Source organism: Haliotis rufescens, unplaced genomic scaffold (assembly GCF_023055435.1).
Source record: "Haliotis rufescens isolate VD_foot unplaced genomic scaffold, xgHalRufe1.0.p SCAF_13, whole genome shotgun sequence".
Lineage (NCBI taxonomy): Eukaryota > Metazoa > Mollusca > Gastropoda > Lepetellida > Haliotidae > Haliotis > Haliotis rufescens.
Genome location: NW_025963813.1, coordinates 9,414,515 through 9,558,693, shown reverse-complemented (window position 1 = coordinate 9,558,693; position 144,179 = coordinate 9,414,515). Strand labels below are relative to the sequence as shown.

The window sequence follows — 144,179 nt, the reverse complement described above, 5'->3', positions numbered from 1 at the left end:
GATAGCTCAAAGTACCTCACGAACTGAACTATATCAAAACAACTGTAAACAATGACTAATTACATGAAGATTATAACAATGGGTTTCTAATATATTTGTTGAAACTGACAAGTGAGTGAGTGAGTGAGTGAGTGAGTGAGTGAGTGAGTGAGTGAGTGAGTGAGTGAGTGAGTGAGTGAGTGAGTGAGTGAGACTTAAATGCCACTTTCAACAGTGATTTAGTCATCAGGCTTTCTAACATCTAAGGCCTGGAGTTACAGAGTGATTTGCCTTTTAAAAATATATTTGTATTTTCTGGTTTCACAACCAACCCTGGATTCCCCGAACTTTCACCGCGTTACTTGTTTTCCCATGATGCACCAGAGCTTTTCAGAATATTATTTTTTCAGAAATGCAATAGTACAATGTGTTGTTTTTTTAATAAAAATCAATCCATTTACACTTAAGTTTGGGCTGATATTAAATAAAACCAAAATAGCAGTTTTAAGATAAATTTAAAGTTAGACACATGTCTGACCACAAAGATCAAATTTTGAGCCAAATATTGGTAAAGCAACTAAAACAAAGAGAACTGTGACAGCAATCAGTCCCAACATTTACCTGCCAACTGCTTGAGTCCTTTCTAATCTATCAGTCATGATTTGTTTGCACTCAATGCAAAGAGTCATTGGTCTGTTTCATTATATTTTATTCCATTATGTCATCACACTGTGGCAGTCCAGAAACATCCATCTATCGTTATAAAGCAAGGAACATAGAGTCTTCCATTTACTCACAAACAAAACTTGTAGATTTTCAAACATGAAAGAATAAAGTTAAATAATTGTTTTAAACTTTGTCAAAGTCTTTGTTCAAGAACAAGATGTAAAGCGTCTTCCAGGACGACACACATGGATGGGCTGTTATAAAAGCTGCTCCAGAAATTCATCCCTTCATTATGAAAATCTACCCCCCTCCAGACATGCATAAACTTTTCCTCATCAATTAAGTCAGACACTGCTCAAGCAAAATTACACAAGTGATTGAATTATTTCTGGAAAAGAAAAATCTGAATAGAAAGAATTACAACACAAGCCATCTTGGAAAGCTAGCGGAACCGACTTCCCCAAAACTGACGCTGAAGATTACAGATTCAGCGAAGCACGACAAGTGTAAATCATTCAGCCGGGACCTTTACAATAACAACCCCCAGTTTTACCACTCTGACTCGTCAGTTGAAAGCACGTCAGGGGGGAGAGGCTCTGATGACCACAGGGGCTCACCTGACCAGGGGCTAACTCACTTGTCTCTATCCTTAATTACAGGTGCTGACCCTATTTACACACAACAGGATTCCATCTCCGTCCATCTCACCTGGTTGCCACAGCAACCACAAAGTTTGACAGCCGATGTTTTGAGACCAGTGGACTACACCTCTGTTTCATCCGTCCTACTATCCTCACTGCCTTATGTACAAGATGGCCACGTATACGTTTAACCCTGGATGCAGGTGAGCTTCAGCTTTGTTTGATTTGTTTACAGTCTGGAGACAGCAGGAGGAGACAGCAGGGGGAGGCTGTGTTACTGTAGCTGGGGCTGCACCAGTGGGGATAGGGGCTTGTCTCATGTTGTGGGAAGGATGCAGTATTGGGGTTTTTGTCATGAGAGAGAGGGGGGGGGGGGGGGGAGAGAAGAGAGAGTGAAAGAGAGGAATACAGTATTGGGGTAATGTCATGTTAGGGGATACAGTATTGGGGCTAATGACATGTTGGTGGATACAGTGTTGGGGGTATGTCATGTTGGGGGATACAGTATTGGGGGTATGTCATGTTGGGGGATACAGTATTGGGGGTATGTCATGTTGGGTTATAAAATACTCGGAATATGTCATGTTGGGGAATACAGTACTGGGGGTATATCATGTTGGGGGTGGATACAGTATTGGGAGATACAGTATTGGGAGTATGTCATGTTGAGGAATACAGTATTGGGGGTATGTCATGTTGGGTAATACATTGTTGGGGGTATGTCATGTTGGGGAATACAGTATTGGGGGTATGTCATGTTGGGTAATACAGTATTGGGAGTATGTCATGTTGGGTAATACAGTATTGGGGGTATGTCATGTTGGGTAATACAGTATTGGGAGTATGTCATGTTGAGGAATACAGTATTGGGAGTATGTCATGTTGGGTAATACAGTATTGGGGGTATGTCATGTTGGGTAATACAGCATTGGGAGTATGTCATGTTGGGTAATACAGTATTGGGGGTATGTCATGTTGGGTAATACATTGTTGGGGGTATGTCATGTTGGGGAATACAGTATTGGGAGTATGTCATGTTGAGGAATACAGTATTGGGAGTATGTTATGTTGGGTAATACAGTATTGGGGGTATGTCATGTTCGGGAATACAGTATTGGGAGTATGTCATGTTGAGGAATACAGTATTGGGAGTATGTCATGTTGGGTAATACAGTATTGGGGGTATGTCATGTTCGGGAATACAGTATTGGGAGTATGTCATGTTGGTGAATACAGTATTGGGAGTATGTCATGTTCGGGAATACAGTATTGGGGGTATGTCATGTTCGGGAATACAGTATTGGGAGTATGTCATGTTCGGGAATACAGTATTGGGGGTATGTCATGTTCGGGAATACAGTATTGGGGGTATGTCATGTTGGGTAATACAGTATTGGGTGTATGTCATGTTGGGGAATACAGTATTGGGTGTATGTCATGTTCGGGAATACAGTCCTGGGGGTATGTCATGTTGGTGAATACAGTATTGGGAGTATGTCATGTTGGGGAATACAGTATTGGGAGTATGTCATGTTGGGGAATACAGTATTGGGAGTATGTCATGTTGGGGAATACAGTATTGGGAGTATGTCATGTTGGGGAATACAGTATTGGGAGTATGTCATGTTGGGGAATACAGTATTGGGAGTATGTCATGTTGGGGAATACAGTATTGGGAGTATGTCATGTTCGGGAATACAGTATTGGGAGTATGTCATGTTCGGGAATACAGTATTGGGGGTATGTCATGTTGGGGAATACAGTATTGGGGGTATGTCATGTTGGGGAATACAGTATTGGGAGTATGTCATGTTGGGGAATACAGTATTGGGAGTATGTCATGTTGGGGAATACAGTATTGGGAGTATGTCATGTTGGGGAATACAGTATTGGGAGTATGTCATGTTGGGGAATACAGTATTGGGAGTATGTCATGTTGGGGAATACAGTATTGGGAGTATGTCATGTTCGGGAATACAGTATTGGGAGTATGTCATGTTCGGGAATACAGTATTGGGGGTATGTCATGTTGGGGAATACAGTATTGGGGGTATGTCATGTTGGGGAATACAGTATTGGGGGTATGTCATGTTGGGGAATACAGTATTGGGGGTATGTCATGTTGGGGAATACAGTATTGGGGGTATGTCATGTTGGGGAATACAGTATTGGGAGTATGTTATGTTGGGTAATACATTGTTGGGAGTATGTCATGTTGGGGAATACAGTATTGGGAGTATGTCTTGTTGGTGAATACAGTATTGGGGGTATGTCACGTTGGGGAATACAGTATTCGGGGTATGTCATGTTGGGGAATACAGTATTGGGGGTATGTCATGTTCGGGAATACAGTATTGGGAGTATGTCTTGTTGGTGAATACAGTATTCGGGGTTAGTCACGTTGGGGAATACAGTATTCGGGGTATGTCATGTTGGGGTATACAGTATTGGGGGTATGTCATGTTGGGGAATACAGTATTAGGGGTATGTCATGTTGGGGAATACAGTATTGGCGGTATGTCACGTTGGGGAATACAGTATTGGGGGTATTGGTTGTGAGTATGTACACACATGAGTATGTTGGTATGTGGACATAGCATGCAGGGGGTATCACATCTCAGGGAAGGGGAGTTCCCCAAACCACGTCCTCCACTGCACTACACACATGACTAGGGTTTTACTACACACATGACTAGGGTTTAACTACACACATGACTAGGGTTTAATGCTGCAATATTTTACACATGGCAACAAAAGAACCCTCCCATTTCACAGACCAACAGTGCCGTTGGTTGGTTGGTTTGATGTTTAACGCCGCACTCAGCAATATTCCAGCTATATGACGGCGGTCTGTAAATAATCGAGTCTGGACCAGACAATCCAGTGCTTAATATCATGAGCATCGATCCACGCAATTAGTCGATGACATGCATCAACCAAGTCAGCGAGCCTGACCACCCAATCCCGTTTGTCGCCTTTTACGACAAGCAAAGTCGCCTTTTACGGCAAGCATGGGTTGCTGAAGACCTATTCAACCCCGGATCTTCAGGGGTTACCAACAGTGCCAGAAAACTGACACCCTTAGTTCAGGCATTAATGACCTCGTTACCTTGACATGCAATACAATCTAATTAGCTGGTGTCCCCCATGGTATCTCAAATTAGGTCAACGACAAATCTGTAAATGACTGCCAAATACTTATGCAATCCAACCAACAGCTGTCAGCTGAGCCAAACCTTAGTCTGACACAGACGAGATCCTCCACTACTCTGTGCAGGACGTCCTAATACTTATCTAATCCAATCACAAGTCATCAGCCATACCTAACTGACGCAGACAAAGTAATTAACAAATCTTGGATTGACAGCCTGACTGCTATCTCGTTATTTCATGCCATCCATTAGCTACACAAGTTCATTACAGGATAAGGGGAGTTCTATCTTGTGAGGGGTGTGTAACCTAGACCTGCTCAAAGACCAATAACTGGCAATAAACATTTCACAATCCATGTTATATACAGAGCTCCAGATAAGCTGCGTATCTGCGTGAAATACGCATAAAAACTGCAGAAATACACAGTAAAATAAAATCCAAGGATATCAAATACACAACAAATATTACAGATACGCTACAAAAATAAAACTTTTGCGTTTCATCAAAATAGTGTTAAGTTACCCTGCGTATTCGATTAGCAAATCAGCAACTTATTTTGAAATTATAAACGGGCATTCCGTCAACCTTGCCAAACTCCACGATGACAGTTACATCATGATCATTTGCAATCACACTTTCTTGTGGAGGTATCGTGGTATTTTTGAGTCCTATAAAGCTCTCGAACCCACACCATACCAGTTTGCAGGGACTAGATGAATAGTGTTTTTAAATATTTAACTTAAATACCCACATGTGTAAAAACAAGTGGGTAACAGAAATTTGAATACCCAGATAGAATTACTGATACCCAATGATTTTAAAATGCATGGGTAAAATACCCACAACACCAAAAGCTTATCTGGAGCTCTGTATATATCAATAACAAATGTTTGTCTTGGGTTCGTAAAGATGACTTGAACTTCATCCCTATGACAGGACCCTCAGCAGAAGAGGCTTGACAGCCTAGTCTTACAGTATTGCACTGTTGTAGAGGGGGTGTCCACTTTGCCAGTCCCCACTGTTAAGGTATGGGGGTCAGTGAGCCGTGACAATCCATTAAACAATGGGGGATTAAGGGATACTCTATTGCAGACATATTTATCACAGCTTCATTTATCACTTCTAATAAGTGCACCTGGATTGGTAACAAAAAAATTTTAAAAAATTTCTTTTCTTTTTTTTTATAAAGATTATTTATGCGAATTGTATCAAGTGTCTTCCTCCCAGTTTGGGATGAATCTTACGTTGACTTGAGTGCTTGTCTTGTCACAATGACCCTCTGTCAGCCGTTTCACTATACTACAATCTAACATCATTCACCACACATTAGCTGATCATTGTAGTTTAATTGATTTGTGATTAAGATATGAATTAAGTTTATTTTTTCATGCAATGTGAACACTGTTCTGTTGTCATATTATTCTACCAACTCGCCAATGGACTGTCATTCTCAACCTGTGAAGATCCAGGGTAGAATAGGTCTTCAGCAACCAATGCTTGCGGTAAAAGGCAACTATGCTTGTTGTAAGAGGCGACTAACCGGATTGGGTGGTCAGACCTGCTGACTTGGTTGATGCATGTCATCGATCCCAATTGTGTGGATCGATGCTCATGATATTAATCATTGGATTGTCTGGTCCAGACTCGATTATTTACAGACTGCCGTCATATACACTGAAGTCTCATTAATCCGACACTCGTTAATTCGACAATCAGCTTTATCCGACACTAATGATGGGAACCGATTAAATCTGTGCTATTTAGACCCGTTAATCCGACAGTCTCGCACTCCGACTCCGACACACCTAATTTGCAACAAATAACAGAAATCACTCATTAATCAGTCTCGATAATCCGACACAGTGATCAGTGTACTCTGTGGTCATCTGCCTGCGAGTTTGTTTTGATGTGAGACAAATTGGATGTAGCTGCATATAACAATGGCTACAGAGATAAACTTGCTTAACAATAAATGCTTTAAATAAAGAAAACAGGATTAATCGTATGCTTAGATTACCTCAATCTCATTAAAATCAGATACAAGTTCTCGCTATCGGCAAGGTCACGTCAGAACAACCTTTCGCAAACTATAACCTACCAATGGAATGATTAACAGGAAGTCAACGTTAGCCACTTAGAAAGCAGCTTTCATAAGCTTTGCAGTACCAGTTTCCAGACTTTGCGTTTTAACGTATTTTGAATAAGTCATACAGTCCATAACAGTTGTTTTGTGTTAAACTTTAGAGGTAGCATGATTAGAAAACATATTCCACCAACAATGTAACATAACAATATGAATATTTATTTTATATTATTTTATTATGTGTTTGAATCGTTATCTATCGTTTAGTTGTCCGATTTTCGATCACAAACATTGATACTACTTAATTTCGTTTATCAGACATACTCGTTAATCATATGCAACCATCGATGTCGGATTAACGGGACTTGACTGTAGCTGGAATATTGCTCAGTGTGGCGTTAAACAAGAAAACAAACAAACCTAATAGGCACTTCTTACAACATTTATATGTTGCTGGGGAGCAAATCTAACCCAGAACATCCACATGGCAAATACACCACCATAGGTACGATAACACAACCATCCACAGAGCTCCTGCTAAGCTGTGTATTTGCATAATGTGTGCACAATTATTCACCATAACCCAATCAAGTTGCTTGCTTACAAATTCTTTCTTCCAAAACAAGAGCCTGTGTCGGCATCACCTCTATACATATGACCTCTCTGGCTGTGAATAATACAAACAAGAGCAAGAACAACTGAGGTGAGGTGAGGTGAAATTGGGTTTAACGTCGCGTCCAAGATTATTGCACTTATATAGCGACGTGCATGCACGTGTATGTGTGTGTGTGGCTGCTTGTACTAGTCCGGACTGATGCCGATTTATAGTGCTAGCTCACTGAGATACCATGCCGCAGTTTAACATGAATACCCCACTCAGACACAGTATACTGACTCCGAGCCGACCAGTCCTTGTTTTAGCCCCTTAATGCCGAGCGCCAGACAGGGTAACAACAAGTACAATCTTTTAACGTCTTTTTGTATGACGCGGCCCGGGATCGAACCCTGGACCTTCCGCTCTCCGGGCGGACGCTCTACCACAAGACCACGGAGGCGGTCAGAACAACTGAGATACCGATCTATGTCGTGCGCAGACATGTGACACACTTAGAGCATCTCATGAAGTGGAACATCATTGTTAGAAGAAATATGTTTATAAAAAGTTCACTCATTTTAAAACTACCCAATGGCCTTGCCCCACTGGAGTAAAACTCTATTGAATCCCCCAGGTGAAGGATAACATGTCAGTCAATACTAGATGGCTCAAAATATGTCTATAACAAACTTATTTTTGGTCCCGGCCATTTGCTGTATATATGCTGTATATATGCTGGTAACGAACTACGATTATGAAAAACTAAAATTTATGACCCCTTTGAGTTGGTTATAACTGGAGTTTCCTGTACCTGGAGCTCTGCACTGAGAATCGCTACAAGATATATTTCACGTCACAACAAAAAAACAATGCCTGAGGGAAGTCATTTACCCTAAATTACATAATCTTGGATCAAGTTACGTAAAAATGCAAAATATTTGACTTTTCAGATCAATACCATGACTGAAATAAGTTAAGAATCTCACAGTCATCCAAATATCACTTGTGTTTTCTTCACGCACAGTTTAATAATGACACAACCTATTACAAGTCCAAACACTCTGCAAGTCGTGTTATATCAGTTACAATGTTGAGAGCAGGAAACTGAAGTTTATATCTGGTTCATTAAAGTCAAATGCATACGTTAAGGAGGGCAATAAATCCTTAGATCCCTCGATGAGAGACGTGTGACACTTCACCCCTACTCAGAAAATGTGAATGGAAGTAACACAGATCTGAAATAACTTTCCTCTTTGATATTATATTCTCCAGGAAACTGCCTCAGGCGTTTGTGTTTAAAATTTTTATCCGTGTTCCACTAGCCTGGGATTTCAGCTAACATCAGCAATCGTGTAACTTGTCCTTTGACATTAACTGTTTGACACTTTGAAAATTTGCACATCATGAGTGATCACTGCATTACATTTTACAATTAAATATTTTATTTATTTTTTTAAATTAATGAAAATGATGCCATTTAAAAAGACTCACAGATGTTTCTGTCTGGAACCAAATGGATCCGCTCAAACCATAAAAAGGTTTTGAAACAATTAAATTGTTCTGTTAGCGATTAAATGAGCATTAATATCTATATCATAATTAACAAATTCCTATCACAAATTAACAATCCATGGTGGTATACAATACATTGCTAATTCCAATACACCAACAGGCAGTGCTTCTTGAAAAGTTGCTTGGACTAAAGCTGGTTAGAGAAATATATCATCAATACATATTCAAGCGGAACAGCTTTCATGTGTCAGTGATTCTGAAATTCTGGGCAAGTATTCCCCAACAATCAGCCATCCCACTGGGGCAGTGATTAGATGTCACAGAAAACACCCCTTGCCCCCCACCCCCCGCCCCCCACCCCTAGGGGTATCTAACACTAGGTAATCACATCATGTCTATACATTGCCAGCATGACTTAATACATGCTGCATGTTAGCTCCAGGAAACTGGGTCAGAGCCTAACACTGCCTGTAACTCCCATTGATTAGCAACACCTCCGTGGCCTCATGCCTTAAGTGTCATAGTCCCCTGTCCTAATGACTAGCAAGATACTTTCCATGGTGAAAGTAAGCACTCTAACGTAACACCAAACCTTATGTTTTAAACATAAGTTCTGTAATTTCTTGACTTTAAAACATGTAACGATGTTGATTTGTCCTACATCACAGAGAAGGGTCAGAGTTCAAGAATTTGATGTAAAAATTGTGTTGTCTCACTTTGAGAACAAGATTATCAAAACTCCTGTTGAAGATTGGTTTGTTTGTTGTATAACACTGCACTCAGCAATATTCAAGCTGTTTGACGGTGGTCTGTAAATAATTGAGTCTGAACCAGACAATCCAGTGATTAACATGAGCATCGATCCATGCAATTGGGATATGATGACATGCATCAACCAAGTCAGCGAGCCTGACCAATCAATCCTGCTAATCTTCTCTTATGGCAATCATGGGTTGCTGAAGACCTATTCTCTACCCAGATACTCACGGGTCTGAAAATTGGTAAGACCACTTTCGTAAACCTTTAAGTTAAAATTTAACCTCCCATCAGCATTATTTAAGCCCAATAGGGAAGATTTAGAAATCCAACATATTAGGACAAAACATCTGATTAGCTAAGCTTAGCTCGGTGTCTATGCAGGGTCTTGAACCAAGACTTATTGTGTCGCAGGTAAACACACTATCCACTTGGCTTTTACCCACGTTTTGGGGAGACTGTCTATGCATGGATTTGAACACTGACCTACTATAAGGGGCAGGCAGACACACTACCCTTACGGCGACTTAACTTAAATTTGTAATAGGGTGGCAAAGTGAAATTTAGAATGTAAATATCTGAGGTGGGCATGTTTTCTATGCAATGTCAATACTTAGATCAGCCACCACATCCCCCTAGAGAAAGCTGTGTCAGCTGAACCCTGAGCTAACAATGACCGCCCTGTTACACTGTTAACAATGTGTGGGTTTTTGAGTAGTCAGCTTCATTTCATAACCACCTCAATTTGAAAATTTTCACCTTAACAAAAGAGGATAGAGTCTGGTTTTACGTCGCTTTCAGCAATATTCCAGGAATATCGCGACTGGGACACCAGAAATGGGCTCCACACATTGTACCCATGTCGGGAATCGAACCTGGGTCTTCTGCACCTTTCACCACTAGGCTACCCAACCGCCCCTTTTAACAAAAGAAAACTCAACAAACACTACTTCTACAGTTCTTTCCTGACAGGGTGCATTCAGAAATGAGAGGGTTTGTAAAATATCCACAACAACATAATATCCCATTCTATATTATTTACATTCAGAACTGACCTTTCCATTTCATTTTTGAAACAAAGACATCAGATGAGCTGCTCTGAAGTCCTCATTCATACCAAGTATTTGGAAGCTTTGATACTGACTTTCTGATTAGACAGTTCACCTGAAACGACCTTCTGTGAGGTCGTCAGGTCTTCCAGAGAGATGTATCATAGAGTAACAGATTATAACGAGACCACTGTCCTCATACTTACATTGACTGGTGACTCCCACACTCCCAGGACCCGCCCATCTGGGGACCACTTCAGCCCCGCCAGATCTTCTGTGTCCGTATCAAAATGCTGCAACCCATACAGATGATACATTGAGTAAACCATTATGAAAACATTGTATTGTAGAAAATGGTCGATCTTTTATTGAAGATGAATTCCATGAAATGCTTTTGAGAAAGCAATATTCAGCTCTAAGAAGTATCACTGTTTGTATGTTAAACAGCATATCAAGTCTCAAATGGTAATATCTTTGAAATTATTTTATCTGAGAACTTTGATGTTATATATAACAACTGCTAAATCAGACAATCTGTACCCATCTTTTGACACCTACAGCAGGTACCCAATAGGGTGAGGTAATAGGGAGTGGGGTACCTGGGTAGGGTCAGGTGATAGGGGGTGGGGGATCTGGGTAGGGTCAGGTAATAGGGGTGGGGTACCCATGTAGGGTCAAGTAATAGCGGGTGGGGTACCAGGATAGTGGCAGGTAATAGGGGGTGGGATACCTGGGTAAGGTCAGGTAATAGGGGGTGGGGTACCCTGGTAGGGTCAGGTAATAGGGGGTGGGGTACCCGGGTAGGGTCAGGTAATAGGGGGTGGGGTACCCGGGAAGGGTCAGGTAATAGTGGGTGGGGTACCCGGGTAGGGTCAGGTAATAGGGGGTGGGATACCTGGGTAGGGTCTGGTAATAAAGGGTGGGGTACCCTGGTAGGGTCAGGTAATAGGGGGTGGGATACCTGGGTAGGGTCTGGTAATAAAGGGTGGGGTTCCCGGATAGTGTTAGGTTATAGGGAGTGGGGTACGCGGGAAGGGTCAGGTAATAGGGGGTGGGGTATGCGGGGAAGGGTCAGGTAATAGGGGTGGGGTACCCGGTTAGGGTCAGGTAATAAGGGGTGGGATACCTGGGTAGGGTCAGGTAGTAGGGGGTGGGATGGGGTCAGGTAATAGGGGATGGGGTATCTGGGTGGGGTCAGGTAATAGGGGTGGGGTCAGGTAATTGGGGGTCGGGGTAACCGGTTAGTAAATCTGGACTTGTCCCTGCCCTAAGCATTGTATACAATCTCAATATACAGTATTAAAATATACCTGAATTTAAGAAAACAAGAACTTAAGAAAAAAGGCAATTTAAACAAAACAATGATTTGTTCCCGATTTGCCTGTCTGGGGCACTTGGTTTGGAATCCTGTATTTGAAAATATCTGTTATTCCGTTACCCTGGTTGTTAACTGAAAGTATGTCACCATCCTCTTTTTAATAACCATGGATAACATACAGATCCCACAATCTATCAGCTTTCATCATGTTTGGCCTTAATTATGTCTGTGTATACCAACATAAATCCATCATTAGACAACCATCCCTGCCAATTCAAATCAAAACCTCCCACCTCACCTCACCTCACCTCACCTCACCATAGTCGTGACTTGATTGTGCAGGTTGTGTTTCCATAAATGCATGTCATTAAGTCATCATGTCCTTTGAGAGAAATAAAAAATAAAAGTACCCCTTCCTCATTTTTCAGGGAAAATTGATGAAATATGACTAAGTTACATTATACATGGTGTAAAGCTTACCTTGACCAGCTCCCAGGTGCTACAGGCAAAGATGCTGACGTAGTCCTTGCAGTCTCGTCTCTCGGCCAGGGCCATGTACTTCCCACCAGAGCTGAAGTCAATGCCTGAAACATACATTAAACTGACACTTACTCAAGGAGGTACCTCGTCATGAGCTGCCACACCCAGGCAGTAGGTCTCCAATCTCATTAAAATCAGATCTTAGTGCTCGCTACCGCTAAACAAAGATCTGAGGACCTCCCATTATAGGTCAAGTCAGACCGACCTTTTTGGCCGACCATTGGAATGACCAATCAGAAGGCAGCTTTCTCATGCTTTACGTCACTAATTTCAAATTGGCGACGACGCTTTGAAACATATTTTGACAAATTCTCAATTACAAATTTGAAACCTGAACAAAAGAACATTCTGGAATGGCTAATAGATGGTCTAGATTGTATGGACCCGTAACTATCGTTCGGAGTTAACGTTTTGGGGGTTGCATGATTAGAAATCACATTCCGACTGTCACTTTCATAATCTGGTAAGCGATGCTCTGATTGGTGGGATGAAAGGTCGTTCTGAAGTGACTCCTAATGGGATGTCCTCAGATCTTTGTTTAGCGGTAGCGAGAACTAAGATCTGATTTTACTGAGATAGGTAGGTCTCATGTTGCAAGTATCCTAAGGGCCAGGAGTACTGCAGGTGTTTTACAGGTGTAGTCATACACAACCCTGATACAGGTTAGGCCATCTTTTTAACTTACTTGATGGATCCCCAAGGCTATTTTTGTTGAAATGGAAAAATAGTATAAATCTGAATTTGCTCTTTTTTTCATCCCACCAAGAAGCTGATAGCATATTGCACCCAAAAAACATTTCCTAAACAAAACCCACTGAAGTTGACAAATAATAGACATGGGAAACAAAATAAAATTTGTTGTTGTTGTTCCTCAAATTGATAGGATGCAAAGATGCACAACAATGTTCCCGCTTGATTCGTCAGGTTTGCATGGCTGTGTTGCAGGCTCTCCCACATTAAACCGTATTTATATTTTTATACCATCCGACCGGTAGTGGAGGAAAAATATGAATTGCATTTTGTTTTCCCCACCTACCGACAGGTAACATTCGTTAAACAAGTAAAAACAATGTGGCCCACAGACGACACTAGAGTTTATGTTTGCCGGTACTCACAGCAAAGTCAGATAGTTTTGATGGTTGGGAGGTGGGAAATAAAATAAATGAATAAGGCATTACAGACTTCTCTCCCATGAAAATATGAACCTACCTTTTTCACATTGCTTTGGATATCGGATGTAGGACACAGACTTGGTAACGAGAGACCAGACTGTGATTCGAAGCTACAAAACAAAGCAAAGCAAAGCTTAGTTGATTTGGGTCTGGTATGCAAATAATTTCTAACATTCCAAGATGCTTTTAATCATGATAAAATCAGCATCAGAACAATCAATATGACAATCGTACAAATGTCATCGTACATTGTAGCATTGGAAGATGCTCATAATATCAACCACTAGTTTGTCTGGTCCAGACATGATCGATTTGAGGCTACCGAATACTGCAGCATTAAACAAACTTAACTAATGACCAGATATTGCTGACATACATCCTGGTACAAGCTACTGATACGCGATACGCTATAAAAAATAATCAGTGATCTTGGCAATTGTGGGACACTTGCAAACCAGGCATCTTTGAACAATGTTATTTTTACTCCTTAAAGGTTTCTTTAATTTGGTTGGTCTGTGGATCGTATTTCTGATATCAGTTGGGAAATGTATACCCTGAACTTTGAAATCAATGTGCACATCAATATATTCAGAGCTACAGATAAGCTGTGTATATGCGTAAAATACCCCTAAAAAATGTTTCATGCATTAAATCAAAAACTCAAATTATAATAACACCACACGTAAATACTCAATGAATCTTTTTCAGCATATTTACAAAAGAGCTAATTTCTGAAACACAATTACGAGCTAATTTACTTTCTGAGTCAAGCCAATAGTTAGAACCATTATATACATCTAAAACACCATTTTATTTTTTTTTAAATCTCAAATTGTTTACATATTTTTGGAAAAACCCAATAGAGTGATGAATAGACAAGTGAAAAAATATTGGTTACCCAATGAAAAATGTAATAACCCACTTAAAATAGAAACCTTCGAGTAAAAACTCAATTTTTCAAAAAGTTATCTGAAACTCTGATATATTGCATTGCCACAAAGAACCCAGCTGATCATGAGGACATCGATTTAAATCAGTATTCTACATACAACAGCATATTTTGATAGTAAAGCCATCGATCTCAAACTGACTTTGAAACACAACGCTTCTGTGTAAGCTTTAACTGTTGGATGTAGTATCATGCCGGGGACAGAACTCAAACACGATGGCATCACGCTACATGGCAGTGTGTACTAACGACACAGGAGTCTCAACTTCTGATAAAAACAACAAGATATATAAAGAATTTTTATGGAGGAGGGTGTTTGACATATAAAAAGCACACCATTTCATCATCTAAATCAGAAGTTGAACATCCCTGTGGGATCTGCATTACCTGGCCTCCAATAGTCTCCCCAGAACTTAAGTCAAAATGCATGATTATCATCCTAACCAGTGCTAGAAATAAAGGTGTGTGTGTGTTTGGGGTATCAGAGCTCCAGATAGGCTGCGTATCTGCGTAAAATACGCATCAGAAATGCAGAAATACACAGTATAATAAAATCCAAGCGTATTAAATACGCAACGAACATTACAGATACGCTACAAAAATAAAACTTGTGCGTATCATCAAAATATTATGAAGTAACCCTGCGTAATTGATTAGCAAATCAGCAACTTATTTTGAATTATAAACGGGCATTCCGTCAACCTTGCCAGACTCCACGATGACAGTTACATCATGATCATTTGCCATCACACTTTTTAAATAAGATGAATAGTGTTTTTAAATGTGTAAAAACTAGTGGGTAACAGAAATTTGAATACCCAGATAAAATTACTGATACCCAACGATTTTAAAATGCATGGGTAAAATACCCACAACACCAAAAGCTTATCTGGAGCTCTGGGTATTGTCGTACACTGGATGGAGGTGGGCTGCCTATGAACCAAGGGGACCCCAAAGGTTTATACTGTTTGGGTCATGACAATAAGTAACAACACTAAATTAATGTGAGACTGCTGGTCCAAGACTATTAAATTCAGAAAGGACTGGTGACATTTCCCAGTGGACTTCCACTTTTACTAGCTGCACACTCTGCACCATATTTCTGCTGACTACAGAAACTGAAAATAAATTTCTAACCATACTATTTTAAATGCTTAATTTCTAAACGAAAAATAACACTTGCATACTTATCACGTTGTGTCATACTTATTCAGAGAATAACAGGTTTGTTTGCACATGCTATTAAATTCACTGAATTCAGTAATCTTCACAACAAAAAATCAACAGAGTCTGTATATGTAGAAACCTGTGTAACTAAACTGCAGTCCAACAAACCAACACTCAGCAACAGAACAATCTAGGACTAGGTAAGATATTGATAAGTCTACAAAAACTTCAACTGACACTAATCCCCCAAACAAGTTTTTACTTTTTATAAAGCCTCAACAAAGGTGAAATTACACTGACTATCCCCTTTAAAAAGATTCAATAAATCACAATATCATTCATAACTGTGACAATCATATCAATACACATATCCGGGTAATTCATAGTTCGATAATATGCTGGGATGTCTCTGTCAAGCCACCCCAGTGTCACAGGGCGCTGCAAGCCATCGAGGTTATTAAAGGAGCTTTCCCTGGAAAGGGGCAAGAGCGACACAGATTCCCAGAAAAGGGGGCGGGGCGGGGCACTGTTATAATACCAGGCCCTCACCATGTTTACTACCTATTACATGTCATAGGCTAAATGGCGTCCCACATGTTTTACATTACCATACCACTCTCAAAATGTGATCCCTTCATAATCTGTAGTCTTTGGACAGGATTTTTTTACATTTTCTTTTTCATTTGTCTTTTACAATGATGTTTTACAGAGGGGAAAATCTGTCCAGTGGAAACTCTGCAAGGAGGTAGTCCACAAGGAAATGTCACTAGCCCTTCATTAATTTCACTAGTTTCAGACAAGCAGATTTATGTAAATTTCGAAACAAGGTTGATTTTTGCACTGGTCACAAAGTTGACTGAAACCTTGAATTAATCAGACGCAACTTTAGAACTTTAAATCTTCAAAGACCAATATGGAGAAGCAGAAATAGAAAGAAAAATCCTATCTCCAAATATATGACCATTCACTTTATGTCTTGTCAATTCCATTGAGAAACTGCAGTTCTATTCCCCGTACTGACAGATTGACATGATGTAAAATGGGGTTTAACATGTTTGTACTAGTCTGGACTGTTATGATTTTATTGTGCTAGACCACTGAGACCACTAGACCACTGCCGCCCGCAGCTTAACATGGATACCCCACTCAGACACAGTATATTAACTCAAGGCTGACTATTCCTTGATTTATCCCCTTAATGCCAAGCACCAGGCAGGGTAACAACAAGTACCACATTCTAAAATGGTTTATGGTATGATGTGACAAGAGGATTGACGAATGACCTTCTACTCTCTGGGCATACACTCTATCCACCAGACCACTGGAGCAGTCGATGGAGTGATAGAGTGAGTGAGTATGGTTTTATGCCACTTTTAGCAATTATCCAGCCATACAACATCAGAAGTACACAAAAATGAGCTTAACATATTGCACCATGTAAGGAATCGAACCCGAGCCTTTGGCGAGATGAGCAAATGCCTTAACCACTTGACTATCCTGCCCCTCTCTTCCAATCAAATGCTGAAATTGTATTGGTTTCTTTTGAAATAAAAATATTACTTTTCACGTGTACAAGATTATATTTGAAGATTTAAGGTAACAGAAACTATTCTAAGGAAATGAAAACTTATAAAAAAACATGTTCATGCTGGAATGCAACAATGCATTTCCCGAGCTATTTACACTGCTGTGAAAGTAGTTGGTTCATAGGGCCATTAGAATCTACTTCACACAGCTTAGCAGTTGTATTTCATCGAGAAAAACCTTTCAGGTGTATGAAAGAACAAGGCTGTGATAGATTTCATCTTTCTGGTATATTTTAAGGTATGTCCTTTTCACAAACAACATTTTCATATAAGAAGTTCATTTTATTCAACATGTTCAAAGTAGTCTTGACAGTGTTCAGCGCTAACACTGGTCAGCAAGTCTGAGTCTAGTAGATCTTAATGACCAGTAAAATTAAATAAATGGTGGTTCGGTGGTCTAATGTTGTCTTGGGGACCAATTAAGTAGATTAATTTTACAGCTTTTGCAGAGTTAGAAATTGGCAGTCGTCCTGTAGTCCTTGCCAAACTGCCCAATAGTTAAGGTATCATAAGGACAAGTAGAAATTTATCATTCATAAGGGTTTTGCAACATGTTATGATTATAAGGTTGATAGCTCGACTGTAAACTCTAAACAACACCAGCACCATAAACAACCCTGCATGGTGCAGTGGTTCTCTTCTGGACTGGTTTCTCAAACTGATTACACCCATCACTTGTTTCTATAGCTACTTGTCTTGTTACACACACTGTCTGGGAAAAGGGGAAAAGTTGACCTGTTGCAAAGCAAGCAATCCCCTGAAGTTAACCAGCATTAACGTGTTGTTTTGTACTGCCATTTGGCAAACATTGAGCTTGTACAACTAGAATAAAGTAATCAGAGCTCCAGATAAGCTGCGTATCTGCGTGAAATACACATCAGATATGCAGAAATATGCAGTAAAATAAAATCCAAGCGTATCAAATAGCAATGAAACTACAGATACGCTACAAAAATAAAACTTGTGCATATTATCAAAATATTGTGAAGTACCCGGTAACCCTGCATATTCGATTAGCAAATCAGCAACTTATTTTGAAATTATAAACGGGCATTCCGTTACATATGGATCATTTGCCATCACACTTTCTTGTGGAAGTATCGTGGTATTTTTGAGTCCTATAAAGCTCTCGAACCCACACGGCACCAGTTTGCAGGGACTAGATGAATAGTGTTTTTAAATATTTAACTTAAATACCCATATGTGTAAAAACTAGTGGGTAACAGAAATTTGAATACCCAGATAGAATTACTGATACCCAATAATTTTAAAATGCATGGCTAAAAAACCCACAACACCAAAAGCTTATCTGGAGCTCTGAGTAATACTATTTAAAGGACCTTTTGGTCATCACCATTGTGTCCATTAGACACCCAACAGGTCCAGTAGGTTTTCAACGTCCTTTTGACCACTGACCAGAGCTGTAGATGAGCTGTGTTTTTGCGTAAAATATGCATTAAATAAACCGAAATACACAGTAACATCAAATCCCTGGCATATAAAAAATTCAACAAAAAATGCAAGAACTAAACCTAATGGGTACATTCCAACTGTCAGATGTAACAACTGCATATCAGCCATTGCAAAATTCATTTACCGACAGTCACATTCAGTAAAACATGTGTATACTGCAATTCATTTGCATTGAAATGATTTACAGGAATTGTTACGAAACAAGTTTTTTAAGTTAAAATACATAAATGTAAAGAAACATGCGTACAAAACAATTTGAACACCCACTAAAAATTGTGGATACCCAATCAAAATAGAAAACCCTTGGTAAAATACCCACATAACCAAAGGTTTATCTAGAGTTCTGTCACTGACAAATTTCGGTCAGCATCAAACACTTCAATCATTTTAGTGAATTCTTTACTGGTCTGTCAGATTTCTTCTAACATTCACATTGCTCTTAGAAAAGTAGTTTGTATTACATTATTAAATTAAACTAGCTGTTTCATAATGTGAGAAAAAAATAATTAATGATAAACTTTATTGCTTAACTTAAAATAAATGTTGTTCATAGTCAGGGCAGAAAAAAAGGTGTGGTAATTTGGACACAATGTTTGTCGGATCAGCTGGATCAGCAACAGGCAATTATTTCCAACCAGTTTCTCAACATGTGAGAGTGAGTTGGGCTTAATGCTTTGAACGGTATTCCAGTTATATCCTGGTGTGTCAGCTAATGTGGGAGGAAAGCCCAAAGTGATGCAGGTCTCAGACGTTTACCATTTCGGTGAAACTCACGGGCACTGGTATGGTGCTGAAAAACCTAGAAATATAATTGGGGCAAACTGGAATTCGAACCTATAACCTGACTTCTGACAGAGCTCAGCTAAGCAGCGTATTTGCGTAAAATACCCCCCAAAATATTCAAAACCCAATTGCTTTCAATTAACTTGCTTACAGAAATGCATGCTTTAAATAAAAAACTCAAATGTATAAAAACAGCACGCATAAATACCCAATGAAGCTTTTTCAGCATGCGTACAAAGGAGCTAATTTCCGAAACACAATTACAAGATAGTTTACTTTCCAAGTCAAGCCTATATATTTAGAACAGTTATCATGGTGATGTACATCTAAAATATTTTTTCATTTTTTTTTTTAAACCTTAAAATATTTACTCTTTTGGGGAAATACCAAATAGAGTCATGAATAGATGAGTGAAAAAATCTTGGTTACCCAATGAAAAATGTAATAAGCAAATTAAAATAGAAACCCTAGAGTAAAAACACAATTGCTCTAAAAGTTATCTGGAGCTCTGTGTCTATCACAGCCGATAAAGGGAAGTTTCCCTGTTCTGGCGTGCCTAAGCTACAGAACTCTGCACATTAAATTGCAGCGCCTTAGACGACTTGGCCTGAAGGACATACAAATATCTCTTTTGAGGCGACACATCCCAGTTTAATGACGTCAGGTAGCGAGGTAGGAAATTATCCAGACCGACAAATGATTGTGGACAGATTAATGTACATTAAAATCAAATCTTAGAGCTCGCTGTCACTACCCAAAGATCTGAGGACATCCCAATACGGCTCACATCACAACAGCCTTTAGCGAACTTTGCCCGACAAATGAAATTACCAACAGGAAGTCACCAATCAGAAAGCAACTTTCTCAAGCTTTACAGCACTAGTTTCAAACTAAGACATACCAGATTATGTTTTGATAAATATTTTTACAAAGTTCTCGATTCAAAATATGAAAACTGAACAAACGAAATTCTGGACTGTCTCACTGATGGCCAAAATTACATGGCAGTACTTTCCACAGGCTATAGAAAGTATATCAAGGATGGGGTTGCCAAAAGCCTTTATAGAGTTGTTCGACTATATTTACTCACATTAAAATCAGCTGTTGTGAGGATATGTCGACCATCAGGGCTCCATCGTACAGCACTCAGCCCTGCCGAGCCCTCATCAATCTTACAGTTCCATTCTGGCTGTTCTATGGACCATACCTGAAACATGGTGAGGTGTTGCGGGGTTAACATTGTATTCAAAATTATTGCACTTATATAGCGGCATGTGTGCGTGGATGCTTTTACTTGTCTTGACTACTGCTGGATTTATTGTGCTACCCCACTGAGATACCATGCCGCAGTTTAACATGAATACCCTAACTCAGACACAGTATACTTGCTCCGAGCCGACCAGGGTAACAAAAAGTATCATTGATTATAATTGGTAACTATTATTTTGTTTATATTCCACCAAAAATACCTGTCTTTGTCATGTCATAATTTGATTTTCTTCATAGCATTCTTGATTTGCCTGAGTGACTGCATATTAACTATGAGTGTGTTTAGGTACTTTTTTGGATGAAGCTTTTCACATAATCAAAAGATCTGAACATCATTGTACATAATTATCTATGTACATGCCTCCTGCAGTACAGACAGGAATCCGGATTAGAATAGGTCTTCAGCAACCCATGCTTGTCATAAAAGGCAACTAACGGGATTGGGTGGTCAGGCTTGCTGACTGGTTGATGTATGTCATTGTATCCCAAATGCGGAGATTGATGTTCATGATGTCACTCACTGCATTCTTTGGTCGAGATTTGATTATTTACAGACAGCCGTCATATAGATGAAATACTGCTGAGTGTGGCGTTAAACAACAAAGAGACAGGGAAAATATAAAATGTGACATAAATGTTGCATACCTGCACAATGCCTCTCTTAAACATTCCACAGAGGATGAAATCAGAATCAGCTGACCACTGAAAATATAAAAAGCAATTTCAGTAATAATCTGAGGAAGAGTGTATTATAATAATAAAGTAAGAAAGTATAAATATTAATTATTATCTATGAAATATCCTTGCTGTACCTCAATGCACTGGATGCCATCAAGACAGGAATACAGATGTTGTATTTGCAATGTTTCAACATCTCGAATCACGAGCCTGTAGTCTGTGGCTGATGCCTGCAATGAAACAAGAGTTATTGCCCTTTGAAAACAATTGCAAAATTAACGATTCAAACTACTTTCAACTTAACACATTTGTAATATGTGATGTATGTAAAATGTGAACACTTTACCAAGCAGTATGTATTAAACGGTTTTCTCACAGAGATAAACAAAACTTGACAAAGATAGAGGGGGGGGGGGGGGGGGGGGGGGAATTCAAGTTTCAATTTCTGCAGACAATGTTAAATTTTACAGCGGTTTCTACAACAGAATGATTTGTACTAGATTGAATCTACTTTTACCATGAAAATTTACAAAGTAAAGTTACTGTGTTTATTTTGTGGCTTTAATCCAAATTGATACAAATAGATCTAATGGTTGGAACTTTCAAAAGATGCACACAGTCGCTGGGCTGTCGACTACATTGATTATTAAAACAGTTTCCTTTGAAAACGTAAAAACTAAGTGAAGTTGGTCATGTTTCTCTGGCATACTGACAAGTATGACTTTGAATAAGAACATAAACCGAGGGCGCAAATGTTTGTTGATATCACGAAATTACAAGAACATGACTTGACAGTCGAGGTTTTAGTTTAAAAAAAGTGTATTCTTCTTACCAAGTATTTGCCATCAGGCGAAAATTTGCACAGATGATGTGATTGTCTAAACAGCTCAGAAAAGTTCATGTCTAGTGTCCTCAGGAGACCAGATTTCGCTGAATATTCTTCAATGCAGACGAACGAAGTGTTGCAAGTGACAACATGTGAGAGCCGCCATTTTGAAAAAGGCGCCAAAATACCTCTCGTTGTGATCTGAATCACAAGGTGATAATCGTGTTAGTGCAAATTAATGTGACTTTATTAAAACAACGTAATTAAATTGTCATAGGAGATTAACAGATTAGTCACGTTTGTTGTGAAAACATCGTCTCTTAGAACAAAAGGCCAAAGCGTGCACGGCCTAAATGACCTGTTAACTGCGCGCACCTGTTTCTCCGCGTTGTAAATAGTCCATTGTTTCGTTAATTAGAATATGTATTGTTGTACTAAAAAGGTATTACATTACAAGCTTAGACAACAATTAGCTAACAATGCACACAAAAGCAATGCGATGTGCTGTGGTGCGTTATTTCCCGTTAGCCAATACGGAAACATTGGCGTAGTAATATTTGTCGAGACTATTTGCATTGGAAGCATTACTGGATCAGCACGTGGGTAATGACTAGCGGTAAATTCAGGAACAACTTGTTGACCGATTATTTGGAGATCTATTGGCATTCACCGTGTGTGATGTGATTGCACTTTTAGAAACAGCTTGCACAAACAAATCTACATCTTCGTAAGTATTCTTACTTATCGTTCACTGTTGATCGATTTATTTGATGGAAACCCTCAAAGATTTGACTAAACATGGCGTCCATTTTCACCATGTATTTCCCGATGTCATGTTTGCGATTTCCATAGAATTTGTTGTCACATGAACATATAGTTTGAAACGTGCATGATCAACTGTTACTGCTCTTGGTGACATATTTTATAGAAGGTACAATGTTCGGAGTAGGATGTGTAATAGTTTGACGTTAGCACGTGCATGCAATGTTTACAAAATATGCACTAGAATGCAAAAAGTGGAACTCCGTTAAATTTTTCAAACGATTGTGTTGACTATTTTTGCAAACTAATCTTGCACCAAACTTAATGCAAACGTACTCGTAAATGTATATATTGTGTAGATATTGAGTAATTAATATGAACACTAACGTGTTTGTGTTGCACGCATCGATGTTTTCTGATCATTCTTGGGCAATTGCATTCCTTTCTATTGATTACATCTTCTCATTTTGGCATGTTTTAAGTGTATTGGAATTCCTAACATGAACATATTGGTATTTAGCTGTTTACATGATTGAAATTTGGATCGTTTTACATTTTATTAAAAATTGTTTCATTGAATCATTTTAATCAACAACATGTAGACAAATGACAAAGATGTTATTGACAGTGAGACATTTATAGTAAAATAATCTGCATTTATATATGGGGATAATCCATCAGTTTCTTGAATATTAAGGTATGATCATTGATCTATTAGGATTTGTTCATTTACAAGCAACTTTATTTAAGTTCCATTTTTGCAATTTTGAGCAAATATTTCACATTCCTACATTATAGTATGGGAATTTCATTGTATTATTTTATTTCCAGGGCTTGAGTCAATAAGGACCAGTTTATGTGCCTAAAATGATATAAAAAACAGATTACAATATAAGTCCCACAATGTGCAATGATCAGATGAAACACTAGCTGTGTAAGTTGCTATTACAATAATGCTTCCAAGCACTGCATTGTAGATATCTCTTTCAACATCATGCATTTCTCATTTAACCAAATATTAATCAAACCTTTGCAATCAAAAGCAGCTTGGTTTTGGCTGTTTGCAAACTCTGCATTCTTAAATACACCCACCCTCTTCCAGGTATACTACTGATTATGAATGAAGCACAAGCGGTGACCTACATTCCTGTGTGTATGTGCAGGCATAGCTTTCTTCCTGAATATTGTCAGCTTTAGAACATGTAACCACCTCTTGAATAATTTCAAGGTTCATAATATCGGGGTGGTGCGAATGTCTTTGTATTTGAACTGAAGTTGATTATTTCTGCGGGATTATGCATTCAACACTTGACTGCATAATGTTGTCAAGTGTTTATTTACAGCTATGAGAACCTGTTTCTCTACAAGATGCTGCTGGTATGATTACTTGGAAATTGTTAAAGATTCCAAATGGCTGTAATTGCATGTTATTGATATTATTCCATATGGTGGTGATGTTGAAATATTTGGAAGATGCAAGGGTTGTTATTGTTTAGCATTGATTGTCGTTGTCATCATCATAATTATTTTTCAATCTGTAACACATTTAATGTTTTGAAACGATTATGAAGATAATAGCCTAATAATAAATGAACTTGACATCTTCAATTAAAGAATTCTACCTCCTTGATTCTGAATACAAAGTTGCAAGTCATGTGGTTTGTAAATCTTTACGAACAGGTGAAATATCTGTAAACCATCCTTTTTCCACTGGCCATAATCATGATAATAAATAAAACAAATTTCAGCAGCCATTGTAAAGATCAAATTGTAAGTTCTGTCATGTGACATGATTGCATGGAGTAAGGGTGTGACACACAATAACTCCATAAAGGACATGCAAAGTCCAAATACATTCTTTGATGGTGTTTGAAGTTAACACCCAAGCTCTTTTTTCAACGTTATGTTCTAAATGAAATGGATATTAAATGACAGGGTAAACAAAAGTTTATGGATAACAATAATACAAGTGATGTTTCGGTCTTTATGTCGTCCAGCAAATTCCTGTCAAACAATAAATATAACATGCCCTTCTTTATCTGAAGGTAATAGAGAAAGTGTTTTCAGTCTCAGTGTAAGGCAAAGGTTTCCTCTTCATGTGACCTTTGAAATGGTGGCATGTATTACTGTCCATAACGACATCTGATCCAGATTAGGTGATCACTAAAACTAAAGATACTTCTTAAGGGAGAAATTGAGACAGAGACATGTTTATTTGGGGTGAAACAATACATCAAGAACACGATCCATATCACAATACATAGGTCACGATATGATACATGTCGTGATAAGCATATTCACATCAAAGTGCTTGGAGGGGTGGTCGGGTAGCCTAGTGGTTGAAGCTTTCGCTCGTCACACCGAAGGCCCGGGTTCGATTCCCGACATGGGTACAATGTGTGAAGCCCATTTCTGGTGTCCCCTGCCGTGATATTGCTGGAATATTGCTAAAAGCGGCGTAAAACCATACTCACTCACTCAAAGTGCTTGGAAACTTCTGGACTATAAGTATTTCAGAGTATTTCTTGTTCAGCAGGCTTTTGTTAGAAGTGAACTTGAAAAACGAATTGCAACACATTTTGCGATAACTGACTGACAAAAACACTAGGGGGTCATTAAACGAGTAGTGATACATTTTAACAAGTGTATCGCCTTGTATCAATACAGAAAAAAAATATGTATTGTGTATTATATCATTGCATGAGAACTAGCGATGCACCAGACCACCTCCGTGGTCTAGTGGTAGAGTGGCCGCCCAGAGAGTGGAAGGCCCGGGGTTCGATCCCCGGGCGCATCATACCAAAAGACGTTAAAAGATGGTACTTTGTGTTGCCCTGTCTGTTGCTCGACATTAAGGGGCTAAAACAAGGACTGGTAGGCTCGGAGTCAGTATACTGTATCTGAGTGGGGTATTCATGTTAAACTGCGGCATGGTATTTCAGGAAGCTAGCACTATAAATCAGCATCAGTCCGGACTAGTACAAGCAGACATACGAACACGCATGCATGCATGCACATCACTATATAAGTGCAATAATCTTGGACATGACATTGAACCCAAATTCACCTCACCTTGAGGCACCAGTGCACCAATGTATGGTTTCAACCCTTATGTTTATCCTGCTTGAATTGAACTTCTACAGGCACTTGGTGTTATATGTAACTAGCTATGTATTTAAGTTTGCTTATGCTTGTTAATGTAATTCTGTTAATCAGAAACATGAAACAATTTGGACACCTTAATTTGGCTCACTTGCTTTTGTAAATTATTCTTAGCTGTAATAATATACTTTGATGTGGCTTGTGAATCAAATCAGCTTTACAGTTAAAAAAATGATATCATCCATTGTTGTGTATTACATGCATGCAAAATGATAATTGTTGCAGATGATTTGGATGCAGAAGTGCATGGCTGTTTGAATCATTAAATTAATGAAACTACTAGATTGCATGTTGCATTTTATTGATATTTGTATTCTAGTAAGAATTACACTTAATGTTACTTGGACATGCTGAATAAGCATGTTCAGGGTGTCAGTGCTTGATTTTCATTACTTCTATTATTCAAGAAATTAACGACGAGTGGGAGTTATTCATTGTACAATAAAACACTGCAGGTAGAATAAATCATGAGGGGCTGGCTGCACCCCTCATGGTTTATTCTCCCTGCATTGTTTTATTGTATGATAAACGACGACCAAAAGTAATTTTTTTCTTATATGAGACATTTGTACAGACTTTTTAAAAATGTAAAAAAATTGTACCAGCTTTGAATATTTAAATAATGACGACTCCCCGAGTACAATACGAACAATCCGAACGCGGTAATGTCAGGGGGTGTAAGTTTGGTATTCTCAGTTGATTATCTGCACCTCTTCTCCCATTACAGTTTGTCACATTTCTCCTACATTTGGGTGTGATTGTTCGTCCATTGCATTCATCTGCCATGTCCACCTACATCTTTGGGGGAGCAGCTCAATAGACACTTCCCACGAAAAAATAACGCCATAAAGTTACGAGCTCATGTTCAAATCTCCAGAAATATCGTCATGATAGAACAATGTTTTATCGTGAAATATACCATGCTCCGTTCTTCATTGTTTTTTTGCAATTTATGATGTAGCTATCTTATATTAGCTTATAGGGTGCAATTAAACTAGTATGCATAAAACATACACCAAGTGCATGTAAAAAATTCACTTTTGTCTGACTAACCCTTATTTGTCCAATGTTTTGAACACACACATTGTCACTCAATACCCCTAAGCTTTGTCTGTCATCAGAGATTTGCCAGTGTGCCATGCGTTCTGTAAAAGGCCACTATGCTTGTCGTAAGGATCGGGTGGTCATACGCATGTCATCGTATCCCAGTTGCGTAGATTGATGCTCATGATGTCAGTCACTGGATTGCATGGTCCAGACTTGATTATTTACAGACCTCCGTCATATAGCTGGAATATTGCTGAGTGCAGCGTTAAACAACAAAGAAAGACAGAAACAAGCGATAAATTATGGGAACCGGGTTCATTCAACCTCATATTGTCTGGTGCAACTATGTTTTCATGTCAGTATGCACCTTCGACAAGACATGCTTAAGACTCCTCAGCATCAATAAAATTCTTTGAAATTAAGTGAACTGTGACAAAGATCACTAGTCTGGCACCTCTATGTTCATGAAATGGTTCCCCAAAATTTTATTACTAAGGATTCTCCAGTTTTTTAAATAGATTAAATAAATCCATGAGGTGTTCTCTAATGATCAATCTAAAACATCCTCCAGTAACCCGACAATTAAGATGGTGATATGATTCAGCAGCGGCGAAGCGTTGCACGTTAAGCATTGCTCATTTATATTGCATATGCTAATACATTGTGCGTGCATGTGTGTGTTAAGGTATTGAACTGTACTCAAGGTAGTATTCCAAATAGATGGTAAAGGATTATTCCAATTAAGCCTTCACAGGTGTCAACAAAGGGAGATCCTGTCATTAGATTAATGGGATCAAAATGATTTAAAGTCTAATCATTAATTTAGGTTGTGGCTCCGGGCTCACAGTTGAGGTTTATGGTTATGGGTGAATGATGTGATGGAAGGAGCCAGCACTGCTGTAGATTGATCGGAAGGTTTTTAAGAAAGTCTACTGTCCTAAACTGGAGTGCAAAAACAACTCAATGATGTTCTAAATTCTACAATCCCTGAGTTTACGGGTAACATCCCGCAGGACAGTGCTAATTTCTATTGTTACACCTTCTGTTGAAACTATTGTTTTCATTTCCCTCTGTAACAGGACTCGAAACAGGAAGTGACTGATTTTCAGACATTAAATTTCTAGGTCACGTATTAACAGACATCGATCAGACTACATCACCTTATAAGGAAATATGTGAAATTCATCACCCTATTTGCAGCTACTTGTTGCAGTAAATGTTTAGTGTTTAATTTCACATTTATATAGTCGTGGGCTTCAGTCTCAATGCTGTTAGGTGACACAGGTGGCCCAATCGTCTAATTCACCGCTCAAGCGTGCCTGCAAACTATGGTCATTGGATCAGCACCCGTTCCACCCTGATTATTTTTCTAGGTCAGCACCCTAATCATGCTTGTGGGTATCAACAAAGTGGTAAACGTCTAAGACCTGCTTCACTTTAGGCTTTCTTCCACATGATACAATGTGATACAACTGAAATAGTGTTCCAAGGGGCGTTAAACCATACCAAACACTTTACTGAGTTTCAGCGTACCATTGGCTTTTTACATGGATTTCAAACTCATAAAAGCCTTTAGTTCATTTCTATCTATTCAACCATCAAGTTTTTGACAAACTGATTTTATTTTCAGATATGGTAAAATAGTCGTACCCATGTCGCAGCTCTCGGCAACAAGCACTCCGCCAAACCCGCCCATGTCACAAGATACATTTGATTACTTATGGAACACGTTAGGAGAATGTACAGAAAATGGGTAAGTACACCTTGAGATGAACGAGCCTTCTTTGTGTTGGCCAGTCCACTGAAGCATTCATGTCAGTGAGCAAACCTATATATGGAACCAATCAAGACTATATGTCTCAATACGAGATTGAAAAACAGATAGTTGAGTGTGATTACTTGTGTGGAAAATGAAATATGAACCAAAGTGGCATCATCTGCATGCCATGGACAGATAGAACATGTTTCCCCTGGGGGGATTCCGGGTTGGAAATGGTCCCCGGCAGCCTGTGCCCGCTGTACGAGGCGACTTGATGGATGGGTTGACTTGGTTGATGGCGTGTGTCACTGTACCTGACGGTTTGGATTAATGTTCCTCAGTCACTTGTTTGTCTGGCCACAACTTGTCATTGTATCCCAATTGCATGGATCGGTGCTCATGATATCAATCACTGGGTTGTCTGGTCCAGACTCAATTATTTACAGACCGCTGTCATATAGCTGAAATATTGCTGAGTGAGGCGTAAAACAACAAACAAATAAAAATGATTATTTACAGTTCACTGGGATATGATTAGATCACTACAAGTTCGGCATTGGGTAACAAACACAAAATGTTACATAAACATCCTCATGTTACCTAAGGTTACCTAGGCCCATTAATCATATGACTAACACAATTGATGACTCGATCAAATTATTTTCTTCTACTTGAGATCAACAGGAGCCTTAAGAAATACAACAATAACAACTCTTTTTTCACCAAAAAGTTTATTTTTCAAAATTCAATAATACAAAAAGAACAAATAATTTTTTTTTGCTATTAAGTAATTGAGATCTGACCCTCCATGAACAGAGACTGAGATTGGTGTGCAGTGTGTGTTTTTCACCCACTAAGACTTTGGTTTGGAAAGTTTGGAACATCTATTCATTCTTTGATTTGTCACTTGTCTTCACTGATATATTTTATGTACACACCAAACGCTGGCTATAATGTATTTATTTGTCAGCATTTTTTCCAGGGAGTACACACATATTTCATCGAAAGATCTCGACTATCAATATCATGACAATGAAGACGAAACTGCCACATTCCAAGTCGAGCGCTTCCAGATCCAGAACCACGCTGCAGATGCTTCCATCAATGAACTGGTCAGTAAAGTAGGTGTCACTTTACTCTCTCTTCACCCAGTCCCACAAACCAGCTGGGGGCGCAACCCCTCCTAAGACATTTTACATCAGCCTTTCAATTGATTTTCACATTGGGGCAAAATTGAAACATTGAGAACTGGTTCAGAATTATAGCCCTCAAATGCTTATAGTCAGTGAGGACTTGCATCATAAGATTGTTACTTGTCTTAAGCACAATTTTGTAGACTCGGGCTAGTGGGCAGGTTGAACATGTTGTATCCCAAATAGCGATTAGCGCTGAAGGACACCCCTACAGATATCTCTAGTCTTTATTTATTTATATATGTTTGTTTGTTGTTTAACACCGCACACAGCAATTTTCCAGCTGTATGACAGCGGTCTGTAAATAATTGTGTCTGAGTGATTGACATCATGAGCATCGATCCACGCAATTGGGACACGATGACATGCATCTACCAAGTCAGCGAGTCTGACCAACCGCCTCTTGCGACAAGCATTGTTGCCTTTTACAGCAAGCATGGGTTGCTGATGATCTATTCTTCACAAACAAACAAAATGATTCTTCTCAGCAAGTCTTTTGCATAGATCTAATTTCAAAATTGCAGCCTCAGCACATTTAGTCAAACGAGCTGGTAAGCATGTTTTCCTGAGTACAAAGATAGGGGGTGATGTGAGGTGAAATGGGGTTTAACGTCGCGTCCAAGATTATTGCACTTATATAGCGACGTGCATGTACGTGTGTGTGGCTGCTTGTACTAGTCCGGACTGATGCCGATTTATAGTGCTAGCACACTGAGATACCATGCCGCAGTTTAACATGAATATCCCACTCAGACACAGTATACTGACTCCGAGCCGACCAGTCCTTGTTTTAGCCCCTTAATGCCGAGCGCCAGACAGGGTAACAACAAGTACCAGCTTTTAACGTATTTTGGTATGACGCGGTCGGGGATCAAACCCCGGACCTTCCGCTCTCCGGGCGGACGCTCTACCACTAGACCACGGAGGCGGTCACAAAGATAGGGAAGTCTGAGTGCAATGTAACTAGGTGTCCCAGGCTGTAATTGGGATGGTATGCAGCATGCAAGTCAAGTACTGGAGGTGATGCCACTTGTTTCAATAGTAGAAGAACTGTGTTTGGTTTGATGGCTATTCTTACGTTGAACAAGTATTTGAAACCCTGGATTTGATATGTTTCCTTATAGATTATTATATTGCCGTGTATTGCTTATTCATTTCAGTGTCTAAATGAATTGGGTTGTAGATGGAAAACAGCCATTAAAATATGCATGGTTGATCAATTTGCAATGGAAATGCAAGTAGATCTGTCTTCCTTGAATGTTGCCTCAGGATGCATGTTGTCCTGAGTTGTCATGACCTAGGTCTGTTGCCATGGCTTTGGTCTGTAGTTGTCATGACCCAGGTCTGTGGTTGTGGGTTGTCATGACCCAGGTCTGTGGTTGTGGGTTGTCATGACCCAGGTCAGTGGTTGTGGGTTGTCATGACCCAGGTCTGTGGTTGTGGGTTGTCATGACCCAGTTCCATGGTTGTGGGTTGTCATGACCTAGGTCTGTTGTCATGACTTTGGTCTGTAGATGTCATGACCCAGGTCAGTGGTCTGTAGTTGTCATGACCAAGGGTCAGTGGTTGTGGGTTGTCATGACCCATATCTGTGGTTGTGAGTTGTCATGACCTAGGTCTGTTGTCATGACTTTGGTCTGTAGTTGTCATGACCCAGGTCAGAGGTTGTGGGTTGTCATGACCCAGGTCAGTGGTTGTGGGCTGACATGACCTAGGTCGGTGGTCTATAGTTGTCTGTTGTCTAGGTCTGTTGTCATGGAAGGACACAACCAAGATCAGTGGTCGTGGGCTGACATGACCCAGGTCAATGGTCTGTAGTTGACACGACCCAGGTCGGTGGTCGTGGGCTGACACAACCCAGGTCAATGGTCTGTAGTTGTCATGACCCAGGTTGGTGGTCTGTAGTTATCATGACCCATGTCGGTGGTCTGTAGTCGTCATGACCCAAGTCAATGGTCTGTAGTTGTCATAACCAAGGCCTGTTGTCATGGGTTGACATGACACATATCTGCCGTCTGTAGTTGTCGTGACACAGGTCGATGATCAGTAGTTGTCATGACACAGGTTGGTGGTCGTAGGTTGACATGACACAGGTTGGTGGTCGTAGGTTGACATGACACAGGTTGGTGGTCTGTAGTTGTCATGACACAGGTCAATGGTCTGTAGTTGTAACGACCAAGGTTGGTGGTCGTGGGTTGACATGACACAAGTCTGCCATCTGTAGTTGTCATGACACAGGTTGGTGGTCTGTAGTTGTCATGACACAGGTTGGTGGTCTGTAGTTTTCATGACACAGGTTGGTGGTCTGTAGTTGTAACAACCAAGGGATGTCCTCAGGTCGTTGGTTGTCATGACCCAAGTTGTGTGTTGAAGAGGAGGCAAATAATAAATATCTTCTGTTTTGTTGCGACAGTGTTCCCATGAATATGTACAGTGTTTAGGATGTGCTTCTGAAAGCTCTTGAACATGATTTGTGAGTCCCGTGAAGATTCCGGGGTAGAATAGGTCTTCAGCAACCCATACTTGCCGTAAAAGGCGACTATGCTTGTCGTAAAATGTGACGAACAGGATCGGGTGGTCAGGCTCGCTGACTTGGTTGATACATGTCATCGTATCCCAATTGCGTGGATCAATGTTTATGCTGTCAATCACTGGATTGTCTGGTCTAGACTCGATTATTTGCAGAACGCCATCATATAGAAGGAATATTGCTGAGTGCGTTAAACAACAAACAAACAAACATGATTTGTGATGTCCATACTTTTATATATAGCACAATGAACTTGGATCTCTTATCGTCTACTTGCAACAGCAATATATTACATGTGCAATATGTGAAGTTGGCCGTTAAATATAATTAACTTCAAATGTTTCAAACAAAAGAAATACCAAAATACCCAGGATGTAAAAGTTTCATGGCTCAAAAAACAGCATTTGTTAAATTTTGAGGATTTTCTTCATTTACAAATATCTATTGTATGGAGCAACTTGGCCGCTTGACCTAAACCAGAGCTTATATAATTCTGTTCGGTCTAGTGATTTCAGGTAATGATAGTCCTCCATCAGAGAAAAAAAAAACCCGAAAAAAAAGAAAGAAGAAGTACTGAAAGAAAAGTCCATAGATGTGTACAATCTCATTAAAATCAGATCTTAGGTCTGACGTGACCCGTAATGGGATGTCCTCAGATCTTTGTTTAGCGGCAGCGAGAACTAAGATCTGATTTTAATGAGATTGTAGATGTGTAGTAATTCAATCCTCCTGATAGGCAAGTCTAGGTATGTGGACAGTACAAGGACTCCAGTCTCTTACATTGACAACTTGTTCTTTTTACTTACATCATCTAGAACTTAAGATGTAAGCTTATAATTATTGCCTTAGAGTCTTGTGCAAGTCAAGTCCGGGGCTTGTAGAACAGCATCTTCAATGTGATCTCAGCTGCAATAATCTTTCTGTATGTACACAGGTGTGTTGTTACGTAGATCAGTGGTACCTTCGATGTAGACAAGCATCTGGATGTAACTCACACATTCCATATTACAGCACACCTGTTGACCTACTTGTGGCCGTGAGAGGTCACCAGTAGCTGTAGTGAACAGCGCTGACCTCTACGGCAGTTTAGAAATATCTACTATAGCTTATCAATGTGCAAATAAACCATTAGCCTGACTTAGCTCCATTTCGTCAATAGGTTCCCAATTTTATTAGAAGTCGGGTTGACAAGTAGGGTTTGAGTTGGGAAAATCATGTCCTGTTGTACGTGTCCTGGCTGTGACATATTAATGGTCGCTTGTTGATGCAAAGGACCGGTAGTCACAAAGGCTTTAGAACAGATTATATACCCAGTGGCGGTCCCCGACTTGTTTTTGTCAGCAGTCCGAATAACGAAAGGATTGAAAAATATTTCCGGAAGGGAAAAAATAGGATTGTTATTGATTGGAAAATTTAGTATCTCTATGTCAACTAAAACATAACACGATATATTGATAAATAACAAAATTGGTTATTCTGTCTGTGTGCATTTTTATCTATAACTGCAGGTAATCATCTTATGGTAAATAAGAACGAGGCTGGGCCATTAAATGTTCATATTTGAATTTTCTATTTTCTTATTGTCCATCTTAATCTGAGAGATCTTAACAAATGTAAGCATTTTGGGGCAGTGAATTACCAATTTAGTATTGATAATCCTAATCTCTATTAGTACAGTATCAACATTCAGAAGTTATCAATAACGTAATGTATGATGACGTCCCCAGCTAAAAGTTTTGATAATGATTAATGAAAGAAAACTATATACCATACACCAGGTCTCAAATCTGTTCTATTTCAAGGACATTTTCTATACTGTGATGTAGAAGAATGTCCAAGCAAACCTGATGGAAACGTCCAGATTGCAAAATCACTGCGCATTGGGCTGTTTCGGTTTGAACCCAATCTCCATTTGAATCGGGTAGTCAGACTCTTTGACTTGGTTTTGATGTCTTTGTATCCCAATTACATAGACCGATGCTTTTGGTGCCAATCGTGGATTGTCCAGCCCAAACTGATGTTATACCTGGAATATTGCAGTGCAGTGCAGTGTTAATCATACCATCAATCAAATGAAGAAAAGTGTCCATAAAATAATTCTTGACAACCAGACCTCCATGTAAATCCATCCACTGGTCCTTTATTATATTGAGGCCGTCAAATCAGTGTGTGTCATGCCGCTTGTCTCGTGACAAGTGAAAGTCTGAAAGGACTAGTAGTCTTCCAAAGTCGAGTTTTTTTAGACAGACGATGACATGGATGTATTGCGTCTACCACTGTAGAGTGTTGGGGGAGGCAGGCCGAAAAAATCTTTTGGTTTCATGACTGACAATGTGAGCTAAGGTAGTGCAACTACTAGACTTACAACTAGTCTCTGAAATGAACGTAGTTTACAACAAAACAGGTGTTTATTTATCGTTTTTTAAATAATTAAGAGGAGCCAAGAGACTTTCTTCATTTTCAGAACTGCAGTAATCTAGACTTGCCAAATATTATGTACTTGTATGGGCTGTATTAGAAATATTTATGTCAGGGTCTGTATGTCAGACTATAGAATTGCATTTGACCATCAGTATATTGACAAGCATAATTGTAGCTCCCAAACTACTGGGCGTATCATTATCAAGTTTCAATGTGTATGTTCATCGTCACATCAAAGACAAGTGTTTTAAAATATTCAAGATGGCCGCCAGTACATATAGCCTCCTCTTGGATGATCATTGGACATAGTGCTGGGTTAGTACCTGAGTACCGGTAGGTTGTAAATAACTTGATATTCATAATGTTCCATTTTGAATATTTTGAAAATGGCTACCAAAGGAGCATTCAGAAATGGCTAAACTATTGAATGAAGCACACTTAATATCTTTAGTGATTCAGTGTTTGTCACAGGTCAGCAACTGAAGGATTTCGTCATTACTTTATCACAAGTTAATTTTAGATCTGCCAAAGCAGGCGTTGACAAGTTATGTGGGTCCTCTTGGCTTAAGACATTCTCAAACACATCGGCTTGGTGTAAAACCAACTAATATAGGATAGCATTGAGTCATGTCATTCATCAGTGATTTGACTGAGAATATCTAGCAATGCACTTTTCCATTATGATCCGTTAGCCTAATGTGTTTTCAACAAAGTTCAGTAATCAAGTATGGTATTATGAACTCAAATAGTCAAAGCTGGAGACCAATAGGTTTGTGCATAAAATCATTCTTTGTTTGGTTTCTACATCAGCCTCCTGTAAGCAAGTACCATATTCGACGTAGTAAGCGCCCAGGGCGCTCTCAAAAAACAGAGTTGAAAGATAAATTTTGTGGTTTATGCTGACAGCCTCAAATGTTTATGTACGACAGATATATTTTTCCAGAATTTAATTGCCCATAATTGAGGGTGCATATTACACACGAGTGCGTATTATACACGAATAAATAGGTCTTGTGTACATTGATCAATCGGTAGGGGTACTAATTGGGATTGTTCACTAGCCAATATATTAGCAAATATTGCCGTGGGGGCTTATTAGAGCGGGGCGCTTATTACGTCGAATACGGCATATTTAAACAACCATTTAGTTCCGGGATTAGTTCTACTGGCTTGAATATTGATAAGTATCATGAGCACAGTTTAGATAGTCTGAAGCTTCTGATGTATACATACAATGACCTTCCCACACCACTGACACGCCCACAATATGGTGTCAATGGGAAGGAACAGCACACCTGGTATCTTTATCTTTCCTACTTGATCACCACATCAGGTTATATGTATCCATGTTAAGCACAGTTTTGACTTGGAGATATGGCAATGGCATCATCTTGTCAACAAATCATCAAGAAATTTACCAAAAAAAGGTTCATGATTTTAAACAAACTTCTAAAAATGCTTGCTCTATTTATGCACATTGATCAAAGCTGATCAGGGTACACGGATCAAGTTTGAGCACTCACAAAAAAATATTAATTTGGGAGAAATATGGAAAATAAAAATATGTTTTTAAAGGATACTTTAACCATTTGGGGGGAAAATCACTTATTTTTGACTAGACAGTGAAGTAGAGGCATGTGTGACTCTGTGAGCTGTGACTCTGTGAGCTGTGACTGTCTTACGTTGTGGACACATCTCCCTCTTGCTGCAGGAATAGTTGGGAAGTGCTGTTATATACAGCTTCAAGTTATAGTGATCTGTCAGTTAATTGAAATAATAGAGCTGTGTATTGACCTGAATTTTGTATTGCAATATATTGCCATATATTATTATCATGAGTTAATCAGAGTTATACCCTGTATTAATGTCCGATACCATGAGTCAGTGTCCCTCACTATTTTTGATAAAGATATTTTTAAAAAACAACCAAGAAATAAATCTGACATCGTCAGAGGCAAGTTGTATCAGAAAGATACTATTTTCCATCTCAATATTGATTAGGAACACATAAATATACTTATTTATATTTGCCCCAATATATTGCTACATTTACAAACATATCTCAATACGTATAGCTGAAGATTTGCTGAAGATTTGCACCACATCATACCTGTAATACCGCACACCCTTATGAAACAACAAGTGAGAAAGAGCGAGACCAGTGTATGTTTTAAGAGTGAGTGAGTGAGTATGGTTTTACGCCGCTTTTAGCAATATTCCAGCAATATCACGGCGGGGGACACCAGAAATGGGCTTCACACATTGTACCCATGTCGGGAATCGAACCCGGGTCTTCGGCGTGACGAGCAAACGCTTTAACCACTAGGCTACCCGACCGCCCCGTATGTTTTAAGAGGGGGAAAGTGCTGAAGTATATAAATATGTGTGTTTCTCTCTGTCGGCCGTGATCTGGTTTTACTGAACTTTGAAAAAGAGGAAAATGAATCTTGTTGTAACACTTGATGATCAACATGATCAGTCGGTTTGGATTATCTATTCATCAAAGAGTTTTTGACATTTCCCAACACCACTTCAAATAGAATTTTTCTTAAAGACCAACCTTTATGTAGGATTTTGTTAAAACATTTTTTCAAAAAGTATTTAAATATTTGTATTAAAACTTAAATTTTCATTTTAAAGTGACAGTCACTGTATGCTGTCATTCATTTGTGCAGATACTAGTACCTAGATACCTGCGGTATATGAATGTATAATATAATAAAAAATATTATTTCCCCAGTGTCTTTGGTGCACTGCATGACCAAGACAGAAAGGAAGGCAGTGTCTGCCATACAGTTATTCCCAAAGCAATGAAGTTAAGAAGGGGATGGCCAAAATTGATTAAGTTATCAAGTTATTTGTGTGGCAATCAATGGAGCCCTGTATATGGAGGAGAACAAAGGGCCCACTGGCTGTTGTTTCCAATTATGTTGTTTGTCCCTCAATCAATGCAAGGGCAGAGAGTATCCCATTACTTCTCATCGGCCTCCATGACGGGCATTCTATTATGTATCGGGGAATCTCAACAGGCAGCAACGTTCAAAATATGAATTTATGGACTTTCATAACAAATGCCTGATTTGGCTTTTTTACATTTCTGTGTTTGTTAAACAAACCAGGCTGATTTAATGACTTGTTTATCTGATTAGTTTACATCTGAGGGTAGGTCTGTGATTTCACAGATGTTTTTATTGTCGTGCAATCAGTGATACAAATATCTGATATCCAGCAGCGGGGACTTATTTATTTATTTATTTATTTATTTATTTATTTATTTATTTATTTATTTATTTATTTATTTATTTATTTATTTATTTATTTATCCAGCAGTGGGTATTTGTTTATTTATTTATCATCCAACAGTGGGCATTCATTCATTCATTCATTCATTCATTCATTCTGATTGGATGTGTGAGCTCTAATGAGTTGATGTAAAGGCAATCAGGATCTGTTTCCAGTTTTGATAACAGTTTAAGTTGTGATGCCCTTTCCCTAATGCAGGGTTAAATGTTGGCCTGCCCTGTAGCAAATGTAAATAAGAACACCTAATTTTTGTAAAAGAGTTTTGACTTGAGTATGGCTTTGTAGAGGGCACTTGTATTTCACTGATAACAGGGCGATTAAGGAGGAAGAGGCTTTAATGCTTCATTTGACATTATGTGAAATGTGTTGAAATATCTCTGGAAATAATAACTTACAAAAACAAAACAATATCAATTGGTTCCAAATTTACAAGCAGAGAGCTTTTAATGCAGCAGGGTGGTCAGGTAGCCTAATGGTTAAAGCGTTGGCTCGTCATGCCAAAGACCCGGGTTCGATTCCTGACATGGGTACAATGTGTGAAGCCCATTTCTGGTGTCCCCCGCCATGATATTGCTGGAATATTGCTAAAAGTGGCGTAAAACCATACCCACACACACACTCTCACTCACTCACACTTTATGCAGCATCGTTGATACATCCCAGTTAATATGTGATAGTGTTTTAACTGTGTGCAGGTTAAAACATGTTTTCAAGTGGTAGATGTGTTACCTTTCACCATTTGGACCAATCTGTACATGTCACAGCTATAAAGAGGAAAAAGAGTATTCGTAATTGTCCGTGAGGGACTTCAGAGCTTGTCCCTACAAGTGAGATAAACAATGTGGTTGGCTAGATGTTACACAGTGTAAACAACAAACAGATTACTAAGTGAGAATAAACAGGTGTATCACCTACTTCCAGGTTTGAAATACTGTACAAACAACCAAAACTTGCATGATGAGAAAATTAACAGAGAACAACCCTTTGTTTAAGTGAGTTTATTTTCTAAACCATGTTTCCGTGCCCGAGTGATCCCAGGTTCAACCAACCAGTCTTGTGATAATCATCTTAATTGATCGCAGCTATTTTACACACGCCATTGTCTCCTAACAACGTGAACAGGTAATTTCCCCCCAATCCTGCTAAAAATAAAGCCACGCACACGACGCGTCCCTGGAGTTGCCATGGCAACAGTGAATACCGTCACAGTCCCCAGCCCTTTGATCGAGTGAACTGCGATATTATTTGCTGTCCCACTTCGAGCACTGTGTGGCGAGGCAGCTGTGAGGTCACTGATTATCATAATAAATCCAAGCTCACTTACCTATGTCGGAGCATGTAGTGACATGCTGGCACTTGGCTACAGGCTGGGCAAGATTAGGCTTGTCACAGAAATACCGCACAGAAATTCTACCACTCCTGGCCTATGACATACTGTGATGAAGTAAATATAACATTTCTACTACTGATTTAAGCAGCAATTTTGAGGATTTGGCCATCTTATTCCGTCCAGAATGATAAAAGTGGAGCGTACGGGGTTCACAACATATCGGGTGAGTGTTGCACTGAGAACCAATCAGACAGCCAGTGTGTGTGCATGTAGTAACAAAGACGCTGAAACTGTAACCACACTAGTTTACGTGAATCAGGCTGCTTTACGACACACCTAGGTAGAGGTACCTGAAGACTTCCCCATGTTGTAGTTGTCAGTCATGTTAAGATGAAAGTCTGGGACAACATGTTGAACGTCACTTTATGTAGCCCTAATTCCATCCCTGTTTTAGTTGAGTGTAAATATTTCTACCTTTGGATAACAAAATGTGACTTAAGATTGTTGATCTGTAGATTTTCATAATCAGACTTGTGGTTGAAATACATTTTATCAGTTCTGTCGTGTTTACTGTACATCTAACGGACGTTGTAGTCAGGTTGGTCGGGGTAATGTGTCCAGTTTTGTTGTGAAATTTGTTCCTGGTAAATGGTTATCCTGATCTAGCTTTTTGTCAAGCTATCATTCCCACATTGTCAATATTCCTATTGACAAGTCAGTAGATTTCGTAAGAATCTGAATCGGAAGATTGTGTGCCGTCCCTTCTGTTGTTGTTGTGGTGAAGGGTATTGTTTTATTCCACTCTATAGTCTGTGTATTGTTTTATTCCACTCTATAGTCTGTGTATTGTTTTATTCCAATCTATAGTCTATAACTGATGAATATTGAATAACCAGTACATAACCATGGTGACGGAGCCTAGTATCCCCAGATAGCTGCTAGAATTATTAACCATGTTTGTGGTACTATTGATAACAAAGTTGTCCTTGATAAATGTTTAACTAGAGTCACAAACCACTTGCTCTCTTAGCACAAAGTTAAAGTCTTTGTCTGCCTCATCTCAAAGAGCCTGTACAAGCTGGCAGAACTAGGGTTCTTATCTTCATAATCAATTTTCCCAGGCCAGTCTCCCTGCATCTACCTGAAATCGTTAGGAAAAGCCGATGGCTAAATATAGTTCAATACCTGCATCGCCTGCGTAGAAACGCTTCATCAATTGTTTTGATCACAAGTTCTCCCTTCAGAAACATTTTGAATAATTGATTGCGGTTTCTTTTGAGTCAACTTGGAAAGAGTGTTTTCATGGTATTTCACATGAAAAGAAATTCATGACCTTTGTGCCGTTATAATGCTTCACAATCTGGGTATTGTGTGAGTAACAATAGGGCAATAGAAACTGCCTGGACTAAACCCTTGATCAGGGAAACTTGGGGCCTTATGCAATTACTGAAGGCTTTCAGTATTAGCCCAGTAATGATCTGTTATGGTCTAGGAGGACAAATGGGACATGTGTTTTAGATGTTGTAATTGGGGTCTTGTATTTATTTTAGAGCTACCTCCTGTATGTTGTCCATAGTATGGCCAGATGGGCAATCATGGACTGGAGAACAGATGATTATTTTGTGTTTCCAAGGCAACCGTCTTTAATAAAAAGATTAATGTAATTGGTCCTTTTGGGCTAGTCTTGAATCCTACTGGGTAATGTTTTAGATGGTGTGTGTGTGAGCTTGTTGACTTTATGGTCACAGCTGATGTGAACTTTAAACGTGTATGAAGCAGGAAAGCCATTTGGCCTATCTGCTCGTCATCTCCTTGTCATTGTCACAACCATGAATTTCAGCTGAAAAGTTCAGTCTAATCAGGCTCATTGTCGTATGTTGAAGGTCAGAGTGTTAATTTAGAAAAGTATCACATCATTGATACTATTATAATATATATTGTTTTATAATATTTGATTAAACCAAAATTAGAACGGTATGAAGGCTCTCACAAAGATAATATTTGTCACGGAAGATTTCGATGAGTGTTTACTACTATATGTCATTTTTTGCTATACACGAGTAAATTAAGACGTGGCAACTGTATTAACATTGAACTTTAAGAAATGAGAGCATATTTCATACCATATGTCATGGTTGTCATCATTGAAGATATATATACATTCATGAAATCAGCACTATATTTAGACCATGAGAACAGTGTTTGCTTACGTAAGGTCACAGGAGGACTAAAAAGTGTCTGTAGGTTTATTGACAGGACATTTCAACTAGCATGGATAATATATTAAGGGAAAACCCTTCACAAGCATTGCTCATTGCTTCCTTAGTCACCAGGTGGTACAGGTGGAGGAGGTCTCAGCTGATCCAAGGACTATTATTAGATATAAGCAACTAGATAGTAGGCCAGGTGTCAGGGTGACACAGTTGGAGTGGGTGTAACTTGCTGTGACGTGCTGTGTAGGTTATTACTGGAGCAGCACTGATGACAAGTTAATTGCGGTACTCAGTGAATGTCGTGAGGTGTGGCACATCGGTTAGATGATGATCTGACGTTGATGCTGTTGTAACCATGGTTACAGATTGACTTTGTACTAATGTTTTCATGTTAAACTTGAAGAAAATTATTTAGAAAAAAAAGTAAATGGTGTTTTTTTTTCTTATGGACATTAACAAGAACTGTGCTGGAATGTAGACACTTGCGAGTTCTTGTCATGGAGTTAAATGTTTGAGATTGGGGGTCGTACAAGTCGTACAAAAGCAGATACTCTCATGGCCCCTAATCAAATGTCTGACACTGCATGTAGGATATGCTGGTATCTTTTTTATGGGTGAAACGATACATTGCAAGGATGCTATACAGGATATGTCTTTTTCTGTGTCGATACAAGATGGTACATTTGCTAAAATACATTATTTACCACTCATACTACTTAATTACTTATTTGTCAGTCAAATATAGCAAAATGTGTTGTAATTAGCATTTCAAGTTCACTACTAAAAATAGCTGCTACAAACATGTGGCTACAGCTAGCTTTTCCTTTTAAACCTGCTCTGAAATATTTATGGGAAGAAGTTACAACGTGATTTGATGTAAATATGCGTATCGCGATACATATCATGACCTATGTATCATGATACATATTGTATCGTAACCTTGCTGTATCATTTCACCCCTAAACTTGTTTAGCAGTGATGAAAGTCTTGATTAGTTGGTGTTAGCTTGGTCTGATCATTAAGAGGCTCTTATGGGAGGAGTTCCTCACCAGGGCCCCGTTCCACAAAGCCATCTTAGCGCTAAGGTGATCGTAAGTCCCATACTTTAACACTGGCTTACGATAGTCGTAACACTAATATCGCTTTGTGGAACGGTGCCCTGGGACCAGGACCAGGACCTACTTGCACAAAGTAATCTTACCACTAAGATGATCCTAACTCCCATACTTCAACATAGGCTTAGCTCTAAAATCACTTTGTGCAAGTGGGCCCAGGAGTGAACTTTGCATATTGGTACTCAATCCTGAAGTTTGTTACAATATGGCTGAAATATTACCGATGTGACGTTAAACTTTAACTCACTCACTCAATCCTGAAGTGGGAAGTGCAACTTTAACCCCTAGTCCAAAGCCCAAAGAGTCTCATATGATTCTAATTGGCCTAAGCTCAGCTTACAATAGTCCCCTTACTATCACTAAGTTCTTAATTAAATGATGCTGAGGGCCGTCGTCGGTAGTAGTTTCAAAGTGTTGCCGTGTGTTTAAGACAGGATGGTAATGTTGTTGCGTCCTTGTTTCAGTTGAACCCTATCATCGCTCAAACAACCACTGCCTCTGGGATGAGCCCAGACTCTCAGACACAGATCATCGGCAGCTCAGCATCAAGTCCTTACCACGATGGAGTAAGTGCCAGCCTAATTGTTGTTTGTGATGGCTTCATGAGTGAGTGAGTTGGGTTTAACGCCGCTTTTAACAGTATTCCAGTTATATTGCGGCATGTCAGCTTAATGTGGGAGGAAAGCCCGAAGTGATGCAGGTCTCAGACGTTTACCACTTCGGTGAAACCCACGAGCACGGGTATGGTGCTGACAAACCTAGAAACATAATCGGGGCGAACCGGGATTCAAACCCACAATCATAGCTTTCTGGCGTGTCCAAGGGACGCAACTCTGCACAGCGAATCGCGGTGCCTTAGACGACTGGGCCACCCGTGCCCCCGATGGCTTCATGAGGCATGAGTAGAGAAATATAAAGACAAATAGTGCATCAACAGTGTCGAGAGTTGGGGGGCGGTCATGTAGCCTCGTGGTTAAAGCGTTCACTTGTAATGCCCAAGTCCTGGGTTCGATTTCCCACATGGGTACCATGTGTGAAGCTCATTTCTGGTGTTCCCCGCCGTGATATTGCTGGAATATTGCTAAAAGGGGCGTAATACAATACTCACTCACTCTGAGAGTTTGATTTCTGCATGTTGACGTGCATGAGAAAACTTTTTATTATTTTGTCACAATGGTCAGGTGTTTATCATTATTGTGCTTTTGTTTTGTAGGTTGTCACGTCACCCCCACCATACTCACCTCACACCAACATGCAGTCCCCATCCCCCACAGTGCCATCAAAGTAAGTACCAGCTCGGGGAGGTCAGGGAGCTTTGTTTTAGTTCATTCCATATAAGACAATGGCTGTTTAAGGTGGTAGCTTTGCTTGTGTCAAATTGGTCTTTGAAAATCAGTACTTCAGCACAGACACTGATGGCAAGATAATGTATGTATCATAAAACCTGAGTATCTTCAAAGATCAACACACATGTGGGGGACGTTGCCAATGATGGTGCATCTGTCAGAGATTATCTGTACCTGTCGGAGATCATCTGTAACTGACGGAGATTATCTGTAACTGTCGGAGATCATCTGTAACTGTCGGAGATTATCTGTAACTGTCGGAGATCATCTGTAACTGTCGGAGATCATCTGTAACTGTCGGAGATTATATGTAACTGTCGGAGATCATCTGTAACTGTCGGAGATTATCTGTAACTGTCGGAGGTCACCTGTACCTGTCGGAGATTATCTGTAACTGTCGTAGATTATCTGTAACTGTCGGAGATTATCTGTAACTGTCGGAGATTATCTGTAACTGTCGGAGATTATCTGTACCTGTCGGAGATCATCTGTAACTGTCGGAGATTATCTGTAACTGTCGGAGATCATCTGTAACTGTCGGAGATCATCTGTAACTGTCGGAGATTATCTGTAACTGTCGGAGGTCACCTGTACCTGTCGGAGATTATCTGTAACTGTCGGAGATTATCTGTAACTGTCGGAGATTATCTGTACCTGTCGGAGATCGTCTGTAACTGTCGGAGATTATCTGTAACTGTCGGAGATCGTCTGTACCTGTCGGAGATTATCTGTAACTGTCGGAGATCATCTGTAACTGTCGGAGATCATCTGCAAATGTCGGAGGACACCTGTAACTGTCGGAGATCATCTGTAACTGTCGGAGATCGTCTGTAACTGTCAGAGGTCACCACCCGACCTCTCACCTTGCTGCACCAACATACTTGTCTGTCGGCTTGAGTGTCTGCCTGGCACCTGGCCAGACTGAGTGTTTGTATTGTGACACAGTGTGCACCCTGCTGGATAACAGTCAACAAACATGCTTGTCATGGAGTGGCTCAGCCTTTCACACAGCGTGTAGGTCATGTGATAAAAATATCATCTTGATAGGGTTACATTGTCGTCAACTTGACTTCCATCAGACTGGGTTTGTGAAACATTATGCAAGCTAGTATTAATTAGTTTGTACAAAGTTGTTTGATTATTTCTGGTTTAAAATTATTCCAAATTATGTAACACATGCAACGTCTTTTCCAGTACAAACTACCCTGGTGACTTCAACTTTGAAATCAGTTTTGCTCAACCATCCAAAGAAACAAAATCCACCACATGGACGGTGAGTATTGATGAGGCATGAATCAGTTGGCCCCGTATCGCGTGGGGCCTCGAGTTCGTTTGAGCCAGAATAGAGTTCTTCCAACAAAATTGCCCCTGGATGAATTATTTGCTTTTTAGCCTGCAGCTGATTTCTTCATTTAAGATAAATGTATCCTCAAAACAAGATGTTTGCCTGTGTAGCAGCCATAATATTTCTTAGTTCTATGATGGGATTCGGATAGTTCTTTTGATCTGATGTCGGACGCCTTGTCCACATGACCAAAGAAATAAACCCCCATCCACAAGCAGATAGGTCATCTATCTGTCAGAACTAAATGGCTGAGACTTAAAATGATTATTGTTTCATCAAGTTTGTGTTATCCATCTAGATGCAGTTTTTAAAAAAAACATGGTTTTGTTGTTTTGCAGTACTCTGAATCCCTGAAGAAGCTGTATGTGAGAATGGCCACCACATGTCCGGTCCGATTCCGGGCACAGAGGACGCCCCCACCAGGAAGCATAATCCGTGCTATGCCCATTTTCATGAAGCCCGAGCACGTGCAAGAGGTTGTGAAACGCTGTCCGAATCATGCGACATCGAAGGAGCATAACGAAAGTCACCCTGCTCCCACTCATCTGGTGCGTTGTGAACACAAACTGGCAAGATACCATGAGGACAGTTACACAAATCGTCAGAGCGTCATCATCCCCCATGAGATACCGCAGGCGGGGTCAGAGTGGGTCACCAACCTCTTCCAGTTCATGTGCTTGGGGTCCTGTGTGGGGGGCCCCAACAGACGCCCCATACAGATCGTGTTCACTCTGGAGCAGGAAGGCAAGGTTCTGGGCAGACGGGCAGTCGAGGTCAGGATATGTGCCTGTCCAGGGAGGGATCGGAAAGCTGACGAAAAGGCAGCAATGCCACCTTCGTGTAAACAGTCCCCCAAAAAGGGTGAGTCATGTGACCGATTAGCAAGGACTATCCGTGTCTGAACTGATGGATCTGACACTTGGAGTCAGGGTGGTTACAATGGAAATCTAAGTTGCAAATAAATCATTAAGGAGGTGGTTGGTTGTTGTTTAACCCTGAACTCAATATTCAGCAATATGTATGCAGCCTGTAAATTACAGAGACCATCGTTCATTTTCAAAGAGGACACTTAAAATTAACATGTACCAGATGATCTTTTCTATAAATAATCCATGTTGTTCTTTGAAGGAGTTGCCATGGCATCTGTGGTACAGTAGACGTATGATTTATGTAATGTTCTCCGTGTTGCAGTGCCCCAGCTAACGAAACTTACAGTAGGAACAGAAATAACAGTGGCACAGGGAAAGAAGCGGAAGTTACAAGAGGACGATGCTTATTCGTTAACTGTGAGTACAACACCAACATTACTGTGTCGTCAAACAAACATTAGTCAGTGGTAGGTGTGGTGTGCGATAACAAAGTGCTAGATTTATGTTTGGATTGAAAATTGCTTGAGATCAGTTGCGGGAACTTGAAAAGTACTAATATTTGAAGGCAGAATGTATCGGTATTGAAATCAGTTTAATCAGAAGACAAAACAGTGTTACAATTGATGATAAATACCTGGAGTGAAGTTATAAATGAATGAAAGTAATAATTGTGGCAACTGTGTGAGTAAGCGTTAAATAAGATACTTGAAGTGCTGCATGTGTTCCAAGTTTCGGTACACGTCTGCATATCAGTTCACCAGCCATGTTGAATAATGCATGTTTGCTGTCTCAGTCAGTCAGTCAGTCAGTCAGTCAGTCAGTCAGTCAGTCAGTCAGTCAGTCAGTCAGTCAGTCAGTCAGTCAGTCAGTCAGTCAGTCAGTCAGTCAGTATTCTAGTGCAATGGCTAATGTGCAGGCCAACGTGCAGGCCAACATAATCCTTAGTTGTTTTTAGCTCTGACCACACAACTTGTTGTGCTTTGGTTAAACTCCTTATTATGTTACAGGTTCGAGGGAGAGAAAATTACGAAATTCTGTGCAAGATTCGGGACAGCTTAGAGCTGTCCTCCATGGTGCCCCAGCAGCAGGTTGAGCTGTACAGGAAGCAGCAAGGAGAAATCCAGAGACAGTACGTACCTTTCCCTCTTACCCAGGGCTGATGTAGGGAGGAGACAGTACTTACCTTTCCCTCTTACCCAGGGCTGATGTAGGGAGGAGACAGTACGTACCTTTCCCTCTTACAGGGCTGATGTAGGGAGGGAGACAGTACGTACCTTTCCCACTTACCCAGGGCTGATGTAGGGAGGAGACAGGACCTACCTTTCCCTCTCACCCAGGGCTGATGTAGGGAGGAGACAGTACCTACCTTTGCCTCAGGACTTGAGGAACCCACCCCCACTTTTTTGTTAGTAAATCATTTGAGCTATTGCCCATTACACAAAACAACCTCGGCTATGGTTAACCTTAACCACTAAGGTTAGAATTAAGGTTACCGTTGTCTCAAAAAACATACGCCCGCAAGTTTCACAAAGTAACCTGTCTTAATTCAGTGTGTCAATCTTAGTGCTCAGGTTGCAATGGTAAGGTGGTATGACATCGGCTGCTGAAATCATTATCCAGTATGCTGTTAAAACACAACAGTTTAGGATGTGTTTGCCTGTTTCCAACAGAAGTTTGTTTAGGCCAATAGTTTTTTAAGACCCATTTTCATAATCGTCAAATGTACTTTCTAAACACTTCTTCCACCACATTGTAACCTACATTTCTTAATAGCATGCCATCCATCTCTCACACACACGCACACACACACACACACACACATACACACTGTGTTGGCACACACACACACATATAGTCCTTGCTTCTCTTGCGGTGGTTGCACGTGAGTACATTGAGGAAAGGTTTATCAATATTGAATCAAGTTTTGCAGGTTTTCTTATAATCCGGTCCTGGAGAATGGCGATCAATCTTTGTCCTGCTCGAAGCATTTCTCATAATTGAAGCTTTCCTCGGTGATCACCGGCAGCCACCTGTTACCATAGCGATAGTCATGTGACACTAATGAGCGGTTCTGATTGGCTCCAGGTGGCTGTCGATGGTCTTGCCTCAGGAAAATAAAAACAAGCACTCCCTGAAGAAGAAGAAGTTGCTCCACAAACCAGGGAGGATGATAAAGATGAAACGATGATCGCCATTCTCTACAGACTCGTTACGATTTAGCCATGTCAAATTGACTCAAAATGAAATAGAACATCAAAAACATTTTCAATCATGTTTCAAAAAAAATAATCTTATCATACAAGTTACTACTGAACGAATGTTTAAGAAGAATTTTAGAAATAATAAGTGTTCCCAGACTGTTTCCTGGATCCGAGCCACATTTTGGATCTATCAGGATTCCGTAACTCCACAATGACACTTTTGGCTCTACTTGGTTTGGAACTCTGAAGATGGTTGTTGTATTTAAGGATCTAATTTTATCAATGCAATGTCATGTATCATTTTGTGATAATTGATAGGAAATACGGACGTCATGTTGTGTGATGAACTTTAATGGGGTGATTGTTAAATGTGGATGGGTTCCAGGTCATGTATTTCTTCATAGAGTAATGTTCTTCCAACCATTCATTGACCCTGAAGTCACATAGCCAGTATTTTCTCATAATAGTCATGCATATATATGTATTTAGTTAAAATGCATCATCAAGCCCCAGATTACTCTCAGATCTGTTGCTATGACGATTTACATCTTTTCTGTAATTCCCTTCCATTAACAGATGCGGGATGTGAATGTTTCATATCTTTGATTTAGCATCAGATTTTGACATTCCTAAATCATACTGTCTGTAGTTTGTCATTGATGTCACATCATTCATTGAGGAGTGCTATATTTATTGTCACTATGCACACCACGTGTTAGCATTTGAACATGTGTATATCATAAACGTCTGTGTTTGTTTCTGTTTGTGTTCTGTCAAAGATTGACAAGTCAAAACATTCCGTCCAGTTTTGCATTGCCATGTGTTACTTTGTTGTGGCTGTCAGACATTTTAAACTTGATATTACTCTGTAGAAACGTCCAGATGATAAATGTCATCTACAGAATTATTGAATCCAATAACAATACGTTGTTACTCTTTCTGAATTAATTTTCTTCAGATAAAAACAACTTAAATCATTTTGTTCCTGTTGGAATATATTTATTGACATTCCTCCCAAAGGGAATTGATGATAACATGATCAAGTGCTTCGTCATGATCTTGTTTACTTCTACCTTCTATTTATTTTCATTTGACTTTTGAGATGGAGTTTTATATTTTTTAGATATCTCTAGTTGTACATAGAACACCTTTACCGTATTTATTTCTACTATGTGTCACGTTCAAGCTTTTGCATCCATGAAGTCGAAGTGTTTATATTTCACCCTTGTGATTGTCATTGTCTAAACAGGTTCACATATCAAACCCTAACGTTATTTCTGGCATCTTATCCAAATTGTACTTAAAAGCCAAACTCGTAAGAGGCAACTAAGGGGATAGGGTTGTCAGGCTCGCTGACTTGGTTGATGAATGTCATCGTATCCCATTTGATGCTCATGATGTTAATCACTGGATTGCCTTGTCCAGACTCGATTATTTACAGACCGACGTCATATAGCTGGAATATTGCTGCATGCAGCAAACAAACAAATAAAAGCCAAACATTTTTATTAAACCTTCATTCCACATATTATTGGACATTCTCATCAAGTCTCTATAAGAAGTATGTTTACAAAAAAGTGCAAGGTTGTTTTGAGTGATTTTCAAATTTTTGAAATCTTATTTTGTTTTCGATGTTAGAACTACCTAGCTTTACATGCCATGATTGATCTTATTTTATGCCATATATATTTATGTTATTTTTGTAGTCTGTGATAAATTCCTTTGATGTATCATATTGTTATTTATTTATTTAAGAGTAATTCTGAAAATTTACCTTCAGTAATATAAAAAATACTTTCTTGTAGATAGTAAGCTAAATATTCTGTCCCGTCATCTCAAAACATACAGGCACAAGCTCCTCACTGTGATAGCCTGTTCGCGGAGCTCACGATACTATCGGTGCCACCAATCAAGCTACCCCTTGTGATAGATGGCAACAGCTATGCTTGGAGTTGAACTCACAACCGACTGACCGCTATGTTTACAAACAAGTGATTACTGCGGTGACGCCGAATACTCTTACCCTTGCTAAATTATTTTCTTTGATTTTCATTACAACTGTCATGTAATTGATAAAAGAAGAATGTCGGGGGAAGTTGGTTGATTCTCATTTGTCTGCAATCTCAAACCAATCCGATCAAACAAAGCAAAAGTCAACTTCATCAGGGAAATATGGTCAGTCATAAATCTGTTAAAAAATAACTGTGATGGCATTCCCAAAGACATCAACAAAAGTATAAATGTTACTACATTTGGGTTGGAGGACAATTTCAAGGTTCTTGTAATGGCCGTGCCCACACTGGTGTTAGCGATGTTACACAGAGTGTAACGAAGGTGTTGCGCGATAGGTAGGAGCTTGATTCAAGCAGCCTAAAGGGAGATAACATGGCTGACATGGCTCTTTGGTCATTGTGTTTGTGCCTTTGACTGAGAATGGCCAACCCCACCGTGGTCAGGTCTACTTGATTTGAACTGATATGAGGATCAATAGAGGTTTTAATGTTTTGTTTTACATTATTAAATGTAATGTTAATATGCAAAGTTAGATTAACTCTGAACTTAAGAAAATAGGATGTTAAAATTTAAGAACTCCCAAATTTTGAAAAAAAACACATTTTCAATTTGCTTGCAAAAGGGTGGTAGTTTGGAATTTTTGGTACGCCCCTAAGCATCAGATCACTGAAACATCTTATTTGACATCCAATCTAAGTACATCTACACAGTTGTGCCTTCCCGTCAGATCTATTGAGGTCATAGCGTGCGAAGTCAGAAATTTGATGCCATTCTTTACGCAGTGCGGGGCGGTTGGGTAGCCCAGTGGTTAAAGCGTTCGCTCGATACATGCCAAAGACCCGGGTTCGATTCATGACATGAAAACAATGTGTGAAGCCCATTTCTGGTGTCCCCCGCCGTGATATTGCTGGAATATTGCTAAAAGCGGTGTTAAACCTCACTCACTCACTCACCCACTCCCTTTACTCAGTGCATAATGTGCAAATGGTTAAGTGATTCTGTGCATTGGATGAGAGTTTGAGGTACTTGCATATTTTGTGGGATGGTACTTTGTGATATCGTTTGTGATCTGTGTGCGGCAGATCATGGGGCTTCTCTTCACCATCCTGCCTTACATCCAGTTAACTCGGACAGTTTGTTGTTAACAAATATTAATCATTGACGTAATATTCATTGTTGATCACCTTAGTATGTATGTAGAGTATTTATAACAAAATTCACTGCCAATAAAATTAATAACAGAACTTGCTAATTTGTCTTCTTGATGGGTGGCCCAGTTACCTGTTGTGTCACAGTTCACTGTGGCATCCCCTTTATGAGCCAGAAACCAATCATCAGGGTTCGAATCTCAGATTTGCCCTGTTTCCAAGCCTGTCTGCACCATTCCTGGGCTCATGGCTTTCACCCAAGTGGTATTTTTCAAAGACGTGCATCACATCGACTTCCCTCACGTGTAAAGTTTTAGTCCACTGGTCTTTATCATCACATATAGCTTAACCCTTAAAAAGGGCAAATTTCTACAAGTCCTTCTGATACCTTAACTATCTGGCAGCTAGGTAAGGACTATAGGAGTAGTGCCAATTTCTAAGCTGCCATGCAACTGAAGTAATGTCCAAAGCAGTGTTAAACCAAATTCACTATCACATTTGGACCCCCTCACCTGGGGGGCACGGGTGACCCAGTCGTCTAAGGCGCCGCGATTCGCTGTGGAGTGTTGCGTCCCTTGGGCATGCCAGAAATGATTGTGGGTTTGAATCCCGGTTTGCCCCGATAATGTTTCTAGGTTTGTCAGCACCATACCCATGCTCATGGGTTTCACCGAAGTGGTAAACATTTGAGACCTGCATCACTTCGGGCTTTCCTCCTACATTAAGCTGACATGCCGTGATATAACTGGAATACTGTTAACAGCGGCATTAAACATAACTCACTTGCTCACTCACCTCCCCTGGACAAGATGCAGTAGCTCTACTCCCAGTATTACCTGGTTCCACCTGAAATATTAAACATTCATATCTCCAAAGAGGGTCAATTGTCCCCAAAACACGATCAGAAATTGCCTGGATATCGTTTCATATGGAACCACTGGATGTGCCCCCAACACAAAGATTTTAGTTTGACTTGTGTAATCTGAGGTCCATATCACAAACCTTTGAAATAAACATATCTGGTTTAATGTGTTCATACAGGTCATTAATTTGAAAATAAATTTTAATAACATTTTGAGGCTGAAATGTTTTTGGTAATGGATAAAAGTCAAGCGTCACAGCCCAATTTATTGTTTGTCTGGCTCACATCGAAGAAATCCCCAAGTTGTCCTGTTTACTACAGACATCCTAATGTTTAACAGATGCGCTTTGTGTAGGCGAGGTCTCACACTCGTATGTTATTGTTCGGACTCGGATAAACCAGCTGGAAGCATGATCATGATGAATAGATCGCACTACGCACTACAATATTCCACACACATTCATTAAACGTATCAAAGGCCCCTCACTTCATGTGTGTACATAACAATATTAGTTGTAGGCCTGGTAGTATCCACGACATGACTATTTGAATTCAACCCAAACAGATTATGATTCTTGGTCTGTCAGCTCATCAAACCTTGTGTTTAAACTGGTAGATATCTTGTCTGGCATCACCTTGTGGCTTTCCACCTACCTTCGTCGGACATGCCATATAACTGTTATATTGTGTTGTTCCAATTCATTCTGTCTCCTCAAAAAGATATTATATTGTTTTTGGCTCTGCTCCTGTCTGCATTGACGTCAGCTTCTATTCCAAGCCAAAACTTGAAAACCGTACACATGAGATATGCATTTCTGGTGCCTTTTGCTATTTTTCAATTTTTCAATGTTTATGTTTCCATGGAAACAATTTCATTCTCATTGAATCCATCGATTTGTTTCCAGACCAAGCCAACCTCACATCATGTCCATCCCCAGCAACGAACGCATCGCTCAGCCGGCCGAGACGGCGCACCAAGCCAGCCTCCCGTTCAGCCCCGACTCCAGCAACGTGAGCAGCTCCCAGACCAGTCAGGTGAACGGAGACACTCTGCCCGCCGCGCTGGAGGCCGTCATCAACCAGGCTGCCGTCAAGGAGGAAGTTGTTGGCAATGGACAGACCATGTTGGACAACACTGTTGCTGCGTTAGTATTACATCTCTTTATGACGGGGGACCCGTGAAGGTCTGGGGTAGAATAGGTCTTCAGCAACCCATGCTTGCCGTAAAAGAGGCGACTAACGGGATCGGGTGTTCAGGCTCGCTGACTTTGTTGGTGCGTGTCATGGAATCCCAATTGCATGCTCATGATGCGGCGTTAAACAACAACAACAACAAAAACTTCATGACAGGACAGGGGGGTGGCTTGGCAGTTAAGACAATTACCAGGGTCCGATAGGTTCTGGGGTCAAGAATGCGATCTAACTGCATGCCGCCATGTTGTTTTAAATTTGTCGATTTTGTTTTGCGATTTTGATTGGACTATGTATAGACTAGTAAGTCCTGCCAATATATGACTCCAACATTCCAGCCAAGTTCAGCAAGGCTGGAAACTGGACTTGTATAGCCAGTGAACCCCCTTGCCTCAGGAACATGGGCAGGATCCTTGTGTTGTATTGTATTGTGTATTGTGTTGTATTCCACTGCAGTATACCAGTATATCAAATAGCAGCTAATTCAGTTCTAGGTAAATAGTGTGCATGTTTATAATGCGCCAAATCCACACCAAAAGTCATGAACAAAGCGTTATATTATTACCCCGATCAAGGAATCAGAGTGCTCTTGATTGGCATTCTCAACTCCTTGGGGAGTATACAACCCAAACAAGAGTTTAATCTTCATCTTTTTTAAGATAATCTTTGTGTTTTAATTGACAATTTGCTTCTCTTTCAGTTGGTTGAATTCAATTGGTCTCTCGGCATATATTGACAATTTCCACGAAAAGAACTTCTTGAATATGTTCCAGTTGGATGAATTCTCTCTTGAGGTAAAATATTTCATGAATATGCTTTTTTGCTTCACTCATCTAGCTGCAAGTTTGGTGTAACTGAAATACGGTTGGTATGTTTGCTTGTGGTACAAGGAGGCCATGAAGTACATCCTTTGTGGGCCACAATTGGTGACTTGGTGGAGTCCAATGCTCATAATATCAACCACTTGTTTATCTGGTCCAGAATGGATTATTATTTGCAGGCCACAGTCTGGTAGGAATAGTGCTGAATGTTGTGTGAATTAAGTAGAACTCTCTCATTCTCTCTGCTGTCATAGGGGCGGTCAGGTAGCCTAGTGGTTAGAGCGTTGGCACGCCACGCCGGAGACCTGGGTTCGATTCCTGACATGGGTACAATGTGTGAAGCCCATTTTTGGTGTCCCCCGCTGTGATATTGCTAGAATATTGCTAAAAGCGGCGTAAAACCATACTCACTCACTCTGCTGTCATGACCCTGAAGATTGAAGGGTTCCTTGTTTCAAATGTCCCTAGGTTTAGATAGGATTGCTAAAAAAACTTGTAAATTCTCCAGGACCTCCCTTACCTCGAACTCTCTCCAAACGCCGCTTTATCCTAGTCAAGCAGTTAATAACCCAATCATGTTGATTCTCTCAGGATTTGTCAGCCATGAAGATTGGGACGAGCCATCGCAACAAGATCTGGAAATCCTTGGTGGAATACAAGCAGGCAAATGCCTACACCTCCGAAGTCTCACAGTCACTTGCACGCAACGCCAGTAGCACGTCCACAATCAGCCTCTCCTCCCAGCCTAGCATCTCCCAGAACAGCGCATACTGCCCAGGCTACTACGAAGTCACACGCTACACATTCAAACACACAATATCAATCACAAAGGACGACGTGAAGAAGTTGAGAACGGAAAAGCCAGAATGAACAAACATTTGGCTTTCACACGAACATTTCTAAAGGTGCAAACAAATTTTCTAAAGTGCATTTACCTTTCATTATGGCTAATTGATCATGTTTATCACTGCTGATATAGACATCTTCCAGTTTGTGTGGCAATCGTTGAACGAAGTGTGCTTATCATTAAATATTACATTTATACATTCCAGTTTTTCCCGTGTTGATGTTTTCTGTGTGTTTTACCCAATGAGTCCATCTTATAAAGATGGGCTCAACTATTTGTAGTTATGTTGCATCGGACAAATCTTGTAACTGAAGTTCAGAAGCATGTTACCATTTCCATGGTTTATATCAAGACTTGAAAATCGTGTTATGCTGAAAAATGAAATTATAGTCATTAATTTTTTAAATTGCTCGTTCAAAGATCAGGTTGAGATTAATTTTAGCTATTGGGCCAAACAATGTGTGTATTAAAGATCATATGAAACTCAGCTGACATTTAACAAGCAAGTTGTGACAGGTTCATTTTTCAGCAGTCACATGTCAGACCAATATTACGTACATATTATGGCCAAATATTTAAGCCTCTAATTTGTTGACCATGAAGTCTAAAATGTTTTTGGGGTCTGTAGCCAGAGTAGCTATTTAACAGTGATTGTTTAATCTAACCATAAATGGTTTTCATGTTTAGGGCCAAGGTAAAACTTAGAAATGGTTGAACAAATATCAAGTCGTCATGGAATCCTCAGGTTTGTCAGGTGTCAAGTGTGTTTCCCTACCAGCATGCATTGCTCAGGGGAGGTAACTCCAACTCAAATCCAAATGTCTAGCGCTCCGTCCATTTTGTAATGGCTGTTAATTTATGTTGGTAAGATTTTTCTGTTATTATGTCTTGAAGACAAATATTTCATTATAGAGAACAGCATTGTATAGTAGTTCGAAAAGACTGTCATATTTGCAAACTCAATATTGGTTTTAGGGAAATTTTAAACAAATCACCATGTAAACGAACTGCAAAATGTTTGAAAGGATATATGTCAAAGGCTTATTCCCTAACACCAATATTGCATTGAACTAGTTCATATATCTTTACATTCCATTTATTACATTCTTTAGGGACATACCAAATCTACCTTAATTTGAAACAGGAAATACTGTTTATCAAGACTATTTTCCTCTTTAATGTGAAACCAAACCAGGTTTGTTCTCTGCTCCCTGTTTCGTAAAGTTTTCTACAATTTTGAAGCTAATATAATCCAAATGTATTAATCAATTTCTATTGATCAAGTTTACAGAGTAAATAGGATGGTATGTTTCTAATGTAAATATGGGGTGTTCTGCATAGTTACACCTCGTCATACTCATTGTTTTGGTGAACAAACACTTGTTAATACTATCTTCAATAGGACAAATATGCAAGGAAAACTATTTCCAAAACTATTATTTTGGCAAATAACCATGTATATTTATACTGCTTATAAATGTAGTCAGACAATTTTTAAATGGTATTATTTTTGTCGTGATTTTAGGAGCTTTATACTGGCTACCACTGCTTTTGATTAAGATATAAGTATTGTTTTGTTTGCCTTGGTTTGATAAAATAGTGGCAGAAAGGATGATCTCTGTTGATGTTGATGGCATATCTAGTGCATTAATGTATTCAGATTTGTTTGAAATTTATATAGATATTTTGTCAATGTGACTGGCTATTTAAACATCGCTATTCAAGAGAAATGGTTTGATGTGCTGCTTAAATTTTCCTTTGTTTTTCTTTTCTGCAAATGGCATATTGTCACCGATAGTCTTTTTTGACAATATTATTACGTATTTATCAAGTGTTAGTTCAGAATGGTCACAATTTCATGTCATTTTCATGTGGGTTTGTGCATAATTTGAGCGGAATGCTCTGTGTTGAAAAGTGTTCATAGAGAAGGCAGTTGAAGTCAGCCTTCTCAATTGTTCATGACAGTAGTTGAAAGGAAAACAGTATATGCATAATGACTATATTCAATGTGTGAGATGTTTATTATTTTGTTAATTGGATTTCTTAAAGACAGATTTCCAACGGTGCGATACTTAATTTTGTTGTTCATTGTTCCTAAATACCTTCCCAATCATGCTGCATGTCTTCATCATTGATATGATGTGTCATCAGTGAAAATATCGTTCAATAGCAAAATGTTATATATTAAATAGTGACTTCATTGGTGCATTTTTCAGCTGGTGTATGAAAATCCAATAAGTTTTTTCTTTGGGAAACATGTTTTATAAATAACATTAAAATGTGCAATGTCAAGAATTTCAAAGTAAATTGGGGCAAATGCTGCTGTGTGTGGTTTGTTCCAAGTTGGTTCTCTTTACTGTACAGAATATGTAGTGTTTTACAGTGCCTGTTACTCGCAGCATTTGAAGTGCTGGAAGGGAGGCGACTCTATGATGTTGGCCGTCACATTTTAAGAGTTAGCTCCCCTTACATAATGTGTTGACTCTTATTGCCCAGACCTATGGGGGTTTCGTACTGAAACTCATTGAAGTTGTCAGGAAAGAAAACAACTTTATAAGACCTTTGAAACTTAGTTTCAGAAACATTTAATCTGTGTGTGTGGTTTTATCAAATGGTGAAAATGTCTTTGACAGGAATTTCTAATTTTTGGGAAAAGACAAAAATATGTTGTGATATGACAGGACTACTGAGATCACACACCCTCTGGCTCACTCACTCACTCACTCACTCACTCACTCACTCACTCACTCACAGATTGGTTTGTGGAGTGGGGTGCCCTGTCTTGTGGTCAAGTGGTCAAGGTGTTGACTTGGCACACAGAAGACTCAGGTTCCATTCCCCACTTTCGGTTCAATGAGTGTGTGAAGAACCCTAACCAAATCTGCTGCAATATTGCTGAAAGTGGTGACATACAGATGGACTAACTTTCGAACAACAAAACTTTTCTTAGCAGTAAAACTTCGATCAAAACCTAACATCATGTTCTTTTGACATGGCATGCCTTCCATTCATGCTTCCATCAACTACCGACTCTTAACCATATTATCTCGAACAAATTCAGCTTCATTGATCTTTGGACAAGATCCTTTTGTTGCCCTCATCATTCGTATACAAAAGGCAAGGCATCAAGGCAGTACATTCTCATGCCTTTCTAACATGGTGGGTATTGGTGCTGAGTCCATCACCAAAGATCACAAATGTTGAGCATCCCATGTAAGGGGAGATAACCCTGGTGGTTTTGTTTCATAAATTGAGTGCCGTGTATATAGTGTTGGAACTGATGAAAGCTGGAGCGTCCTGTACATCGTTAGAAATCATCTATTTAATATTTTCTACATTATTTATGCGTGATGTGTTTGTTTACTTAGTGAGTGACATCTCAACAATAATGGTTTAGCTTGTCTGCCAACACAAGGGGTTATTCGCGGGATTTTCTTGTCAACATATAAGGCCATTTTTTACTTTATCTTTTAATATGTATACATATAATCAGGGTATGAAACTCCCCAAAAATTCAGCCAGACCACAGGACTGGCTAGCTGAAATACTTGCCAGCCCTGACCAAAACCTGCCTGCTCACTATAATCATGTTTCTCAGGATAATTTAATTAAAAATATGAAAACTGATTGCTTGTAGCATAAGCGCATCGCTAAATGTTAGGTTGTCTAAAAGCTAACAGGGTTTTTTTTTGGTTACATTTTATCATTCATCTTTTCATGTGAATTAATGCTTATCATCGAGAAATATTTAGAATATTTTCACCTATGAAATATAACCCGACCGTCGGGCAGGGGGATTTGATAATCTGACAGCCCGAGTTGAAATCAACCCGTCTCGGACGGTCGGGCAGGCAGGTATTTCGAACGCTGATATAATTCAGTTATCCATATTTTCATTTACATTTTTATTTTATACATTTTTTAAGAAATGTTAATGCAGCGAAAAAGTTGACATGTTTTTTAAGAGGGTAGTTTCTGGATGTATTGGTCCATGAATTTAAGGGGTTATTTAAACATCAGGACTTCAGAAAAGAGTTTTGTAAGATATGGCTTTGGGGAATGTTATTATTATTAATATTGGGTTTGCATCCCCACAAATAATGAGTATTATCAGCACTCTCTCAACCCCTTCTGTTGGTACACTGTTAATGTTCATCGGATGCAAGCCTACTGGCAACTCTCATATTGTCATGGTAATTTTGACCTTGCCTATTTGGCTGAAAAACTGTTGATGAAGTGGAAATCAAAATGGTCTTTGATCTTGTACTCTTTTGATAGAAATTGCAGTACAGCTTCAGAGGGCTTCAAGTACCCTTGACTTTTGTCAAAGGGGCTTGCATCAGAGAGTTAGCATTAAGTAAATATGTCATCAAATATAACGTTACTTTCAAACATTTGGAAGCATTTGTCAACATTTATCAAACATTTGCTGTCTGGTTCTTCCAGATTCCTCCAAAATATTGAATCTGAATTGCATTTGAATGATATGAGGATTTTATAAATCAGCATATGTTACTGCCATTCTTTCACAAAATGTTGAAAACATGAAGTCTCATTGCTTGTCAAGTGATTTTTCATCATTCTTGCAGTCGTAAAACTCATCACAGGTCATCAGTAGTAACTGCCAAAATTCATTGTTCCATCTAGAACGTTTGTAATTGTGTGAAATCATCAAGAGAAGTAGCGTCACAGAAAATTGCATTTACTTTTCCAGTGTAAAGATCATACCTGTTGAAACTGCCAATGTTCTTTTTGTTTGGGAAGATAGTTCTCTTGTGTTTAATTTGATGACATATTTCTGTTTGAAGTGTTGACTGTATGTCACTGCATGTGTGGCTTATCATCTGAAAGACATTATGTGTTCAACTGTGAAATCTGACACCACCTTATATTTCACTATCCACCAAGCTTGTATTAACAACTTCATACCATTATTTTAGAATAAAATTCATTTCAAAGAAAAATTATTTCTTTTTCTTTTTGATGATGCCATCATAAGGCGGAGAAGACAGACTTAGTTCACAGTGCAGCGGCATTAACCCAACTCACTCACTCAATATCGAGGAGCTGCTGGTTAATAGAGACTGATACAGCACAATCTTTACTATTTAAGTTATCATAGAAATGTGACCTCGGTGCTTTTCACCACAGAGATGACTACAACGGGTTCCCTTAAAGAAATGGCAGCGATAAACAAACATTTTTGTCCATAAGTCCTTATATTATAATAGGCTTTTGAGCAAAACCTTTCACAAGGATAAAAATCATACTAGTCCTGAGGATACTTCAGCTACTCGGCAGTTTGGCAAGGACTACAGTAGGCCTACTGGTGCCAATTTCTAACGCTGAAAGGTAATCGTAATCGACAGCTGAGCCGGTCGGTCAATGGCGCCACATGCTATTCCATGTACAGCCGCCCACCTTGGGCATGCCCGAAACCTTTGATCGTTTGTTCGATGTCCAGATTATCACTGATTATGTTTCTAGGTTTCAGGGATGTGAAATCTTCGCGGAAACGCGGAAAATCGCGTTTTTTAAAACAGTAGTCCTCGGAAAAAAATCATCTTCCGCGTAAAATTTAAATAAAAAATTTGAAAAAAACTTTCGAAAAATATTATCGAAAACCGGACAACCATAGCGAATTGTTCCGTTTTCGATCAGAGCTTTCACCAGCATAGGTTTTCGGACATCATACGTTTTCTATCACGAATACTTGCACTATAACGTGGGGTGTGGCGTCACACAGAAATTGTAAATACTCAGAGTCAGCTGATGGCTTGTTTTTAAGATAAAGTTGTCTTTTAGCCTGTAAGTGAATGAGATGTTTTACAGTTGTTCATGGGATTAGCGAGAAAACTATGAATGTTGCTTCAGCGTCCAAAACCCCATAACATGGGGATATATGTTGTATTAATGTCTTATGTTTGCAATGGAGTTTTGGTTTTTTTTCATCAAAAGGTAAGTACAAGGTAAGTTGTTTTTTTCAACATGCTTCAACATGGGGAAAGGGTCAGACATTGCACGCTTGTGACAGTTGTCCTTGTGTCTGGGGGATGGGGGTTGAAGTTTATGGCAGTATTGCCCCCAGACCTGGCGGGTAGCCAGGGGCGCGAAAGCTATGCCCGATTTTTTAAAAGTACTGATTTAACTTCGAAATTTTACTGTATCTGCCATCTTGTTTATTTGACTTTGATTTTTGCCATTGACTTATTACATTTCTTGGTGTGAATGTTGTCCAAACTGCACGAAATTGCTTAAAATGCAATCAAATGTTTAAAAAATTTCTGGGGGGGAATGCCCCCAGACCCCCCTAGAATTTTCCTCTTTTTTCGGGAAACCTGCTCACATCCCTGAGGTTTGTCAGCAGTACACCATACACATGCTCTTGGGTTTCAGCAAAGTGGTAAACGTCAAAGTCTGTTAGACCTAAATTACTTCCGGCAGGTTTTCTGCTGACTGTGGCAATAACACAAGTCTTCGTTCAGGAACCAGGTTTAATCACCATAACAGCAGTTGTCCACACAAGAGTGCGCTGGTGCCATCTGCTTGAAATCAGAAGCTTGCTACAGAGAGTTATCTCCCCTATAAAGTCTTTGGCTGAGGCCGATCAAAGGTTGGGGCCCATTTAGGGTTTAGCTAATACCACGCTGACAGGCCATGATATAACTGAAATACTGTTCAAAGAGGGGTTCAACCAAACTCGCCTTCTCACTCAAAAGAATCGAAATATATGGCCAAAGGTGGATGCTCACACTATTGACCAGTGGTTGACCTGCTCCAGACATTAACACAGACGTGGAAGAATGCGGACATAATCCTTGTAATAATCGTCATTCACTCATACCAATAGTTCTGACATGGATCGCAAGGTCAATGACTTGGCTTCGTCCCTTCCCTGTTCTTTTAACAGTCTAAACAGTTGCAACTGAACTTAGTCCAAATGTCACTTATTTCCATAATTAACCGGGCGTTCTCAAAATAGACATGATAAATTGTTTCAGGAAAGTAAAATGTACATCGTTCGTACTACTGTCATGACAACGAGACAGATGTGACACTTTTATATCCGACGTGAGACAGCCCTAGTGACAGATGTAGGTTATGTGAGGAAACGACTTTGCCGAGGCCGCTCAAGTGTTTCCTTGCGGTCAGCGCACATATGTGTTGGTATAACTTGTTAAGCCCAACGGGCCCGTTTCATAAAGCGATCTTAGCGCTACGACGCAAGTCTATGTTAAAGTATGAGCAAGACGATCCTCGTAGTGCTAAGATGGCTTTGTGAAACGTTGCCCAGTTCTCCATAAAACGTACAGCTGACAGTTTGTCTGCAAGCAACTGACATTTGTCATCTTCCCGAGGCAAGAATGTTAACTGACTGTGAAAGTCCAGTTTGACTTTAGTCAGTAACTCCTGTTGTCTGGAAGATGGCGTTTTTTGAAGGCAGACGCAATCTCTCATCCGGGTACCTGGGTCGTTGTTCGGTCTTGATGGGATATGCACAAGCTGTAACATGAACGATACTGGTGATGAATATCGTTATCTGTAACATGAACTATATTGTGATGAATATCGTCATCTGTAGCATGAATGATACCGGTGATGAATGTCGTTATTTGTAACATGAATGATACCGGTGATGAGTGTCATTATCTGTAACATGAACGATACAGGTTATGAATATCACTGTCTGTAACATGAATGATACTGGTTATGAATATCGGTGTCTGTAACATGAACGCTATTGGTGATGAATATCGCTATTTGTAACATGAACGATATTGGGGATGAATATCGCTATTTGTAACATGAACGATATTGGGGATGAATGTCGTTGTCTATAACATGAACGATCCTGGTGATGAATATCGTTATCTGTAACATGAACGATACTGGTGATGAATATCGTTATCTGTAACATGAACGATACCGGGGATGAATATCGTTATCTGTAACATGAACGATACCGGGGATGAATATCGTTATCTGTAACATGAACGAAACTGGTGATGAATATCGCTGTCTGTTATCGCCGATTTTTCTGACTCCACACCTCGTATCTATTGATAAGATCCAAATATATACAAGTTACACTCAAAGTTAATACGAATGAAGCCCGACAGGCCCAGTCGTTGTGCAGAGTTGCGTCCCTTGGGCACGCCAGAAACATATAATCGGTTCGAATCTCTGTTGGCACCGAATATGTTTCTAGGTTAGTCGGCACCAAACCGTGCGCGAGGGTTTCATCAAAGTAGTGAGCGTATTAGACTTGTATCACCTCGGGCTTTCCCCTTACATCAAGTTGACACGCCGTGATATAACTTGAATATTGTTCAAAGCGTCGTTAAACCCTGCTCACCCACTCACTAATAACAATGAATTATCAATCTTGCGCAAATTGTCAGAACTGCGCAAGCAGATCGTCTGTTTTAAACTAATCATTTTACAGTATTTTACAGTACTTTTGTGCACGTTTACAATTAATGATTTCAATCCCGCATCCAGTTCTTCCGGTGGCATGGTGTTTACATTGGCAGTACAAACGTAGCAGACGACATTTGCCCGGAAGTAAACAATGTCACGTGAACGGCAAGAGACACATGCTATAAACAGATTCGTCACCACTCGCCCCTTTCCGTTACCTGCAAGAAGTTTGTCCCGGAATATCACGAGTTGGAAGTAATAGCCGTTTGTGCGCTACGCAAAAAAACATTTTACCATCTCGTTTTTATTATTTACAGATCGCCGTCATACAGCTTGAATATTGCGCAGTGCGGCGCTAAACAAACAAACAAGTAAAAACATAGAGTGATGGTGACGTCACTTCAAAAACGAAACTTTGGCCCAGAGAATTTTTTATAACAAAATGAATATGTTTTACCCTGGATGATCGAAGATGAGTGAAGAGTCAATGCTGAGTGAGAGAGTGAGTGAGTGAGTGAGGATGGTTTTACGTCGCTTTTAGCAATATTCCGGCAATATCACCGCGGGGGACACCAGAAATGGGCTTCATACATTGTATCCATGTCGGGAATCGAACCCGGGTCTTCGGCGTGACGAGAGAACGCGTTAACCACTAGGCTACCCGACCGCCATGCAATGCGGAGAGGCAGGGAGATGATGCTGATGTCAGCTGACTCGGTGTCCCCCGGGCGCCGGTAACGGGAGTGAAATATGCACCGACTGACGTGTGTACATAGACGTGTGATGGATGGGTGGTGTAACACCATGCAACTCATCTCCACGCTTGTTGCGGTCCAGTGCCGTTTGATGTGTGGCTCCGTGGTGCTGCAGAGTTGTATAATTCATGTAACACACAATCCACGCCGTGGACAAGTGACGTGTTCTGTGAGATCTGTCAGCGGTGTTGGTATTTGTTTTGTTGACTTGTCAGACGCAAATTAACATGTATATGAGCGTCCTAAAACAGATGTATCCGTAGTTTCAAAGTAAACATTTATTGGAGAAAATCAGCTTTCAGATTCACAGGTGTTATTAAGATTTGATGCTGATACACCAATTTGCGGTGATATGCTTCTGCAACAACTGAACTTGCCTTGTCAGCAAAACAATTAAATCGAAGTTCTGAAAATCACGGATCAAATGTCAGACATTGTTCACATGTAGGGAATCGAACCCGGCCCTCGGCCTGACGAGCGGGCACTTTGACAAGTTTTAGGCCACCAGTCGAAATATTACCGACAAAATACGCTCGCTCATACAATGCGATCATTTGATTCTTATAATGCTTGCCCACTCTCACTTGTCATCCTTAAACGTCGGGTGCCCGGATGTAATTATCAGCAGATCCGGCGTAGACATCCGGGTCCTTGAGTGCCGTGAGACTAAAACCTCGGAGTCCTGTTAGAATATAAACTACCGGGGAAAAGAAAGCATACACCCATGTTAGATGGTGGTTAAAAACGAAACGAACAAGAAATGGTTACTCGATCGGGATGTATTTGACACGGGTATCATAGTTGTGTTTTGGACCTTAAGCTTGCAGTGTGTCGGCGACTGTTTCAGCCTTGTAACGTTTGTTAACGTTTGTAATGTGTTTTGGTCAACTCCCATTTTCAAGTGAAAACTTTTTGTTTCCTGGCAGTTACTATATATGCGTGTCATAAGCGTAGACTGAAGAGGGATAGAATATAGTTCCTATACTGCTGGTCAGGCTCGATAGATGTGTGTAGCAGTACCCGGTTAGATGTTCCTCGTTACATGAACCTCTAGTTATTTATTATTTGTTTACAAAGAGAGAGAGAAGGGGGGGGGGGGGGGGGGGGGGGGGGGAGATTAATGTTTATTATAGTGCCACATATTATATACACTTCATACTAAAACGGGGGCAGGGGTGGCCCAGTCGTCTAAGGCGCCGCGATTCGCTGTGCAGAGTTGCGTCCCTTCGGCACGCCAGAAACCTATGATTGTGGGTTCGAATCCCGGTTCGCCCCAATTATGTTTCTAGGTTTGTCAGCACCATACCCGTGCTCGTGGGTTTCACCGAAGTGGTGAACTTCTAAGACCTGCATCACTTCGGTCTTTCCTCCCACATTAAGCTGACACGCCGCGATATAACTGGAATACTGTTAAAAGCGGCGTTAAACCCAACTCACTCACTCACTCATACTAAAACACGTACTCAAACAATAAAATATAACATCCGAACAGAGGCACTAGACATGCAGCCGTGCATGCCAAGCTGGAATCGGTAGCTGCGGCGGTAAACAGCATTCACTCACTCCTTCAGTGACTCATCATAAAGGTTTCGTGCTATTTTGAATTAATATACATTTGCAGTGAGCGACCACAGTCCACTCTTAATAGTCATGCATATTCATAAGACAGGGGCGGTCGGGGCGGCCTAGTGGTTAAAACGTTCGCTCGTCACGCCGACGCCGAAGACCTGGGTTCGATTCCCGACATGGGTACAATATGCGAAGCCCATTTCTGGTGTCCCCCGCGGTGATATTGCTGGAATATTGTTAAAAGCGGCGTAAAACCATACTCACTCACTCGCACATAACGGACCGAAGTCCAAAACGAGACCTTACTGTCAACCTGTGAAACTGTGATATCATGGCCGCCGAATGATTTTGTTTTACATGTTTAATCAGCTGGACCCTGGACCTGTCGACGGATGACGAGCTTTAGCAACGTGCACGAGGGGTTGAGACTCATTCCCAATGTTGGAGTTGGGGTTAACGCCGATTTGAACAGTATTCCAGTTTTACCACGGCGTGTCAGCTTAATGTGAAAGCCTGAAGTGATGCAGGTCTCAGACGTTTACCACTTTGGTGAAACCCACGAGCACGAGCTGACAAACCTAGAAACATAATCGGGTCGAATCCTAGATTCGAACCAATGAATATAGTTTTGTTTGCCGAGGCCCATTATTTTTAAGGAATGGAGAGTTACGAGGATATTCCCCTACTTAAAACTCATCCCTACTTTTACAATTTGACAAAATATTCTGCAGTTGAAAATATTTGAAAAATTCAAATGCTGCTTCAAGATAATGTACAGTTGACACGCAACTCTCCATTCCTGAACTTTAGTTAAACAACATGTACGATGTCGAACGCTTGATTTTTGTTGTCTGATGGCTAGATCAGACGGTTATAAGGTCGAGTCGGATGTGTCGAACCCCGTATAAGTCGAATCACATCTCGGGCCCTCGGAGTTCGAGACAACGGAGTTGACTATAGTTTAATATCGGCCATTTTGAAATCCAAGATGACCGACGCAAAACACGAGACAAAGAATTGAATGAGGGCAGAAGATCAAACAAAATTCCCACAAACGTAAAACATCGTGACATTTCGTCCTATACTTATAAGCTTAGGTGTGGGAGTTCATTTTGACCGGTATTGTGTAGAGCACGACCGTCTGGTGCTGGTGATCCCACGCCATTGTTAAGCCAACAAACTTTGTTTTCACCGTTCATTCTTGCAATACACAGCCTATAGAAATACCACACTGTTTTATCCACAAAGGGCGATGTATCTGCTTGTCTCTTGTGTATGACGAATGACTATATCAAGTCGTCACTCCATGACGAGGGTCGTTGTAGTGTACAACTAAACACACCGACTTCAGAAACACATGCACGGGAGAGATTACTTCATAGCATAATGAGGCACTGTTAAGATGTGTTGAGGGAGTAATGACGAGGGAGTGTGGGAGTGCGGTGAGGCTAAGCAACGTCGGTCTCGGGGAGTAGTTGGATGGGTTACCGCGTTCGTCAGTCCGACTCCTGAGAGTTTCTAGGTCTGTCCCATGCTGAAGCGCATGTGAGGCATGTCGTGTCTCCTGAGGCAAACGGCTTTGTTGGAAAAGTGCCTCTCCTCACCCGATAGCGTAAACATTCTTGACCCTCAGATCCCGTGAAGATTCCGGGTCTTCAGCAACCCATGCTTGTCGTGTGTGGCGACTAACGGGATCGGATGGTCAGGCTCGGTGACTTGGTTGATGCATGTCATCGTATCCCAATTGTGTAGTTCGATGCGCATGATGTCAATCACTGGATTGTCTGGTCCAGACTCGATTATTTACAGACCGACGTCACATAGCTGGACTATTGCTGAGTGCGGCGTTAAACAACAACAACAACAACAACAACAAATAATGATAATAATCTTGCACCTCAGAGGCATCTATCCAGGGAGCTGAATATGAAAATCGAGTGCACACTGATCAATAATTACCATGTTAACACGATCAACATGTTTAGGATTGCGCACATATCACAAGCGCAACCATGCTTGTCGTAAGTCGTAAGAGGCGACTATAACGGTATTGGGTGCCCAGACTTGGTTGATACATATCATCGTTGATCGATGCTCATGGTGTTTATCACTGGCTTGTCTGGTCCAGATTATTTACAGACCGCCGTCATCTAGCTGGAAACTCTCGATTATCCGGTGTACTATAATTCCCTTCTACGACAAGCGTGTGCATCCAGTATGTCTGTCATTGTGTGTAAACTAAATTACATTTTAAATAAAGTTTCAAAGGTTTTCACTGGTTTTAGACTAACTAGACATTCTTAATAACAATGCTAAGTCTTCAGGGTGGATCTTAAATCAAACCTGGACATATATGAAAGGAATCGACTGCTACAATTGATATGACAAAGTCCTTTTATACGCCCAAATTAAAAACGTAAAAAAATTTAGTCTCCTTTGCGCACTTAAAAAGAAATAGAAACGGGCAGAGATTAAAAACTCCTCTCCCAGCACATGAAAGGGGCGGTGTGGTAGCCTAGTGGTTAAAGTGTTCGCTCGTCACGCCGAAGACCCGCGTTCGAATCCGGATATTGGTATAATGTGTGAAGCCCATTTCTGGTGTCCCCTGCCGTGGTATTGCGGGAATATTGCTAAAAGCAGCGTAAGGCTATACTCACTCACTCCAGCAAAGAAAATATTTTTTTAATGACCTCCAGGTGCACGAAATCACACTCCACATCAACCCCCTGTTCAATGCAAATGGACTCTTCAATTCACGTGGAGCCCTGTTCAAAGCAAATGGATTCTTCCGTTCACGTGGAACACATGCTGTCAAAACGCGTTCACCTCGAGTTTGTTGAGCAGGTTGCTCGGGTTACCAATGTTTACTAACCTTGTTGTTGACATACTTGTCATACATTTGAACCACCCGATCCACATTAATCGGCTCTTCCTACGGGTATGGGGCATATTGGGGCTTAATCTGTTCCGGGCGTATGAAGACCTGCTTTACATTGCTGTTGGACATGCGCCGCATTGACCTTTAATACCTTTTATTTTGTTCAATTTTTCAACGTATATTGGTCCAAAATGTTAAGACCAATCTCATTAAAATCAGATCTTAGTTCTCGCTATCGCTAAATATAGATCCCTTGTTTAGCGGCAGCGAAAACTTAGATATGATTTTAATGAGGTTGTGTTAAGCCAGTCCCAACGTTGCACATATACTGCAATTTATGAAACGTCATTTAAATACTTTTATTTTATCTCATGATAAAACTCAAAGAAGACATAAAAATAACTGATATATGACACTGGCTATAAACGAAACATGGAGTGTCCCTTTAAGGACTGTAACTGTATCTAATTGTCGCAGAAATAACGACATTCACTGGTGATTCAAACATTAAAAATATGGCATGAATGTACCTAAATCTGGAAATACTATTAAAGTCAAGGGCGACGTTGGAATGTAAACATATTTGATATACAACTGGTACAAGCGGTCTTGCGGACGCTGCACGCTCATACAACTGTGCATTTAACGTGTTATAAGGGAAACAGTTCGTGCATTGTTGGGCAGGGCATGTAGGACGTCAGTAGGTGGGTACAGTGTAATGCTCATGTTTCACTGGCGGAAATGATGAGTGAGTGAATATTTTTACGCAGCTTTTAGCAATATTCCAGCAATATCACGACGGGGGACACCAGAAATGGGCTTCACACATTGTACCCATGTCGGGAATCGAACCCGGGTCTTCGGCATGACGAGCGAACGCTTTAACCACGAGGCTACCCGACCGCCCCGCGGAAATATTTCTGGGGCAGAATGTTTTGCGCAGACTGATGAGGGGTGACGACTAATGTATATTTATATATATACCTGTAAGAACAAGGGAACTAACAAGGGAAGACAACAGATAATTGGCACTGATAGGAGATTAGCAATTGACAATGGAAGCCAACACTTGACAGTTGATAGCGCTGATAGATTATTATGGTGGACAACTACTTTGTTTGTTTGTTTGTTCTTTAACGCCGCACTCAGCAATATTCCAGCTTTATGACGGCGGTCTGTAAATAATCGAGTCTGGATCAGACAATCCAGTGATTGACATCATGAGCATCGCTCCACGCAATTTGGATACGATGACAGGCATCAACCAAGTCAGCGAGCCTGATCACCCGATCCCTTTTGTCGCCTTTTACGGCAAGCATGGGTCGGTGAAGACCTATTCTACCCCGGATCTTCAAGGGTATGATGGATAAATGGATGCCAGGACTTAAATATCACTGATTGGTAATGGGGCAATAGACAATGGGCAAACAGGAGGCCGTTGTATTCCTCATAATAAAGAAGCTGACATCCATAAATTCTCCTCCGTATGTGTATCACTTCTAAATGCCTTTCGGGGCGGTCGGGTAGACAAGTGGTTAAAGCGTTCGCTCGTCACGCCGAAGACCCGGGTTCGATTCCCGACATGGGTACAATGTGTGAAGCCCATTTCTGGTGTCCCCCGCCGTGATATTGCTGGATTATTGCTAAAAGCGGCTTAAAACCATACCCACTCACTCACTCACTCTAAATGCCTTTCAGACTTAACAGATATCTTCATTTAAATAATAAAGAGGCCAAAGTGAGATGGGAGATTCAGAACCTGATGAAAATCTAGACTTGCTTCATTTTGGCTTTTGCATTACAGAAATGGCTGGGCGGAAGGAGAAATAATATGGTTTAGGGACTGTGAGACAGGCGAGAGGGTAACTTTATACCTTTTTTCTGACATTAAATCGAAAAAGTTTTTTTTCAGTTCTTGTAGTGACCATCTTCCCGAGGCAAGCGTGTCCACTCGCCTATATCAAAGTCCAGTTTGGCTGGTTGCACCCCCACCACCCCACCCCCCCACCCCTCCTCCCTCCCCCTCCCCCCTGGTGACGACAATACTAGATGGGTAGTGGTGACGACAACATTAGATGGGTAGTGGTGACGACAACATTAGATGGATAGTGGTGACGACGACACTAGATGGGTAGAGGTGACGACAACACCAGATGGGTAGAGGTGACGACAACACTAGATGGTAGTGGTGACGACAACACTAGATGGGTAGTGGTGACGACAACACTAGATGGGTAGTGGTAACTACAACACAAAATGTCTCCACTATATAAAACAATGATGACGGATGACACAATGGACGGATGACACAAACACTAATATACGATGAGGGAAATGAATACATTTTGAATAGAAATAGATTTGTATACGTTGTGCAAGAGTAACATTTACTTTTTTTATTTTGGCCTTGAGAAAGCTATTACGCACAATAAAAAAAACAACTTATGTCCATATATGGGCCAAGACTGCCCCATCCCCCTCGCGTCTCCCCCACACACGTCGGGAGTAGCAGGTGATTGATTGCCTGCACGGTAATAGGGAGTGTATCTGAAAAGTCCTTCCCAAAGTGTTTGTCTTATTTGACTTTAACCAAGGGCAAATATATATTTAGTTCTTCTTGTCAATCATAAAAATCTCATTAAGACTGTGCGCACCTCAGCCCTTTCCTTTTCTCAAGATGGAGAGGAGTATTTTCATTATTATTTGAACCGCAAATAAAATTAAAAATTATAACACCGCACATTGTTTCCGTGTGCGCCTTTTCCTTTTCCTTTTCTCAAGATTGGGAAGAGCATTTACTATTATAGGCCACGCCCCATGCCGTCGTGGAAGGAAGATGGTATGCATAGTGTTGTCTTCATGCATAGTGTTGTCTTCGTGTATCGTGTGGTCTTCATGCATAGTGTTGTCTTCATACATAGTGTTGTATTCATACATAGTGTTGTCTTCATGCATAATGCTGTCGTCGTGCATAGTGTTGTCTTCATACATAGTGTTGTCGTCGTGCATAGTGTTGTCTTCATGCATAGTGTTGTCTTCGTGTATCGTGTGATCTTCATGCCTAGTGTGTTCTTCATGCCTAGTGTTGTCTTCATACATAGTGTTGTCTTCATACATAGTGTTGTCTTCATGCCTAGTGTTGTCTTCATACATAGTGTTGTCTTCATACATAGTGTTGTCTTCATACATAGTGTTGTCTTCATACATAGTGTTGTCTTCATACATAGTGTTGTCTTCATACATAGTGTTGTCTTCATACATAGTGTTGTCTTCATACATAGTGTTGTCTTCATACATAGTGTTGTCTTCATACATAGTGTTGTCTCCATGCATAGTGTTGTCTTCATACATAGTGTTGTCTTCATACATAGTGTTATCTTCATACATAGTGTTGTCTTCATACATAGTGTTGTCTTCATACATAGTGTTATCTTCATACATAGTGTTATCTTCATACATAGTGTTGTCTTCATACATAGTGTTATCTTCATACATAGTGTTATCTTCATACATAGTGTTGTCTTCATACATAGTGTTGTCTTCATGCATAGTGTTGTCTTCATACATAGTGTTGTCTTCATACATAGTGTTATCTTCATACATAGTGTTGTCTTCATACATAGTGTTATCTTCATACATAGTGTTGTCTTCATACATAGTGTTGTCTTCATGCATAGTGTTGTCTTCATACATAGTGTTGTCTTCATACATAGTGTTATCTTCATACATAGTGTTGTCTTCATACATAGTGTTGTCTTCATACATAGTGTTGTCTTCATACATAGTGTTGTCTTCATACATAGTGTTATCTTCATACATAGTGTTGTCTTCATACATAGTGTTGTCTTCATACATAGTGTTATCTTCATACATAGTGTTGTCTTCATACATAGTCTTGTCTTCGTGTATAGTGTTGTCTTCATACATAGTGTTATCTTCATACATAGTGTTGTCTTCATACATAGTGTTGTCTTCATACATAGTGTTGTCTTCATACATAGTGTTGTCTTCATGCCTAGTGTTGTCTTCATGCATAGTGTTGTCTTCGTGTATAGTGTTGTCTTCATACATAGTGTTGTCTTCATGCATAGTGTTGTCTTCGTGTATAGTGTTGTCTTCATACATAGTGTTGTCTTCATGCATAGTGTTGTCTTCATACATAGTGTTGTCTTCATACATAGTGTTGTCTTCATACATAGTGTTGTCTTCATACATAGTGTTGTCTTCATACATAGTGTTGTCTTCATACATAGCGCTGTCTTCCTACATAGTGTTGTCTTCATGCATAGTGTTGACATCATACATAGTGTTGTCTTCATACATAGTGTTATCTTCATACATAGTGTTGTCTTCATACATGGTGTTGTCTTCGTGTATAGTGTCGTCTTCATGCCTAGTGTTGTCTTCATGCATAGTGTTGTCTTCGTGTATAGTGTTGTCTTCATACATAGTGTTGTCTTCATACATAGTGTTGTCTTCATACATAGTGTTATCTTCATACATAGTGTTGTCTTCATACATAGTGTTGTCTTCATACAAAGTGTTGTCTTCATACATAGTGTTGTCTTCATACATAGTGTTGTCTTCATACATAGTGTTGTCTTCATACATAGTGTTGTCTTCGTGTATAGTGTTATCTTCATACATAGTGTTGTCTTCGTGTATAGTGTTGTCTTCATACATAGTGTTGTCTTCATACATAGTGTTGTCTTCATACATAGTGTTGTCTTCATACAAAGTGTTGTCTTCATACATAGTGTTATCTTCATACATAGTGTTGTCTTCATACATAGTGTTGTCTTCATACATAGTGTTGTCTTCATACAAAGTGTTGTCTTCATACATAGTGTTGTCTTCATACATAGTGTTGTCTTCATACATAGTGTTGTCTTCATACAAAGTGTTATCTTCATACATAGTGTTGTCTTCATACATAGTGTTATCTTCATACAAAGTGTTATCTTCATACATAGTGTTGTCTTCATACATAGTGTTGTCTTCATACATAGTGTTATCTTCATACATAGTGTTATCTTCATACATAGTGTTATCTTCATACAAAGTGTTGTCTTCATACATAGTGTTATCTTCATACAAAGTGTTATCTTCATACATAGTGTTGTCTTCATACAAAGTGTTGTCTTCATACATAGTGTTGTCTTCATACATAGTGTTGTCTTCATACATAGTGTTGTCTTCATACATAGTGTTATCTTCATACATAGTGTTGTCTTCATACATAGTGTTGTCTTCATGCATAGTGTTGTCTTCATACATAGTGTTGTCTTCATACATAGTGTTGTCTTCATACATAGTGTTGTCTTCATACATAGTGTTGTCTTCATACATAGTGTTGTCTTCATACATAGTGTTGTCTTCATGCATAGTGTTGTCTTCATACATAGTGTTGTCTTCATGCATAGTGTTGTCTTCATACATAGTGTTGTCTTCATACATAGTGTTGTCTTCATACATAGTGTTGTCTTCATACATAGTGTAATCTTCATACATAGTGTTATCTTCATACATAGTGTTATCTTCATACATAGTGTTATCTTCATACAAAGTGTTGTCTTCATGCATAGTGTTGTCTTCATGCATAGTGTTGTCTTCATGCATAGTGTTGTCTTCATACATAGTGTTATCTTCATACAAGGTGTTGTCTTCATACATAGTGTTGTCTTCATACATAGTGTTGTCTTCATACAAAGTGTTGTCTTCATACATAGTGTTATCTTCATACATAGTGTTGTCTTCATACATAGTGTTGTCTTCATACATAGTGTTGTCTTCATACATAGTGTTGTCTTCATACATAGTGTTGTCTTCATACAAAGTGTTGTCTTCATACATAGTGTTATCTTCATACATAGTGTTGTCTTCATACATAGTGTTGTCTTCATACATAGTGTTGTCTTCATACATAGTGTTGTCTTCATACATAGTGTTGTCTTCGTGTATAGTGTTATCTTCATAAATAGTGTTATCTTCATACATAGTGTTGTCTTCATACATAGTGTTGTCTTCGTGTATAGTGTTGTCTTCATACATAGTGTTGTCTTCATACATAGTGTTGTCTTCATACAAAGTGTTATCTTCATACATAGTGTTATCTTCATACATAGTGTTATCTTCATGCATAGTGTTGTCTTCATACATAGTGTTGTCTTCATACATAGTGTTGTCTTCATGCATAGTGTTGTCTTCATACATAGTGTTGTCTTCATGCATAGTGTTGTCTTCATACATAGTGTTGTCTTCGTGTATAGTGTTGTCTTCATACATAGTGTTGTCTTCATACATAGTGTTGTCTTCATGCATAGTGTTGTCTTCGTGTATAGTGTTGTCTTCATGCATAGTGTTGTCTTCATACATAGTGTTGTCTTCATACATAGAGTTGTCTTCGTGCATAGTGTTGTCTTCGTGTATAGTGTTGTCTTCATGCATAGTGTTGTCTTCATACATAGTGTTGTCTTCATGCATAGTGTTGTCTTCGTGTATAGTGTTGTCTTCATGCATAGTGTTGTCTTCGTGTATAGTGTTGTCTTCATGCATAGTGTTGTCTTCATACATAGTGTTGTCTTCATACATAGTGTTGTCTTCATACATAGTGTTGTCTTCGTGTATAGTGTTGTCTTCATACATAGTGTTGTCTTCATACATAGTGTTGTCTTCATACATAGTGTTGTCTTCATACATAGTGTTGTCTTCGTGTATAGTGTTGTCTTCGTGTATAGTGTTGTCTGCATACATAGTGTCATCTTCATACATTGTGTCATCTTCATACACAGTGTCATCCTCATACATTGTGTCATCTTCATACATTGTGTCATCTTCATACACAGTGTCATATTTATACATTGAGTCACCTTCATACATAGAGGTTATCACGCGAGTGTGTTTGAGGATGGTAAATATCCTGCATTAGGAATAAACATTGTATTTAGCGAGCCTTGGCGAGCTAAATACATAGTGTTTATTCCTAATACAGTTACATTTAGACTTTCCTGTATGTACTGTTTGATAACGTTTTTATATACACCCCACTTGTTGTGTGACGTCACACAAACTGAACCGGAGAGGCTCGCATCATTGTGGTAAAGGAATTATATAACCAGCCTTAGTGTCGTGTCACTGGTTTTCCAAATGGCCCAAATTATGATCTCACTCATGTTATAATAACCATGTCAGGGCAGTGAAGTATAACGGGGCTTAAGTGAGTTCTTGAGTCATATTAATAGGCTGTAACAGTGGCCTAAATACTTTCTGCACACGTCATCTTGATTGTGCGCATCGCGCGCAAAGAAAATAATGACAATTCAGTGACCATGTTATAGTTCCCTGTGTTTACTTCTCCTACACAATGGTTTTATCCTGGCCGTTTGTGGAGTATCGAATGATACCATTACGCTGAAACCACAAATCGTCCATGGGCACAACGTAGGTACTGCATGTATACCAAGTAATAATGACTGCAATATGTACCCCACTCTATCCTGCTTCTCCGGAAACGTACTGCCCTCGGTTATGTAATTGTTAACCCTTGAACCCAACAGCCATGGTTACCAAGGAAACCCTTCAACCCAACAGCCATGGTTACCAAGGAAACCCTTCAACCCAACAGCAATGCTTACCAAGGTAACCCTTCAACCCAACAGCAATGCTTACCAAGGAAACCCTTTAACCCAACAGCTATGGTTACTAAGGTGACCCTTCAACCCAACAGCAATAGTTAGCAAGGAAACCCTTTAACCCAACAGCTATGGTTACCAAGGAAACCCTTTAACCCAACAGTTATATTTACCAAGGTAACCCTACAACCCCACAGCCATGGTTACCAAGGTAACCCTTCAATCCAACAGCCATGATTACCAAGGAAATCCTCCTGGTTACTAAGGATGTCAACCCTACCGCCTATGAATTCTTCACAGGTAATCTTCACACCGTCTGCCCAAGTTAACTTAAAAACTAAAATCCCCCAAACTTGGTACATTGAGTAAATCGTTGAACCAAACATCCTGCGTTACCCAGGTAACCCTTGACCCGGACCGCCCAAGTGAATTCAGAAACATTTCAACCAGACAACCTTTATCATGTTAACCTCTCAACCCAATGTCCGAAGTTGTCTGGTCAGTCCTTGACCCGAACCACCCAAGTGAACTTTGAATAAACGCGACAAAAAACAAATATTTCAACTGCCACAAGAAATGTCCACTAAAAGCAGTGTCCATTGGGTTAAAGGGCTAGATCTTAAATTATATGACCCGTGAAGATCCGGGGTAGAATAGGTCTTCAGCAACCCATGCTTGTCGTAAAAGGCGACTATGCTTGTCGTACAAGGCGACTAACGGGATCGGGTGGTCAGGTTCGCTGACTTGGTTGAAGCATGTCATCGATCCCAATTGCGTGGATCGATGCTCATGATAGTAATCACTGGATTGTCTGGTCCAGACTCGATTATTTACAGACCGCCGTCATATAGCTGGATTATTGCAGAGTGCGGCGTTAAACAACAAACCAACCAACCAACCAACTTAAATTATATCACGGCTTGACTATTGCAACAGTCTCATGAGTAACATCACAAATGATCAACTCCACAGGCTCATGCGTGAACAAAATACAGCAGCACGTATCGTCACGAAGGCATCAAAATGGACTCCAGTAACACCTGCTCTGATGTCGCTGCACTGGTTACCACTTAAAGCCAGAATTGATTTCAAAATTCTAACCCTGGCCTACAAATGCTACATGGAAACAGCCCCATTATATCTCACCGAACTACTGCCTAAATACAAGCCTTCCAGATCTCTCCGTTCTCAGAAAAACCCTTGGTCAGCGATCTTTCCAGTTCTGCGCTTCCTCGCTATTGAACAAACTACCATCTGATCTTAAGCTGTCGCCATCGCTTTAATTCTTTAAGGCTTTACAGACAACACTATCAACTCTGCTCCCCTTTCATTAGCATTATTTGCTAAAACTGTTGTAGCGCCATGAGCATTAACTTGGTGAATGGAATCTGGCGCAGAATAAATGGACTTATTATTTATTTATTATATTATTATTGTACGATCCCGACCAAATCATGAGCATTTGTTTATGAATCACTATCAAATGGTGATGACACCGGGTGTTCGCGAAACGGTGAGTGTATCCTGCCTCACCGGTGGCACCCGTCACAAATACATGCAAAGGCAAGTCAAATGTTCACTTTAAAAAACACGGGAATATATGGTATAAGTCAAAGTAGGGAGTTATGGTACAAGTCAAAATAAGAAATAGGGAACACAATTTTTGTCCCTGAAGCGTCAAATTTGGAAACCTTTTGAATTTCTTACTAAGACTTGAATGTTGTAACCCTGATCAAACAACTTTTGAGCAAGAGTCGTATGACGCTCTTTGAACTCTTCATATAGAAAGATCAGGCGCGATTGTACCTCAAAAGTTGTGAAATGTAGATTGCAACACATAAAGGGAAAGTCGACTATTGGAAAGTTGAAATAATCCCTCTTGTCTTGTGGAGAGTTTTTGTGTCTTACTAAATCTTATATACTTAGATCTGAGTATAAAAGGGATGAGTAGGTTTTATTGGTTTCTTATATGTCCTGCTCAGGTGGGTTAATCAATGGAAGGGAATTTGCTATTTGATGGCTATTGAACGATATCAGATCATCGATATACCTGAAACTTAAGTAAACTTCTTGGCCAAAGTACCTTGTTTTGACTTTCCAATCCGAGCAGAAATTTTGAGTCCAGCATTTCGCATATTGTTTTCTCAATAAACTTCAGATGAAGTTTGCTTTCATTTTTTACTAAAATTGATAGAACTGATGCCTGGTTTGGGCAAATTAACATACTGGCCTTAAAATGGCCTTATATGTGGCATCATTTGATATGTCATCCATTGTATAAATGTCTTTGATCAAACACAATCAAACATGTACCAATCACTTCAAACAGAAAACCTCAGTAATGACATAAACCTCTTAATACAGCAGCCCTAGTTACCGCCGACGTGATTTAGAAACACTTCTACCGCAATCCTGTAGTCTAGTAATCAAACAACCCCATGGTTTACCTGTCAAGCCAAACCGTACACATGTTATCGTAGAAACCTTTAACCTCACAGCCTTTGTGAAGAGAGGTTCCATTTGCACATTATGAACAAAAATTTACATGGCTGCAGTTGAGACCATCTTGTTAAGGAAACAAACAGACTTGCGATATAAACATGTAAATATGTTCAACAGCTGACAAACAACGTGCAGTGATATTGCCAAATACTTACCTAAATCTTGTAATGAACAACAACAAAATTATGGAATAATAACACAAAAAATAAAAAAACTAGTTCAGGGCAAAGCTCCCTGCACCCTTGTCTTTAAGTACCTTTATAAAGACAGTCTAAATATAATACATTATGCAGCAAACTTAAACCTGTTTTGCAAATTCTACGAATTGTTACAGGACATATTTTAAAAACCGAATAAATATCGCGTGTATAAGACAACAATACCACAATGTTACGTATCGACGACCTAAAACCAGTGTAATAAAGGGAGGTAACTCATGTGTAGTAGGTTGTAAGTCAAGCACACCTAGGGGCAAAGTGCCTGAAGCAGTTAACATCCGTTAAGACTGCTTGATGTATGCGTGTATGACAAGTGTAATGTAGGTAGATAGAATATCAGATAGGACACCTCATATACATATTGGCCACATCAGAGGTCGGGCGGAGATACGAGTGACGGAGAGGTTAGAGACCAACTCGCCACTTTTGTCGTAGTCCAGGCAGGGAAATTGTGTCGGAGCTATCACAACTTTGTGTCGATCTTCTCCGGGATAACACATTGTGTCACCTACCTGTTTCGTCGTGGTGGTAAGTAGCTGCCTATGATATTCTCATTAATTCATACAATGTTGGTGTGCACGTATATGCGTTTGACAAGTGTTCTTGTTCACCTTCGTGGATGAGTCATGTTGGTCCGGCAATGGTAAGATAAGCTTTTATAAGACCAAAAGGTTGGTAGCAGGATTGCAGGGATGGAACATCCTTCTTATACCATATATCAAGAGAAGGAAATAGGGTACATGCAGATTCACTTAATTCCTTTATTGAAAGTCATTTCTACAGGTATCCTTGTGTCGGTACCTGTATGTCCTGTCAATCATCGATTTATTATAAAATAGAATAGTTCCATCATGGTCACTGTGCTTGAGTGAGTGAGTTTGGTTTAACGCCGCTTAACAGTATTCCAGTTATATCAAGGCGTGTCAGCTTAATGTGGAAGGAAGCCCGAAGTGATGCAGGTCTTAAACGTTTACCACTTCGGTGAAACCCACGAGCACGGGTATGGTGCTGACAAACCTAGAAACATAATTGGGGCGAACCGGGATTCGAACCCACAATCATAGGTTTCTGGCGTGTCCAAGGGACGCAACTCTGCACAGCGAATCGCGGCGCCTTAGACGACTGGGCCACTCGTCCCCCACTGTGCTTGAGGTGTGTTTGTACATGTATACATGTTCACTGTTGGCCTCTCCCAGACCCTCGTCCATCTCAAGTCTAGAATGATCTGACAAGTCTACATTGCCTCAGCTCCAGGAAATTAAGGATTGTTCTGGGCCCCATTTGGATTTTTTTATTTTTTATTTTGTAGACATATATTTTTAAGTAGGATAACTTTATTTCTGGGACTACATGTCAGTCCAGGTGACCGTGCTTGAGGTGTGTTTAAACATGCATGCATGCATACCTTGCGGTCTTTTCGTTTGGGTACACAAGTGCCAAACATTTTGTGATTTTTAGTGTCAGTTTCATTCATCCTTTAGAGGAGTGTAACAATGTTCGACATGTAGCTTCTTATGTGACCTATTTGTAACGACTATTTGTGGTTGGAATGTGTACAGTGTTAATAATGACTTAGCTTATACACAGATGGTGAGTTTGGTTTACCTGTTGAGTATTCGGAGACTGAAGGCCATGTGTGTCACACAGTAAACTGAGCACCCGTGGCCTGGCTATTGTGTAAGCAGCTGGTGTGCTGTGATGGGTGTAACATAATAAAACGTTGAATTCTAACTGTCACCTGCGTTTGTTAGGTTGCACAGGTGTGTTAAGAGGTTGTGTATTACTGAATGATGTTGAGTATTACTGAATGAGGTTGCGTATTAGAAAATGGGGTTGCGTTGCGTATCAGAGGATTGGGTTGCGTATTAGTGGGCGAGGCTGGGTATTGGTGGGCGAGGTTGCGTATTAGTGGGTGAGGTTGCGTATTAGTGGATGGGGTTGCATATTAGAGGATGGGGTTGCGTATTAGTGGGTGGGGTTGCGTATTGGAAGACAAGGCTGGGTATTAGTGGGCGAGGTTGCGTATTAGTGGGTTGGGTTGCGTATTAGTGGGCGAGGTTGGGTATTAGTTGATGGGGTTGCTTATTAGTGGGTGAGGTTGCGTATTATAGTGGATGGGGTTGCGTTTTAGTGGGTGAGGTTGCGTATTAGAAGACAAGGCTGTGCATTAGTCGATGGAGATGCGTATTAGTGGATGGGGTTGCATATTAGTGGGTGAGGTTGCGTATTAGTGGGTGAGGTTGCGTATTAGAAGCTGAGGTTGCGTATTAGTGGGTGAGGTTGCGTATTAGTGGATGGGGTTGCGTATTAGTGGATGAGGCTACGTATTAGACGATAAGGCAGCGTATTAGTGGGTGAGTTTGCGTTTTAGTGGATGGGGTTGCTTATTAGTGGGTGAGGTTGCGTGTTAGTGGGTAAGATTGCCTATTACAAGATAAGGTGCGTATTAGTGGGTGAGGTTGCGTATTAGTGGATGGGATTGCGTATTACTGGATGAGGTTGCGTATTAGTGGGTAAGGCTGCTTATTAATGGGTGAGGATGCGTATTAGTGGGTGAGGTTGCGTATTAGTGGGTGAGGTTGCTTATTAGTGGGTGGGATTGCGTATCAGTATTATCAACGTTAGGAATCCAAGCAGGGTATTGGGCGCGACGATCGAACACCGCTAACCCACTACTGCAGAGAGGCCGAGTGAGTGAGTGAGTGAGTGAGAGAGTAATTCTAGCAACATGCCATCACTTCGCTCTTGGGAGGATCACGTGGTGCTTGTATCTTTGGAGTGAATGTGGTTTTACTTCGCATTTAGAAAAGGTTTAAAGCAGCATTACGACGGAAGACAACTCGTAAATATGTCAAACAATTTAACGGATGGTGAGAACAATGTGTTGAAAAAGAATGAAAGGGCGGATTCCATCAAACGACGTAAATTAAACATTTGTTGGTACATGTCAAACGTATGACTTCATCATCAGTACTCGTGCAACGTAAGGGTCACCTGTTGTTTGGGTGAGTGAGTGAGTGTTGTTTGACGCCTCAGTCAACAATATTCCATCTTGGACCAGGCAAACCAGTGGTCGAAACCATGAGCACCGACCCACGATGGCAGGAAGTCAGCCAAGTCACCGAGCCTGACCACTCCATCCTGACTGGCTGGCTCTTGAGACACCCCATAACGAACAACGGTGTATATATTGTATACAGTACATCTATATTCCTGACTAACCAGTTGGTGCATGATGATATCCTCGCAGGCAGCAATATTCCAGTTACCACGGCAGCCGGGGTATAATCAAGTCTAGACAGACAAAACAGTGGTTGATATTCTGAACATACGATCAAATGTAGTCCCGGCTTACAAGCAAAATAGACCTTGGCTCTATTCTAACCCTGTCCTAGTACGATTTTAGTCAGCTACTGTGACAATCACGACCTATTTCCCCCCGGAATCCCCACATACACCAGGGGTTGTTTACATTGCCTTTTTAAATGCGCCAAATTCCAATCGCCGAGTGAATACTCATGGCACTACATTATTATTACCCCGTACAAAGATCAGTGTGCACTCAATGTGTTCATTCTCAGCTCCCTGGGGAGTAGACAACCGTTGCTTCCGTTTAGGCGTTAGAATGTACAATCACATTTCCATCTTCTCCTACCGGGTACCCATTCACTGCTTGGTAAAAAAAAGGCATATTTCGGACAAAGGCACTTGCATCAGGAGACCTCTCATGTGCTTCAGTGTGGGACAAGGGGGCACGGGTGGCCCAGTCGTCTAAGGCGCCGCGATTCGCTGTGCAGAGTTGCGTCCCTTGCAAATTGGACACGCCAGAAACCTTTGATTGTGGGTTCGAATCCCGGTTCGCCCCAATTATGTTTCTAGGTTTGTCAGCACCATACCCGTGCTCGTGGGTTTCACCGAAGTGGTAAACGTCTAAGACCTACATCACTTCGGGCTTTCCTCCCACATTAAGCTGACACGCCGTGATATAACTGAAATACTGTTAAAAGCCGCGTTAAACCCAACTCACGTACACTCAGTGTGGGACAGGACCGAAGTCCTAGACACACACAGGACTCAAGCTACCGAACACCGTCACCTAGTCCGTCATACAGACCCTGAAACAAATATATCCAATACAACCCATACAAGTCATGTTTGGCAAGTCTAGATTACTGCAGTATCTGAAAATGAAGAAAGTCTCTTGGCTCCTTTTTATTAAATTTCATAACCATAATTTAACGACTGTTTTTTCTGTATATGTTCATTTCAGAGACTAGATGTGAGTCTAACGGTCACCCATCCAAATAGTCTCCGCAATATTTACAACTATATGATATACGTGTAGTCATATTCCACAAATAACTTGCACCCCCGGGGTCAAGTCAAGCGTGATGGATGACGTCAAGCTGATGTATCAGATGGACTCGGCGTAGGCGTCAAGAGACCCGAGGGGGATAGCATCTTGTTAATAACGATGTTTGTGATGTAGACACTAATAAAGATGCTATGATAGTCACTTACAAGGTGACCCCATTGTGTCGAATGTCAGTCAAGTTCATCAGTTTGCGTAACGCGATCAGCTGATGTCTTAATGTTACGTGACGTCACTTTACGCTCGGCGCTTGTCAGCGTTATTTATTTCCTGTATGATATTAGTTGACGCATCAGTGACAAAACTGATGCCCGGTGCTTTTTTCGAGTGGACAATTGGCTTGCCCTTGCATGTATTTGTGAAAGTTTACATCACCTGGCCGGCGCGGATTAACCGAAATTATCAGTGCTGCCTGGATAAACATGGCGCTATAGTCTTTGTGTATAGAGGGTCCCGTAGAGAGTGAGTGAACGTTCGCTGATACTGCACTGTTCTAATTGTGTATGGTGAACGGTACTTCAGTATCACGGGTGGCCCAGTCGTCTAAGGCGCCGCGATTCGCTGTGATGAGTTGCGTCCCTTTGGCACGCCAGAAATCTATGATTGTGGGTTCGAATCCCGGTTCGCCCCGATTATGTTTCTGTGTTCGCAGCACCATACCCATTCACCGAAGTGGTAAACGACTGAGACCTGCATCACATCGGGCTTTCCTCCCACATTAAGCTGACACGCCGTGATACAACTGGAATACTGTTAAAAGCGGCGTTAAACCCAACTCACTCACTCACTCACTCATTACTCACACTATTATTAATTTCAATGAAGTAATGATTAGAGTAATCAAGTAATCAGTTAGATAGCGAAAATATGTTGCAATTTTTAGTCGACAACTATTGCACCATGGCCAACGCTCATATTAACACGAAGTTTATTCCTAACGATAAAGGCTATCAACGATTGGCACGCTGTTGTTTGTTTGTTCTTAACGTCGCACTCAGCAATATTCCGGCCATATGACGACGGTCTGTAAATAATCGAGTCTGGACCATACAATCCAAACAAGCTAAACCCAAACATACGTAAATGAATTATGTAAGTCAAATACCCTTTGATCCATACCCTTTGATTCAATAAGGGAAACGTGTGGCCTCAACGTCCAGGGCGACGCAATTTGCTCTGCAGAGTTGCGTCCCGTAGGCGTGCCAGGAACATATGTTCGTGGGGTCGAATCCCTCTTCGCTCTGATTATGCTTCTAGGTTTGTCAGCAGCATACACGTGCTCGTGGGTTTCGCTAAACGCCAAAGATCTGCATCACTTCGAATTTTCCTCCCACATCAAGCTGACACGCCGTGATATAATTTCAATACTGTTAAAAGCCGAACCAAACTCAAATAATACAAAATAATGACACAAACAGCCGAAGGATCACCTTGTGGACTGAAGTTTCATGTTTGTTTGTTTGTTGTTCAACGCCACACTCAGCACGACGGTCTGCAAATACTCGAGTTTGGACCTGACAATCCAGTGGTTGACATCATGAGCATCGATCTACGAAATTGGTATACGATGACATGCATCAACCAAGTCAGCGAGCCTGACCACCTGGTCCCGTTAGTCGACTCTTACGACAAGCATAGGTTCCCAATTCACAGGACAAATCATATGTACCAATGAAGTTTTATATAAAAGCAATTAAGCTTCATATTCTCCATATTGCTCATATTCTAACATCTACTCATACTTTGTACCAAAACATCAGGGCGTGCTTCAAAACTGCGTGCGTCGCGAACATGTTTTAGTCACCTCCCAGTGACCTTGTCGCGGTGACTTGTAGAAGTTTGTCACGTCTCGTGGCGTTTTCAGCGTTGTCAGCACAACCTGTCGCCTTGTAATTCATGCTTCTGTGTCAAAGTCTCCACTCTGTTTCGCCATACACTCAGTTTATTGGCAGTACATGTAATGATACTGCCTGTGTATGCTGAGACCTGCACGTATGGTGTATGTGGTAGGGTTGGATAGATGGATGGATGAATGAGTGAGTGAGTGAGTATGGTTTTACGCCGCTTTTGGCAATATTCCAGCAATATCACAGCGTGGAACACCAGAAATGGGCTTCACACATTGTACTCATGTCTGGAATCGAACCCGGGTCTTCAGCGTGACGGGTCTTCCACGGGTCTTCGGCGAACGCTTTAACCACTAGGCTACCCGACCGCCCGTTGGATGAATGGATGGATGGATAGACGATAGTGTATGGGTGTATTTAATGTCGATATTCAGTTGATATATATATTCAGAGGGTATATAGATTTAAATGGATATACAGATAGATATGGGTGAGTAGACATATAGGTGGAAGGTGAGGTGAGGTGAAATGGGGTTCAGCGTCGCGTTCAAGATTATTGCACTTGCACGTGCATGTACGTGTGCATATGTCTGCTTGTACTAGACCGGACTGATGCCGATTTTATAGTGCTTGCCCACTGAAACACCATGCAACAGTTTAACATGAATACCCCACTCCAAGCCGACCAGTCCTTGTTTATCCCCTTAATGCAGAGCGCCACGCAGGGTAACAATAAGTACCATATTTTAACGTCGTTTGGTATGACGCGGACGGGGAAGGAACCCTTGACATTCCGCTCTCCGGGGGCCCAGTCGTCTAAGGCGCCGCAATTCGCTGTGCAGAGTCGCGTCCCTTGGACACGCCAGAAACATATGATTGTGGGTTCGAATCCCGGTTCGGCCCGATTATGTTTCTAGGTTTGTCAGCACCATACCCGTGCTCGTGGGTTTCACCGAAGTGGTAAAAGTCTAACACCTGCATCACATCGGGCTTTCCTCCCACATTAAGCTGACACGCCGTGATATAACTGGAATACTGTTAAAAGCGGTGTTAAACCCAACTCACTCACACAGTCCGCTCTCCGGGCGGACGCTCTACCACTAGACCACGGAGGCGGTCACATTGATAGAAAAGACTAATGGGTGTACATTCAGATTGATATGGACGGATAGAGTTAGATCGGTTGTATTGACAGATAAATGCAGAGAAAAGTAGTTGGTTGGAAGCACACAGGTGAATAGAACCAGACAAACGGACGGAGATGATGTAAGATGGAGTAACAGACACCCGGACATGAACGACAATAACCTGTACGAATAGACGCCCTGGCTGCAACAGTCAGAAACAGACGGATGGAGTTCGTCATGCATATTGGTCCTTACCTTCTCTAATCAATCACCGCCAGGGGGCGCTCTTTGACGACACTTGATGACTGATGTATCAATATAGATGGTGATTAATACTCGCTGTCAGCGGACATGGCTACGGGTGCTGTTCCGTGCTTCACTACATATCAACATTCGAGGTGATTCACAGTGGGGAAAAAACTGAAATGAATCGTCGTTGTCATCATTACTGACGTCAGGTAATAAGTTGTGTTTTGAGAAAAAGCTATTCCAAACAGCAAACCGTTAAGGCATTTTGACAGAGAGGACTTCTCTGACGAAGTATGCGACGGTGAATCATTTATATTTAAAGACAAGATGTTTTTATGGATGGCAACTTCTTTATTATTTCAATATGCGACATTTCGGTATAGATACTTATATCCTTGTCAAGCGACAGTGAAGTAACAAGGATAAACAACAACAACATAAGGATATGCATGAAAGGGATTAACAACAACAAAAACAACAATAAAGGATAATGGTAGCATGATATTGTAAAGAAACATCTGTACTTTACTACAGAACATGCCTCTACTCTAGCAGTATGGGTTCGAATCCCGGATGGGACTCAACCCCTAGAAAGTACGAGAATCTGTACTTTTCTTTAAGTGTTATCCCAAATATAACATTTGTTACATAGGACCACTTTCTAAATGCCATTGTGTGTTCATAACTTTCGGCCAAGGGAGCCGTGCCAATTTACACCAATTTACTTGTCAGAGGGTTACGTGATCTAGACTACCAGCTGTCGGATTTCATATTTTGTGTGGAAGCCTCGGTGGCTGAGTGGGTTAGATCGCTGACTTTGTGTGCTGGCGATTAGGTGCCTCACTCTGGCAGTGTGGGTTCGAAACCCGGACGGGACTCGACCCAAAAAAGTACGAGAATGTGTACGTGTTTGATTTTATTCATCTCGCGATGGCGTATGCGCCCCAATTTACAATAAATTTAAATAAGTCACGCATATGCATATGGACTCACACAAAGACACCCATTCATATACATTTTATCAACATGCTTCAACACTCCCAGTTTGAATCATAATTCTATTTTAACCGACGCATCACGTGAGCCTTACTCTACAAGCCTGTCACAGATCCTGCTATTAACATCTCCGGCGATGGGTTCCAGCTACCCATGTCACGTGGCTACATCTGTAAATGTCACGTCGTGTAGCAACACATATGTACACCTGTCACGACCCCACGCGTCTTGAGTCCGGTCATATTCAGATAATACTAAGAGAGGCTCTGCCTTGCAATGAATTTAATTATATTTCCCATTGTTCACTTATGACGTCTTCGAAAAACGTCTTTGGTATAAAGACGTAATGAATATAAATTCAGCATTCATGGAGGATAGACATCGCCCCTGTTACAAATTCGATTGATTTTATAATGTTTACATAGAGTAAGCAAATTAATAATGTCAAGTTTTACAGCTTATGCTTTTTCGTCATCATTCCGAAACTGCCGGGTACCCATTTTACAACTCTTCATTAACAATGGGTTAAGTTTCATGTACGTGCAGCCACTATACATGGTTTGTGTTAGTATTCTCAATTAGCATGCATTTGAACCTTCATATCAGTAATAAGAAGGTTGTTATATATGCTCTATATTTCCATTTGTGACAAAATAATTACAATTTATATAGGGAGAGTTTTATTCAGTAAATATATGTCTGATCTTTCTGAGCACTGAATGACACTTGGGTGTGTTCTGAACATTGTCTCTGGTTGCTGAATATTCAGACGAGGCAAACTGCACGCGCTGACCCTCAAGAAGATATAAACGCACCAAAACATTAACACACATACACACAGCACACACATTTCCAGCAGTGATTTCCAGCGTGGTAAGTGTGCTACATTTGAATAGAGTTCACTAAGCATGCGATATAACGAAATTGGATATGTGGATATCGGTTATAACGCCGCATTTGAAACCCAGGCGGTTACGCTCAATATTAATGATTTTGTCTTTCGGCGTCTCCTAAAGCAAGACTTATCTGATACTACGCAACATTGATCAAGTCTTTGTCGACACTAAACTAGAATAGTGCTCCTATTGCCATTGATGACAATGATCACGTAACATGTATAACGACAACTGGTGAGTGTGTTGGGTTTAACGCCGCTTTTAGCAGTATTTTAGTTTTTTCACGGCCTGTCAGCTTAATGTGGGAGGAAAACCCGGAGTGATGCAGGTCTGAGAGGTTTATCAGTGAGTAAGTGAGTGAGTTTGATTTTACGCCGCTTTTAGCATTATTCCAGCAATATCACGGCGGGGGACACCAGAAATGGGCTTCACACATTGTACCCATGTCGGGAATCGAACCCGGGTCTTCGGCGTGAGAGGTTTATCAATGTTTATCCAGTGATATAACTGGGCTCGTGTTCAAGGCGACGTTTTCAAGCCAACCCCCCGCTCACTATAACGTGTGTGAATATTGTCACGGATAAACACAGACTGTTTCCATGGATACGAGGACTGCGTTCAGATAATGCGTCAGGTATGGCTGCCATATCGGGAATTACTTCTGTTATATCCCAGGTCTCGTTACACCAAAACACTTTGAGATGGTACTTGTTGCTACCCTGCCTGGCGCTCGACATTAAGGGACTAAAACACGGACTGGTCGGCTCGGAGTCGTATACTGTGTCTGAGTGGGGTATTAAAGTTACACTTTGGAATGGTATCTCAGATGGCCAGCACTATAAAATCGGCACACACACACGTGTGCATGCACGTCGCTTTAAAAGTGCAATAATCTCCAACGCAACGTAAAACCCCATTTCATCTCACCTCACCTTGCCGATACTGTTTCCCTTCTGAAACCGAGAACAGTGAGTCCCCAACAATATGTTGCTACCCATACCTACCTGCATAAATACCTGCATACCTACCACCTGCATACCTACCTGCATACCTACCACCTGCATAAATACCTGCATACCTACCACCTGCATACGTACCTGCATACCTACCACCTGCATACGTACCTGCATACCTACCACCTGCATACCTACCTGCATACCTACCACCTGCATACGTACCTGCATACATACCACCTGTAGACGTACCTGCATACCTACCACCTGCATACCTACCTGCATACCTACCACCTGCATACCTACCTGCATACCTACCACCTGCATACGTTCCTGCATACATACCACCTGTAGACGTACCTGCATACCTACCACCTGTATACGTACCTGCATACCTACCACCTACATACGTACCTGCATACCTACCACCTGCATACCCACCTGCATACCTACCACCTACATACCACCTGCATACCTAGCTGCATACCTACCACCTGCATACGTATCTGCATACCTACCACCTGCATACCTACCACCTGCATACGTACCTGCATACCTACCACCTGCATACGTACCTGCATACCTACCACCTGCATACGTACCTGCATACCTACCAACTGCATACCTACCTGCATACCTACCAACTGCATACCCATTTGCCTACCTACCTGCATACCTACCACATGCATTACTACCACATGCATATCTACCACATGCATGCCTACCTGCATACCTACCTGCATACCTACCACATGCATACCTACCACCTGCATACTGTTAGTATGCGTATTCACCAAGTCCAGATAGTATATTGTATATAGGACATGACGAGGTAGGTCACAGCACGTGATTAACAATGATTGACAAAAACTATAAACAGAAACAGGTATATTTACAGTTGTGTGCACAGCTACTGAACTGATAAACACAACACAGACATTGCCACTGAGTAGCGGCTCGTTACATCTATTAACCAGGAAACCCCATCTATCAGACACCATTGTTCAAATGACTGATTTGTCGGGATCATACGGATTCAGTTTTTTAACTTTAAATCCGGAAAAACTGATAACAACCAAGACCGGAAAATTAACCGTTCGGTTTAACGGGGTTTAAGTTTACGTGGCTTAGTCTACGAATTTGCATATAAAACACGAGAGCAGATGAAGTTTTTGTTTTTGTCTATAAGACCGAATACAGAAACAGTATATTTGTGTTTATGAGATTGTATAAACGTCCATGCGGCGGCGCGAGACAACCTGGTGTTAATGCTGTAGGCACGACTTGAATAGTCGAATAGAGTCGTGATGTGATTCCAGTAATGTCTGAGTCATATACCAAAATCACTGGCTTATATACCAACATATACTGGCTTACATACCACAAACACCGGCTTATATACCAACACACACTGGATTATGTACCAACATGCACTGGCTCATAAACCAACATATACTGGCTTATATACCAACATATACTGGCTTACATACCACAAACACTGGCTTATATACCAACACACACTGGATTATGTACCAACATGCACTGGCTCATAAACCAACATATACTGGCATATATACCAACATACACTGTCTTATATACCAACATACACTGGCTTATATACCAACATATACTGGCTTACAAACCAACATACACTGGCTTATATACCAACATACACTGGCTTATATACCAACATACACTGGCTTATATACCAACATATACTGGCTTATATGCCAACCTATACTGGCTTATATACCAACATATACACCAACATACACCGGCTTATATACCAACATATACTGGCATATATACCAACATACACTGGCTTATATACCAACATGCACTGGCTTATATACCAACATACACTGGCTTATATACCAACATACATTGGCTTATATACCAACAAATACTGGCTTATATGTATATACTAAGATAAACAAAAACGATGGGGGCAATTTGATGTGGCACTCGCCTTAATAAATTTCTTGTGCCAGAGTTAAATGGTATTACTAACCTCTGTGAGATCAAAGTATGACTTCAAACAGCAAGACTAAGTGATGACTCGGCATATTTTCTACATAATGTAATCAAACGCAAGCTTTCCGAGTGACGAAACAGCCCACTCGGCTACAGCAGTCTCTCGCGATATAGAGAGGGCCAAAGAGGGTGTTGTCAGTGGTATTACAACTGTAATGCTGTATAAAGAGGTAAACCCATCACTGGGCATCAGACGTAATAAGCCGCCCACATATGAATCAACAGTTGGGTCAGTTCCTGTGAGATCAGTCGGACAGATATTGTCACAGATTCGCGCGTATTACCGAATTTAGGATACAAGTGCTTCGCTTCCAGCTGTCGCCATAGTCCAAAGTACAATCAATTACCGAGTAATATATCAAATTACGATTTAATAACCTAATACAAATAATAATCTCCTATACATATGATCTTCGTGGATAAGTTACAACTTAACATTGATCTAATTGAAAAATATAAACCCAGTTGTATACTGTTTACAAGTTTTATACCATTTACTTGTTTATAGCGAACGCTATATAATGATGTACAGTGAAACATATTTAAGTTAGATAGCTCAAATTTATGAATACATGTTGTAGACATCGACACAAAGTGCAAGGACATGGTACTGGTAGATCAATGAGTATAATCGGGCACATCTTGGAATCGAACCTATCAGATGATCCTGGCAAGGCCAAGGGACTCAACTCTCCTTAACCCTTGGAACATCAATGACCCCTTAATATTAATATTTACGAGTATACCACCGGTGCAGCCTCGCACTCCATTTACCCTTAATATTAACGTTTTACACATCTAGACATCTGTATATAATTTAGGTAAAATGTTACTCTGTGCGTTTGTTTTCATGGCCTTCACAAGCCAGTGTATGTTGGTATATAAGCCTGTTCACAAGCCTTGTTAACTCTAGTGATGTACGTAAAGTGGGACTTAATTGATGAGGTATATTTCAGCCCTTGTCTTAGACTGCAGACTATGCATGTAAGCATGAATAGTCATATAGTGCATTCATATTTATTTATTGTTTCTTCATCTATTTAGCCTTCCACCTACTACCGACCCAGCGTGTTCCTCTAGCCGCCCACATCGTCAGTCACACAATGACAGACACCATCACTCGCTCTCCATAACTGAACCTTGTTTCACGTGTCCTGATGCCGACATCATCTTATTCTTACCGTATATTTGTACATAATTCCTTTTTTGTTTTGACATTTTCATCAATTATAAATTGTTTGTTTTTTAAAGATACGATAATGCTTAATTATCCTGTGGGAAATTGGGTTTACAGCGTACGAAATATCAGTTAAACAACAATATACAACAGCAATACTCGGCATTACAGCAGTAAAGAGAACAATAACACACATACGCACACGCACGCACACAGCACGCATATATATATATATATATATATATATATATATATATATATATATATATATACAATGTGTGTGTGTGTGTGTGTGTGTGTGTGTGTGTGTGTGTGTGTGTAAAATTTGATATATGTCGTCAGTCAAAAGAAACTATAGATACATGTTTAATATTTCGTTCAGTATTTCTTTACAATATAGAATTTGTTATACAATAAATTAGGATATAAACATCACGTATTTCCAGATTTGCGAGAGTTATTGAGTATTTGATGCCCGGAAATTTCATTTGAAGCAGGTAAGAAAAATTCAGATATCCCCAATTGAAATGCCATACAAAATCTACTAATTCGAAGTTGTTCAGATAAATATTGATTAGTATTCCCTTCGCCAAGCCGAATGGTACGGGGTTTCTGTGCTATTTTGCGATTGACAAAAACGCCACACACAAAAAGTGTTCATATACTAAGTCCTCAATCCCATTTAACAACATTTTACAACTATTCAGATTGCAGCACCCAACAACATGCACTTTACAGTTTACCGCTTCTGGTAAGTGCACACGGACTGGCATGAACTTGCCGTGCTTATTGTGTATGCCGAGATGACACAGTGCACTGACATGAACGTGTATGAATACACTACTCGAGTGCAATATAACTGTATGCCGGAACTACTTCCAGTCTGCCTCAATGACAGAATGTTCTTAAGACTGACTAACTAAAACGGCGCTTAATAGCGAGAACATGCGTCTTTTCTTGTCAAATAACGTGTTTGTGTCGTGGGCCAAACCAATCTCATTAAAATCAGATCTTAGTTCTCGCTTCCGCTAAACAAAGATCTGAAGACATCCCATTAGGGGTCACGTCAGAACGACCTTTCATCCGACCAACCAGAGCGTCGCTTACCATGCAGATCATGAAAGTTACAGTCGGAATGTGATTTCTAATCATGCAATCTCGAAAACTTTAACACGGGGTATTCCGAACGATAGTTACGGGCTTAACGACTGAATACATACAATCTAGACCCTCTATTAGCCATTCCAGAATGTTCTTTTGTTCAGGTTTCAAATTTGTTATCGAGAACTTGTCAAAATATGTTTCGAAGCGTAGTCGCCAATTTGAAATTAATGCCGTAAAGCACGAGAATGCTGCCTTCTGGTTGGCTAATGATTGACCTCCTGGTGGTGTAAAAGGTCCTCCACAGCAAAATTGATGTCATCGTCATTTGCATATTGCCTGCCAAATCTGGTGAATACGGAGGATGTTCAATGAGTCCAAAGCCACAGCCCGGTAGTGTAGCCATGGCAACAACAGACTTGCGCACAGGAGCATTGTCCTGGAGGAGCAACACACCTTTGGTGAGTTTTCCACAACGTTTAGATTTGATATTCTTGCCATGTCGCCTGGCAGATTAGCATAATATTGGCCGTTAATGGTCTGCCCTTTCGGGAAGTAGTCAACAGTAGAATTCCAGTGGAATCCCAGAAAAATACGAAGCCATCACCTTGCTATCTGATGGAACAGACTTTGCCTTCTTCGGAGGAGACGTTGGATGGTTCCACTGTTTGTAGGGAAAGCGGTGAATCCAAGACTCGTCCATGGTTAAAAATCGCCCATCAAAATCTGCTGTGTCTGCTTCAAAATGACGTAAATTCTCACGAGAAATGGTGAACCTGGGTCGTTTCTGATCACAGTCAGAAACCTTCGACCCAAGCGTGCTGAAACCTTGGTCATGCTCAGTTCATTCCTCAGAATGTCCTCAACGCTCTCTAGAGAAATGCCCATGCATTGGCTGGGTGACGTGTGGCGAGCCGTCGATCATTCGTAATATCTTGTATATTATATCAATATTTCCTTAGCTGTGGCAGTCTTGCTGATCCTGGAGCATCTCTGGGGCTCTCTCTTCCCCTCTTGAACTCCGCAGCCAACTACATAACAAAGACCATCATGTCTGGATGCTGGAGATACTTGATGGCAGAGCGTTAGCCAAGTTTGTCCGTGTTGACAGAGAATACGTAATCACTTTGATGCCAGGTTGTCTATTTAGTACAAATGCATCCTGTAAGATATGAAAGTAGTGTTCTCGGCAAACTGTTACAGATATACTGCACATCCTTCGTATTTAGGATCAGGGTCCAGATTTTCGAATCTTTGCCCTAAAATTATCGTAAAGCTATCGTAGGGAAATCGTAGACCTTCGCAGCCTATTTTCGAAACTATCGTAGCCCCAAATTATCGTAAGAATGTCGAAAATCTAAGATAGCCCCATACCAATTTATTTTATCTTCATCCAAGATGGAGGGGCGGTCGGGTAGCCTAGTGGTTAAAGCGTTCGCTCGTCACGCCGAAGACCCGGGTTCGATTCCCGACATGGGTACAATGTGTGAAGCCCATTTCTGGTGTCCCCCGTCGTGATATTGCTGGAATATTGCTAAAAGCTGCGTAAACCATACTCACTAACTCACTCATCCCAGATGGCGGCATACTTTGATATAGATATTTTTCAAATATATATTTATATATATATAATTTATTTCTGGTAGACTTTGACTCAAATAAAATACCCCTCTGTCCATAGGTCCTATTACAGCATACATTTGATTGCACGTGTTATTTGTTTTAAGTCTGCAGGTCACATGGGCTGAGAGGTTCTCGAGCCTTGATAGTTCAGAGGTTAAGTTTTATATGAGATCACGTGACCTTGCTTTCCCAAGCTCATCATCATTCCTTATCAGGTGTGTAAATTTGTTCACGATTGGCTCAAAGTCAGTGACCCGTAAAATCGGCTTTGTTTACATTTCAGATGATAGAGATAGTTGTTGCTAAGCCTTATGCGTGTCGTGACCGACATAAAGAAAATCCGTTATAATATATCTTCAAATGACGTCAAACAACTGTTCATTGCCGTGGGGTGTTTATTTGAAGTACGACTCTTGTCATACATGTGCTCAAGGCTCAAGGCCCGGGTTCGATTCCCCACATTGGTGGCTCCTGCTGGAATATTTTTTAAATCGGCCTAAGACCCAACACATTAACTCGCTATGATTTGTGCTGGGATTTTCTCCATTTGCAACACTTCAGCTTATAAACATGTCACGGGCAGTTAAGTACTGGTGTAGATTAATCACTCTAGATAGAAATAGGCTACGTCATCAATGTTATTCAATGTTAAAGTCTCTTGATGATGCTGGCAGAGTCACATGGGCTACACATATCAAACATATTCTATTCCAATTTGGGTTTAGTTTTGTATGGATTAGGCATGAAGTTGGGAATATTAACATTTTTGTATCCGATAAATTAAAATAAGACATCTTGATAATTTTAAACAAAACTGGTATTCTACACTACTATCTTCTCATACATATGCCAACTATATGTTATATAAGACACTTTTACACGTGGAAACATACTTATGCATTGCTATTCCTTTACGTTTGAGAATTTGTTTCACAAGATTTAGATGTGGCAATTTTAGACTTAAGACAGAAAAAGGAAGATACACTAATATACCATGCCATTTAAGACTATGTCCTCATTGTAGGCTAAATGACAAAATGTACTTAGAAGACGAGATTCAAGTTTTAATTGTATGTAATGCATATACCTATATTAGAAAAAAAGGTATATTAGTAAATACATCAGAAATGACAGTGCAGTAAGTATATTCCTAAATGCTATGAACACTCAAAATACACAAACAATAAGTGATCTCTGTTTATACCTATTCAATGTGCAAAAAATAAGAAATATGCTCACTTAATATACCTATTTTCCAAGAATGCTACACACGATAGGTGTGTCGAGCTATATGTGTGTATAAGTCTGTGCATGTATGTGATAACCTGGTACAAAGAAAACTACTTATTGCATCTCTAAGTACTTCTCCTATATACATGTGTGTATGTGTGTGTGTATATACATAAAACACACATAAAATAATTTAATTCCGATGTTTACGTGTAATTTTGATCGGTCTTTAGTGTATTTGTTTCAGAATTTCTGCAGCTTCGATGGTTGTTGTGTTCTTTGTTTATCCCTTTTGTTTATGTTTGTTCTTTTTGGAACTCCCGAGAAATTACCACTAGTTCAAAATGTTCAAGAAAGTGTCCCCAGCAAGTCTGTCATATGTTAACTCGTGATGCCTCATCAACGTCGGAGCGTGCGCAGTACGCAGTCAATTTACGACAGCTCCGATGAGTGTTGTCGGGACAGAAAGAGGTCAGACTATCAATAAACAAACCTCAGTCTGAATATTGTGAGTTTAATTGTTTGTTGAGTATATGTAAACCAGTGCCATACGTACGTTGGGGTAGGCAAACACGTGGTTTATTTTTAGCCTTGACAGCGAAACAACCTTGAAGCTGATGATGATAATGATGATGATGACATTAAGAGGTGTGGTGAAATGGGGTTTAACGTCGCGTCCAAGATTGTTGCACTTACATAGCGACGTACATGCACGTGTGTGTGTGTGTGTGTGTGTGTGTGTGTGTGTGTGTGGCTGCTTGTACTAGTACGGACAGATGCCGATTAATAGTGCTAGCCCACTGAGATACCCTGCCGCAGTTTAACATGAATACCCCACTCAGACACAGTATACTGACTCCGAACCGACCAGTCCTTGTTTTAGCCCCTTAATGCCGAGCGCCTGACAGGGTAACAACAAGTACCATCTTTTAACTTCTTTTGGTATGACGCGGCCGGGGATCGAACCCTCTACCACAAGACCACGGAGGCGGTCGATGATGATATTAAGAATGAGTATAAGATAACCAAGAACAATGATGATGATGATGATGATGGCAACACTGATTATGTCCACTTTAATTGACAGAAATGAAACTTTCAGATTTGAATCACCGAATGAACAACTAACTCATATTTTTTCCTTTGCTATTTTCTTTCAAATCCTTTTACTGCTATGACACCGGGCGGCTGGCGAGGCCTTCGCGCCCGCTTCCTTTGTTAGCTAATTTACATAGAGCCAAAATGTTGATAAACAAGTCCTTCAGCTTGGCTGTGATTGATGTGAACTCGGTCATGTGAAATCAGCACTTGTCAATCAGTCCTTGAGGTGCTAATTACGTCATGACAGTGACATATTTGACAATGCACAACGTGTTATTCGGCAGTTTGCAATCACAGCGAGGGAAAGACGGTACCCAGTCACTCTATGTACGCTGTATAATATGGTAAACATGTTTCGCGGCTGTACCCCAGCTGTTGCCATACGGTGTTTTAAAAGATGATAAATACTTTTGAATAGGTTACTTTGATATCGAACAGGATATCAAACGAAACTACCACATTTTCTTAATGAATAACATTTTTGTGAATTTTTAATTAAAAGGTAATAATATTTTATTGTCAGAACTCAAATGAAATCTGTTTAGTCAACTTAGTTAAGTTCGTTTAAGAAATGATTTGCTTTATGACAGGTAGATATTTATTACAGTTCGGTTGTTTTTATTCTTTCTAAATTTTATGAACTTTGCCAGTTTTGAAGATTCTTATGTAACATTTACTTCACTTTCAGCGATGTACTTTTAGCCAATCAACCGCGCGCATTGGATTACCGGCAGAGGGCGCTTCAAAGATGGCGGAACGTCAGAAGTTTGGATACGAGCAAACCTTGGTAAGTGCGATAATGTGTGGTGTCTGTTGTTGCCGGGGATTGATAGTGTTAGAATTTCACACAAGAAGACCTAACGAAGTCAACTAACACAAAGTCCCTAAATGTGATCCTTACGTTCATTATTTGTCCGGGATTGTCATGTTGTTGACAGCAACGTGTTATCCATCAGCTGGGACTCACGAATTGACCAGCACGTACCCTTATTTCGTGCCATGATGTGTCGCAGATGCTATAACGTGTGGATTATTAACATCATTTCAACGAACCCTCATTTCGGCACTGTAATTAGCTTGACTAGCCTGTTGTTTGTATCATGCTTAGTTCATTGAGTGCATGGTTTTGATCACAAATCCACGCTCAAGTCGACTAGGCTAAAGCAAACACAAGGGGAAATAAAGCGTAAACAGATACGTAATATAACCGGAAACATTTGCCAGCCTGAATACTAATAACTCATAACAACGCCCCCTAAAACGCCTGAATGTGTTCCAGCACGGGCAAACCCTTAACAGAGAGACTCTGCTATGGTAGTTGAGACAGTTATGGTAAAACTAAGGAATCCAAGAATAATATTGTGAAGGCAAATCTAGAAACGAAAGAGGGAAAATTGTAATATCAGTGAACAAAATGGAAAGACTTCTGCCCATCCCCATGCCATGGTATATTAATCTAGGGACCCCATGAATCTTTGGCATCTAACATCAGGGTCATAACAAGAACCCTTTAACTGTCATGCTTAATTTTGAACACTTTATTCAATTAAGAATTGACTTCAATATTTTTTTGGAGCTCTAAACATAAATCTGGTGTGCTATCTGTGTAAATCCAGGTAGACAACAGTTCAATAACAGTGACATCGTTCAGAGCCCTGTCCATTATATAATCAGCCAATCAGGAAACCGTAGTTTGTTAGTGGGTGTGGCCTATTGTTTTTTCGTTTTATGGTAACACAAACGTAAAAAACATTGTTTGGTTAGTCAATCAAATGCCACGGAATAACTCGCAATTTGTTTATTATACAGTAACAGTCAACACGCCCAACAGAGAGAGGGATTAGACTTTCCACAGTTAGATCAAATTTGACTTCGTCATTAAACGTCCACTGCTAGCTCAGTTTCACGATGCAGATCAATTAGGCAGTTAAAGATTATCCTTAATTGAGCAGAGACAATGTCTCAGTTTCATACAGACCCTAATTTTGACGTCTAGCCCTAGAATGGAGCAAAGTCTCTCTTCTGTCAAAAACAAATCGTTTTATTAAGTTTTTGTGAATAGTAAACTGCATCCGTAGCAAGTGTGTTTCCCGACAGATTTTTGACTTGGCATGAATAGTATAAGAAGATTTGATGATTTCACTCCTTGTGTGTGTGGAAGTTATTTACTAAATATTTCTCAACAGGATATGTGAACCATTTAGTTGCTACCATGGTTACATTAAATGTATTTTTGTGATTATGTTTCTGTAAAACATGGGTGAGATGGTTTCACTTTACTGGCCACATTTCTCACAGTTCGGAAACTTGGAAACATATGCTGGTGATTGTTCTAAACTACAGGACATTTTTAGGCCTGAGACCTGGAGTGGATGATTTATTCTGAGAACTTTCAGTTTCTGTTGTACTTAAATTTGTTGAGTTTTTCACATGTATTCTCAATCATTTAGACATAACAGTGCATATCCACTGACATTGAATTTATCATACTTAACAGTGATCAGTATTGAGCATGAATGTCATCACCCTGACTAAAGATCATCAGTCACATTAATATTTAGGTCACCCGTGAAGATCTGGGTTAGAATAGGTCTTCAGCAACCCATGCTTACCGTAAAAAGCAACTATGCTTGTTGTAAGAGGCGACTAACTGGATCGCGTGGTGAGGCTCTCTGACTTGGTTAAAGCATGTTATCGTATCCCAATTGCGTGGATTGATGCTCATGATGTCAGTCACTGAATTGTCTGGTCCAGACTCGATTATTTACAGACTGCCGCCCTATAGATGGAATATTGTTGAGTGCAACGTTAAACCAAAAAAAATAAAAAAATATTTAGGTATATCTGCTTTTCCAGATAACTAGAATTAACCACACAACAAAGGATCCAAAGTGATGTATCATATGTATGGTGGACATTTCTTCACATTGATTGATGTGTATTTAACCTTGGAACACCTGCAGTTTATCATGTACAGCGTCCATTGATCAATCTCAAAACGTAATCGACAGGGAAAGACATGTATACTCTTCTCAAGGTTGCCACAGGCACTCGTTAAGGTGTTCAGGTGTGTCACTGGCTGTTAGGTTTGCCAACATGAACAATACTTCAGATCCATCTTCGATCTTGGGGAGTGTCATTTCACCATGATAACAGTGACTCACTCACACACAGACAGACATGTGCATGCACATTGCTATATAAGCCCAGTTTTCTTTCACACAATGTTAAACCCCATTTCACCTTGCCTCACCCCACCTCACCCCACCCAACCCCACTCGTTATGTTCATGTCCCACGTGTTCATCCAGATTAAAGTTCATTCTACCATGATTTTGGAATTTACTCGATTCTGATTGGTCAATCACAGGCTATTAAATCACAATAAATCCCCTCTGATTGAAACAGCTGGTTTGACGTCTGCATCACTGCAGAAGCTAATATTCATAGAAAAGTACTATTTTTCAGTCATTGTCGGTAAGCATATATAAATAATTATATCTACAATTACAGGTTACAAAATGCCCAGATGCGGTTACTACTATATTCAAAGGATGTGTGGGAATACATTTCGTGCAGAAAACACAATAGAAATCTACAAAGGGAATGCATTTACTTTTTGGAGACAACAGAGAGCTTGGAATTTTGGCGCTTTTCTATATACGACTGTGGCGCCATATCTTTTGCATCACAATGAGCGATATGACGTCATAATGGTGATGTGCAATGTAGAGCGAAAGCCTTGCAAACCTTGCTTTGTTTTCTTTACGGATGCCCGCCTCATGTTAGCTTACGAAGTTGCCGCGCTTATATACTTTAAATGCCTGTCATATGTTTGAGTGAAGTATTACGGTGTAAACAAACTGCTTGCGTATATACAGCGCCATATTTTGTTCAGTGATTCCGTAATTCAGATCGATAACCCACTCAAAACACTGGACTCTACCCATGCCACTTCACCAAAGAGTTCGCTCCTGTTTATCTCCTAATTTATCCATGTTTGTTTAGTAAAACAGAATTTCTAAGTGTACCCTTATAACTTATTTTGAGGCTACCATTTTAATTTCAACAGAGCCATTGCCACTCCATTATGACAAACACAAGGAATTTTAAACCTGCTGTTATCATTAGAAAAAATGTGGATAATCATGATCCAAGTAATCCTGAAAATTTATATTTTCACATGTCCGCAAAAAAAGGTGCCACAGAGTTGCCATCTGCCAAAAGTGACGGCCGCCAGGAAATTGCACTCACACATGTTCACAAACCTGCAGAAATGCGATGGATATAAAAAATTTCTGAATTCAATTTTACATCATTGTTTATGACAGCTTGTGTCCTCTGCTGATGTTGTAAAGAGGAGGAGGTGTTGTTATTGACAGGATTGATCTGCCGATGTCGGTGTAGGTAACTCGTATGTGTCACATCAATACTTACCTTTCCTCCAACTATGCTGCTTTATCGTTTTCATGGCTTGGAATGCAAGCTGCTAAAACTGCCATCCCTAATAGATTGTTGTTCCCTTGACAGTTTGGAACAGCATGATGGTGTCTTACACTTGCTACAAGTCATCGATAGACAGCTTGGTAGAATAGGTCTTCAGCAACCCATGCTTGCCCTAAAAGGCGAGTATTCTTGTCGTAAGAGGCGACTCACGGGATAGGGTGGTCAGGCTCGCTGACTTGGTTGATGCATGTCATCATATTCCAATTGCGTGGATCGATGCTCATGATGTCAATCACTGGATTGTCTGGCCCAGACTCTATTATTTACAGACCACTAGAATATTGCTGAGTGCGTTGTTAAACAACAAACAACACTATGGTCTTACACATGCTGCCACTGGTATTAAACAGATGATTGTCGTGTATTTTCTTTGCTTTGAAAATATCAAGTCCTTTCAATTATTTATGTCAAGAATTTGTGGGATGTTGCTGGCTTACATTCCAGAGTGATGAGAAGGTGGGTGTGGCGTCCACCCTGAGTGTTGACTTGCCAGATTGTTTGCTTCTCATTTGATGTAACCATGGTAACACACCATGTGAGTTGGGTGCAGTTATCTGGGTGCAACGTGCACACTGACTGAGTTATAGGAGGGGTAAGAAATATATGCTTTTGTCATGAAACAAATACATTGAACATGTTGAGTTTTGTGATTGTTTTGATATGTTTCTGGTAAGAAAATAATTGTATTTGACAATTGTTTAAGTACACATATCACAATAGCCATTTAGCATGTTTAGCAGAGCATTATGCTTTATGGTGTAATTAACCCTTAGACTGCTGAATCCTATTATTGCAGCAGTCTGTTCAGCAACATCACAAAAGACCTCGTCTCTGGACCACAATCTGTTCAGGACGTGGCAACTGGATTACAACCCAGTGCAAGAATACTGACAGGTGGATTTTGTCCATAATAATCATAATAATGCCCCTGCATATCTCACAGACCTGCAAGAATACTGACAGGTGGATTTTGTCCATAATAATCATAATAATGCCCCTGCATATCTCACAGACCTGCAAGAATACTGACAGGTGGATTTCGTCCTTAATAATCATAATAATGCCCCTGCATATCTCACAGACCTGCAAGAATACTGACAGGTAATTTCGTCCATAATAATCATAATAATGCCCCTGCATATCTCACAGACCTGCAAGAATACTGACAGGTGGATTTTGTCCATAATAATCATAATAATGCCCCTGCATATCTCACAGACCTGCAAGAATACTGACAGGTGGATTTCGTCCATAATAATCATAATAATGCCCCTGCATATCTCACAGACCTACAAGAATACTGACAGGTGGATTTTGTCCATAATAATCATAATAATGCCCCTGCATATCTCACAGACCTGCAAGAATACTGACAGGTGGATTTCGTCCATAATAATCATAATAATGCCCCTACATATCTCACAGACCTGCAAGAATACTGACAGGTGGATATTGTCCATAATAATCATAATAATGCCCCTGCATATCTCACAGACCTGCAAGAATATTGACAGGTGGATTTCGTCCATAATAATCATAATAATGCCCCTGCATATCTCACAGACCTGCAAGAATACTGACAGGTGGATTTTTTCCATAATAATAATCATAATAATGTCCATGCATATCTCACAGACCTGCAAGAATACTGACAGGTTGATTTTGTCCATAATAATCATAATAATGTCCATGCATATCTCATAGACCTGCAAGAATACTGACAGGTGGATTTCGTCCATAATAATCATAATAATGTCCATGCATATCTCACAGACCTGCAAGAATACTGACAGGTGGATTTTGTCCATAATAATCATAATAATGCCCCTGCATATCTCACAGACCTTCAAGAAACCTGGTTCTTCGGCGTGACGAGCGAACGCTTTAACCACTAGGCTACCCGACCGCCCCTGAATGTAATCAATGTAGGGCTATGACTATATAAACTTTCACTGAGTGTATAGAATTTGGCGCCATAGAAATGTACTTATTAACTTCACCTGATAAAAGTCCTGAAAAAGCAGGGCAAAACATGAAAATGAGTAACAAGAGAGGCCACTAAACTCAAGAAGTCCAGATTTTCACAATTACGTTTTTGGGGGGTGGATGTGGGGTATGTCTCAAAACTTGAGGAATTAAGTTTTTTATCCCACATCAAACTTTTGAACTGATCCCTTAGCATGCTCTGAAACATAGATACAAGAAGATGCAAGTATTTCATTGGTAAGTCGTGTATAAATACAAGTATTTCATTGGTAGGTCATGTGTAGATACAGGTATTTCATTAGTTGGATGTATAAATACAATTGCATTTCATACACAAATACTATCATCATTGCTGGATGACCTTTGTGCTGTTGCCATGCAAATACTTTCATATTTCTTGTGTTCAATGCATACATGAGTAGAATGCCTCCCCGTTCCTTGGTACAAGTTCAGTAAAAATTGAAATTTTAGTGTATAATATATTTAAAAACACTATAATTTCATCTAGTCCCTGCAAACTAGTGTCGTGTGGGTTCGAGAGCTTTATAGGACTCAAAAATACCACGATGTAACTGTCATCGTGGAGTTTGGCAAGGTTGACAGAATACCAGTTTATAATTTCAAAATAAGTTGCAGATTTGCTAATTGAATATGCAGGGTTACTTCACAATATTTTGATGATACGCACAAGTTTTATTTTTGTAGCGTATCTGTAATGTTCGTCGCGTATTTGATACGCTTGGATTTTATTTTACTGCATATTTCTGCATTTCTGACAATGTCTGATGCGTATTTTACGCAGATACGCAGCTTATCTGGAGCTCTGCAATATTCCACATGTTGAATGTAATTTGGAATAAAATTGATGTAACCATAATAATAGATTGAAAACATTAAATGCAATTTTGAATAAGTATAATCATGGTCATTATGATTGTAGATCAAAAACATAAAATGCAATTTTGAATAAACATGATAAAATCAAAGTAATCATTATTATACATTAGAAACATAAAGCTAGGTATACAATGAACATATTTTTAAATCAGACAATGTAATAACAGGACAAATGTGAATAATTTGGTATCTTTATATTGTTGGCAACAACATGGAAATACATTATCTGTGTGTATTTAAGAATTGACCTTCACTTTGTGTGAGTTCATTGGAGTATGAACCTTCATAGAGTGAGGGCGAAACTATGAACGTCGGAGCTTGCGACGACGTTCATACAATGTTTGGCCTTTTCTCACACAAAGTGAAAGTCAATTCTTATAATTTTTTATCACAATCTCTTACCTCAAAGGATGTAGGCCAAGGTCTAAACACAATTTTATTTAGTACGTGTGACTCAAATCATATCCTCATTAGATGAGAAAGGTCTGTAAAGAGCTACCTCAGTAAGTCAGTCACAATGACAGCGCATCGTACTACATTTACATCAAGTACAAGACGTCAAAATGGCCGACACGATAAACGTGACGTGAGAGATTTCCGAAGTTGTTAATGAATCTGTGGCGTTTACATGGTTACATGTGTTAGTCATCATTGATCAACTGGCCGATCATTGAAAGGTGAATAAAGATGCGTCAAACAGACACTAAGGTAAATTCATAGATTGCTGGAGACGGTCATTGTCAGCCTAGACACGATTCGAGTCGATACTACAATAGTTTAGATGTGCATTTCTTCGTTTGTTCATTAGGATGGGCCGTAGCGAGGATATTCGTGAACAATCATGAGTCACGCTCTCTGACATTTCTCAATGTAAACTGAAACGCTGAGACCAAGAACAAAGGTTCTAAATGATCAGAAAGAACGCTTATGTATGTTTTCATACTAGGGAATTCCCAGGGGTTTCCCCAGGAATGTGGAAGTAGTCCGTGAGTGTTTATGTCATTTCGAGAACATTTATGAACGTCAATTTCGCGGTCATGTGACCGACCTCTCATCCAATGGAAAAGCTGTATATCGTGTAAACTTCAAATAAAAAAAATTATTGTATTGTGTGTGTATCTTGTGTGAATCATGTATCATGGGTGTATTGTGTGTGTATCTTTTGTGTTTCTTGTGTGTATCATGTATCATTGGTGTATTGTGTATGTATCTTGTGTGTATTGTATGTGTATCTTGTGTGTATCATGTATCATGTGTGTATCATGTATCATGTGTGTATTGTGTGTATCATGTATCATGTGTGTATTGTGTGTATCATGTATCATGGGTGTATTGTGTGTGTATCTTTTGTGTATCTTGTGTGTATCATGTATCATTGGTGTATTGTGTGTGTATCTTGTGTGTATTGTGTGTGTATCTTGTGTGTATCATGTATCATTGGTGTATTGTATGTGTATCTTGTGTGTATTGTGTGTGTATCTTGTGTGTATCATGTATCATTGGTGTATTGTATGTGTATCTTGTGTGTATTGTGTGTGTATCTTGTGTGTATTGTATGTGTATCTTGTGTGTATTGTATGTGTATCTTGTGTGTATTGTATGTGTATCTTGTGTGTATTGTGTGTGTATCTTGTGTGTATCATGTATCATTGGTGTATTGTATGTGTATCTTGTGTGTATTGTGTGTGTATCTTGTGTGTATCATGTATCTCATGTGTGTATTGCTTGTGTATTGTGTGTGTATCGTGTGTGTATCGTGTGTGTATCGTGTGTGTATCGTATAGTGGCTGTGCTGTTTATGTATCATGACAGAAAGTGAGAGTGAGAGAGAGCAAAGGATTGATGCAAAGCACAAAGCAGCATGCCTGTTACTCTCCCTCCCCCCCCCCCCCCCCCCATCCCCCCCTCACCCCCTCCTGTCTGTGTCAGTACACCACTGTCTAGCAAGGTTCATACAGGCTTAAAGGTCCTTGAATTATGAAGTCCCTCTTGAAAATCCTTCATTTTTAGTGTCAGCATTGAAAAGACAGGAAAATGGCCAAAATATCTTGGAAAGCCATGAATTTGTGCAACATGACATAGACATGTACTTAATGAAGGAAAAGTGTCTCATCACAGTGATAAATGTATGTGCCAAAGACCACAACAGGATTTAATTTGTTTTATTTTTTGGTTGTGAAAATAAATCTTGTTAGGAAGTTTGTGATGTTCATACTGCTACCTAGGTTGTATGACTAATATATTGTTTGCTGGATTTAAAAAAATATTGACAGATTGAGGCTAATAAAAAGCCTTAAAAATTACTTTTGAAGGTTTAAAAAAAGGCCTTGAATGTTAGTGTTCCATATCTGTATAAACCTTGTCTACGACGTGGCTGTACGATCCTGTTGAAGCAGGTCCTTCACTCTTGTTTCTTTTTCCTTCAGCTGTACGGCAGATACACCAGAGAGCTCGGGTCATTCGCCAAGTTCACTGCGAAGAGGTTGAAGAAAGAAGCTAAGTTACAGAGAAACGAGGAGAAACCACCGTCCGGAATATGGGTTTACTTAAGTAAGACATAGAGTGTTGTTAGTTGTGGAATGTGAGATATATAAATACAGTATAGTCCAGGGTATGGCATACTGGCAAAACAGGTTTGAGTACTGATCTGAAAACAACAGCGAAGCTGATTAGATGGCTGGTACAACATGTTTGTGGTGGTTCTTAGACTTTCACACGCATCGCTTATAACGCATGTACATCAGTGTACAGTCAAAAACTGTTTCCAGTAGTCTACGAAATGAAAAGATGACAGCAGACTTTGACATTAAGTGACTCCTGAACTGACTGGATGATTCAAATAAAATACTAGAAGTATATAAGTAATGACTAGAAGTTTCAACTAGACAGCTTTGCCATACGTGTACTAGCCCAGCATTACGTGACCAGCATTTGGCTAGCGGCTGGCTGCTATTTCTCAGCTGAACTCTGATTAGACAACTCTCTGCCTGAACATCTGAGAACACCTCTACAGGTCGCGTCAGCTGAACTTTCTAATCACCATCGAGGCTTCTCCAGTACCAGTTAACAAATCATTCAGTCCAGTAAATGTCTGATTTCTGTATCTCAAAGATGAACTACAACAACAAGTTCCTAATGTAGATAAAAAAGGCAGCACCATTATATTATTGTGAATATATTATACACCCTGTTGTTTAGAAGCACCATTGCATCTACATCCTAAAGGGGATTCCAGCAAAGGAATTCTTGTGTTCTGTGTGGGTTTGAAAATTCTGAATTGAGGTGGTATAAAAGAAATGAATTTGAATCTTCATTGAAAGCTGACAGTCAATGTTTGATGAGGATTCATATGACAGTACCGCTGCAGAGTGATATCGATCGGAGTAAAAGGTCAGATTTCAATGAGATTGGTTCTGCATGTAACTGTTACCTTCTGTTTACCTTTCAGAACGATGTTCAGCTGTAAAGGACTTTATATTCAGGAAGATCGGCGAGGACTGGCTGTTCTTAGCCCTGCTGGGCGTTCTCATGGCGTTCTTGAGTTTTTCCATGGACTATGTCATAGAGAAGTGTCAGGAAGGTGTGTGTGACAAGTGCAGGACTTACCCATCAACATACCAGTATAGGTTTTATTCTTATGAGATTTATTCTTCATGAGGATGCATAGTGTATGTAAGATGGACCCTTGTTACTTACATGCGACAGTCTGACATTGGATAACAATGATAATAACAATAATAACAATTGTCTTAGTGCTAGGACCACTTTGTGGAGCAAGGCCCTGGTTGGTCAGTCGCGACTGTCGAAGACCATGTTGAAGTATGGGAAATACGATGGTATTAGTGCTAAGATCACTTTGTGGAGCAAGGCCCTGGTTGGTCAGTCGTGACTGTCGAAGATCATGTTGAAGTATGGGAAATACGATGGTATTAGTGCTAAGATGACTTTGTGGAGCAAGGCCCTGGTTGGTCAGTCACGACTGTCGAAGACCATGTTAAAGTATGGAAAATATGATGGTATTAGCTCTAAAACACAAAACGTTTCATATTTACCCATGCTTGCCGTAAAAGGCAACTATGCTAGTCGTAAGAGGCAACTAATGGGATCGGGTGGTCAGGCTCGCTGACTTGGTTGATGCATGTTATCGTATCCCAACTGCGTAGATCGATGCTCATGATGTCAGTCACTGGATTGTCTGGTCCGGACTCAATTATTTACTGACCGCCGTCATGTAGCTGGAATATTGCAGAGTGCTGCGTTAAACAACAAACAAACATGACGTTCTGTGTGTGATAATTCTATGTCTGTTTCAGCCAAGTTCTGGCTATACAAGGAGCTGGAGTTCTCCATCGCGCTGCAGTACTTCGCCTGGATCTCCTACTCTGTGCTGTTTATTTTATTTGCCACAGGCTTCACACATCTCGTCTCACCACAAGCTGTGGGTAAGGAAATCCTGTGTCATTTATATTCAACATACTTTCAACATTCAACAAGACAGAGGAAATCAGGACTAGTCATTCTGCTCCTCATGGGACTTGGGTGTCATGTCATATGTGAACACCTGGTGTTACACCTCAATGGCTTCTATTGCTGATCAAAGTTGTTACCGGTAACATGATTACTGGTACTTGTAGTTCTTTCATTTATTTTTCGGTGACACCATCGATAACAAGTCCTGCAGTTTAAGTGCCCACTGTCACGGCCTGCACACTCTAAGAGAAACATTTAATCTAAATGTCTTGTTTTGTTTTGTGTGAAATGTCTTATTTTGTTTGTGTGAAATGTCTTGTTTTGTTTTGTGTGAAATGTCTTATTTTGTTTGTGTGAAATGTCTTGTTTTGTTTTGTGTGAAATGTCTTGTTTTCTTTTGTGTGAAATGTCTTATTTTGTTTGTGTGAAATGTCTTGTTTTCTTTTGTGTGAAATGTCTTGTTTTCTTTGTGTGAAATGTCTTGTTTTCTTTGTGTGAAATGTCTTGTTTTGTTTTGTGTGAAGTGTCTTGTTTTGTTTGTGTGAAATGTCTTGTTTTCTTTGTGTGAAATGTCTTGTTTTCTTTGTGTGAAATGTCTTGTTTTGTTTTGTGTGAAATGTCTTGTTTTGTTTTGTGTAAAATGTCTTGTTTTGTTTGTGTGAAATGTCTTGATTTGTTTTGTGTGAAATGTCTTGTTTTGTGTGAAATGTCTTATTTTATTTGTGGGAAATGTCTTGTTTTGTTTTGTGTGAAATGTTTTGTTTTGTTTTGTGTGAAATGTCTTGTTTTGTTTTGTGTGAAATGTCTTGTTTTGTGTTTTGTTTTGTGTGAAATGTCTTGTTTTGTTTTGTGTGAAATGTCTTGTTTTGTTTTGTGTGAAATGTCTTGTTTTGTTTGTGTGAAATGTCTTGTTTTGTTTTGGGTGAAATGTCTTGTTTTGTTTTGTGTGAAATGTCTTGTTTTGTTTTGGGTGAAATGTCTTGTTTTGTTTTGTGTGAAATGTCTTGTTTTGTTTGTGTGAAATGTCTTGTTTCGTTTTGTGTGAAATGTCTTGTTTTGTTTTGTGTGAAATGTCTTGTTTTGTTTGTGTGAAATGTCTTGTTTTGTTTTGTGTAAAATGTCTTGTTTTATTTGTGTGAAATGTCTTGTTTTGTTTTGTGTGAAATGTCTTATTTTATTTGTGGGAAATGTCTTGTTTTGTTTTGTGTGAAATGTCTTATTTTATTTGTGGGAAATGTCTTGTTTTGTTTTGTGTGAAATGTCTTGTTTTGTTTGTGTGAAATGTCTTGTTTTGTTTTGTGTGAAATGTTTTGTTTTGTTTTGGGTGAAATGTCTTGTTTTGTTTTGTGTGAAATGTCTTGTTTTGTTTGTGTAAAATGCTTTGTTTTGTTTTGTGTGAAATGTTTTGTTTTGTTTTGGGTGAAATGTCTTGTTTTGTTTTGTGTGAAATGTCTTGTTTTGTTTGTGTAAAATGCTTTGTTTTGTTTTGTGTGAAATGTCTTGTTTTGTGTGAAATTATTATTTTTTGTATTTTTAATACATGTTTTGTTGCTGCAGGGTCTGGTATTCCGGAGATGAAGACAATATTGAGAGGAGTGGTACTTAAAGAATACCTCACATTTCGAACACTGATTGCCAAAATAGTAGGACTGTGTTCGTCACTTGGCAGCACCCTGCCGCTGGGGAAGGAGGTGAGTGGTTCCCTGACAGATGGAGGCCAGATGGCCATCTGTAGGCTAGGCTATGGTCATGGCTAATTCAGTCATTATATATTGAGTACCATGAATATTGTAGAATATACTTAATTATCATGTTCACTATAATTCCATCAAATACCCTGATATTACATCAGAGCCATAATTTCCCCTGTTGGCTGTGTTGACACTATAACATCTTTGAGATTTTCAATGTCCTCTTCACTGCCAACTATCTTGGAACTAGTTGTGAGGTAAACCCTATTCTCAGGCTTCATGTAACTACACATGCGGAAAGCAGGAAGTCCTCACTTCTTTCCTGTGTGTGCTAAGTAAACATCGAAACATTTTTTATCATGTTCAACACAAATATGGATACGTTATCACACTGTAACTTCGAGATCATCTTCAAGACAAAGATACAGACATCAGACGCTAGCAGTTGCCGGGAGTATTGCAGAAGTTTTAAAAAACCTCTGTACCACCTGGGGCTCTCCTCAGTCTATATTGACAAGGAAAACTAGAGTGTCTTCTAAATCATCACCTAAGTGAAAACTGAAGTGGAGAATGAGTCCCGCACTGGAGTAAATCGACTGAAAGTGTCGTGTGATGGCGACATCGACCTTATTATTGGGAAACCTCATACTTCATCCCTCCTGTCCAGAATAAGTAAGAAGCAGGCCCACCTCACTGGATATAGATCCACTGACTTGTGTCCAGGCCTGCAGGGTGGCTCCTCCAGGCCTGCAGGGTAGGGTGGCTCCTCCGGGCCTGCAGGGTAGGGTGGCTCCTCCGGGCCTGCAGGGTAGGGTGGCTCCTCCGGGCCTGCAGGGTAGGGTGGCTCCTCCGGGCCTGCAGGGTAGGGTGGCTCCTCCGGGCCTGCAGGGTAGAGTGGCCCCTCCGGGCCTGCAGGGTAGGGTGGCTCCTCCGGGCCTGCAGCGTAGGGTGGCTCCTCCAGGCCTGCAGGGTAGGGTGGCTCCTCCAGGCCTTCAGGGTAAGGTGGCTCCTCCAGGCCTGCAGCGTAGGGTGGCTCCTCCAGGCCTGCAGGGTAGGGTGGCTCCTCCAGGCCTTCAGGGTAGGGTGGCTCCTCCAGGCCTGCAGGGTAGGATGGCTCCTCCAGGCCTGCAGCGTAGGGTGGCTCCTCCAGGCCTGCAGGGTAGGGTGGCTCCTCCGGGCCTGCAGGGTAGGATGGCTCCTCCGGGCCTGCAGGTTAGGGTGGCTCCTCCGGGCCTGCAGGGTAGGGTGGCTCCTCCAGGCCTTCAGGGTAGGGTGGCTCCTCCAAGCCTGCAGCGTAGGGTGGCTCCTCCAGGCCTGCAGGGTAGGATGACTCCTCTGAGCCTGCAGGGAAAGGTGGCTCCTCCGAGCCTGCAGGGAATGGTGACTCCTCCGAGCCTGCGGATAAAGGTGACTCCATCGAGCCTGCAGGGAAAGGTGACTCCTCCGGGCCTGCAGGGTAGGGTGACTCCTCCGAGCCTGCAGGGTAGGGTGATTCATCTGGGCCTGCAGGGTAGGGTGACTTCTCCGGGCCTGCAGGGTAGGGTGACTCCTCTGAGCCTGCAGGGTAGGGTGGCTCCTCCGGGCCTGCAGGGAAAGGTGATTCCTCTGAGCCTGCAGGGAAAGGTGATTCCTCCAAGCCTGCAGGGAAGGGTGGCTCCTCCGGGCCTGCAGGGTATGGTGACTCCTCTGGGCCTGCAGGGAAAGGTGATTCCTCCGAGCCTGCAGGGAAAGGTAATTCCTCCAAGCCTGCAGGGAAAGGTGATTCCTCCGAGCCTGCAGGGAAAGGTGATTCCTCCAAGCCTGCAGGGAAGGGTGGCTCCTCCGAGCCTGCAGGGTAGGGTGACTCCTCCGGACCTGCAGGGTAGGGTGACTCGTCCAGGCCTGCAGGAAAAGTGACTCCTCCGGCCCTGCAGGGAAAAGTGACTCCTCCGGGCCTGCAGGGAAAAGTGACTCCTCTGGGCCTGCAGGGAAAGGTAATTCCTCCAAGCCTGCAAGGAAGGGTGGCTCCTCCGAGCCTGCAGGGTAGGGTGACTCCTCCGGACCTGCAGGGTAGGGTGACTCGTCCAGGCCTGCAGGAAAAGTGACTCGTCCAGGCCTGCAGGAAAAGTGACTCCTCCGGGCCTGCAGGGAAAAGTGACTCCTCCGGGCCTGCAGGGAAAAGTGACTCCTCTGGGCCTGCAGGGAAAGGTAATTCCTCCAAGCCTGCAAGGAAGGGTGGCTCCTCCGAGCCTGCAGGGTAGGGTGACTCCTCCGGACCTGCAGGGTAGGGTGACTCGTCCAGGCCTGCAGGAAAAGTGACTCGTCCAGGCCTGCAGGAAAAGTGACTCCTCCGGGCCTGCAGGGAAAAGTGACTCCTCCGGGCCTGCAGGGTAGGGTGACTCAACCGGGCCTGCAGGGTAGGGTGACTCCTCGGGGCCTGCAGGGTAGGGTGACTCAACCGGGCCTGCAGGGTAGGGTGACTCCTCCGGGCCTGCAGGGTAGGGTGACTCAACCGGGCCTGCAGGGTAGGGTGACTCCTCCGGGCCTGCAGGGTAGGGTGACTCCTCCGGGCCTGCAGGGTAGGGTGACTCCTCCGGGCCTGCAGGGTAGGGTGACTCCTCCGGGCCTGCAGGGAAAGGTGACCCAAATGATTACTGAAGTGACATCATCACAGTCATAAACAGCCACAGTGGGAAGCTCTGTGAGAAGCAGTGAGATCATGGAGACTTCTCTCTGTCCGATCTTCCTGCTTCACTGCTGACAACTATCTGGGGATACCAGATGCCAGCAGGGAAGAACAGGTCTTCAGCAACCCATGCTTGCCGTTAAAGTTGACTATGCATGTCGTAAGAGGCGACTAACTGGACCAGGTGGTCAGGCTCACTGACTCTGTTGATGCATGTCATCGTATCCCAATTGCGTGGATCGATGCTCATGATGTCAATCACTGGATTGTCTGTCCAGACTCGATTATTTACAGACCACTATCATATAGCTGGAATATTGCTGAGTGTGGCGTTAAACAACAACAACAAACACACACAAGATGCCAGATTCCACTGGTCCCTCTGGTGTATTCTGGCTATGATGTAATAGAGGCAGGAGAGTCAAAGGAATTATCTGACAATTAGTTATTGTGTATGATTTTAAGAATACTGCCTCAATTACATCCCTCCCACCTCCCCAAAATATCGGCATCTAGTTGAGGAGGGTGATTGGAAAGAAGTGACGATTTCCCACCTCACACATGTGCAGTTCTATTGAAGGGCAAGTTCACACGGAAATGAACCTATTTTTCTTGTACTTTTTCCACATTAAAAGTGTTAACCTAGAAGTGTCATAGACAAAAATATAAAAATATCACAATTAATCAACATATTTTTCGCATTAAAACGATTTATATTTTTCACATTTACCAAGTGTTCTATTTCCACAACAAAAACACCATGGCTTATGCCCCTTCCAATATGACGTCATTGGTGCCAATTGATAAACATTATGACGTCATCATGCTTTGTTAGAGCCGCTTCATGTGGTGTAGGTACAGGTGTGTGATTCTAGCGTCTCAGATGCCAGCCAGCATAGTGTTATGCTGAGTCACCACTGCGCCGGAATGTGTCGTAGGCCATGTTGTTTTACCGCAAACTGGTACTTGATATCTTTTGCGTTGAGAATAGACAGGGACCCAGTTGAATTGGCACCAATTACGTCATAATCTAAGGGGGATAACTCAGGCCTGTTTAGCTCGAAAAACGAAGGCCTCATAACGGCATATCATTTTCACACTATTGTGAGCTTCCTACTTTCACTGTGAAAAAAATGAGTGTATATTTTCAAACACAGATACTAATTAATTCTAAAATTGCGTTTTGTTTAGAAAAAGATAAAAAGTGATTTTTGCGTGTACACTTCCCCTTTAAGCCTGAGCATAGGGCATCCTACATACCACTTAGTTTGTCTTGGCATCCAGTTAAGGAACCCTTGAGTTATATCTGTGTACACAGCTGATACAAGTTAATGTCACACAAAGTGCATTATAATCTGAGCTCACGAGCTTCGTGCTAAATATTTGATTTGTCACTCTTTGCAAGGAAAAAAGTAGAAAATAAATGTCAACATCGAAATATTGGCATCCGTGTACCAGATATACATTCGATGGCATCCAGGGTCCGAAATACCACTTGACAGGGTTCGGCATCCAGAGAACCAAAAAGGGTTGACACCTCAGTGTTTTGTTTCAGAAATTCTGACTCATGTTGTGGTCCTGAATAATTGTTTGTAGCATAATCATGATAATAAGAATTGTTTGTGAATTGTTTTATTATTTATTATTACAAAATGTATCTGCAAACATCTAGCATATATGACAGAGTATCCAACACATAGTTATTACTAGAAAATAAATATTGTGCTTCTCTTTTCAGGGCCCCTTTGTACATATTGCCAGCATTGTGGCCACGTTATTGAGTAAAATGATTCTCTCATTTAGAGGGATATTTGAGGTGAGTGGAACTCATACAGACGCATATTTACACCGCCAAAAGAAACGCGAACTATAGAAACAGATGTTTCCAAAGTGTACCACTTAATGACAAAACTAACAATCAAGTATTACTACTGAATAACTTTGTTCTTATCATGATATTCACATGACTTCCAAACTTTACACTTAATCCTGCACGAGACAAATGGTGCAACTCAAGTCATGGATCTACGACGTCACATGTGATGCGTCAACAGCACTGGTTCACACAACATACATACATGTTTGTACGTCAAAACAATCTAATATCTCTTAAATGTGAGTAATTCTTCATATATTAACCAATATGTGTGGTATTCGTGTTTCTTTTGGCAGTGAGTATGTATCAACAAATAAAGATTAGTCTAAAAATCCTTCTATTTTCTGTGTATAAAGATACGCAACAATTCATGACGATAATAATTCTTTACAAACGCTTGAGATAAACCATGATAAACATGTTACTTGGTGTTTGCAACGTTGCAGTCTTTGTATGCATATTCCTGTTGACAGAATGAGTCACGGCGGTCGGAGATGTTGGCAGCTGCCTGTGCCGTGGGGGTGGCGGGCACGTTCGCTGCTCCCATCGGAGGTAAGAGTGTTGTAATGATCATGTATTGAAGTAGAGTTGGAGAGAATTCATTCAGACAATATTCAGTGATCGTCTTCCTGAGGCAAGGGAGTTAACTGACTATAGAAGTCCAGTTACCACCCTTGCCAAACTAGGTTGGAATTTGGAGTTACATTTTGGAGCTGGACTAATGAGTCTATGCTTAGTGCAATTAAAATTGGAAAACATGGTCCTCAAGTGATCTGATGCATTTCACGAGGTAGCACCAGTTTTATTACAATAAAGATCTTGATTATTGATCAGATCGTCTTGACTGGGTACCACCATTTTGTTTGAAGCAAATGCAAGTGATATAAGAAGTAGAGTCTGATTGGTCGATAGGAGGGACATAGAAGGTACATGACTCGTAATAGCCACTGGTGGCGCCAAGATCGAGTCTCGAAATTCTTGCCCAGTTCGGCAAGGGTATAGACTGGACTACAGTCAGTTGACTCCCTTGCCTCGGGAAGATGTCAATAACAGACTACTTTGTAAGCTTGCAGTTCCTTTTGAAGCAGTGATGTAACCTATGTTGTTGTACGGCATGGATTTATTAAGGCTTTCTCACAGACTGGTATGGGGCGGTCGGATAGCCTAGTGGTTAAAGCGTCGGCTTGTCACGGCGAAGACCCGGGTTCAATTCCATGACATGGGTACAATGTGTGAAGCCCAATTCTGGTGTCCCCCGCCATGATATTGCTGGAATATTGCTAAAAGCGGCATAAAACCATACTCACTCACTCACTCACTCAATCAATCAATCACAGACTGGTATTGATCCGAAGGTCAAGGAAATATGTGATACAAAATTTACAAAGTAAAATATACCAGTTGCTTAATCAGGCTATCATAATTCTTATCATTGCTTTAGTTTCTCAAAGGTGCTTGTATTTCACTGATACAAGAACAAATAAAGATAAAGTCTTCACCAAAAGATGTTACTGTCGATCTGAGGCAGAATGAGTTCAATTTAAATTGTTTTAACAGGTGTGCTATTTAGTATTGAAGTAACTGCCACATACTTCGCCGTGAGGAACTACTGGAGAGGATTTTTCTCTGCCGTTTGTGGCGCCCTGGTATTCCGACTGCTGGCGCTGTGGTTCAAGGATGAAGGTGAGGCTGCCTCTACCTGATTACACTGGCGTCTGTGGAGTCAACCCCTCTTATCCAGACATCTAACCCCACTTATCCAGACATCTTGCCCCACTTATCCAGACATTTTACCCCACTTATCCAGACATCTAACCCCATTTTTCCAGACTTCTTTCCCCACTTATCCAGACATCTTATCCCACTTATCCAGACATCTAACCCCACTTATCCAGACATCTAATCCCACTAATCCAGACTGGAATATTCAAAAACCCTCCCTTTCAGAAAATATTCATTGAAACTGAAAATTTCCTGTATAATTTGAGACTGGTCGCTGGTAGATGACATAACTAGAAAAAATCTTACATTCTACATTTGAATTTTGTTGTTGAAAGTCACTCAGTGTTCACCTGACTTGACTCCTTGTGGATGCATTGGTCAGATCTTGCTGTTATAGTGGTATAGTCTCACTTCACAGTCGTCTCAGCTTTGTCCTTTGTGAGTGTATACGAATGGTAACATTTAGTACAAATGTATCGCAGCTTATTTGTTTGATTTTTAAATATTGGATGTCTATTAGAATCATTCATATCTATAAAAAATGTTTTTGTTTCCAGAAACAATTACTGCCGTATTCAGGACTAGTTTGCGTACTGAGTTTCCGTTTGATGCGTTGGAGTTGATTGCTTTTGCTGCTATAGGGTAGGTAGCACAGGAGCGGATGTAGTAGACGCATTAGACCTTCTTTAGAGTCTCGTACTAGACACACCACCTGGGTCAGTCTACAGGACAAGGACAAGACCCAGAGGTCATTCACGGCTCGATTTAGCTACATGAAATTTGCACAAGTGCAGCCTGTTGTTGAAAAATGCAACCTAATATTTATATCTACATGCACCTGGTGCATATCGAAAACTTTCAAATTTGTGTCAGATTTTGTGTGGACAAGTGAGACTTAGTCTTTGAACTCAATACCTCTGATACCAAATTATATCAGTAATGTCTGTGTTACTTGTAATTTGTCTTTCTTAGGTGTGACGTCATCAAACTGTGGGTACGTTAAGATTATGTGCACGTTCCTATTACGTTTTACAGCAATGCATCATCATTTTATGTGACACTGGCAGCAGACCAGGGTATGTTTTAACTTTGATTAATTTATGGAATCTGGTTTTGTTTGGTGCAACTTGTTTTGTTTGGTGCAACATTGTTTTAATGAGAACAACGCCTGGTGCAGTTTAATCAAGTTCCTAAATCGGGCCCTGTCACTATGCTTGGAAAATCACCCTTGTCAATTCCACATCACAAATCTATCAATTATGGAATGAATCTTTCAGTGTTACCATCCTAGAATTATGGATCAAACTACGATAAATCCATCTCCAACTATTGACATGTTCAAGTCTCAGCTATCACCTCATCTGAACACTCATCTGTTTCACAAGTATTATATGTGCAGACTTTAGCACTCTCAGCATGCACAACATGTATGGCGGCTGGCGCTGTATAAATACACATTTGTAATATCATAGAAACACAATATCTTTGTCATGTTATCCCAGTACGTAGGGTAAAGGGAAGTAACTCGGTTCGTTTACGTTGTCTCCTACGAGTTTTGCCAACTCAGTGAAACTGCGGACATATATTCCGGGCCTGTGTGAATGAATGTTGGGAAGATGGCTCGGGGTAAATGGGCTCACACACAGGGTACAGGGGCTCACACACAGGGTACATGGGCTCACACAGGGTGCATGGGCTCACACACAGGGTGCAGGGGCTCACACACAGGGTACATGGGCTCACACACAGGGTACATGGGCTCACACACAGGGTACAGGGGCTCACACACAGGGTACAGGGGCTCACACACAGGGTACAGGGGCTCACACACAGGGTACAGGGGCTCACACACAGGGTACATGGGCTCACACACAGGGTGCATGGGCTCACACACAGTGGATGGGCTCACACACAGGGTACATGGGCTCACACACAGGGTACATGGGCTCACACACAGGGTGCATGGGCTCACACACAGTGGATGGGCTCACACACAGGGTACATGGGCTCACACACAGGGTGCATGGGTTCACACACAGTGCATGGGCTCGCACACAGGGTACATTGGCTCGCACACAGGGTACATGGGCTCACACACAGGGTACATGGGCTCACACACAGGGTGCATGGGTTCACACACAGTGCATGGGCTCACACACAGGGTACATGGGCTCACACACAGGGTACATGGGATCACACACAGGGTACATGGGCTCACACACAGGGTACATGGGCTCACACACAGGGTACATGGGCCCACACACAGGGTACATCACACCTAAAGGTTGACAACTTCAAGTGTACGCATGTTACATTGTGTCTCCTGAGTTGCTGAGTCAACAATCTATCTGCATCTATTCCTTCCTGTGTTTCAGAGTCGCCTGTGGATTTGGAGGGGCATTGTTCATTTTAATGCACAGGAAGATAATCTTATTGATGAGAAGACATAAGAGAATATCCTTGTTTTTACAGAAAAAGTAAGTGCTTACCATTGTTGATATTATTTGTCTGAGAGTTTGTGACACCTGTTCCTCTGTGCATCCTATGTTCTGGGACACCTGTTCCTCTGTGCATCCTATGTTCTGGGACACCTGTTCCTCCTATGTTCTGGGACACCTGTGTCTCTGTGCATCCTATGTTCTGGGACACCTGTGTCTCTGTGCATCCTATGTTCTGGGACACCTGTTCCACCTATGTTCTGGGACACCTGTTCCTCTGTGCATCCTATGTTCTGGGACACCTGTGTCTCTGTGCATCCTATGTTCTGGGACACCTGTTCCTCTGTGCATCCTATGTTCTGGGACACCTGTTCCTCTGTGCATCCTATGTTCTGGGACATCTGTGTCTCTGTGCATCCTATGTTCTGGGGCACCTGTGTCTTGTTCATCTTATGTTCTGAGACACTCATATGTTCTGAGTCATCTGGTGTTGTCTCCAGTCAGTCTGTTCCTGTAGAAGGGGCTGCTCCCCCCTTGTGGGAACTCACTCATCTGGAACTGGTCCCAAGTAAGTCTGTTCCTGTAGAAGGGGCTGCTCTCCCCTTGTGGGAACTCACTCATCTGGAGTTGGTCCCCAGTCGGTCTGTTCCTGGAGAAGGGGCCGCTCTCCCCTTGTGGAAACTCACTCATCTGGAGTTGGTCTCCAGTCAGTGTGTTCCTGTGGAAGGGGCTGCTCTCCCCTTGTGGGAACTCTCTCATCTGGAGTTGGTCTCCAGTCAGTGTGTTCCTGTTGAAGGGGCCTCTTATAACATGTCATCTTCCAAGTAAATATTGATGTTTTGTTTCTCCTGAAGGTAGGCCTCCCTCGGGGCTATATGTAATTTGTCATTACTGCAGTGTTGACATGGTTACCGACAGCTGTCTGTATCCTCAGTGATGAAGTAGACACTGCCTGGGGCAGTAGGACAGCTTTATTGTGTTAGAGAGGCCATGAATAAGAACATTTTGAAGTTTGCATTTAGGCGAGGTGATCAATCTGCTACTTTAGCCACTGGTCCCAAGCCTGAGTCTAGTAAAGTTAAGTTTGGTCCAATAATCTTGGTTAATAAAAGTCCACATCAGAAATCTAAATTCTACTGAACCTGATGTAAGGAACCATGTTCGGGTTGGTAGTCTCGGAAGTTTTGTCACTGTATCCCCATCATCAGTAGATTCTCTAACGGGGAGACTGATGGTCCAATTCACTGTGCAGAGTTGCAGCCCTTGAGCAGCCCATGAAACTATAATCGGGGATCCAAATTCCAGATTCGTCCCAATTATATTTCTATATTCGTAGTTTCACCAAAGTTGTATACACCACTTTAGACTTCCACATCCAGCTGACATGCCATGCTATATGTGATATACTGCGCAGCAGTGTTTAACCAAATTCCCATGCAATTTGAAACCTCTGATGGCGATGCGGAATAGAGTATTCTTCAAAGTTGAGGTAGGATTGTATTTTATGTAATGTTTCACCCACTTCCTGTTTGCAGTCGATTTATCTACCCCGGGCTGGTGGCTCTGGTGATCTCATCTCTCACATTCCCTCCAGGGCTGGGCCAGTTCTTCGCTGGACATGTGAGTGCTGAATTATTTAATCCCTTTCACCGACGATTCTTTGGTTTTAGTGTTCAGCCATTAACCCTGAAATATCTGATTGATAAGCTGTTCCAACTGACAATTCCTGGTTGATATAGGAATATATACACTGTTCTAGCTAAATAGTCCCAGTATATACAGGAAAACATCCACTATTACAGTTAATATGGGAATATATCTTCTGTTCCAGCTGACCAATCGTCAAGCCATCAATGAGTTGTTCAGCAACATCACGTGGACAACGGGACAGGCAGAGGACCTGGACGACGAAGCCATCCTGCAGCACTGGCACCACCCACAGACCAACATCTACGTCACGCTGGTGCTCTTCATCATCATGACAGTGAGTAGGGACGTGGAACGTCTCAAGCATGACCATGCAGTGCGGACGTTTTACCGTGGAACGTGTCGAGCGTGACCATGCAGTGTGGACGTTATACCGTGGAACGTCTCGAGCGTGACCATGCAGTGCGGACGTTATACTGTGGAACGTCTTGAGCATAACCATGCAGTGTGGACGTTATACCGTGGAACGTCTCGAGCATGACCATGCGGTGCGGACGTTATACTGTGGAACGTCTTGAGCATGACCATGCAGTGTGGACGTTATACCGTGGAACGTCTCGAGCATGACCATGCAATCTGGACGTTATACCGTGGAACGTCTCGAGCGTGACCATGCAGTGTGTACGTTATACCGTGGAACGTCTCGAGCATGACCATGCAATGTGGACGTTATGCCGTGGAACGTCTCGAGCGTGACCATGCAATGTGGACGTTATACCGTGGAATGTCTCGAGCGTGACCATGCAGTGCAGACGTTATACCGTGGAACGTCTCGAGCGTGTCCATGCAGTGCGAACATTATACCGTGGAACGTCTCGAGCGTGACCATGCAGTGTGGACGTTATACCGTGGAACGTCTCGAGCATGACCATGCAGTGTGGACGTTATACCGTGGAACGTCTCGAGCTTGACCATGCAGTGCGGACGTTATACCGTTGAATGTCTCGAGCGTGACCATGCAGTACGAACGTTATACCGTGGAATGTCTCGAGCGTGACCATGCAGTGCGGACGTTATACCGTGGAATGTCTCGAGCGTGACAATGCAGTGCGGACGTTATACCGTGGAACGTCTCGAGCGTGACAATGCAGTGCGGACGTTATACCGCGGAATATCTGGTGGTCAGACCCTGTGACTTGGCTGACTATGTGTCATCGTGACCCAGCCGTGGGTTGTTGTTCATGCTTTCAGTCACTGGTTCAACTTGTTCACTGGTCCTCTTGTACCTAATGCTTGTCTGAAGAGCAGGGGTCCGGTGTTCAGACCCTGTGACTTGGCTGACTGTGTATCATCTTGACCCAGCCGTGGGTTGTTCATGCTTTCAGTCACTGGTTCAGCTTGTTCACTGGTTCAGACTCATGTATTTATAGGTGCCAAAATATGGCTGTAATATTGCTGCCTGCAGCATTACACACCATTCACTGTGTCTCTACATAACATATACTTTAATCATTGTTAATGATGCTGATAAATATTTATCAGATGATCTGCTGTGTTCTAGGATGCTCAAATGCTATGTTTGAGATACAGAAAGCAGAATTATCTCAGCACAGATTGCATAAAGTAAAGTTAGGTGTGGGTTTTCTTTAGTTGAGGGCAAATCATGTAAGACAGAAATTTTGAAGTTTCTTGATTATTCAGATACCACAGTCATCATATAATTTCATTTGTACTTGAAGACACCTGAACTGTCTGCAGCACTGATAAGAGTGTCCTGTTGTACTTCCAGTTCCAGATGGGTGTGTTCTCAAACACTCTCCCCATTCCCGCCGGAATATTTGTGCCTGTCTTCACTGTAGGTAAGTGACAAAAGTATCACCTTCAGACCATTTCATTCAGATGAGACTGGAACATCCTGGGTAGAAGAGGTCTTCAGCAACCCATGCTTGCCGTAACAGGCGACAAACGGGATTGGGTGGTCAAGCTCGCTGGCTTGGTTGATGCATGTCATCGTATCCCAATCATGTAGATCGATGCTCATGATGTCAATCACTGGATTGTCTGGTCCAGGCTCGGTTATTTTCAGACGCCGCCATATAGCTGGAATATTGCTGAGTGCTGTGTTAAACATCAAATAAAAAAACAAACAAACAGATGAGACTGACAGTATTGGATTGTTTTTGTCTGGTGGGAGAAGGCATGGCTGCATCTGTTCATACCTCTGCCTGTGTTCATACCTCTGCCTGTGTTTAGGTGCTGCGTTTGGTCGTCTGGTGGGAGAGAGCATGGCGGCATCTGTTCATACCTCTGTCTGTGTTCATACCTCTGCCTGTGTTTAGGTGCTGCGTTCGGTCGTCTGGTGGGAGAGAGCATGGCTGCATCTGTTCATACCTCTGTCTGTGTTCATACCTCTGCCTGTGTTTAGGTGCTGCGTTCGGTCGTCTGGTGGGAGAGAGCATGGCGGCCTGGTTCCCGGGTGGCATCAAGTCGGGAGATGTCCTAAGGAAGATAGTACCAGGAGGTTATGCTGTTGTAGGTAGGTGACCCTCTGGTCTGCAGTGTGGCCAGGTTTCACATGTGCTGGTCGGCTGGATTTGTGCTGGTACTTTACACAAATACACATACCATATTCGATGTAATAAGAGCCCCGCTCCAATAAGCGCCAACGGCAATATTTGCTGATATATTGGCTAGTGAACAATCCCAATAAGCACCTATTCCGATTGATCAATGTACACAAACCTTATTTATTCGCGTATAATACGTACTCGTGTGTTATATGCACCCTTAATTATGGGCAATTAAATTCTGGAAAAATATATCTGTCGTACATAAACATTTCAGGCTGTCAGCATAAACCACGAAATGTATGTTTCAACTCTGTTTTTTTTTCACCAAAATGATGTTCTAATAGGAGCCCCCTATTTCTAATTTTGAGAGCACCCTGGGCACTTATTACGTTGAATACGGTACCTTACCTCCATGTCAGAATGTTGAGATCTCATTGGTTCACATGATATTGATAAAATAAGTTGATAAATATATTTCTGAGCAGGACAGTGAATCTCTTGCTCCCTGTTACAAGGCAAAATGCTATACGTTGTTTACAAGTAAAGTCATGACACTGCACAAGTTAACCTCAGCTTAATCAACAGCTGTTTTCTATATGTTTTAATGTGTTTTAATTCTTTAACATTGTAACATTGTAAATGGCAGATTAAGACATGTTGTCAAGATAAATTTGTATATTGTCCACTAGATTTGTGCTGCAAAACATTATTGAGGATTTGTAAGTTTATAATCTAGACAGTCTGACTGGAAAATGAAAAATAACGGACCCTTGATTTAGTTTGCTTTTGATGGAATGAACAGTAACCTTAGCAGAATATTCTACTTCAAACTGATTCCTGCAGAACCAGTGTCTCCTCTGTGTCAATGGTCCCATAAGCTGTCTCAGGGTCTGAAGCAGTGGCATCACTTGAACCTCTAGCACTGATGGAAACATGTTTTGTTGGACATTACATGTGTATGTATTTGGTTTGATGTTGAGCGATTATGTATATGGTTGAATTCCAAGTCAGCTGACAGGAGGAACCAGCGCTACAGTCCTACCACAAGCTGTAGTACAGAAGGAACCAGCGCTACAGTCCTACCACAAGCTGTAGTACAGAAGGAACAGCGCTACAGTCCTACCACAAACTGTAGTACAGAAGGAACCATCTCTACAGTCCTACCACAAGCTGTAGTACAGAAGGAACAGCGCTACAGTCCTACCACAAGCTGTAGTACAGAAGGAACCAGCGCTACAGTCCTACCACAAGCTGTAGTACAGAAGGAACAGCGCTACAGTCCTACCACAAACTGTAATACAGAAGGAAAAGCGCTACAGTCCTACCACAAGCTATCGTACAGGAGGAACCAGCGCTACAGTCCTACCACAAGTTGTAGTACAGAAGGAACAGCGCTACAGTCCTACCACAAACTGTAGTACAGAAGGAACAAGCGCTACAGTCCTACCACAAGCTGTATTACAGAAGGAACCAGCGCTACAGTCCTACCACAAGCTGTAGTACAGAAGGAACAGCGCTACAGTCCTACCACAAGCTGTAGTACAGAAGGAACCATCTCTACAGTCGTACCACAAACTGTCGTACAGAAGGAACCAGCGCTACAGTCCTACCACAAGCTGTAGTACAGAAGGAACCAGCGCTACAGTCCTACCACAAACTGTCGTACAGAAGGAACCAGTGCTACAGTCCTACCACAAACTGTCGTACAGAAGGAACCAGCGCTACAGTCCTACCACAAACTGTAGTACAGAAGGAACAGCGCTACAGTCCTACCACAAACTGTAGTACAGAAGGAACAGCGCTACAGTCCTACCACAAGCTGTAGTACAGAAGGAACAGCGCTACAGTCCTACCACAAACTGTAGTACAGAAGGAACCAGCGCTACAGTCCTACCACAAGCTGTAGTACAGAAGGAACCAGCGCTACAGTCCTACCACAAGCTGTAGTACAGAAGGAACAGCGCTACAGTCCTACCACAAGCTGTAGTACAGAAGGAACCATCTCTACAGTCCTACCACAAACTGTTGTACAGAAGGAACCAGCGCTACAGTCCTACCACAAGCTGTAGTACAGAAGGAACCAGCGCTACAGTCCTACCACACTGTAGTACAGAAGGAACCAGCACTACAGCCCTACCACAAACTGTAGTACAGAAGGAACCAGCACTACAGTCATATCACAAACTGTCGTACAGAAGGAACCAGCGCTACAGTCCTACCACAAACTGTCGTACAGAAGGAACCAGTGCTACAGTCCTACCACAAACTGTCGTACAGAAGGAACCAGCACTACAGCCCTACCACAAACTGTAGTACAGAAGGAACCAGCACTACAGTCCTACCACAAACTGTCGTACAGAAGGAACAGCGCTACAGTCCTACCACAAACTGTAGTAAAGAAGGAACCATCTCTACAGCCCTACCACAAACTGTAGTACAGAAGGAACCAGCGCTACAGTCCTACCACAAGCTGTAGTACAGAAGGAACCATTACTACAGCCCTACCACAAACTGTAGTACAGAAGGAACCAGCACTACAGCTCTACCACAAACTGTAGTACAGAAGGAACCAGCACTACAGCCCTACCACAAACTGTAGTACAGAAGCAACCAGCGCTACAGCCCTACCACAAGCTGTAGTACAGAAGGAACCATCTCTACAGTCCTACCACAAACTGTAGTACAGAAGAAACCAGCGCGACTGTCCCACCACAAACTGTAGTACAGAAGGAACCATTACTACAGCCCTACCACAAACTGTAGTACAGAAGGAACCAGCACTACAGCCCTACCACAAACTGTAGTACAGAAGGAACCAGCACTACAGCTCTACCACAAACTGTAGTACAGAAGGAACCAGCACTACAGCCCTACCACAAACTGTAGTACAGAAGGAACCAGCACTACAGTCCTACCACAAGCTTTAGTACAGAAGGAACAGCGCTACAGTCCTATCACAAGCTGTAGTACAGAAGGAACCAGCACTACAGCCCTACCACAAACTGTAGTACAGAAGGAACCAGCACTACAGTCCTACCACAAGCTGTAGTACAGGAGGAACCAGCGCTACAGTCCTACCACAAACTGTAGTACAGAAGGAACCAGCACTACAGCACTACCACAAACTGTAGTACAGAAGGAACCAGCACCACAGTCATATCACAAACTGTCGTACAGAAGGAACCAGCACCACAGTCATATCACAAGCTGTAGTACAGAAGGAACCAGCGCGACTGTCCCACCACAAACTGTCGTACAGAAGGAACCAGCGCGACTGTCCCACCACTACTGTAATCATATACCTTCAGTTAGTTCTTTCATAACTCTTACTTCTGCTTCAGGTGCTGCGTCGCTGTCGGGCAGCGTGACCCGGACAATCTCTACAGCTGTGATTGTGTTTGAGCTGACGGGGCAGATCAGCCATGTTCTCCCTGCAGTGGTAAGTCGTTGTCCTTGTCCTGCTTCCTCGTTCTGTTCCGTGTGTTGGAGAACGAGTAGCAGGTTAATAACATAATGGTTTACATGTAGAGAACCTCACCCAGTGTCTGTTGGTGTCAAATACATCAACACAAGTTGATGAATGTTTACATCAGACGCTTGCAGAGCAGTTTTTAACTTTTTTTGACAAGTGTTGATATATTTAATATCAAAAGACACAAGGATGAGATTCTGTTTATCTTCCAAAACCATTCTTCCAACTTTTTCGGTTTGAGAATAGTAAGAACCAGTGTCCTCAATTTAAAAAAGAACAGCTGACCTGCTTCAGAGGCAGAGACATGTCATCGTAACCAATGATGTCACAATAGTCTGCAAAGCACTATGATGCAGTTTTATTGCAGGAGATATTGTGTGATCTCACCCAAGCGTTATCTCAAGTGGAAGTCAGTTTTGGATAATAAGTGGCTCTGCTGATCAAAGCAAATAATATTCTGAACCATGACACATGTGACTTATCTTTGATCACAGTGTCATCCTTGCCTTAGTGACATTCTGTGTGTGTCATGAGTCAAATGTGTCTTCCTCTTGAATCAACCCCTCTGTGGCTCCAGGGTAATGTCTGTCCTGCATTGCCGAGGTGACTTAAATGGTGGCCAGACTGGAAGGCTTGGTTCATATGTCATTTTATCATGATGGCCTAAAACAACATTCACTCACTCCTTTTTCTCAAATCATTGCATTTGCCCTCTGAATCTAACTCAACACCAACTAGATAGTTTGTAAATCGTAGTGGTATTGTCCTCCAAACAACGATAAATTATGTCGCTTTTTGAGTTATAATGCCTAGTTGTGAAACAGTTGGCAAAGAGTATTTTTGTGAAAGTAGTATCTCGAGTTGTGTTGAAGAATGTCTCCCACATTCCATGTTGCAGCTGTCCGTGCTAATCGCCAATGCCGTGGCCAACCTGTTTGAGCCGTCCTTCTACGACAGCATCATCCGGCTGAAGAGACTGCCCTACCTTCCTGACATCGTGTCCAGCAAGTCAAGGTACGGGCAGTTCCCCAGACTGTTCCATGTTAGCAATATGGGGGGGAAATCCCAGGCTGTTCCATGTTAGAAATATGGGGGAAAATCCCAGGCTGTTCCATGTTTGCAATACGGGGAGAAGCGCAGACTGTTCCATGTTCATAATATGGGGGGATATCTCAGACAGTTCCATGTTAGCAATTCAAGAGGTATCCCAGACTGTTCCATGTTAGCAATTAGGGGGGGATCCCAGACTGTTCCATGTTAGCAATACGGGGGATATCCCAGACTGTTCCATGTTTGCAATACGGGGGGTATTCCTGACTGTTCCATGTTAGCAATAGGGGGGGTATCCCACACTGTTCCATGTTTGCAATACAGTGAGTAGCCCAGACTGTTCCATGTTAGCAATACGGGGGGTATCCCAGACTGTTCCATGTTAGCAATACAGGGGAGAATCCCAGACTGTTCCATGTTCGCAATGCAGGGATTCAGTTACTCCTGCGAGTCGTAAGACTTCCACAAAGATTGGATGGTCAACATGGCTGCAAGGATGTTATTGAGGTCACCTGGAAGGAACTGGTGTACTTGTATTACGCTCCATACACCATTCAGTTGGGCAATTAACACAAGCCCACTGGCCAACTTAGTATGATTTCTGTAAGAACGAGTAATATTTCCTTGTGGGCGGCCATTTTCACCGTTTGAGAGATGACTGTTGTACTTTTGCCGACTCGTGAAAATAACGAAGAATATTCAACGACTGGACATACAATGCCGGTTCAATTTGCCTTAAGCCCCAATAAGTTTACATCCGAGATTCCCGATTTCTGTAAACAAACATACCTGCTTCATTTGGCACTATGTCTGAGAGAGAGGTGTAAACTACATCATGGACAGTGGTTATAGTAGGAATGACATGATAGGATACAAAGATTATTACCCTTGTCTTTCTGATGATAAATATCAGATATGAGGAATACGATGCATTATGTTTTGCAAAGGCTTCTGGGGCGGTTGGGTAGCCTACTGGTTAAAGCGTCCGCTCATCACACCGAAAACCTGGGTTCGAATCCCGACATGGGTACAATGTGTGAAGCCTATTTCTGGTGTCCCCCGCTGTGATATTGCTGGAATATTGCTAAAAGTGGTGTAAAACCATACTCACTCACTGCAAAGGCTTCTGTGATATGATTCGTATTCTTAATATACGATATTCAATATATTGAAACACACTCTGCTAAAAATGCCTGTGCACCCTACGGACGTGGATCATGCCGCCATGATGTTACAGCACCCGTGATATGTTTGTGACTGTGGTGACATTTGCTCAGTGCAGGTGTCTGTGCTTACTTTCAGCACCTGGAACGTGTTTGTGGAGGACTTCATGGTGAAGGACATCGGCTACATCGCCTTCGACTCCACTTACGGGGATCTTCATCGTCTTATGTCAACCACATTCTTTAGGTGCTACCCCCTCGTAGACTCACCAGGTGAGTTATATACCCCTGGTAGATTCACCAGATGAGTTAAATACCTCTCATAGACTCAACAGGTGAGTTATATACCCCCTCGTAAACTCACCAGGTATGTTATATACCACCTCGTAGACTCACCAGGTGAGATATATACCCTCTTGTATGCACACCAGATGAGTTATACATGTATACCCCACATAGACTCACCTGGTTAGTTATATACCCCTGGTAGACTCACCAGGTGAGATATATACCCCCAAGTAGCTTCACCAGGTGGGTTATATACCCCTCGTAGGCTCACCAGGTGAGTTATATCCCCCTTGTAGACTCACCAGGTGAGTTATCTTCATGTCATGTGAAAGTAGTTAGAAGTATGATCTGTGTATATCTCCCTCCGTCCCCAGACTCCATGGTGCTCCTCGGCTCCATACAGCGCTACGAGCTTGAGCGGATGCTGCTGGTGCACCTCAGCTACGACCAGACATTCACGACCGATGTCCTGGACGACCTGGAGTCAGGCCGCTCATCCCCATCGATGGCCTCCCTGGCCGTCATGCCCGACGCGGACCTCCCACCCCGACCTCGATTTGTGGTCACTAAAGTGGATGACCTTCCACCAGTGCCTCCATCCAATGGGAACGACATCCAGCTGAATATGCTGAAAGTGGTAGGTAGTTGGGGGGTGCCCACTGGTACCGTCCTGCAAGTCAGTATTGTCAGAGTTACAGCTTTCTCAAGGCTAGATGTTTAGGCCTTTAGTGAATGTACATGTTGTCACTATTAGGACCTATAACATGTACAACTGGTTTGTGAAAAGCTCCATTCATTCTCCACTTTCTCTTCTAAGATTAACTGTATTTCTGAACTGGAAGCATGATCATATATGTCAGTTCATGTGATGGATAATTAATAGAAACATTGCATGTCGTTTCACAACTTTATCTGAAGACATACTTTTATGGTTATTTTTTTAACAGATGTATCATGAGAACTGCTTAACGTGTTGTATTTTTCCTGCCAGCCTTCCAATGATTCCCTCAACGTGAACAGCTCCGAAAACTACAACACCTACCAAGGCCCGCTCCGCTCCATTCTCAAGAAGTCATCCTCCTCTCAAGACCTGCCGCGGAGAGCCAGCACTGGCGACCTCAAAGGTCAGATCATCATTCCACATATCATTCGTCACCACTCGCCCCTTTCCGTAACCTGCAAGAAGACTCGTCCCCCTATCGATGAATGTTATGTGCAAAAATACGACAAACCAATCAGAATGCGCGTATGATTTCAAGTTCTTCATCAAAGAATCCCACGGAAACAATTTTTGATTTAACGTATGTCTTACATCTAAAAATATACACAAGACACAGTTAAATGTGGTCAATCATTCTGTATAATTCCGCTTGTCCTGATGTGCTTTAAATTGCATATGAAATATATATAATATATGGGGAAATATATGTGAACCATTACAGAACGAGTTGACAATTGTTTCGGGTATGCCCGTTTGCACTAAGACGGAACCCGGTCGCAAAATGGCCATGAGAGGGGCACGAGTCGCTATTCGGCTTGTCCCGGAATAACACGAGTTGGTCACGAATGTCCACATATTTGTACTGACCATGTGGACTAGATTTCAAAGTTTATTCAGTTGTCTGTACCTGTTTGATAACCAGCTGTTTGTACATTTCAGGTGATGTGAATAAGTTTTACAGAAAACTTGCCAATCAGAGAAAAGAAAGTATTGTTGAAGACAGACCATTTACAATACAGGTATGTAAAAGGTAGAATCGGTTTGTTGCCATTATGTTTCTATTCATCATGGTATAGGTGACTAAAATGTACACACGGGTAGACTGTGTTAGCAGGACAAGGTTATTTCATCGTATTATGAATGTTGTCAAGGTTTGCAGTAATCTTGAACGCGATGTTAAACCTTGTTTCACCTCATCTAATTGTTCTTGTAACACTTGCCGCAAATAGCTGCTAAATTGTAGATGCAGCCAGTGTTGAGCAACAATCGCTCACTCCTTTAACTCAATCGTGCAGAGTGGCCTCCCTTGGCTGCCAGGATCTGCTGAATTTGAGTTCTAATCTCAGAATCGCCTTAATGATGATCTTTATTTGTCTGCATGTTCTCGGGTTTCATAAAAATGTTGAACTTTCTTCCAACTGTGGCACCAAAGTAACTGAGACAGCTGTAAACCATTGTCCCTGTTCTGTTTCCTGCACTTCAGAGTGAACCGGGTCCTGTGAACCCCCACTATACCTTTGTGACTCAGTGTTTATAATTTATTTACAGAAAGGCAGCCTCCACAGTCTCTGTAAGAAGGTCAAGCTGGTGAGTTGGCCTCCATTGTCAGACTTGTTGATGTGCTGTGGCATCGAGGTCTTCATCCCATAATCCCCCGAGTAGCCAACTGTGAACTCTGACCCTGCATGAACGTAGTGCCAGGCAGACTACAAATTTTTAGATTTGGGGCGTTACAAATTTGGTTGACAAGAAGCAAACTTCACTATCAGAGATTATGATATAATAAACTAGACATTTATTTATTTATTTTTGTTTGCTCAACCTACCTATTCTCTTTAAATTTGAAACAATAACATATAATTATGAAAATCTAGCAAAGAGCAATATTTTTAATTGTATTTGATCAAAGGCATTGCATATTTATGGTCACTGCAAGCTTCTTATATGGACAGCACAACCTTCACAACAGTAAATACATACACGTTACTTCCTGAATATTATACATCCAGCACTTTGAACAAGATTATTTCCTCCCACAAAGTCTTCCAACCCTATCTATTGACTGTGCCAGGAACTTTTGTTTTATTTTACCTACCCAAGCTAAACAGTTTGCAGCTTGTGTGAACCATTGCTGTTGCAAAGTGTGACCTGTGTGAATTTACAGCATCGATGTTCCTATCCTCAGTTTTTACTAATCCAATCTCATTCAAATCAGATCTAAGTTCTCGCTGCCGCAAAATAAAGATCTGAGGACATCCCATTACTGGTCACGTCAGAACGACCTTTCGCAAACTTTGACCGACCACTGAAATGACTAACAAGAAGTCGTATCAGCCAAAAAGAAAGCAGCTTTCTCCAGCTTTTCAGCACTTGTTTCAACCTGGCGACTTCCATTTCAGACTACGCTTGAACAATATGTTGACACAGTTCTCGATTAAAATTATGAAAGCTGAACAAACAAACATTCCTAAATGTCTAATATATGGTTGAGATTGTATGGCAGTGCAACACCTCCTCCGTTCAAATGGTTATCCCACGGAAGCGAGAGATAGACACATAATTTTGACGGAATTAGTTGTTCGGAATACCCCGTGTTAACGTTTTCGAGGTTGCATGATTAGAAAAAAAACATTCCGACTATCACTTTCATGATCTGGTAAGCGATGCTTTGATTGCTCGGAGGAAAGGTCGTTCTGACATGACCCTAATGGGATGTCCTCAGATCTTTATTTAGCGATAGCGAGAACGAAGATCTGATTTTAATGAGATTGTTGATAATCCACCCTTTTATGCCTCAGTTGTTGTTTGCTTGTATGTGATGTTATAGATGGCACATGATGTTACAGCTTGTTTGTGATGTTATAACTGGCACGTGATGTTATGGCATGCTTTAGTCGTTTCATTTCAATTTTAGCCACCAGAGCCAATGAAGGTGAAAAACCTGCCGCAAGAAGAGGTAAGATTAATCTCCATAGCAACAGGAAATGCCTGTCTAGTTGTCCGGGAGACTGACAGGACTGGTCAAGGGACAAACATGAGAGTCGAAGGGTTGCATTTTTTACTTATCCTGCATTACTCCTTAATGCATTCACTGCTTACCTTGTGACAAAAAAACCTGGGACAGCTAACCGGCGATGGTCCTTGGGTGAATGGCTCTGTTCGTAATCCCACTTTTACATCCCGCCGTCACTGTCCCTGTGACCTCACGTGACCAAAGGTCAACTCTTCACATCACTGCCTGTCGCAACATAGCTAGGACGTTTCCAGCGGAGCTCTCGTTTTTTTGGATTTATTTAGACCTTCCAATTCGTCTACCATTCTAAAATTCTTCTTCAATGGGTGATGTATACTTTTCATATTACTTTCAACATGTTGTGAAGTTGTATTTGATGTTTTGAGGCGGAAAAAAATTCTAATGATGACTTTTATGTGAAATATTTTTTAAGGCAAACACTTATAATAGATGGTAATTTAGTAATTTGTGTAGACAACCTGAAATGAACTGTCTGAACTTTCAGAATAGACTAGTTTGTTGACGTACATGGACAATAAAAATATTTTCAATGATGCTGACAGTGTTTGCTGGGGACTCTTTGTGCAGTCTTTCCCAATTCTTAATTGTAGAAGGATGCAATGATTGGGGTTAGACACAAAGTGCCTGGATGTTTAAGTGACCATGATAATATTTGCATTGTTTGTTAATACTGTGTGTGCAGATCACCGGAATGTTTCAACCATACTGCTGCTATCATTGGCCAGTGTCTTGATCATGTTGTTCAAAGTTGTTTTTAAACATTTGCCACTCATGTATCATGACAGTTCTTTTCAAGGGGAAGTGCTTGGCTCACCAAAGGGTTTTATTCCTCATATGGTAATTTGTGTGAAGCCCATTGATGTAATATTGCTCGAATTGAATTGCTGTTATTTTGATAGTGTCAACTGGGAAAGTGAATTGTTTGTTTATTTTTGTTTATCACTGCCCCAGCAATATTCCATCTTGGTGCCCATGTTTGGTCTATGTCTATAGAGTGTAATAGGTGACTTGTGTGTAACTAGGGCAGTCATAAACTGCTAGATTGTCGGACTTTCATTTTTGGGGAAGCTTCGGTGGCTGAGTGGGTTAGATCGCTGACTTTGTGTGCTGGCAATTAGGTGCCTCACTCTGGCAAGTGTGGGTTTGAATCCCGGACGAGACTCAACCCAAAAAAGTACGAGAATCCGTACTTTACTAAGAAAGTGTTATCCCAAATATAACATTTGTTGCTAGATTCATCATAATATTTAAGTTTACAAAGTGTTCCCTGTTAAGAGGTCAAAACCTTTGATGATGAGTATTTTCTACATCTTAACGGGAGCTTCTAATGGACCCGATTTGGCAAATCTTTAAACTTCACAGGACCCATGATGATCTGGTCATAAGAGGCCACTATTGGGATAATGTGGCCAGGCTCGCTGACTTGGTTAAAGCATGTAATCATATCTCAATTGTGTAAATTGATACTCATGGTGTTAATCACTGGATTGTCCGGTCCAGATCAGATTATATACAGACTGCCATTATACAGATGGTATAGTGCTGAGTATGGCATTAAACAACAAACTTCATGGCTCATTCTTTATTTGTTTTGCAAAATTTATTCAGAAATTTCTTTATTTGTGATGTCATCATTGATATATTTCTTCAGAGGAGGGTTATTTATTTGCAGCAAGAGGCATGGGAACAGTCACAATTACTCCAAGGCATACAGTGGGAGGGCGTACAAATAGACCCCGCCCCCTTCCAGCTGGTGGAGAGGACCTCACTGCACAAGGTAAGAATTACTTCAAGGCATACAGTGGGAGGGCATACAAATAGACTCCGCCCCCTTCAACCTGGTGGAGAGGACCTCACTGCACAAGGTATGAATTACTCCAAGGCATACAGTGGGAGGGTGTACAAATAGACTCCGCCCCCTTCAACCTGGTGGAGAGGACCTCACTGCACAAGGTAAGAATTACTCCAAGGCATACAGTGGGGGGGCTTTCCAGCTGGTGGAGAGGACCTCACTGCACAAGGTAAGAATTACTCCAAGGCATACAGTGGGAGGGCTTTCCAGCTGGTGGAGAGGACCTCACTGCACAAGGTAAGAATTACTCCAAGGCATACAGTGGGAGGGCTTTCCAGCTGGTGGAGAGGACCTCACTGCACAAGGTAAGAATTACTCCAAGGCATACAGTGGGGGGGCTTTCCAGCTAGTGGAGAGGACCTCACTGCACAAGGTAAGAATTACTCCAAGGCATACAGTGGGAGGGCTTTCCAGCTGGTGGAGAGGACCTCACTGCACAAGGTAAGAATTACTCCAAGGCATACAGTGGGGGGGCTTTCCAGCTGGTGGAGAGGACCTCACTGCACAAGGTAAGAATTACTCCAAGGCATACAGTGGGGGGGCTTTCCAGCTGGTGGAGAGGACCTCACTGCACAAGGTAAGAATTACTCCAAGGCATACAGTGGGAGGGCTTTCCAGCTGGTGGAGAGGACCTCACTGCACAAGGTAAGAATTACTCCAAGGCATACAGTGGGAGGGCTTTCCAGCTGGTGGAGAGGACCTCACTGCACAAGGTAAGAATTACTCCAAGGCATACAGTGGGAGGGCTTTCCAGCTGGTGGAGAGGACCTCACTGCACAAGGTAAGAATTACTCCAAGGCATACAGTGGGAGGGCTTTCCAGCTGGTGGAGAGGACCTCACTGCACAAGGTAAGAATTACTCCAAGGCATACAGTGGGAGGGCTTTCCAGCTGGTGGAGAGGACCTCACTGCACAAGGTAAGAATTACTCCAAGGCATACAGTGGGAGGGCTTTCCAGCTCGTGGAGAGGACCTCACTGCACAAGGTATGAATTACTCCAAGGCATACAGTGGGAGGGCTTTCCAGCTCGTGGAGAGGACCTCACTGCACGAGGTATGAATTACTCCAAGGCATACAGTGGGAGGGCGTACAAATAGACCCCGCCCCCTTCCAGCTGGTGGAGAGGACCTCACTGCACAAGGTAAGAATTACTCCAAGGCGTACCATGGGAAGGCGTACAAATACACATAGCTGGACAACCTCACAACACAAGCAGAGCCATCAACCCTCTAAATGTGGGAGATTAACATCATGAAAACATTTTTCTGCAATTTAACTGTACTAACCCTCAAGCTTGTTTTTGAATATTTCAAGCAAGACTGTCAAATATCCTCTCTGTAAAAGGCTGAATTCATGTTGTTTGTTTCAGGTGCACTCCCTGTTTTCTCTGCTGGGCCTGAACCATGCCTACGTGACCAACACCGGCAAGCTGGTGGGCGTGGTTGGACTCAAACAGGTGAGCTTCAGCCCATATGGTGTCTGACACCTGTCGTCACTGACGTAGGGGGCGTTGTCGCACACAGAACTAAACTATGACTGAAATCGTTAGAGAAAATGTACCCTAGCTGACTACAGAAGTATAACTTCTTTGAGAGGCATTTAGAAGTTGGGAGAACCGAGGAAGGATAAGATATTTGGATGAACATCTTTCATCACTTGCATTATAACAATGTTACAGCCTGCACTGAAGCGTCGCTCCTAATTGTAATGAAGAAGGTTTTCATCCATATATGTTACCCTTGCTTACAGAGTGAGTGAGTGAGTTGGGTTTAACGCCGCTTTTAACAGTATTCCAGTTATATCAGAGCGTGTCAGCTAAATGTGGGAGGAAAGCCCGAAGTGATGCAGGTCTCAGACGTTTACCACTTCAGTGAAACCCACGAGCATGGGTATGGTGCTGACAAACCTAGAAACATAATCGGGGCGAACCGGGAGTCGAACCCACAATCATAGGTTTCTGGCGTGTCCAAGGGACGCAACTCTGCACAGCGAATCGCGGCGCCTTAGACGACCTGGCCACCGGTGCCCCCTTTGCTTACAGAAGTTTAATGAGCCTACAAGAAAGCATAAAGTTGGTTTGAGATTACAACTTGTTCAGAAGAACACTATCGTTTGTCTCAGCCCTGTATATTTGTTGTTTCAGCTACGAGTCGCGGTCCAAGGCCACCTGGATGCACAAGCTGCAAACAAAGATTTAGAACAGAGTGATGAAGAGTTAGACGACCCTGCGGAGTTGGAGGTGGAACACCCGGGCCCAGAAGAGCCCTACACACTTGTCACTAATGAGCGGGACAGTATCGAGAAGACAGTGTAGAGAGAGGGACAGTATCGAGAAGACAGTGTAGAGAGTTGGACAGTATCGAGGGGACAGTATCGAGAAGACAGTGTAGAGAGTGGGACAGTATCGAGAAGACAGTGTAAAGAGCTTGTTGGGATACCTACACACTAAGATAGGGAGAGTATTGAGAAGACAGTGTTGAGAGTCTGTTGGGTGGATACAGCTTGGCCAGATTCTTTCTACAATGCCCGACTTGTCATTCTCAACCCACTGGCCACAGTGATAAAGACTACCAGATTCTTGATGTTGTGTATGTTACGTCGGTGACTAAGTCTGGTTTTTGTAGAAAATCAAATAATGTGATTTAAGTTCATGACCAGTGTATCGTGCTGAGACGTGGATGGTTAAGGTCTATCAAGTCACTGGTGTTGGGGGCAACTTGTCTGACCAGGAAGATTTATGCAATGTCTCAACAGTGATGCACATGATTCAAACCTAGAAGTTGACAATATTGATTCAGTGTTAAGCCACAAGAAGCTGAAAATTTGCAGCTTTGCTCAAACCCCACTGGAGGTGTGAGAACAATGGAGTGTTGCATTGTTATGTCTCAGATTAGGCTCACCTTATAGGCTCAAGTATGAAGGTCTACAGAATATATCCAACAGATCTACCGGTATGTGTAATGTGTCCACTATACCGAGTCACTGCACACAAAGCAATGGGAGGAATCCTGAAGGTCTACAGAATATATCCAACAGATCTATGTGTAATGTGTCCACGATACCGAGTCACTGCACACAAAGCAATGGGAGGAATCCTGAAGGTCTACAGAATATATCCAACAGATCTATGTGTAATGTGTCCACCATACCGAGTCACTGCACACAAAGCAATGGGAGGAATCCTGAAGGTCTACAGAATATATCCAACAGATCTATGTGTAATGTGTCCACCATACCGAGTCACTGCACACAAAGCAATGGGAGGAATCCTGAAGGTCTACAGAATATATCCAACAGATCTATGTGTAATGTGTCCACGATACCGAGTCACTGCACACAAAGCACACAAGACAGAGCTGTGTGAAGAAATGGAGGTCTGTTAAAAGTCAGGCCTCCGTATTGCTTTATTTACTTCGGTTATGGTGGAAATGTAATTATCCTAATATTGCAAAGCATGCATATATTTTTGTAAGTTATTTTGAGAGTGAGTGTTAATGCCTCTTTGAAATTACCTCCCATATGTTATCAATATACTTTCGAGGTTTTGTTTTTTTGATTTTGCAAATACCACAATTTGACTTGATGGGAGGCTTTGGTCTTTTTTGAAAGCTGTGTGCATGGTGTAGTTTTTATTGGGACTGTTTGTTTGTGACGGATGGCAATCTCATTGCAATCATATCTTTCGCTCCAGTTTTGTACCTCTCTCTCCATCAAGATCTGACTACCTTTCCTTGGTCACAACAGTGGAACTTGACTGCCCCATCAAAATGAAGACTGCATACGTTTTTGAGCCACACACACCAGACATTTCAACCTGTCAGGACCTTCAAGCTTGGATTTGTCCGATCTTGGCAGAGAGAGGTGTCAAGTCCCAGTAGTAGATCTGTTTAGTGAGATGGTGATTTGGTGATGAAGAAATAATTTTGTAATGCTGAAAATGATGATTTTAGTAGAAAACATATCACCTTTAGCCAGAACCGTGCCACATGGATTGTTTAGCTGAAGGGACTGTTGAGTCGAGAGGAAGCCAGGAATGCTGGATTGTCATGGTGACGTCACATAGGCCTCGTTATCACTTGGTCCTGTCAACATTGTCAGTCTAATGCATTGAACAAACCTCTTTACCATTGTTTCTTGTGTGTCGTATTGTGTTGACACTGTTATTTCACTGTGGCCTTGTGTATTACAATAACAATCAAGGAACTTTCATGATCAATTGTTCAAGAATATATACCACTCAAGAGAATTTTAAAGAACAACCGATTCTTTTCATATGGCTGGCAGGTATTCTTTCTGTACAAATTGATGGAAAGATTATATATACACATATGTAAATACTGTTGAAATATTAATGCAGAATCTCCATATATCAAGTAATACAGTGTACAAATTATCATGCATCAGGAAGTATGTTTATTTGTACATATCAATTCACACTGCATGAATTTGGCAGTCAAGTGGTGGCGATAGCCCGTGAAGAGATTTCAGGGGGGGGGGGGGGGTGGCGCTGATTCAAATCAAATATAATGAGAAGTCACTGCTTTGAAATTGTGGTTGATGGGAGTCTATAATGTCTAACACTTGCTTGGTTAGCCAATGTTTTTTGTGTTACCATAAGATACCCCCCTCCTCACAAAAAGGCAGGGCCACAAACAGACTACTTTTTCCTGATTGGTTGATAATAGAATGGGTATTGCGTTATTGCACTAAATAATGTCACTGCTTTCAAATTGGTGCGATCAGTCTGCACATCGCTTTTTGTTTGTTACATTTATGCCCCCAATCTTCCTAAGGCAAGAGAGTTAACTAACTTTAAAAGTCCAGTTTCCACCATTGCCAAACTTGGCTGGAATTACTGGGCTCGATTGTACTGCCACCAGTGGCTATTACCAGTTATGTCCCCTTCTAAGCCTCTCCTATGTACCAATCAGATTCCACCTCTCATATCACTTGCGTTTGCTTCACACATAATGGTGGCGCCCAGACAGGACAATCTGATTGATAATCAAGATCTATATTGTGATAAAAGGGGTCTTACATCGCGAAATGCATCAAATCATGTGAGCACCTTCATTAAAAACATGCACAGATTTGGAAAATATCTGTTGACAATGAGTTGGCGCATGCTTTGCAAATCCTGCAATCGACCGAAATCTGCACGACAGTTTATGAACCGGATTTTGATTTCGGTGGGCGATTTTGATTGGACTATGCATGGACTCGTTAGTCCACCCAAAATGTAACTCCATAAAACCAGCCTAGTTCGGCAAGGGTGGAAACTGGACTTTTATAGTCAGTTAACTCTCTTGCCTCAGGAAGATGATGCCCCCATGAATGCAAAATATATTGAAATCACTGCCTCAGTGTGTTGGTATTTTACCCAGTTAGCTGACAAATGATTATGCCACAACTTGAAATAGTTTTTTAGTCAATCTCATATGCTCTTGAGATTTCACATCATTTTATCCAAGTACAGCATACTTGTTTTAACGCTGCAGGCAGCCGAGAATGGTGTGTGTGTGTGTGGAGAATGTGATTTAGTTGTTGCACTTGACTATTCAATGCTATTGATATTTGTTTCATTCTGATGAATTCAAAATGGCCACAACATGTCTAAATGAACCAAATGATTTTCATGTATGTAAAGTCACAATGATGAATAGTATTTTCTTTCAGACAATTTGGAAGCCTTGTGACTGTGGCTATTTCAGTGGAGTTTAATGGGTTTCACTTTACATGTCTAGTCCTTGAAGATTAACTTGCTGTATCCAAGACACACAGATTTCATTGTACAATTTCATCCTCCAATAAATTCACAATACGAGGGAACATGTATATTAAAAAAAAACCTCTTTTTCCATTGAGCGACAAAACAACGAATGTTCAAACCAAATAGAATTTGTCACAGCCTGTTTTTATCCATGTGTATTGCATGTTCGTGTTGGCAAGTTTTATAAGGGCATGTGGTTCAGGGAGTATCAGGTACTGGTCAGGCTTTGTTTTTATTTCTTCGTCATCAGCATGACTACATTGTAGGGAGAAAGTTACTTCCCAATTTACAACCGTATTTCATGGCAATGACTTACCGTATTCGACATAAAAAGCGCCCTGCTCTAATAAGCGCCCACAGCGATTTTTGCTAATATATTGGCCAGTGAACAATCCCAATTAGCACCTCTTCCAATTGTTCAATGTACACAAGACTTATTTATCCGTGTATAATACGCACTCGTGTGTTATATGTACCCCATATCATGGGCAATGAAATTCTGGAAAAAAATATCTTTCGTGTCTAACAGACTTTTCTTTTGTATCATTTCAGGCTGTCAGCATAAACCATGAAATTTACGATCTTTTAACTCTTTTTTTTTTCACCAAAATTTTATTCTAATAACAGCCCCCTATTTCTTATTTTGAGAGCGCCCTGGGCACTTATTATGTCAAATACGGTATCTGAAGTTGAAGGAAAATACTCACTGTACTTGTGTTGAACGAAGGAATCGATGACCCTCGCTGGAACAGGTCAGTCTGATTCACCAGTCACCAGGCATGCTTAGGAAGGCTTCTCATCAAGCAAACACTTTCCTCATGTTTTGGTTTATGTATTTGACCGACCGGATTAGAAAAATTTGAAAATAATTTAAATGTATTATCCATCAGTGCATTTGAGATAATAATTTATTTATTGTCTATGGCCATAGAACAAAGCTTTTCCTGACAATTTTTCAGTAACCATGGTAACTGAGTAGATCGATGCTCACATACAAGAGGTCAATAGCTGGATTGTCTAGTACGGATTTGATTATTTACAGAGCACCATCCTATAGCTATGTGCAATGTTAAGCAACAAACAATTAGCCTTTTTTTTAAAAAATAGACCCACCAACCCACTGCAAGTATTGACGTTTGCATTTCCAGGTCCTACATCGACGACCTGCGTCACAGTGGGTCTTTTTTTTCTCATGTATACCAAATACTATCATTGAACATATCTAAGATTCCTTTCCAATCTCATTAAGATCAGACCTTAGTTCTTACTACCACTAAACAAAAGTCCGAGGACATCCCATTCATTACGGGTCCCGTGAGAACAACTCAGATATTTGTTTTGTGGTAGTGAGAACTCAGTAAAGACAAAGATGTGAATCAAAAACATTTCCTCATTATGTATGTCAGTTTGTAAGCCATGGTGTTCCCACCTAGTCACTTGCCAAGTCACTTGCCCCACAAACCAGCTGTATTCAATTAACTATGCAACACTTGGAACAGGTGCTATCGATTAGTTTCCATGGAAACACTAATGTGACCAAGTTATACATTCCTGTCAGTTGTTTTAAGATTGTTAATTTATTTCTTGTACATTTTGTATGGTTTATTGTTACTCATATTTTTTAACCAAACTACATTGTCTGTTTACAACAGCTTTGTGTTCATGTATTCTTTTACTGTTTTCTCACTCCACAATGTTTCTTAAAGGTCGGGACCCGTGAACATCCAGGGTAGACTAGGTCTTCAGCAACTCATGTTTGCCGTAAAAGGTGACAAACGGGATCGGGATCGGGATCGGGTGGTCAGGCTCGCTGATTTGGTTGATGCATGTCATTAAATCCTGTGGATAGATGCTGATGATGTCAATCACTGGATTGTCTGGTACAGACCGCCGTCATATAGCTGGAATATTGCTTAGTGCTGCGTTAAACAACAGACAAAAAATTCACAATGTTTCTTGAAGTTTGGACAGAATGTGTATGAACAAAAACATATATAGATATATACAGT

At 41.1% G+C, this 144,179-nt stretch overlaps 3 protein-coding genes across 9 annotated transcripts in view; 2 read left to right on the top strand and 1 right to left on the bottom strand.

Moving 5' to 3' along the window:
- LOC124115175 (WD repeat-containing protein WRAP73-like) overlaps positions 1-22,549 on the bottom strand; it is a 58,794-nt gene extending 36,245 nt beyond the window's left edge. Inside the window, exons 1-7 of one of the 2 annotated variants that reach the window (XR_007220332.1) lie at positions 22,202-22,548; positions 21,504-21,599; positions 21,337-21,393; positions 20,513-20,629; positions 13,502-13,574; positions 12,233-12,336; positions 10,641-10,727 (exon numbers count right to left, since the gene is read on the bottom strand). Coding sequence is in view for 1 of the 2 variants with exons in the window: in XM_046476074.2 (XP_046332030.2) it covers positions 10,641-10,727; positions 12,233-12,336; positions 13,502-13,574; positions 20,513-20,629; positions 21,337-21,393; positions 21,504-21,599; positions 22,202-22,270 (603 nt within the window). In the remaining variant the exon portion in view is untranslated. Of the gene's footprint in view, positions 1-10,640; positions 10,728-12,232; positions 12,337-13,501; positions 13,575-20,512; positions 20,630-21,336; positions 21,394-21,503; positions 21,600-22,201 lie in introns of both variants that reach the window. The other variant, XM_046476074.2, reaches the window with a different exon arrangement.
- Positions 1-59,180, top strand: part of LOC124115174 (cellular tumor antigen p53-like) — a 68,317-nt gene extending 9,137 nt beyond the window's left edge. The window contains exons 2-13 of one of the 6 annotated variants that reach the window (XM_046476070.2): positions 1,305-1,489; positions 28,797-28,919; positions 29,908-30,037; positions 43,495-43,596; positions 44,244-44,314; positions 45,571-45,649; positions 46,060-46,582; positions 46,913-47,007; positions 47,598-47,719; positions 53,720-53,959; positions 54,706-54,799; positions 55,418-59,180. In XM_046476070.2, the coding sequence (XP_046332026.1) occupies positions 1,449-1,489; positions 28,797-28,919; positions 29,908-30,037; positions 43,495-43,596; positions 44,244-44,314; positions 45,571-45,649; positions 46,060-46,582; positions 46,913-47,007; positions 47,598-47,719; positions 53,720-53,959; positions 54,706-54,799; positions 55,418-55,696 (1,899 nt within the window). In that variant the 5' untranslated portion in view covers positions 1,305-1,448 and the 3' untranslated portion in view covers positions 55,697-59,180. Of the gene's footprint in view, positions 1-1,304; positions 1,490-22,768; positions 22,923-28,796; positions 28,920-29,895; positions 30,047-39,744; positions 39,926-43,494; positions 43,597-44,243; positions 44,315-45,570; positions 45,650-46,059; positions 46,583-46,912; positions 47,008-47,597; positions 47,720-53,719; positions 53,960-54,705; positions 54,800-55,417 lie in introns of those variants that run through there. The other 5 variants (XM_046476069.2, XM_046476068.2, XM_046476067.2 and 2 more) reach the window with 5 other exon arrangements.
- Positions 59,181-79,917: 20,737 nt separating this feature from the next.
- On the top strand, positions 79,918-141,312 carry LOC124115173 (chloride channel protein 2-like). The gene is made up of 26 exons (XM_048394158.1): positions 79,918-80,175; positions 99,042-99,140; positions 108,168-108,291; positions 109,190-109,321; positions 110,055-110,183; positions 111,769-111,902; positions 116,306-116,383; positions 116,917-116,995; positions 118,001-118,126; positions 118,723-118,807; positions 120,541-120,642; positions 122,139-122,223; positions 122,435-122,587; positions 124,040-124,109; positions 124,676-124,786; positions 128,162-128,259; positions 129,191-129,306; positions 130,645-130,778; positions 131,168-131,430; positions 131,785-131,917; positions 132,454-132,533; positions 133,063-133,101; positions 134,429-134,470; positions 136,221-136,325; positions 137,770-137,856; positions 138,544-141,312. Exons 2-26 carry the CDS (start codon positions 99,102-99,104, stop codon positions 138,712-138,714), a joined length of 2,715 nt encoding a protein of 904 aa, XP_048250115.1. The 5' UTR covers positions 79,918-80,175; positions 99,042-99,101; the 3' UTR covers positions 138,715-141,312.
- Positions 141,313-144,179: the final 2,867 nt, after the last annotated feature.

What these genes read in the sequence shown, in the direction of transcription:
- LOC124115173 (XM_048394158.1), top strand. Translation starts at nt 99,102, where the DNA reads ATGGCGGAACGTCAGAAGTTTGGATACGAGCAAACCTTG. An exon ending in GTTCGCTGCTCCCATCGGAG is followed by an intron (nt 116,996 to 118,000) that starts GTAAGAGTGTTG and finishes TTGTTTTAACAG; the next exon opens with GTGTGCTATTTAGTATTGAA. An exon ending in GCTGTGGTTCAAGGATGAAG is followed by an intron (nt 118,127 to 118,722) that starts GTGAGGCTGCCT and finishes TTTTGTTTCCAG; the next exon opens with AAACAATTACTGCCGTATTC.